The sequence below is a fragment of the Parambassis ranga genome, chromosome 5, assembly GCF_900634625.1.
Source record: "Parambassis ranga chromosome 5, fParRan2.1, whole genome shotgun sequence".
NCBI classification, from domain to species: domain Eukaryota; kingdom Metazoa; phylum Chordata; class Actinopteri; family Ambassidae; genus Parambassis; species Parambassis ranga.
Genome location: NC_041026.1, coordinates 29,054,773 through 29,179,775, shown reverse-complemented (window position 1 = coordinate 29,179,775; position 125,003 = coordinate 29,054,773). Strand labels below are relative to the sequence as shown.

General features: G+C 40.6%; 4 protein-coding genes across 10 annotated transcripts; 3 read left to right on the top strand and 1 right to left on the bottom strand.

Annotated features, from left to right (window-relative positions):
• The first annotated feature begins 7,268 nt into the window (after positions 1–7,268).
• On the top strand, positions 7,269–18,961 carry bin2b (bridging integrator 2b). Of its 3 annotated transcripts, none has more exons than XM_028406248.1 (13): positions 7,269–7,389; positions 7,521–7,691; positions 9,780–9,860; positions 11,485–11,539; positions 11,878–11,972; positions 13,741–13,836; positions 13,983–14,090; positions 14,172–14,257; positions 14,379–14,454; positions 14,549–14,631; positions 15,798–16,422; positions 17,233–17,325; positions 18,569–18,961. In XM_028406248.1, the coding sequence occupies exons 2-13, from the start codon at positions 7,599–7,601 to the stop codon at positions 18,680–18,682; spliced, it is 1,605 nt and encodes a 534-aa protein (XP_028262049.1). In that variant the 5' UTR covers positions 7,269–7,389; positions 7,521–7,598; the 3' UTR covers positions 18,683–18,961. The 3 variants fall into 3 exon arrangements, with proteins under 3 accessions (XP_028262049.1, XP_028262050.1, XP_028262048.1); XM_028406249.1 differs by having other exon boundaries at positions 7,272–7,389; positions 7,524–7,691; XM_028406247.1 differs by having other exon boundaries at positions 7,341–7,691.
• A 9,733-nt stretch (positions 18,962–28,694) lies between these two features.
• LOC114436018 (integrin alpha-5-like) lies at positions 28,695–64,311 on the top strand. Of its 2 annotated transcripts, none has more exons than XM_028406055.1 (30): positions 28,695–29,066; positions 34,692–34,816; positions 36,565–36,665; positions 37,736–37,859; positions 37,974–38,035; positions 38,181–38,226; positions 38,373–38,498; positions 39,608–39,652; positions 39,948–39,991; positions 40,096–40,152; positions 42,631–42,683; positions 43,101–43,309; positions 43,835–44,026; positions 44,103–44,148; positions 44,224–44,337; positions 45,985–46,040; positions 46,427–46,584; positions 47,928–48,065; positions 52,402–52,469; positions 55,518–55,668; positions 55,870–55,962; positions 56,111–56,190; positions 57,446–57,526; positions 57,607–57,712; positions 57,804–57,962; positions 58,081–58,182; positions 61,491–61,604; positions 61,766–61,867; positions 61,948–62,070; positions 63,947–64,311. In XM_028406055.1, the coding sequence occupies exons 1-30, from the start codon at positions 28,867–28,869 to the stop codon at positions 64,028–64,030; spliced, it is 3,159 nt and encodes a 1,052-aa protein (XP_028261856.1). In that variant the 5' UTR covers positions 28,695–28,866; the 3' UTR covers positions 64,031–64,311. The 2 variants fall into 2 exon arrangements, with proteins under 2 accessions (XP_028261856.1, XP_028261855.1); XM_028406054.1 differs by having other exon boundaries at positions 58,075–58,182.
• A 1,286-nt stretch (positions 64,312–65,597) lies between these two features.
• On the top strand, positions 65,598–67,884 carry fbxo2 (F-box protein 2). 3 transcript variants are annotated; one of them, XM_028406663.1, is made up of 6 exons: positions 65,598–65,729; positions 66,287–66,352; positions 66,871–66,997; positions 67,068–67,160; positions 67,229–67,367; positions 67,448–67,884. In XM_028406663.1, exons 2-6 carry the CDS (start codon positions 66,316–66,318, stop codon positions 67,580–67,582), a joined length of 531 nt encoding a protein of 176 aa, XP_028262464.1. In that variant the 5' UTR covers positions 65,598–65,729; positions 66,287–66,315; the 3' UTR covers positions 67,583–67,884. The 3 variants fall into 3 exon arrangements, with proteins under 3 accessions (XP_028262464.1, XP_028262466.1, XP_028262465.1); XM_028406665.1 differs by having other exon boundaries at positions 65,650–65,729; positions 66,876–66,997; XM_028406664.1 differs by having other exon boundaries at positions 65,661–65,775.
• A 2,936-nt stretch (positions 67,885–70,820) lies between these two features.
• svbp (small vasohibin binding protein) lies at positions 70,821–73,077 on the bottom strand. 2 transcript variants are annotated; one of them, XM_028406463.1, is made up of 3 exons: positions 72,983–73,077; positions 72,364–72,503; positions 70,821–72,244 (listed from the first exon to the last, which is right to left on the bottom strand). In XM_028406463.1, the coding sequence occupies exons 2-3, from the start codon at positions 72,475–72,477 to the stop codon at positions 72,158–72,160; spliced, it is 201 nt and encodes a 66-aa protein (XP_028262264.1). In that variant the 5' UTR covers positions 72,478–72,503; positions 72,983–73,077; the 3' UTR covers positions 70,821–72,157. The 2 variants fall into 2 exon arrangements, with proteins under 2 accessions (XP_028262264.1, XP_028262263.1); XM_028406462.1 differs by having other exon boundaries at positions 72,913–73,067.
• Positions 73,078–125,003: the final 51,926 nt, after the last annotated feature.

Genomic DNA, 125,003 nt, shown 5'->3' with positions numbered 1-125,003 from the left:
TGGCCACAGAATTTCATCAACGTCTCATGCAATGTCTTCTAGTCCAAGGCACCGGGGAACATGTCTCCTGGAGTGCCGTATCCAGGCCTGACATGATGCCTGGTCCATATCCTCTCATGCCTCCTTCCAGATGCTGGATGTCTAGTAATTCTGTGGAGTAACAGTTTCAGTTTTACATGTACAGTATTGTTGTTTTTCTCATTAGAGTATGGTACACCTACAAAAGTTAGTGTGAGGGAACTGTACTAACCCATTCTCATCAATATGTCCTTATGATGCTTGCTACAGTGTAGCGGCTCAGGCTGAACCCGTTGTCCAGCTTCCCTCAGGGTCATTCCATGGTTGATCACATGATCCACTATTGTAGCTCCGATGACATCAGTAATTCTATTTCTTCTTACCCTTCCTCCTTCCTCTTCACCTCCTCGTCCTCTTCCTCCTGCTTCCTCATGTCCTCATCCTCCTCTAATTCTCTCTCTTCTCAGTCTTCTTCTCCCTCCATTGTTCTCCACACTGAAGCTTACCTGTGGCTTATTTACAGATCTCATGCTGATTGCAAAGTGAACTAATGATGTAAAACAGTTCTCACATGTGACAGTGTAGCCAGACAGTTGGCAAAATAGTGTAAATACCAGCCATGAATGTGTGTAGTTTGACTAGGAGTGTGTTGATCATTTGGAAGTTGTGTGTAAAGCAGTGAGTTGTGTTTACAGTTCAGCAAAAAGAGTGCTGTGAAGTGGATTATATTTATACAATTGCAAATTGTGTGTTACAAAAGTGCAAATTGAGTGTAAAGCAGTTTTTTGGCTTTTAGTTTTGCAAACTCAGTGAGTGATTTTGTTAAAACTATTAATAGTTTTAGAAATTGTGCTATAAGAATCATTGTTAGTGTTTAAGCAATCAGAAAAAACTGTAATAAATTTATTTTAACTTGGAACTTCCTCTTCTGCCCCTTAGTACAACAAACCGGAGTGAAAAGTGAACTTCTTAAAAGCTAGTGTCAGCTAGTGCTAATCGTAAATCGCTGCCCCCAGAGGTGCCACAAATATACAGCAGTAACTTACAGTGGTATCTAATAGCTGAATTTTTTTTGTATTAAGACAGTTATGCCAAATCTGGTTATATGTGTTATGCCAGTGATGTGCACTATATATTTGTGTTACAAAAATTTATGTACAAAAACTGTAACAAAGTTTTTGTACACAAACAAACGTTCAGACTAATAAATAAATTATTGATAGATATGGTATCTATTATAACACAGACAGGTTGACTGTAGAGTTCTCATGAGGGAAGAGTCATCAAACTTATTGCACATGTCATGAAATAATCCTTCATATTTTAACAACATTTGATTCTGACAAGTCACATGACCAGTTAGGGGTGTTTTTTTGTGTACACAGCAACACACATGATGAACACAAGTTTGTCTGCAGTGTGTCATAGACACATTGTGTTTGTTCCTGATGGCTCAAAACTACAACACAACTGTGCAGCTATCATTGAACATAACCTGTACAAAATATAGAGACATCCACTAAACATGTGTCAGTATTTCTGATCAAAGTGCACTGATTTATCCTCAGACAGATGATCCATCAGATAAAGAGGAGGTCTGTACACCACTCACAGTTTAGATGATGAAGATGAACGAGGCGAGTCTGCAGGTCTGATCACTGTGAGACTCTCTGAATAAAGCTCTAATGTGTGAAATTGTAGATAACTGCACTGACACACAAAACATCACTTTCTGTTTTTCATAACCAAATAAATGTAAAGTACAGTAATAGTTTTTGTTGTGCATCATATAATCACTCTCAAAAGGGGGGTTTGCTTTGTGACTCAGGTTCGTCCCCTCCACCTTTTCTCTCCCTTTTTCCTTTTGCCCCTAGGCCTGGCCAGCAGCCTATGAGCTTTAAGATATTTGGATGTGTAACCTTAAAAGGAAAAAAAACAAGCAGGTTGATCTGTCTGGCACAGAACTGGGGGAAGAAGTATGTAACTATGAGTGTGTGCTCGTCCAGGGACCGCCCCTGACAGGATATAAGGTGTGTGTAGCAAAAGAGCTTTGTTGCTCTGGTTGGTGTTTTCTAAGACAATGGATGTGATCATTTGAATTGATCTCATCTAATATGTATGTTTTTATTCTTATTAATCCATATAAACACAAAGTGTTTCTACATTCACACATACAGACCTCACATGTAATAAACTAATGTTACAATTATTATCAATTTTCCTGATAGAAAGACACAAACAGAAGAGTCTGCCTATAAACACAATATTTACATGATGTTTACATTATAAACACAAACAGTATAAACAGCAGATACTGTAGCAATGTTCATGACTGTAACTATCATTACAGTTTTTTCTGATTGCTTAAGCACATTTCTGTAACTATTGGCTATTTGTGCAAAACTCTACACACAAATAAAAAAACCTTGCACCAAATCAGCAAAACATTGTAGATCTCTTGCAAAAGCTAATACATCTTGCTTAACTCTTCAAACCTTTGTAAAAATGTATTTTTGTACCACACAGTTAACACAAACCATCATATTACTAAGCACACAATGCGCCAACTACACACTGATGGTATTAACTGAAAACACATCTGGCTTTTGCTTTCTCTGTGCACAAGGTATGTCCATGTGAGGTCAAACCTTTGTCATAAATAGTTCTATAAACACACAGGGATTCAAATTTCAAGTATGAATGTTTATTCACACACATCAAAACAATCACAAGAAAACATACAATTTCACTGAAAGAGAGAGAGAGAGAGAGAAAATCAGTCTCATTGTCTCTCTGGGTCCGGCCACAGAATTTCATCATCTCATGCAATGTCTTCTAGTCCAAGGCACCGGGGAACATGTCTCCTGGAGTGCCGTATCCAGGCCTGACATGATGCCTGGTCCATATCCTCGCATGCCTCCTTCCAGATGCTGGATGTCTATGATTCTGTGGAGTAACAGTTTCAGTTTTACATGTACAGTATTGTTGTTTTTCTCATTAGAGTATGGTACACCTACAAAACTTAGTGTGAGGGAACTGTACTAACCCATTCTCATCAATATGTCCTTATGATGCTTGCTACAGTGTAGCGGCTCAGGCTGAACCCGTTGTCCAGCTTCCCTCAGGGTCATTCCATGGTTGATCACATGATCCACTATTGTAGCCTGATGACATCAGTAATTCTATTTCTTCTTACCCTTCCTCCTTCCTCTTCACCTCCTCGTCCTCTTCCTCTAAATTCACGTCCTAGTCTTCGTCCTCCTCCTCTTCCTCATGTTCCTCCTCTAATTCTCACTCTTCTCAGTCTTCTTCTCCCTCCATTGTTCTCCACACTGAAGCTTACCTGTGGCTTATTCACAGAGCTCATGCTGATTGCAAAGTGAACTAATGATGTAAAACAGTTCTCACATGTGACAGTGTAGCCAGACAGTTGGCAAAATAGTGTAAATACCAGCCATAAATGTGTGTAGTTTTACTAGGAGTGTGTTGATCATTTGGAAGTTGTGTGCAAAGCAGTGAGTTGTGTTTACAGTTCAGCAACAAGAGTGCTGTGAAGTTGTTGCTTTTAGTTTTGCAAACTCAGTGAGTGATTTTGTTAAAACTATTAATAGTTTTAGAAATTGTGCTATAAGAATCATTGTTAGTGTTTAAGCAATCAGAAAAAACTGTATTGACTCAGGCATATAGACAGTAGATGGATTTCTACCGCCATCTGTTGGTCACAATACTCTATGACAAGTAACAGGTTTACTGTCCTCTACTGCTACTGCTTCTTCTTCTACTCTTGAAATTGGAATACTGCCATCTTCTGGATATGGAAAAGTTGCTCTGGCCCATTAACTGCATTTCAGCAACAGTTGTATGCACCTTTAATAAAATCAAAATTAGAATCAAATTATCTTATTGACATGTATATAAAGATGTTTTTTTTTTTAACTTGTCTTCTTATAGTAAAAATGTCTTTTTCCTTAGTAGTAGTCTGACTCATAAATACAAAATGCACGCAGACACATGAACTCCTGATATGCCCTGATATACCAATGCTGATATATTTTTAATTCTAAAAGTTCACATATCTTTTATTCTCTATTTGAAGGTGATGGACCTCTTTATGCAGCTTCTCTTGAATGTCAGCTGCAATTGTTATTTAGGTTTTTTATTTTTTATTTAATAATTTAATTTTTTTTTCTCCCCAGCCCATGCATCCTTGGTGCTTTTGTAGCCAGTAGTTGCACAAGACTTACATACTGTTGTTGTGTTTGGTTGGTGTCTGATCATGAGTCACTTTAGCTGCTGAGTTATATTTTAATTCCACTAAAATCCTATTTCAAAAGAGGAATGCTATTTCATAGTCAGTATTTCAAAGTCAGTCAGAGTGTCATAAACCTTCAAGATTTCCATGGACATTATGCACTACTTATATTTATTTATTTATTATTATGCACAAATTATAAGTGATTTTTTATTTAAATATTCATAGCAATCATAATAAATGGACCACATCACGAGGTTGTGGGGCAGTTTAGGGTAAGCAGAATTTGTCTCTGAAGGTACTGTAAGTTTCTCTGAAGGTTTCACAATATAATCTATGGGGAGTGACCCACGACAGTAAACAGTAAATTGTGCAGTCATGTTTGTGTGGTGCCTGTCATCCAAGGATGATGACACAGTGCTTAATGATTGACATTAAGTCACTAGTGTCACTAAGTGGCAGTGGACAGCTACAATGTCTGCAGCATGGATCCGCAATGCTCTGTGTTGCAAGGAAGAAAATAAAAAAATATATATGAGTCATTCTACGAAACGGGTGCCATTTCCACTTTGCAATTTGTAAAATTTTCATCAAGGCTAAGAGGTTTTTTTTTTAGAAATCCTCTTTATAAAAGACATGTTAAACCTTCAGAAAAATGTTTTCCAACCTCAGGCATATATATAATCCTTATTAATATTATCCTTTTAATTCAGACCTGGGGGTCATTCTTGCACCACCCTGTCACAGACAATTTGTGTACAATTTGACTTGTAATACATTAACATCAATGCTTTCCTATGAGTAAACTGTCCTTTTTTAGGATACTAATAAGTTTAGTCTTGTTATTTAATTATTATTTATTCATTTTAAGAGTTTTAGTCTTGATTTTGACATGACCAGAGCTTCAGTTTCTAAACAAAAAACACTATTTCGCTATATATTAACAAATGAATGCATTTATTTGAACAGTCCAAGAAGTGAGAGCATTATGACACATTCATTTATAGAGCATTTCACTCTCCTTTCACATTTTTTTAAAGAAAATTACATTGTGACGGAGTGGTAACACACGTGACGGGGGGGGGGCAACTCATGTGACGGGGTGGATTTCTTATGGGTATCAATGTGGAAATAATCATAAAAACATTCAAATTCATGTATCTATGTTATTTTGATTAAAATAGTCTACTTGAATAACCATTACTAAACAATAAACTCTAGTTCAAAGCAACAAATTAATTATGCAACACAGAACATTGGCATTAAACATTTTAGACAGATAAATGTAGGCCATTTAAAATTGAAAAATGTATTGCAAAAACCTATTAATAGTGTCTGAAACTCTGATAAAAAAATTATGATTAATTGATAAAATAGCAAGAATAAAAATTTTCTTCATCAGTTCAAACCCAAAGAATAGAACCGATATTGTCGAAAAACTTCCAAACGATCACAAGAGTGACTGTGCTAGTCACTTCCATACATCCCTCTGGATTTCCATGTGACGGGATGTCACAGGCTGTGGTGGTGGATGATTTAGATGTTTCTGTGAGGGCTTGATATAGCTCATGAGCATCGGGTATATCACGACCATTGGTCACCATCTTGTCTGCTGTTCTTTTCAAGGTCCCCCAACACCATCAGGGGCCCCCTTGCCATGACTGGCCTCGAAAAAATTCCACGTTCCCCCTTTCAGACCTCTTCTTGCAAGCTCAGTGCTAAACAGAAATAAATTCCCTTTCTGTTTATATTGTGTGCATGGTCCATCACTGAGAAAATGCAGAATAGACACTTGTGGATGAGCAGCTTGCAGATGATCCAGCAGCAGGTTCATGTATTCCCATATAGCTGGAGGACTTTTGTGCTTGGAGGATAAAACAGTACAAAAACAAATAGGCTCTTTTTCACCTATATACAGAACACCTGTATGCAGTGTGGCTTGTCTCTGAGCTATATTTACATGTATAGTTTTCAGAAAAGTCAATGTGAATGATTGCCTCTTTGACAGGTTTCTTTTCAACTCTCTGCAGTAACAGTACTGTTGATTTATGTTAAATGTATGTCTTTTATATTTATGCAGTTTGCATGTTTTTCACTGTGTCAACTAGAAACCTCTTCTGCTTTTTTATCTTGTTTCTTGTAATGGTTTGTTTTTGTCCCATTGTAATTTGACTAACATCATCACAGGTAAAAAACAATAGTACATCAGATTTGAAAAACACTGGAAATCTCTTTGCTTTACTTTTAAATGAGGAGATTCATTCTTGTTTAATCGTTGGTATCTTTTCCAGTATTTTTCAGCACATTCCTCTAAGCTCATTTCTCTACAGCTTTTTGTAGTTTTTCAATTTCTTTCTGTAGTCTCTCTCTGTTCTTCTGAGATATATATATATACAAAAAATATAAAATAATTACACATGTAATGATATTAAGTTCTTTATATATCAAATTATTTATTTTATTGTATGTATTTATTATTTGTTATTGTGAATTATTTATTATTATTAATTATTATTATTAATTATAATACCAGGCTAAAATTTATCTCTTTAATCTTTAGAGAATGTTTCTGTAACATTTTTGAAAAAGTTTGCAAAAACATTCACTACATTAAGACATCTCAATCTGATCAAGTGATTTTGTTGATTCAGATATGAATCACTTCAGGATGTGGTTCTAAACTGGATACATGTCGGATTCATGCATGCATAAATAGCCTAACAGGAACATACTGACTTATTTATTAGACCTATGTAGAATATCAAAAAATTAAAAGCCACATTGGTGCTCTTAGGCTTCAACCACAAACAAGCTGATTGAGCAATATGATTGTGAAATAGTATAAACACAATAGTAAACAAGTTGTGTTGGCTCATCTTTTATTTGGACTTTTTCAACTGAGAAATCTGAGGCACCTATGAAAGCAGCATCGTCCACGTCACGGTGCTGAATCAGGTCCGCATCATCAGGTAAACGTCAATTACGCACATGATTTCCAGGTGCTGGGTGACCTCGGGTGAGAGCGCTGTGAAGTTTCTCAACTGATGACGTTAGTGGAACAGAGCGAGACACGTAGAAACTCTTCCTTCTAATTCCTGCAACAAGTTGAAACAAGTAGAGTAAGTGTGTCTGATTTTGGGATGACGCCGTGATGTCTCCACTCCTGTTGGCTTGATCCACTTCACTTCACCTCCCTGTCTGTTTGTGCGTCTTGCTTTGGTGTTGTTGCTCCACCTCCCGCCTCGTTTAGTAGAAGTTGCAGTTGAGCCGTGCTGAGGAAGCAGAAAGAAGGCGGACTGCGCACAGACACAGACACACGCATCTGACAATGGCAGAGAATAAGATGGGACCGAACCTCCAAGCTGGAGCCGGATTTCTCGCCAAAAGGGTCCAGAAATCTTTGAATCGAGCTCAAGAGAAGGTGAGAGAACTTTCCAACTTCGCGCTGGGTAGGCTATGTGTGTCATGACTTCTCTAACACATGAGAGACAAACTAATCTTCATCTCTGTGCTCAGACTTTTCTTAGAATTACACTAATGTGATGCGTTCAATGACACAGAGAAGAAACGTGAGCTACCAAAATGTCACAGTTTTTCTTATGAATCATATCATTTATAGGCAGTGCTGACGTTTATGTGCTTTAGTACCGTTATCAGCTTACATACAAATCTTTACACACCCTCAACAGACTATTTTAGGCCTTCTGCCGGCCAAAAACCCTGCCACTGAGCTGTCCATAGCTGGGTGTGTGGCCCTTATTTCAAAAGTATCGTGGACTTTCCCTGTGTGAATACCTCACTGTTGTTTAGTACTTAACAGCTGTGTGCGGACACACAAAAGCTGCCACTTCCTGACTGTGCACTTCCTCTAGCTCACTGTGTCTTTCTCACTAACAGTTTGTGGTTTGATTTCACTGCTCCACCTAAAAACAACAAAAACAGCACAGACATTTCTATAAAAACCAAAAGGATTTTTAGGGAAATCCTGCAGTAGTCTCCAATTGTAGAATCTAGGAGGACATCATAATAATAATAGTCAGCAGTTTGTAGATGTTAAGTTAAAGGTCATTCCAAGTTTTAAAAAATGTTGCATTCACTGGACTGTGAAGCACCCTGTAATAGTTAGCCACATGTATCTACTTTATATAGCCCATGCAGATAGATAGATAGATAGATAGATAGATAGATAGATAGATAGATAGATAGATAGATAGATAGATAGATAGATAGATGTTCTTCATCTGCATTTGGGCTTATTTTTAAGCAAGCTAATGCTTAATCTGTGCTTCAGCATTGCACATGCTCAGTTTAAATTAGAAATATCACCATACATTCCTTTTCCTTGTTCAGTGCTTTTATTACCCATAATGCAAATGGATGTTGTGTATCAACCTAAGTGTTTCAACAACAAGGGATAATCAAGTCAAAACTTCAAGCAAATGAAATTGTGTGCATTTGTATTCAGCCCCCTGTACTGTACTGTTAAAGGTGTTGAGGTGTTTAAAGCAGGGTTTGATTATAAAGAAATATCCCAAGCTTTGAACATCTTCAGGAGCTCTGTTCAATCCATCATCCAAAACTTGAAAAAAGTATGTCACAACTGCAAACCTACCAAGACATGGGCGTCGACCTAAACTGAGAAACCGAGCAAGGAGAGCGCTGGTCAGAAAAGCAGCCAAGAGGCTCATGGTCACTCTGGAGGAGCTGCAGAAATCCACAGCTCATGCGGAAGAATCTGTCCACAGGACAACTGTAGGTCGTGTACTCCACAAATCTGGATCTGAATCTTTATGGAAGAAGTCCTGTTTGTAGTTTGCCACAAGCCATGTGAGGGACACAGCAAACATGCTGAAGAAGGTGCCAGCAAGACAATGACCCTAAACATACAGCCAGAGATGCAGTGGAATGGTTTCCATCAAAGAATATCTATGTGTTAGAATGGCACAGTCAAAGTCCAGGCCTAAATCCCATTAAGCCACTTTTGGGGGTCTGTCTCTACCAGCTTCACACACATAGAGACCAACATTTTTGCCCATTCTTTTTCAACAAATAGCTCAGTATAACTCCGTTCTTACAGCCAGACGATAGGGAGCATCTGTGAACAGCGGTTTTCACAGATGCAGGGGGGCTGAATGTGAATGCACACCACACTTGTCAGATTTTTGTTTGCTTAAACCTTTGAAAACCATGTATCATTTTTGTTACACTTCACAATTATATGCTACTTTGTGTTGGTATATCATATCAAATCTCAATAAAATACATTAGGATTGTGGTTGTTAGGTGACCAAATGTGGAAAAGTTCAATAAGCACTTGAATCTGAACAGATAAAACTGCAACTTGATCAAGTGAGAGGCATAGTGGCATATTGTAAACATCCATCCGAACCCACTTTGTCCTGCAAATAGTGCAAACATTTTAGTTTTTTATAACTTGTAGTGTTCAGCTGATGACACCACATCAAGTGCTTTTTGATGTTTATGCTCAGTCACTGTTGTCCTCTCTCAGGTCCTTCAGAAGCTGGGGAAAACCATGGAGACCAAGGATGAACAGTTTGAGCTCTGTTTCCAGAATCTCAACAAACAACAGGTACCCCAAGACTAAATAACACCCTGCAAATGTTTCTCCTGTGGAAATGACAAATCAACACGCTATCAGCTAGGCTTTGAAAACAGGATGTTGTTGAAACAAGATGCAACTCTCTTATTCTCTTATCTACGCTGCTTAAATACAGCTTGTTATGTCTCCTCTGGAGACCTCTACAACAACGCATTAACAAAGATTGTACAATGAATGAGACAGGGTAGAGGATGCCCATTTAAAGGAATAGCCACCCTCAGTGTGGCAACCAAGTGCATTACTTATGATGCATTGTGGGATGCATTGTGTGCACTATATAGGTTTAATTGATACTAATCGGTGCACACTCAGAGAGCAGTACGACATGGCGAACACACCGTTTAGTGCACTGCATACAGTCAGGGTGTACCAGCAGAAAGTTTTTCACCGTGCCATTATTTATTTATCGATGTGTTCAACACTAAGTCTACCCATGATTTGTAGAGGCACAACGATAAATTTGAGTAGTGGTTTCCTGTATGACTTTATCAGTCTCTCACATCATTGTGGAGAAATTTTGGTTCATCCTTCTTTCTTCACAAATACACAGACCTCTAAGGTCCCATCACAGTGTTTCAATTGGGTTAAGAGGCTGGAAAAAAAAAATCTTCATTATTTTTCAGTCATTCTGATGTAGATTAGCTGCTGTGCTTAGGATCATTGTTCTGTTTTATGACCCAGTTTCCACCAAGCTTTAACTGTCAGACAGATGTCCTCACATTTGTCTCTAGAACACTGTGGTATACAGAGGAGTTCATGGTCCACTCAATGGCTGTTGAAATGCTGTGTTTGGTTCTCAGCAGACATGGAGGTGAACATTAAGACCAAACAACTCTACTTTGGTCTCATGTGTCCATAGGACATTGTTCCACAAGTGTTGTTCTTTGTTCAGATGCAGTTTAGTGAACCTCAGTCATGCTTCCATGTGCTTTTTAGACAGAGTCTTTCTCCTGGCACCTCTTCTGATAAATAGAGCTAAATAATAGCACAGTGAAAAAAAGCTTTATGCTGTTTGCCTACCATGACAAAACAGCACAACATAAAAACATAAACAACATAATTAAAAAGGGATTCTAACTTTTGAACATGTCTGTATTAGGGCCATTAGGGCCACATAATACAAGTTAATATTGGCAAACGCACATAGATATTGATGTATAACATGATGTACTTTTTTAGCATAATACTGCTGGGCATTTATTGTAATTTCCACTTGGCCTGTTAGATGAACTTTTTAAGTTGCTGAAGTTTCATCCAGTGTTGATACATAACAACTGCAGTATGTAGTGGCTGGTACATTGCAAAGGAGCAACAGGAAGTCTGTGAGCTGAGACACCGCTTTCACTTCACTACCATCTTCACCACATTAGATGTTGTGATTCTTATTTACTTTAAACCCCACATTGTGGTGAGACGGAAAGCTTTTAGTGATCATATGCAGAAAAAAGTACAGCTGCCAGCAGTCCAAAAGAGGGACGCTGATTTCATCTTTTTTGTTGCGGAAATGAAGCAGCATTGAGTGTCTCAGATGACACACACTGATACAATCCCTGGTTGTCTTTGAATTTATCTGCTGCTTTCCTTCTGCTCACAGATCGACGGAAGCAGGTTGTTTAAAGATGTCAAAGCGTACTACACAGCAGTGAAAGGTAGGTACACTCAGCACAGCGCTAAACTAAGGGTTGCTGTTTAAACATTAGGGAAGTGACTTTCTGGGATCCTTTTGCAATCCTGTCTTCGTTGCCAGGTTGTACAAGAAGAAATGAAAGTCCTGCAGACGCAGCACTGCCTGTGTGATTCATGCACGTGTTCCTGCATTGTGAGCTCCAGTCAGGAAACCAGTGTTGTTCTGACCTTTTTTTCTGTGTGGGTGTAGCAGCACCACAAACCCTAAAAAAACAATACCACCATAGTGCTGTGTGTGCTGCTGAAGCTGGATGATACTTTTGTATGGAGCCATGATTTTTTTTCCTCTTCCCCTCCACAGGTGTGCATGAGACATCCAAACGGCTGTCCCAGACTTTGAGAGAGATCTATGAAACAGATTGGGACGGAGTGCAGGACCTTGCTGTTATTACGGAAGTATGATTATGATGCATTTTTGTACAAATAAGTAAGCTTTGAACCAATTACACCATTAGCCTACATGTTTACGTTGGGCTTAGATACAGTTAGGGAAAAACTTATTGAACCCCTGCTAATTTAGTTAGTAATTATAATTTCAATGGTAGGTTTATTTGAACAGTGAGAGACAGAACGATAACAAACAAATCCAGAAACATGCATTTCAAAAAAAGTTAAATTAATTCTCCTTTTTATAAATGAAATAAATATTTGATCCATTCACAAAACATGCTTTAGTACTTGGAGGTAAAACCTTTGTTGGCAGTCACAGAGGTCAGAGGTTTCTTGTAGGTGGCCACAAGGTTTGCACACATCTCAGGGGGGATTTTGTCCCACTCCTCTTTGCAGATCCTCTCCAAGTCACTGATGTTTGGTGGCTGATGTTTGGCAACTCCAACCTTCAGCTCCCTCCACAGATTTTCTGTGGGATTAAGGTCTGGAAAGTGACATTTTCAATGCCCTGGCTGAGGGAAGGAGGTTCTCACCCAAGATTTGACGGAACATGGCCTCATCCGTCCTCCCTTTGATGTGGTGCAGTTGTCCTGTCCCATTGGCAGAAAAACCACCCTCAAAGCATAATGTGTCCACCTCCATGTTTGACGAGGGGGGCGGTGTTCTTGGAGTCATAGGCAGCATTCCTCCTCCTCCAAACATGGCGAGTTGAGTTGATGCCAAAGAGCTGGATTCTGGTCTCATTTGACCACAACACTTTCAGCCAGTCCTCCTGAATCATTCAGATGTTCAGTGGCAAACTTCAAACTGCCTGTACATGTGCTGTCTTGAGCAGGGGGACCCCATGTGGGCACTGCAGGATTTCAGTCCTTCAGTTTCAGCCCCTTGCCTGTATAAATACACCTGGGACCAGAAATTTTGCTGATTGATGGAGGATCAAATACTTATTTCATTCATGAAAATGAGAATTCATTTATAACTTCTTTGAAATGCAATTTTCTGGATTTGTTTGTTATTGTTATAGACTGATCATTTCTTTGTTAGTTGGCAAACTTACTAAATCAGCAGGGGATCAAATCATTTTTTTTCCTGAACTGTACATATTGTTGGACATAAAATATAAGTTTTTTATGGAGTCCACTTACAGAATTTGAGTGACCAGCAAAGCTTGGCAAGCTAGCTGCAACTTAACTATTATGCATTCATTGTTTACTTTATAATGTTAGCTAAGTCATAAGAGAACTGGAGCGTGACTAAAGAAATACACAATTATATGATTATGTACAATATAATCAGTTGATGCATCGGCAATAAAAATCTAGATGCATTCTTACAGATAAAACCTTTAAAGATTTAGAGTTGTGCAATAATTATATACCACTAGAAACAGTACTACATTGGTGATAAAAATCAAGAACACGTTTATTTTAAGCCTTACATAATAAACCCTTAAAAATGATGCCTACCATAGCAATGAGCTGAAAGATGCAAAAACGGTCCTAAGGAGTTGTATAATTAGTATTGCACAATGACTGTAAAGATTCTATTCTAAGTATCTCTGTAGTGTACACTATTGCAGCTTGAAATGCATGAACAGATAAGAAAGACATGGAAAAATCAACAGGCAGAAATCCTGCCTAGGTGCAGTAATATTAGCTAGTTTAATACTTTGTTTAAATGAGTCAGCAATCACTGTGCAGACAGAGAGAAGCTTACATACTTCCCCATGGGAGGGCTTCCTACTTTTGTTCACACCATCTGCTGTGCCTTGCAGAGTGAAGACTTACTGTGGAATGACTTTGAAGAGAAGCTTAATGACCAGATTGTCCGCACCATGGAGAACTATTCAAGCCAGTTCCCTGAGGTCAAGGTAACCTGATGCTATTCAATTCAATTCAATTCAATTCAATTTATTTATTAAATAGAATGGTACAAATGCTCTCAGAATAGGTTTTTGTTTTTTTATTTTATGTTATTTGATTTGTCTGGGCAACAACGTGTTTGCTCATTTTTCAGGAACGAGTTGCAAAACGAGGCCGCAAACTGGTGGATTACGATTCGTCCCGTCATCACCTGGAGTCTCTGCAGGCTGCCAAAAAGAAGGATGAAGCTAAAATAGCCAAGGTAGTATCACTACTAAGTGCACATAACACAGAAATAGCTGCAAAGGTACTTTTGAAATACATTTAAATCCCTTTTTAACAGGCAGAAGAGGAGTTCAACAAAGCTCAGAATGTCTTTGAAGAAATAAATAACGAGCTGCGGGAGGAGCTGCCTGTGCTCTACCAGAGGTTTGTGTGCAGCAGAATGAACACAGTGTTGCCTTCATTTGGGATGTTGAATTTGTTCTTATTATTGCATACCAAGTCTGACCCAAAGATCAGACTTTAAGAGCATTCTGTGTCTCTGCAGTCGGATAGGTTGCTACGTGACGGTCTTCCAAAACATATCAAACCTGAGGGATGTATTCTACAAAGAAATGAGCGTGGTAAGATACAACACAGACACTTTTATTTCCTCTCTCTCTCTCTCTCTCTCATATGTGAGGCGTTCAGTGACCTATGTTGCCCTTTATATTGCAGCTGAATCATGAGCTGTACAACGTTATGAAGAAACTGGAGACTCAACACTCGGGCAAAGCTTTCATCATCAAGGGTCTGAACAGGTAAGGTGTTGTGCTGCACCTCATTTGTGGTTACAGCAAGAAACTGCTTGTCTTGATAATAAATAACAGCCACAAGTGTTGGCACATTTACACGTCATTGGAACAATGTGTCATTGTTGTACTTAGTCTGGAATTACACAAAGCAACAGTGAATTCTTCTCAGAGGTCCTGTGGCCTAGATAAAATTATTGTACCTGATTCAAAGAGGTGAATAATGAGAAATAAGTCTTTACGCCTTTGTGATAATGTTCTTTGGACAGATTTAACCATGTTGATGATTAAAAACTGGAGCCTTTATAGAAAAGAACACCAACCCCAATGTAAAAACCTGGAGAAGGCTCAGTTATGTTCTTGGCCTGTTTTGCTGTGCTAGGTACAAAGTGTCATTACTCAGTGTGGAGAACAATGGAATCAGATTAGGAAGGTGTTCAGGAACAAAACATTATGTGTGTCAGCTCTGACTCAGTCACAAGTGATGACTTCATAAACAGGGGAGTGAACCAAAACACATACCGAAACACCATGAAGAGAAAGGGGGGTTTCTCTTGTTTCTTAAAAAGGCAGGATATCAGGAGGATACAAGTATAACAGGATAAGCCCCGCCCCTTGCACATTTGCTGGTCCACGCCATGTTCAGTCTGCAAACCCTGTGCACTGTTCTACTGTGGTATTTGAAGATGTGTTACCTGATCAGAAGGAATTTGTGTATAACCCCAAAGAATAGCTGCCTTATTTGCATTGCTAACAATACCATACAGTGCACTTGTGCTGGACCTTTCTTTTCCAAATGTCAGCAGAAGTGTTTCCTCTAATTATAGTCGATTCAATTCAATTTAACAACAGCATCGGCAGCAATGCCAATGGGGGGTTCACTGGTAGCCAGCAGCAAATGTGACTTTATAATTACAGTAAGAAGTCACTAATGACACAATGTTGTGTTTCTGAAGTCTCTCTTTGAATGCACTCCTGGTTTTCACTATCAACCATAAATCTAGGAGTATATGTGTGGTCAAAAGTTAGACATATTGTGGAGACATCTGAGACTAGACAAGAATAGCTATAAAGGGGCTTAATGTCTCCTTTGAGTACTGCCAATACCTTTGGTCATATCTATACCTAATGTAGTTTCTGTAATATTAATGACTGCACTTCTATTCTTCAAATAGCACAACAAGCAAGTCAAAAAAGAGGAAGTCCCTGGTTATTTCCAATCCTATCCCCTGCAACACAGCTTTCCCATCTGATCACGTCTCCATCCATTCCTCCACCCAAAACGGCAAAGATGCTGCGCCCTCTTCCCCTGTCCAACGGTCCGAAAGCTTCTCAGAAGAAAGCAGCCCACCAGAGGAGAGCAGCGTTCCATCCAAAGAAGTCAGCTCTTCAGATTCTGACCTCAGTTCCACCGGCACCAACACACCTCAGAGGCAGTCGCTGTGTGACAACGAGAGCAGCGACAGGAGCACAAGGAGCCAAAGTCCAGAGGAGGCAGAGGCGGAGCTGGCTGCAAACCACTCAGATGACTCCGGCGTAGGAGTACCAAAGTCAGAGCCAGCGAGTCAGGAGATGACCAACCCCTCCGATTCTACTGATAGTGACGCTCCGCAGAGTCCAGATCAGGACACAGTGAGCGATCCACCATCAGGGGAGACCAAACCTGCGCCAGTCCCAGCACCTCGCGTCTCTTTCCACTCCACAGATAGACAACCCCTCATACATGCTGGGGGGCAGGAGGAGCCAGAAGAGTCAGGAGATGACTCCAGTACCCACAATCCGCCAGGCTTTCTATACAAGGTACATGCTTTACAGTAGCTGCAGTTTATATCGTACTGTTTACCCTCCCCCCTGAGTTATTAGATGAATCTGCAGTCCTCTTCAGCTATAGTTTCACTTCACTGTTCCTAAGAGTTTCAACAACTGTACTTCTCACAGTGCAGCAGGCAGTTAGGCACTAAACAGCTGCAAGATAGAGCATGAAGACCACAAAAATACAGCTAGACGATGAAGCTATGGGACTTATATGGCACCCAAAATGAACGCTAATTAGCACCTTATTTGTCAGTGGGTTTGTGTCAGCGCAGGAGGTTATTGTGTTGTTTCACAGTTTCAGTCTCAGTTCGAGTCACCGTTAGCTTAAAATACAAACAGGAAGAACAAATGGGGCAAAGAAAATAAGGAGGATCACTAATGAACACAGTGTCTGACCGTGTACTAATATACCAATTCTGACTAAGTATAAAGTCAAAAGTCTGAGAAACACATATATATATATACACACAGAGGTTTAAGCTATTTAATGACAACACGTCTTACTGTAAATAACCGTATTTAAAGTCAGACTTTGAACTTTTTGATTTTTTTACAGAATAAAAAGGTAAAAAAAAACATTAGACAATGCGAACTAACTGTACCAAACACTGGCTGTGACTATGCAAAATTCATATTTTTTAAAAAAAAAACACACCAAGAAATACTTTTTCCTTTTGATTTTTTACCAAAAGAAAGCACTACGATACATATACGTATATCTAGATTTTCTTTATTCACATATTCGTAGCCATATGTGTTGTCAGTTTCAGTAACGTGACTTGTGTTTTACACCAGGGGATGGCACTAGAGAGCCACACAGCATCTGAAGAGGGCCGCCTGCAGTTTGAAAAAGGAGACATCATCCTGGTGCTGGATGACGATGTAGAGGTTAGTGTGAGTGTGTGTCTGGAGGTTACACACTTCCTGTACACTCTATACCTGGATATGTCATTTTGCCTAATACGCGGAGGGGATTATTTCTCCCGGTCAACTCTTTATGTGCAGCCTGCTGCTGCTTGATGGACTCCTGATGACATGCCTGCTTTGTTTTTCTTGTCTAGTGATAATTTTTATTTTTCCTCTGGGTGTCACAGTGAGGACATTTCAACTACAGATAAAATGAGTCTGGCAGCAGAAAATATTCCAAATATCTAAACTGAAATATCTTTACTAACCATCAAGGGTCAGATCACATCAGACAAAACCCTTAGGCCCCTAACAGACAAAGTTAGGGAAATCAATATGACTGACTGTGTTTTGCAACAAGATCTTCTCCTCTATACAGCAAACTACAGCAATAATAAACTTTATTGGGAAATTAAACATTTATTCATAAAGTCAAAATAACTGTACATTACTAGTCTATAATCTTATACAGTAGTAGGAAATGTACACTTTTTTCACCTGTAAGGGTGACATAATTTCATACTTAGAGAGTTGTGGGTACATGGTTGTCTATGTACCCACAAAGGCAGCAGATGTGCATGTGTGAAAAGAAAAGTGTCAGTGTGGACTATTTCATATTTAATGTTTTTACAGCCAGGCCAGTAAGACCAAGCAGACCAGGAAGTACCATCAGATATTGCGCACTCACTTAGCACTCACTTATAATTTCACAAACATGGCAGCAAACAAAACACAAGTGGAGTTATAGCAACAAAACAACTACCTTTTCAAATTTCTCATGCAAGGATGTGTCACAACAGCCAGGTGACAACGCTGATCGTCCTCCATGTTTGTTCTACATGTTTGTAGCCGCTAAAATGTCAGCAGCTACAGCAGCCCACAAGAAAAAGTCCTTCCATGCAACATGTGTTGTTGTTTGTAGCACATGTGACCTTTGTATACACAAACTTATTACAGATCATGTGGGAGGCAATGAATAATAGACACAAATGGTTTCACTTGGGTTTCAGCAGCATTTTTATTAAAATGTTAAACATGAAAGCTAGTTTCATGCTCTGATATACTGGTTGCTTACTCATTTTTTGCTCAGCAGCTCACTGAGACGGGTCATCCAAACAGAATGTGTACTCATTACCACAATTAAAATGATTATAAAGCAGCCCGATTCAGAAGTAATCCAAAAAGTGTCTGATCTTCCACGTGTTTACTGCTTGTGTCCCCACAGCAGGACGGCCTGGTCAGGGGAGTGAGGGAGGAGAACTGGATCCAGCACCAGGATCTAGACAAGCACTCTGGGATCTTCTTGGAAAAACTCATCCAGCCTGTCAAGGCAGAATGAGGCAATAGTCATTCCTCAGTATGTAATACACACACACAGAGGGAGTGAACCCATATGTTTTGGGTGCAGAAGCTGAACAAACAGATGAGCATGTGTTTCCTCAAATGTCATGATGTCGCAACTGAACAACCATGGACAAAGCAATTTGTGCAAGATGTTTGTTAATATTACAGTATTTTTGCTCTTTATTTTGCTGTTTTTAAAGTCATTGTGTAAGAAACTGTGAAACAAAAATATTTTTAAGCTGTTTGGTGATCTTTTGTAAAGTTTCCTAATAAAGTTCTAAGTAAAAAAAAGAGTGTTTGTGGTGCATTTATACAGATTTTAAGTAATTTTGCATTTTGTCCATACAGAAATCGTTGCTAGAAGCTCACAGATAAACGGACAGAAAGAAGCTAGAGAGATTCACGCACTAGGAATGTGAAAATATTGTCAAGACTTGTAAAGTCAGACACACTGACTGATTGACTATGAGATGTTTTTTTTTTGGGGGGGGGGGTGTATTTTGCTGTAATTTCCCATAATTCTGAAGGAGAAACACAAGGCTGCTTTTATTTTGAAAAACAAATACCATTTCTCAGGGCAGCATGCAGCATGCATGTAGGGCACTTTGAGAAGCTAAAATGACAGAGCATGGCTTCACCTGGATTATATAAATTGTCTACAAAATTGTCTTTGTAATTTCAATCTAGCAGATACTTGTATTTAGGTGATTTTTACTCACCACTGAGCTGACAGTCTGCAGCCATGCTAACATGTTATCTAGACTGGACTGGATTTAAAAGGTCTGGACTAATTTGTGGGGCTATAATTTTTAACATATGCACATTGTTGTGTCTGAAGATATTATTTATACTTTCTGTTTTATTGTCTGAATTCTGTAAAGTCTCATCCACTAAAACCACAGTGAAACTGCCATGGACACTGTGTTCTGCTAACACCATCTAACAATGCTGTGTGGGCCACCATGTGACAAAATGATTGGTACATTTCAGTTATATAATTTTGCTAATATTAAGCTGTGTTAGCATGCTCGTATATAACATGTGCTAAGCAGCAGTATATACCATAGTATTTTATAAAATTATGCACAGTCCTGTTAAGGTCCCACCTCAGCATTTAAATTGGGTTGAATCTGGTCATTCCAAAACTTTGATTCTTTTATTTTTTTTAGTCATTCTGATGTAGATTAGCTGCTGTGTTTTGGATCATTGTTCTGTTGTATGACCCAGTTTCCACCAAGCTTTAACTGTCAGACAGATGTCCTCACATTTGTCTCTAGAACACTGTGGTATACAGAGGAGTTGAAATGCTGTGTTTGGTTTTCAGCAGACATGGTGGTGAGCATTAAGCCCAAACAACTCCACTTTGGTCTCATCTGTCCACAGGACATTGTTCCACAAGTGTTGTTCTTTGTTCAGATGCAGTTTACTGAACCTCAGTCCTGCTTCCATGTGCTTTTTAGACAGGGTAACCCTTCAAACAAACTGTACTTGTTCAGTCTTCTTCTAATTGTGCTGTCACATTAACACACAGCATGCTCAGTGAGGTCTGTAGCCTCTGTCATGTAGCTCTTGGGTTTTTGTGTATTCCTCTGATCTTAGGCTGAATTAGCTGGGATACCACTCCTGTGAAGATTGACAGCTGTCTTGAATGTTTCCACTTGTGAACAATCTTTCTCACAGTAGAACGTTGAACTCCAAATAGTTTGAAATGGTTTTATCAGTCTTTATGTCTGCATACCAGTTGGATAAAAGTAGTACACTGACTGACAAGGATGGCTGGCTCTCAAGATTAGACCTGTTAAATGAAGTTACACAGGGACTCATTACATAGCCTGCCTAGACTTGGATTAGACAAATTTTAGGACCTGTTAACACAGCATCTAATTTACAGCTGTAGTTATTGACGATGTAAATAAACAAAAACATTTCCCTGCTGAGATATTTACCACACTATAATAACTCTTCCCAGAAGCCCTTTCAGGTGGGTGTAGGCCTGTTTTTTCCAGTTAATTTCCTTGGTACTTCATATCAAACACAGGATAATGAAGTATTATGTTGTATTTCCTTTCTGAGCATGCTCCATCCCTTAACTTCCTTAAGAACACTCTGCTTTTATAGGTTCTTTCTGTCTTTTTGTCACAGTAAAACATTGCCAGTGATTGGAAGACTGCCAGAAAGGTTGAAACACAAACTGACAAATGAGGACATTCACAGGGCCACCGCACTCCCAGGTCTGCTTTGCAGATACAGGTCCTACTTCTGTTATTAATAGAGCTCCTCAGTTACTGAGAGGTTAATGTTTTAAACTTATATTTACAGTGCAGGTCTCTGGGCTGTTCTTCAATATGAATACAATGCCTTGTTACTTGTCTTTTTCTCAATCCTCAATATCTGAGAGGCCTGTTCCTTTTTCCACCGGCCTCGTGCTGCTCTGCTTGTTTGCGGTGAGATTTTCCTTGCGGCTCCTCTGGGGGAAAGGCAGGTAGGTTACTCGGCCTAACTGCTGTACAGGCGTGGGTCCATTAAGTAGTGGTGTTGTGTTGACAAGGCAGATGATAGATAAACTTGGATAAGATTCCCCAAGGAGATATTAAGTTTCAACCACTGCTTGGTTACATTCCTCACCAGCAATTCATTCTGGATTAGGGTTGATGGAAATAAGAGCCTGCCCATAAACTTCTGATTCTCAGAATACGTCAGCAGAAGTTTAGGGTTTCTTTTCAACATCACACACACATCTACTTGCTGAATGAAATAGACAAGCAACTCAATCATTGGCTTTCTGAACCATTCATATGACAGACCATGAGTGAACAAGTTGCTGTCTGTGGAAATGTGGTGAGGAAACCTTTAATCAGTTTCTTCCTGCAACAGTATTCTTCTTTTTTCACAGACACATAAGGTCAGGCAGAGGTCAAAGGTCAGGCTCTGCCATGCTAAAATACATCCTCAAACGTCGTGAGTGAGTGAGAGTGCTGCTCAGTGGCACAGCAGGGTGGGTGGATGGTGGAAATAATTCTAGACTTTCACCCAGGAGAGTCCAGGTTCATATCCTATGTTAAAAGATTTTTCCTCTTTTATTTTGAGTCACTCTATTGTACGTTTTGGCACGCTTCCTAGTGCAGGTTTGCTCAAGATTATAGTTTTCCCCTTTCATAATAATAAACATTTGTAGCAATGGTAACTTTTCCCATTTGCAGCTAACTTCACCTACCCACCTTCTTCACTAGTGTACTGTGGTGATAAATTACACCCATGGGCTGTAAATGCAAATGGACAAACTCTTTAATAATTACAATATTTATAAATGAGAAAATAATATCATTTTAATTATAGAACATTTCGCTTGTTGGTTTGTTAATTTACATGATAATAATCTGCCTAATTTTTCAAGCGGAACTAATGTCTTTAGTCACTGCAGGGGGTAGGTTCATTATTAGCTGCGCTCCAAATATTCCCTTCGGAGCGGGGGATGTTGCTGGTATGTAAGTGAAAATTTGGATGTATAAAGAGTTTTCTAATATTTTGTTTAAGTGTTATAAGGCTTGAAGTTTTATATCTACCTTCCCTTGAGGTAACGCGGTCATTAGCTGCAAGTTATCTGTTTGTTTACGTTACGCTTGTTATGGTGATATATGCTAACATTCTAGCTTACTTTACATATCAGTAAGGTGACAGGCCTATTAAGGTATAACTTGTAAGATTAATGGGAAAGGTTATTTTTATATCTAAGAAATACGTTTAGTAATTATTCTCTGTGAGAATGTTTTACATTGGTTTATACTCTTGTGTTTTTTCTTTTTGTTTATTCAGTTGTGTTGTTGGTGGCGTGGATGTACAGACACATGCCCGTAACTAAAAGACCCCATTTTGATCGTGATTAAACTGAGGGACGCTACAGTCTGTTACTTCAGTTTCTGCGTGGGATGCTGAGGTGGGCGGTCACTGCAGTTGTTGACACTTCTTCGTGGGTTTCATTTCTTAGCCCTGAGGATGATGCTTAATCTTGCACCACAGTTTTTCGACCACAAGAGGGCCAACAAGTTGCCTTAGTTGTTTAAAAAAATTAACCCTCATTACTCTTGTAGGCTCCTTATTTCCCACATAATTATTTAATCTAGCTATTTTGGCTCTAATGCTAACGGTGCAACTACCAACAAGTCTATAACACATAAGCAAAAACCTAGTGTGCAGTACTTACACCAATATACCAACAAATCCTATGAACTGCCCAAAAAGTTAGATCAACAGGAGATACAGCTACATGATTTTTTTATTGCATTTTTGTCTTTTATAACATATGACCACACTTTAAGTCTTAATTGTTGCAGAAGAAACAGTTACATGGTCCTGTCAAAGTGTGATCCTCTTGTAGCAGGTTTTGAAAATATGTGCCTGTCACATTAGCAGCCATGTTGTTTTTATAATTGTGGTAATTATGTGTCTTCCTGGGTGTGGAGGTGGCTGTGTGCATGCATGTGTGTATGTTGAGGTAAGTGTGAATGTTATTTCCACCATATTTTAGAGCTCAAGACAACATGCAGACAGTCCTAGTAGGTGTGTGTTATGTCTCTTATCACCTCTCCTCTGACATAATGCAGACAGTGGGTGAAATGTGGGGGAAGGCTGGTAGTTTTGGTTGTGAAAAGATATAAGTAATATCCCCCACATGGCTGGCAAGTTGACCAGTGGAAAAAAATCTTTAAACTTTACAAGCAGTCACAAAGTAAAATAGTGGCAAAAAACAGTGTTTCTATTCTCAGGCCTTTCCAATTAGCCTGCAGATGTAACTATCACAGCAGGTTTTGAGCTTTTGCAGATTCAGCTTGCTCCTTGTACTTTTTCCACTGTATTGAGCCAAATCAGTAAAATTTCCTTTTAGCCTTTTTCTTCTTTTAAAACAGTCCTCATATCTGACTGTCCATATCGCTTCCTATCAGCACTTTTTTTAATAGAATCTGATTGTTTTTCTTTGATGTGATAATAGTCTGGCCAGTGTTTACTTGTGAAGTAAATCAGCCAATACTGCACAAACATCCATCCATCTAGGGGGGATGTCATTCACACCATCAAAAGTGGAAGCTTCCTCTGAGGTGTATCCATGCACATACACTGATGCTTGATTCAGAAACAAAAAAAGTATTTGTATCTAATAAGTCAAAAAAGGAGCTGGAGTTTTGAACAGTGTTTGGCTACTGTAGTTGGACATATTTCAGGATGTTGAGACATACGACAGGAAGAGACGGTCAAAAGTTTACTACATAGTGAATGCAAAAAAAAAAGAGAAATTTTAGGAGAAAGATGCCAAAGCTGACATTATTATCTTGTTTTAGTGTTTTTGTAAACATACTTATGACTGCATTATGATATAACATTAAGATGTCACCTTAAAAAGTGAACATATTAGCAACATAACAGCCAATTAATATATTTATTTTGATACCTTATAAGGTATGCTTGACTGTCTTTGTATTTACAGTTATATGGCAATTGATATTTTTACCTGGGTTAAGATGATATTCTTATTTGCATTGCACTATAGTATAGGAACTTTTAGGGCAGTAATAGTGCCATAAGGTAACCAGTTGTAATAGAGAAAGCAGTGTGGTGCTCATGGAATGCTGTCAGTTTTACCTGTGTAAAAGTGTGACAACTTGTGTTTAAGGACTTAATCAGCTATGGATATATTATGTGTTTGGTAGTTGATTGAACTCAGGAATACCTTGGAGTTGTTTGTTGTAGCCATGGATTTGTAAATAAACCTACACCCTCTAAGTGGCCTCAGGTTGTGGTTAAAATATAGCCAATAAAGGCAAATTCATGTAATCATTTTGTATCTGTTTTGGTCTCCAGACAAGACTAAAGAATGTAGTGTTTTTACCTTTTTGTACCCTGGCAAATTAGCTACTTGCTAACACTGTCTAGTCATTGATGGTCAATGAGTAGCATACATTAGGTTTATGAGATTTGTTTTCCTTAAAAAGCTGTGTGTGTTGTTGTTTTCTTAATGTAAACATATTATTAGTACAGCTTTAAACATCACAAACCTAAATGTATGAACACTATTGTTTCTGATTCTTTTAGGATTTCTTAATGTAATAAGTGCTTTTTTTTGCCTGGAGGATTAATTTGAATTCATAAAACAAAGTCCTGGCGTTGACGTTTCCCAGGAACAAGTGAATGCATCGACACAAGATATGATCTAAGAGGTGTCTTTATGCACATATTATGCTTTACAATGCAGTAAATTGTACAGCTTTGAACATTTTAACCTAGGCAAAGGAAAACAATGCCTTTGTGAGCCAATGTAAATGCTTGCATGCAATTTATATGCAATTAGCCTTAGCAGAGGTAATGCTCACTTTTCTTCAAAGAAGTTTAGTATTAGAAGAAGTGGGTTATGTTCAGGAAAAGACCATGGTTTGACCCTAGTCTACAACAAGCTTTTCTTCGGCATGTCATGAGCAAAACAAAACCACACAAGCTCTCTATCCGTTGGTGGGAGTGTGCTCACCTGTATGTGCGCACATGTCTCTGTGTGTGTGTATTGTAAACATGTGACCATGTATAGACAGAAATAACATACCACCGTGCAAATAAGATAAATAACATAGGGATAATTAGTTTATATAGAACAAGGTAGGCGTGTTTAGTATTAAAGGTAACCTTAAATGATCTGGCACTATATAGAAAATGAAATAAAATGGACTTGACCTTCTTGGGGAGGTGGGGTGTGCCGTTGGCAGCCCACAACGACGAAACAACTGTGAAACACTGCATCTATTGCAGTTTGATAGGCAGACAGGCAGCATTAAATAGACACAAGTCTGGTAAAGAATAAATTTATTCAGCATCTTCTCTCCTGTGTTTATGCTTTTTAGACATGTTGACGATAACTGTTGGATAAAGTAACAAGCAGTACCTAGTGCAGTACCACATCCGGTTGGCATTGACTTGTGCCTGCAATGTACTATCAGTTGCTGCAAGGCAGTGAGAGTTTATTTCCTCTGTGCCATGTTAAAATGTGTTTTTACGGACTGAAAACGTTCTTTGTCCAAGTCCTGTTGCCTTTGGCAGGTAACGCATTGTGACTCACTGTTTTTTAAATCTGGGGCCCCATTTCCTTAAACACACACACGATGAAGAGACCTACAAATAACCACATACTGTATGCTTGCCTGCCTGATGGCATGAAGTTAAGTGATGAGAGACAGAGCAGAAGATGGACGTTTGTGGGCTTTCCCAGTTTAGTCACACTGAACTGTCTTGACATGTAGAGTATATCTGAGGAAAGCCATAACTTTCTGTCGAGTAACGTACCCAGGAAGTTTACCCGTACTTCAATGAACAAGTGCTGCAATTGGTTGAGAAACAGCAACAACGAAGATGAAAGAAGGCCTTATCTTTGTATTTTTCATATGCAGATGGTTATATTTGCTGAAACCAATGTGACAACACCACCTGAATGTATAGTGCATCTTTATGGCGATGATACTGTTTACAAGAACTTGATAATTTTGGATAAAGAATCTCTGTTTGGCTTTACATGACTGCTAACTGCTTTCGGCTCTCATAATGTTTTGCAGCAGCTGTTTTTTTGGGGGAGGGGGGCTTCAAAACCCACTGACGAAACAGCAGGCAGTTAGCCACTAGCTAGTGAACATAGTGGAGCAATTAGCAGCCAAATATTTACCAGAAACAAGATTAAACAAGATTAATATATACTCTTCCAGAAGACAACCTGTTCTGTGTTAGTGGTAATACCCCTCTAACGTTACAGTTAGGATTCTAAGTTACTATTACTGTCACCAACTCTTCTTTGAGATATACAGCATTTTTTCCATTGTTTGAGGATTCTAGAGCTAAACTCAAGTGCAAGGTGACCAAAAGGTGATGACACGGTGCCAGTGTATTATCTGTAACTAAGCCAAAAAGGTGGAAACGCTACATACACTTCTTTACACTGTGCCAGCACCGAAACACTGGAACTGTCTCGCCTGAATGGAACACAGCTGCTTACCGTAGCAATTATGCTCAGGAGTTTAAACGAGTTTGATGGCTATTTGCAATATTTGCAGAACAATTCTTCTGTCATGGACCCTGGTCTTTAGTACACTCGACAGATTTTCAGTTAAAGTCAGGGCTTTGTGCAGTTCAGTCAATAATGTTCACTTTGCTTTCCTGGAGGTAGTTCTTCACTAGAAGAAATTTACAGTGGGTATGGAAAGTATTCAGACCCCCTTATTTTTTCACTCTTTGTTATATTGCATCTATTTGCTAAAATCAAGTTCATTTTTTCCCTCATTAATATACACACAGCACCCCATATTGACAGAAAAACACATAATTGTGGACATCTTTGCAGATTTATTAAAAAAGAAAAAGTGAAATATCACATGGTGCTAAGTATTCAGAGCCTTCGCTGTGACACTCATACATTGAACTCAGGTGCGTCCATTTCTTCTGATCATCCTTCAGATGGTTCTACACCTTCATTTGAGTCCAGCTGTGTTTGATGATACTGATTGGACTTGATTAGGAAAGACACACACCTGTCTATACAAGACCTTACAGCTCACAGTGCATGTTAGAGTTTTTACTGTCAATGGTTAGAGCCAATGAGGATCATGAGGTCAAAGGAACTGTCTGAAGAGCTCAGAGACAGAATTATGGCACAGATCTGGCCAAGGTCACAAAAAATGTTCTGCTGCACTTCTTAAAAGGCCGTCCGGTCTGGGATGACCAAAACCCTTCCTAGAGCTGGCCGTCCGGCCAAACTGAGCTATTGGGGAAGAAGGGCCTTGGTAAGAGATGTAAAGACGAACCTAAAGATGGGTTCTTCTTTACGGTGGTGGCAGCATCATGTTGAGGGGGTGTTTTTCAGCTGCAGGGACAGGACGACTGGTTGCAATTGAGGGAAAGATGAATGCGGCCAAGTACAGGGATATCCTGAATGAAAACCTTCTCCACAGTGCTAAGGACCTCAGACTGGACTGAAGGTTTACCTTCCAATATGACCCTAAGCACACAGCTAAGATAACGAAGGAGTGGCTTCACAACAACTCCTTGACTTTTCTTGAAGGGCCCAGCCAGAGCCCTGACTTAAACCCAATTGAGCATCTTTTTCTTTTCTGTCAATATGGGGTGCTGTGTGTACATTAATGAGGAAAAATGAACTTAAATGATTTTAGCAAATGGCTGCAATATAACAAAGTGTGAAAAATTTAAGGGGGTCTGAATACTTTCTGTACCTACTGTATGCTTCAGGTGTATTCTGTCCTCACAATGAGCATCAGTTCAGAGCTAGATGATCATGATCATGCTGGAGGATGTGGCAGGCAGCAGAACGTTCTCCACGGCCTCTCCAGACTCTGTCACACGTCTGTCACATGTGCTCAGTGTGAACCTGCTCTCATCCGTGACAAGCACAGGGCATTGCAACCCATTTCTCCTGCAAACTGTAAGGCAGTTTCTCCACAATGGGATTAACTCATCAAGCTAGATCCAAATATGACCAACCTGGCAGGTCTCCTCCATCTTTTGCACCTTCTTGCTCTTGAAGGGTATCACCTAACTCTCTCAACTTCATGGTTAGTTAGGTTGTTAGTCCGTTAGGGAAGGTTTCAACCTTTTTTAGCAGCGCATGTTCCACCACTTCTGGTGAGCCATAACATTCTTCTAGTCTTTGGGCAAATCCATTTTTATTTGCTCTATTAAACAAGACTTAATATTATTTAAAAATAATGACAGTTCCATGTTGATCCAATAAAACCTTTGCCATTTAGAGGCTTATGTAGAGTAAAACCATAACAAACTGCAATGATAATCCTTAAACATCATGCTATGATATAATGGTACTAATATGTCATTTGACATTAAAATACATCAGCCTCAACTGATTTTTTTAAACTGCGTTTTTCCCTCTTTGAGGACTAGACTGTCTGCTAATATTTAAAGCTCCACCCCAAATGAGGTTACAGACTTTCCCTCTCTCACTCTCTGTCAGTCTTCACATTTCTGCATTCAGTCTGGATCATTGGACCTATTTGGGCTGAAAGGGATTATTCAGGACACCACTTTATGATCACAACCCCAAAGCGTCGCGCACAGAGGAACAGCACGGATGATGCGTTTTGCGCCGCGGCTATTCAATGAAAGAAGAGACGCGCAACAGAAAAGATGGGCACCGTTCCTGGACTTTCACCAACCCGGTCGTGGGGGAAACGCTGTAGCCGCGCCGCGCTGGCTGTACCAGCGGTGGTGCTTCTGATTCAGCTCTGCGCAGCTTTTAACTTGGACACGGAGAAGCGCGTCGTTTTCACGGGACCGCGCGGGAGTTACTTCGGTTATTCGGTGGAATTCTTCAATAACTCGCACAGGTAAAGATCAAGCAAGCAACATCATACAGTTGAAATGTGTGAACGTCCAACTCACTGAGGGGAAGTTTACCGTTTATTTTACAGATTAAAAAAAACACATGAACTTTTATGTCCTTTGTGGCTACCGTAGTTATGTATTTCTCTTATGCATCTTTACAACATATTAATGTGTGTGTGTGATGCAAATGTTGAAACAAGACTCATGTCATTCATACACACACACACACACACACACATCTCCTTTTCTTCTACACGCACGCACGCACACACACACACACACACACTGGATTCCTGCCCATATGATTGGAAACAGATACACGCCTGTGTGTGTGATAGAAAGAGGAGGGGAGGGTTAACCTACAGCAAAGTAAGAAAAATGCTAATCTTATTCTGAAGGGACAGTAGGGGGTTCCCACTGTTTTCTTATTGACAGATGAAGAACTGCTGAGTGAGATGAAGTCAAAGATCAAACTTCGTTCTCTACAGATACAACCATCACCTGTTTTGGCTGGCCTCAGATCACTGAAGTACAGATCACGCCTACACACACACAGCCACTATATCTAAAAGTAGCTCAGGTATGAATGAGGTGTGAAGTGTCTGACCCATAGCTGATGATGCTGCAGTCAGACCATACAAGTTCCATCTGAGCGAGTGAGTCACGAGCTATTCATCAGATTTTTTTTTCAAAAATAAATATGCAGAGCTTCAACACTTCAAACCATCTGGATGTAAAAGTTTCCTGTTTCCCAGGAGCTCCTAATCCAAATGGAGACAGTAGCTCTAAAAGACAAAGCCTCAATGTGTACAACATAGACCTAAATTTAAAAAAAAACTATTAGGTATAACTAGATACAACATTTATACATATATAGTTATATACATTTATAGTTTGCAGATATGTGACACAAGCAGTACCATGTGGTATTAATTGGAATCGGTTCAAAACTGTGTAGGAACCAATGTGTTTATGATATTACTAACTAGTATCCTAATATATTACAGTTCACTGACTCAGGATCTGCCAGTAATAGTCCAACTACATGCAGCCCTGTCATCACTCAGAGCCTTATGGCTTATAGAAAGCTAAGTGTGTGTGTTGGAAGGCTCTATGGCTTGTATTGTATTTCAGTGTAGTAACCTAGCAAACCTTCATGCACTCTGATTCATATTGTGATATTGAAAGGATTCACTAACTTTTGGCTTAGTATGGGACATTTTTTAATGGGGAAAGTTAACTGCAGCTAACAATACACATTTTCCCTGAGCTTTAAATCGTGTGACAACAGTATCAGTTGACAGAAGTTAAAGACTCGGCTACTTAAAAAAAAAAGCTTCTACAAGTTTGACTTACAGTTATTGAGGAGATTTTTTGTGTACTAGGCTGCCAACATGTTAACGTTGGGGATTTTTGGAGCCGCCCTCTAGTGGCCATCTGAAGAACTGTAGATTTTTTGTTTAGATATATGCATGAAAACATTGAATCAATAAACACTACAAAGTTGCCAAGTTCATGCTTGTTTTTTTTTGTTTTTTTTACTGTTGTATACCCTTTTGTACTCACAGGGCGGCTAATTGTTGCTAGTGTTAGCACACATGAAAATTTCCCGTTCTTGCCACAGTGGGCAAAGCAAACTGTTATGTAGCCAGCTGATCAATTAACAAACTTGAATGCTTCCTCCAACCTCACTTTTGATGGTGTCACCTGTTACCAGAGTAAATGAGTGAATGTCTGCTGTATGCTTAGTATTTTTCTTTCAGGCTGTGGAACACTCATAATTTTTCCGGCCACTTGATGACAGTGATGTTAGAAGATATCACAGCAAACCTTGTGTTGCCTGACTAACAAGCTAACTGACAGAAACAACCTGCTTGTTGCTGTTTATTGTTAAACCATTTTGATATTTATGCTAGTTTCACCTTCTCAACTGCACATCTCATGTTTCCCTCACTAACATCCACAGGGGCTCACAGAGAAAAATATATTGCTTTAATGATTGTAGATACTTTCCTGTGAGGAAATTGGTTAAGATTATATCAGTTTTCATAACTAAGCTGTCTGCGGTTAGAGGTCATGTTATTGAGTAATTATGCTGATTTATAGACAAAGGTCCACTTGCGTCCTCCTGTTTTGTTTACGGTGAACAATATCACCCATTCATTTTTTCATGTGTATCCACAGCACACAATTGTCACTGAACATCTCCATGTGAATTTTCTGCCTGTTGTTTTGCAGTGTGTAAACAGGAAATGGATGCGTTCTTGAATTTTCTTGCTGATGATCGGAGTGTGTTGGCTGGTTGTCATGGGTTTTTGACAATCACTGCACTGTTTGTCTGTAGGGAGCCTTGTAAAAAGCTGCTCCCGTGGCTCTGCATGCCATCTCTGTTCTCAATGTCCAAGCATCTCATGTGTGCCTCCTTGCATCAGGTGCTGTGGGTGAATAATGATGCATCTGTGTACGTTGGTACAGTAAATAATGAGACGCTTTGGATTGTGGACATGTGGTTTAGCGTTTGGACTGCAGAAACATGTATGCTGATGTGGAGAAAACCTAAGTTGGAAATATTTGATATAATCAAAACTGAAGAGCTTTCAGCACATTAACTGGGCTTGTAATAAGGGGCAGAGGTATTTTGTGGACAAAAACAGACGTTTTAGGTTTTTCTTACATTTGTCAGTTCTACAAGGTCTCTTTCACTTTGACCAACAGTAAGCTGCATCCAAGTAATATACAGTACAGACTGTACATGGGAGCAGCCAGTATATACTTTTAGCAACAGGAAAAAAATTATTGTAAATGCAATTTATTGTATTTATTTGCAGACCTGACTAGCACTTTACAGGCAGCAAGGTGATGCCGTGGTTAGCACTGTCACCTCATAGCAAGAAAGCTCCTGGTTCGAATCTGCCTGGGGTTTGCACGTTCTCCCCATTTTCTCTGGGTACTCAGCTTCCCCCACATACCAAAGGTTAACTGGGGACTCTAAAGAGCTGTATGTATGAGTGTGAATGGTTGATAGACTTGTTAAGTGGTCTACATGTTAGCGGTGTTTATTTTGTCATATATCTAGCTTAGAAATAGTATATAATAAAAAAAGGGGGTTACTATAGAAACACTGTGACCTGATGTCAGTGAACTTCTCATGTTTACCAACCTCTCTGTGAGCTCTGCATTGAAGGACACCAGAAGTACCATGTAACTGCAGTCCTTATCTGTCACCAGAGCTGCAGATGTACAGAACAGGACTGTAATAAGATAAGCCAACATTGCAGATTTTATTAAGCTAAGCCACTTACTCCCACAAAGATTCTCTCATGATCTCAACAGAAAGGGAAACCCTAATTAAGTGTCCGATGATGGCAGGCCACCCACATATGTGTCAGTTTAATGAGTATATTTACATGTTAACAAAATAAAGCAGATATTTGGGTCAGGGTGTAGCTCATATAAGCATCATATCCTGTTTATTATAACAGGCCTGATAAGATCTTGTGAAACCTGAACTGGGTTACACAGACTATAAACTCTCTGTCAGTGTCTGTATTGTGTTTTTGAATGAATATAATGAACTTTTTTGCACCCTAAAACATGTCGAAGATAAGTTTTGTGTAGGTTATGAACAGTTAAAATGAGTTAGTACAGTCATTAGGCCATGACTAAATTATGCGGCTATGTAACTGCACACAGTCTTTGACCTCATCGTGCCTCTGGTGCCTCTGCGCTGTTTGCAGATGTTCTTGTTGAACGTAAGTTCAATGAAAGGAATCCTGATTCATCAACCCACTGATACACATCATCATGTTGCTAAGTGAGGAGGCTATTATGTTTTCACTACTAGTGCTTTTAATTGAGTCATATGTTATGGCTCCACACATGCAGAGATCACACTGCACTCTGGTAGCTTTACTGCTAGGAAGTGGAGTGAATGGTTGTAAAAGGATAGCCTCTCCAGACATGTAGGTATTAGTGTTTTGCTCTCCAGAAATTTTTTTGGGGGGGGGGCGGTGCGTCTGATCTCTGCTAATGTCATCAGTCACCACCGTGTTAAGTTAAGTACCATTTCCTCTGGGTCAGGCCTTTATAGCAGGGCTGCTTTCTGAATGCCTTCAAAGCATGTTAATGTTGTTAATAAGACTTAGGTGCATTTTTGTGTTTTGCTTAAATACTGTCTCTCATTCATTTCCAGACTGTGGTTTATTGAGGACATGCAGATGGATGGCTCTTTGTGTCCTCACATTTGTTCTTGGAGATGACGAAATCCTTAAGACAGAATCTGTAAACATAGATGCCATAATAGTTTCACAAAAGTGGAGCCAAATCATCTCGATTGTCCCTTTGTGCCTGGCTGCAGCATACCTTATGAACCCCACCTCGTTCACCCTGTTAGTAGATGGAACATGGACCCAACTAAAAACTAAAAGTACTCCTCAAATACTTTTTTCCTAGAAATGGTTTATGGCTTCACTTTTGTACAATGAACAGAGGCAGAAATACATTGTCCTCATGTTATACAGTCAGTGGCTTCAAACTGCATTTATAGCTAGCTTAATGGGAAGGTGGAATTGTAAAGGGAAGAGTGACAATAACTATACTTTATCAAGATCATTTCATGGCATATCTCATAGACGCTGTTGTTACAGTTTTATGGGAATGTAATGCAATGATGATACTATATCTGTGAAAGCACAGTCATGCACTGGGTATAACATTTCTTGCTCTTCTGGTTGTTTGTAGACGTTTACCCCTGCCTCAAGTCATTATGCTAAGCTTGGCGAATAACCATCTCATTGCTCTTAGTGCTAGTATTGGTATCTGTATTAAATAGAAATTATTTGTTATAATCCTTGAAATGATCTTTATGCTATGACATAGCACATAGAGGTGATTTGTGTGTAGCTGCTAAAATCTTGCTACATACCTAGTGGACCAGAATACACTGATGGGTTGTTGTTGTTCTTGATCACTACATGTATTTCACGCTTGCTGTGCATTATTCTGGCTATAACACATTGCAATGTTTAAGCTCAGCCTTGTTGACTTTTTTAGGTGGTCCGTACCTAGGAAATGCTAATGCTGAGGTCTTGTCTCCACTCTGTTTAACATCTTGCAAGCTTTCCAGTATTACCAACCTGCTTTAACAGACTGAGCAGTGATGTTGTTCTCATTTAACTTGCTAGCAAGACAGTTTTGCATGTGCCTTGTGTTTTGACAAATGCAAGGCATATGTAGGTAAAACCAGACACTGGCTCCCAATCTATCTTTCTGCTTCTGTACTGCTCCTCATCCTCTCCTGTGTCCCTCTTCTTCTCCTCCTCTACCCGGCTGACTTGTCAGCAGGAAGGTTTTTCTTATGAGCCGGCACCTGTTCAAGGTTTCTTCCTGTTAAAAGGGAGTTTTTTTCTTGCCACTGTTGCTATTAAGCGGGTTCAGGATCTGGGTCTCTGTGAAGCACTTTGAGACAATTCTGATCGGAAAAAGCGCTATATAAATAAAATTGACTTGACTTGACTATACTATACACCATTTTAGTTATTTTTCGGAACACCTTTAAACATATGACATTAAGTCAAATCAAATGTACCTTATCATGGACTTTTCTTGTTTTCTTTCCTGCCGTCTAGTATCAGCATTTTAATCGGCGCCCCGAAAGCCAACACCAGCCAGCCCTATATCACTGAAGGAGGAGCTGTGTACTTGTGCCCCTGGAGCCAAAGTAACTGCAGCATTATCAACTTTGACAAGCAAGGTAGGGTGTCTTGTTAAAGAAGAATTGATGGTTGACTTTTTAATGCCCACACAGTTCAACATCCAAAGTCCTATGGAAATTTTCCCTACATCATAATCGCAGCAGTAGTTGGTCAGGAACAATGTTCCAGGATGTAAAAATGTCACTTACCCCGGTACTGTTAAACAGTCGGGACAGGATCATGTAGTAAACACTCAACTGTCTCTAACTAGGCGTAAAAATGGCTGAGAGAAGCTATAGGTAGCATCCCTATTTAAACACCACAATGTTTGACCCAGAGGTCAGAAGTGCGGCTCCTGCCATCTTACCTCTGCTAATCTGCAGGTCATGTGTCTTGATTGACACCACCCTTTGATGTCTCTCTTAAATGGCATCTCAGTCTCTCCCTCCACCCCACCCTTTAGCTAACTTCTCCAAATTGGGGCATAAGTTGTGTTTGCAGTGTTTTCACAGAGCTTTGATTTTTTTTTTGCTGGACTTGGTCCCAGTGTTGTGAGCAGTCTTTAATTAGTGCAGAGTCATTATGGGGGGCAAGGACCTCAGAGGACCAGGGTTGCCCCCGGGCCCCACCAGGAAAATAATCACCCCCATCAGAAATGCAGGAAGCGATAAGGACCACTGTTTGAGGATCACAGGGTGTGACTTATCGTAAGTGTGCGCTGAAATTGAGGTTTACACAGACGGAAGGCGGCGAGTTTGCGAACTGCATACACAAATACACACCTACAAACTGTTTAACCGTGATATATTGTAGAAAAACACACACACACACTATTACATCTACATGCACATGCTTATATGTTTACATTTGGTAGTCTCACATTTCCCCACTGTGGGCCTCAGGATTCATGGTGTGTTTGAGGACATAGGCCAGACTCCATTAACCCAACAGAGCTGCAGCCAGGAGAGTTTAATGTCACCACTCTGCTACACACGACAGCCACATATATCAAAGAGTAAAAGCAGTTAGAGCCACATTTAAACATTTCTTTCAGTACTTAAACAGGGACCGAAGACAAGCATTTTTATTTCTTTTTTGTTAAATTGCTTTTAATGGATCGAACCATTACTTTTTTGTATGTGAAATAAATTCACATTTAATATAAAATAGGGTCTGACAGGTAATCCCAGCATCGTAAACTTTTATTTAATACTTGGATCTAAAGACATTTTCCCATACATAAAGGGATCAGGAAAAGCGATCAATATAGAAATATCAACATCTTAGTTTAATTTTAATTATTATAACAGAATGTTGTTGAAAAGCTGTAATGCTGCTGAAGTTGCAAAATTAAAACCTTTGGCAGGCAACCACACACACACACAAATATACACACACATGCTCGTTGCACTCCTCCACCTCTCCCTCCCCTCCCTCATCACTGCCAGGGCCTCCTCTTTAAACAGATCCTGACAACGAAGTACAGCCGTTTGGGTTACAGTAACAACAAGGTCCAAGTCTCTTTGAGCCGTTTGATGTCTGCCATAGCATGGAGGATGGATTAAGACTGCAGACCCCGGGAACAAGGCCATAAAATATCCATGTAAAAAGCCAAGAACATGTGGGGAACACTTTCAGATGAAGCCGTGACAGCACGAAAATCAAACACTGATGACACAGGGAGTTAAAATAGCAGCTTCTGACATCACCGAGGTTACTTCCAAGTAACACTTTCTGAGGACTGAAATGTGTGGGCATAAATCTTGCTTTCCTTTAAAATATGATTCTCTTTTATATGTTTTTGCAGGTGATCGGTATTTTTATATAAATGACGTAAACACTCAGGTTGAGTTCAAGTCCCATCAGTGGTTTGGAGCTACTGTACGTTCCCATGGCAACAGCATACTGGTAAGAATAGTCATGGGATATTTGGTCAGTATTGGAGAATAAATCTCACCTAAACAGTGTGTCCTACTTGTTTAGTGTAACTGCTCTTAACACAAAGTGTTTTTTGTGCATGTTGTATTGATTTAATCAGCAGATTTCACTGTCAGGGATTTTTCCATATGGGCTTGTGGAAGTACTTGCGGGGGATGCTTGATTTACTGTTAAGAATGTGTTGCAGAACAATTTCTAACACTGACTCTCTTCCTGCTTGAATGAAAATGAAATAAAAAGTGACTCTTGAAACACAAGTTTGTTACTAAAAATATACTCATTGTGCAGAAAATGTAAAAGCATCCTTAGTTTAGCATGGCCGCATCCAGCCAGTTGTTAGAAAACATGCATATAACGGCTCTCTTGTATTGTTGTAGTCCATAAGTGGGACTAGATTGCTGTAGGTATTTTAAAACCAGGTAATTGGCTAGCTAGCTGGCTAATGTTATTCTACAAAATCACTTCTCTCTCAAATTACATTGCCCCACCCCTTCTAGGGGGCGTGTAGCAGGTACTGAGGCCCCATGATTGTAAGCACACATTTTCATGCATTGAGACTCTACAAGTATGTATCCTCCAAACATCTTGGCCTTTAAAATGATTTTTTTTTCCAGGCTCACAAACGAGTATAAAATTACATTTGTTCAAGACATGATTTTTTGTACCATCTTGCAAAATCTTGCAATTAACATGCTAGCTAACTCATGTTTACAATGCACATGGCTTTTATCTGTCTGAATGACCTGTGTTAGCAAAGTACCTATAGATACATATAAAGTCAGACATTTGTGTTTCTGTGCATTATCCTGCCTACAGGAGAGAGGAATCTTATTCATTTCATTCATAAGAGTAGCTTGCAGTGCCCCATCCTTTACAATTAGAGATCTATGCTCCCATTATTCCATTGATAAAGTTTTTTTACTATTTACTTGTGTTGTCTGTATATTTGCATTTTTACATTTTTTGGTTTTGGCTAAAAATACTTGAACCGGTTTAACTTATGTACAGTAGTCACTGCATCTTCCCTCTGTTGTATCCAGGCCTGTGCTCCCAGGTATTACTGGAGGACTGAACATGACACACCTTTCGCCGATGTTACAGGAACCTGCTACCTCTCTGTAGACAGCCTCAAAACATTTGTGGAGTATGCCCCCTGCCGAACAGGTGAACTACAGCAATCACAAACAATTCCCATTGTGTGGGAAATATGATGTGGTCATTTTTCATGAAATGGAAAACTTAACGGTGTCTCCTGTGCTTTGGTCCTGGTCACTGCAGAAAGACATGGACCTGCTGGACAGGGCTATTGTCAGGGGGGATTCAGCGCTGATTTCACCAAGGTAAGACAATATTTGTCATCGATTCCAACATAATCACATGAAAGCAGTTTCTGATGTAGTAGCATAGATAACAGTCTTATTGAAATTCACCAGTGATTAGTGACACACAGAATTCTCAGCTCTGGTTACTGTGTGTGTGTTACAGGATGGGAGGGTTGTGCTTGGAGGACCAGGCAGCTTTTACTGGCAAGGTGAGCTCAGAGGAATTTGGAACTGCATGGATTTTTTTAGAAGATATCTTAATTTTTCTTTTGACAGAGTCAGAAAATCAATCCAAGAGCCAGAGTTCAAATGTCACACACAGTGCTTTACCGTTTTGTACCCTTCCATCCTGCAGGTCAGCTTATTTCAGCCACCACAGAGGAGATTGTAAAGGCTTACTACCCGTCTTACTTTCTGTTGTCGGTCACCGGACAGACTCAGACCCAACAGGTTCATGCAAGCTACGATGACAGTTACTTGGGTGAGGAAAAACACATTGACACTAGCACAGCAGGTCCTAATAGTGTATATAAACTACTATTGTTAGTTTTGTCCAGAGCAACGTTTCTCATTTGATATTCATTTTTATGGTGGTTAGCAGCTTCCTGTTATGTTTGACCCCATGACCTCACCTCTAGTGCCATCATCTGGACAAAACTGATCCAACCTTAAGATTTTCTAGAGGATCCCCAAAAGATTGATGCATTTCATGTGGGATCCTTCATCATGTTTACCTCACATCCACTTTGTTTGGATTGCAGTGTATTTGCTATTTTTGAGCTTACATATAAATATATAACATGACATATCATAATCTGATCATTACCATTGAATGTGTGGAAAGTAATTCTAGTATTACTAGAGCATACACTATTCATACTTGATTATCTTTTGCCCAGGACAGTTGTTTTGCATTTTAGCAACAATTTAAATTAAAAATCTTTCCTTTTTCTTTGTAGTGTTTTTTGTTTGTATTTGCTGTGTCTTATTGTGTTTTCTGTCATCAACACCAGCAGCAAAAAATAAAAATGCACATTTGAGCTGCTTATTCCAAGTGGATTTGTTTTAAGGCAACAAAAAGAAAACAATGTTTTTTCACTTTACATGATGGATAATAAAAGCCTGTTTAAGGGCATGCATTCTGTAATCTGTGAAGAATTACACTCCTTTCAATGAATATAAGAAACTAATGCCATTTCTGCTGATTAATCCTGCATTTATATATGTATACAGCACCCCTGATAACACTGAGAGCTACATAAATGTTTGGAAAATCTGTGTGGAGTTAGACAGAAGTGAGTTTAGCAGATTTCTGTTGCCTGCTCCTCCTCTTCATGGGGGTAAAGACAACATTAATCACTACTAGCACAACACACATGACTCTCTGGCCAACTGTCAGCTGTTGAGTTGAATTGTGGGTAATGGAGGCACCAGGTTTTGACAGGGATGAAAGAGGACCATTGTGCAACACTTTCATTGAAAACATCAGAATCAGAAATACTTTATTATTCCCAGGTGGAAACATGTTATTGCACCTAAACCTTCATCTATCTTTCTGTTTTTCATGCTCTCCTTCTCTCCTGCCTGCAGGTTACTCTGTAGCTGCTGGAGAGTTCAGTGGGGATGCCGAGGAAGGTAAGGGTCATATTTACAGTACGGTGAACCAAATGCATGGCTGAGTGCGAAGCTAGCTGCTCAGTCTCGACACATGTTTGTGTTGTAACGGAAAAGGATTATTAAGTCTTTCAGGAAGTAAGAACATTTGGAAACCCAAATAATGGAAAAAAAAATCAGATTTTTTTCCCTCTCCTCTCCTCTCCTCTCCCCTCCTCTCCTCTCCTCTCCTCTCCTCTCCTCTCCTCTCCTCTCCTCTCCTCTCCTCTCCTCTCCTCTCCTCTCCTCTCCTCTCTTTTTTTTTTTTTCCTTACAGATTTCATCACAGGAGTTCCAAAAGGACTCATGCTGTATGGTTTAGTAAGGACTTCTCACATTTACGTTTTTTAAATGCATATAATCTACAATATATAATAGTGTTTGTGTCTTTTTTTTCAATAAACAATTCTGTTTTTTAATCACAGGTGACCATATTAAATGGAAGGGATCTGACATCTCTGCTGAACTTGACAGGGGAGCAGGTATGTGCACATCTGGCTTTTCTGCTTGGCCCCTGATTTCATATGTGGGTATGCATTTAAGGTGGTAAGGAAGGGTGAATGATGAGTGATGAAGGAAATTGCCCTGTGGAGAGGAGACCTATAGAGAGGTCAGCGGTCCAGCTTACTGTACGGACAGCTCAGGGTTTTTCTGAAAGCTATAAATCCAACCCAGACAGAGCAGATACCAAGACAGCGTTCACACTGTCACTGTATGGATTCACTCATTAAGTAGTCTGCTCATTAAGTAGTCATTATTCTGAAAATAGCTTTTATTTTGAAAATCACTCATCACTGCCAATTTAACTGAGAGTGTGTTTAACAAATAGACCTTACCCTGGATTTACACCAGAAGAGAAGCAAAACAGAGCGGAACAGAAGCGGTGTGTTTTTGTTGCATCTCCAGCTCGACATCAGTTCATACTAGGAGTGTTTCTAAAGCGCAGTGTATCTGGGCGTATAATACAAGCTCCCGCAAGGTTCACAAATTCACCTAGTAATCTGCCTGTTTACCTGATAGTCAATGTCCTCTCTACTAAAACCTCTGTTTACTCCGTCAACACACGTACACACAGAGCAGCTTCTCACCTTCCACTCTAAAACAGCTGCTGCTTCTCTCCCTGCCTTTTCATTTTTTGATATGGTCTCTCCTCCTACATGGCTGTGGCGAGAGGTTAGTCTCACAGCATTTATTTTGAAAATCTCCCGGAAACTCTGGTGTTCTGGTGCCTGACTTCCTGTCTGCTGGATCTATTTGTTGCAAATTGACGTGTCTTGGATGCGATACAGTTAAAAAATAGAACCGGCGTGTATCTCTTGTGAAGGGACGCGAATCTATGCTTCTGATACACGCTGCTATGCTTCTGGTGTAAATACTCTCATCCAATAAAATGGAAGTATTTCACGGCAGCTGTCACTTCTGGTGTAAATCCAGTGTTACAGAATGCGGGTATAGAATTTGTGAAAACTAGTAAGAAAAAATCTCAAAACCCGCTCAATAACTAAGAACAAACTGAAACAATGGAACAATAAGCACACCTATTGAGAACAGAGATAAACTGACACAAGAGCAGGTGGAGCACAAGATGGGTGTAATTGAACTCAGCCAATCAAACAGGTGGAAAACAGAACAGCAACTGACATGACCCATATTAAGAAATAATAATCAAATCAAATAAAAAGTAAATGAAGAACAATTTGGTTTATTTAGTTCAGTCTATCAAAATTAACGTAAGGTAGAAAATAGGTAAAAGGAAAATTAGGTAATATTTCGGTTTTTATTATACAGCGTGACTTAAGCTCCGAATTCGCTTCAGTTCGCTTCAGTTTAAAATGTGTTTTTACACTGAAATCACTTTAGGAAGTGATCTGTTTACAGCTAATACTTTGAAGGGGAACAAACACTAAAATTTCCTTATATCCTATCCTTATAAGAGCATTTGATCATGTACACATATGTGTGAGGGGTTTCAGCGTGGGAGGTCATTGGTGACTGCACCACGGAGGAGTGAACCTGAGGGTGGAGGGTGCTGAGTAAACCATTTGGTCATAGTGAGAGTGATCTGAGGTAAACCCCTGGCTAATTGTTGCTCTGCTGTATGTGTAAGAATACTGGTCTCTCTGTGGGTGCTCGAACCATGCTGTCAAAATCAGCTGTAAAAACACACTGATGAGTTTGTGCGCAGGAGGCCCTGCTGGGTTGGTAGATGAAGCTGCTAAATCTTTTATTTGGTATGCTGCAAGGAAAGGTTGATACTTGGAAACATGGGGAAACTTATATTGCCACTGAGTTAATTTATCAACTGATGTGCACAAGTCCTAGCTACGTCTGTATGCTAAACATAGGGGCTAGCTCTGTAATTTACTCATTTTAGCAACGGAAAAATCCATACAAATGCAAAGATATATTGGACTATATGTATGACAAAACTTTGCTACCAAGGATTTGAACTTTGTCCTGAGCTCCAGTTTTATTTATATTGATAAGCATTGATATGAGCTGTTTTGCATGTGTGACACTGGAATACAGTCCCAATATACAGTCTTGTTTTTCACAAGGGAAACCCTTGTGAAAGGGTTCCGTACAGCTAAAATACTAATCACTTTAAAGTGAGAGAGTTAACTCAAGGATGCAATGTGACCCTAATTTATCATATGTGGTATGAAATCAACCCGGAAAAACCCTGGTCCCATGAGTGGCCCGCAAAGAGTCAGATCCCCTACCTCACCTAAATCTACAGAAGCTCAACACTGAGCTCCATGAAAAGGGAAAAGAGGAGACCCCAGGGGATTGTGGGATTGAGAGATTGAAGAGGAAAGCTTCTGATGGTGGTGGTGTGGTGGTGGTGGAGTGTGCAGAAAAAAGAAAAAGGACACAGACGGAGTAAATGAAAGAAAAGAAAGGGATCTATGCACCATGATGTGATTACAGCCAACTGGGTCTCTTGTAATGCGTTCCAGATGGGGTCCTACTTCGGGTACGCAGTGGCAGCCACCGACATCAACAACGACGGGTAAGAGTCATGGTGACACAGATGGTGAATGAAATGAGGGCAAACTAAACAAAAAACTAAAAGTGAGTTCACTGTAACTGACATCAATATTTGACTTTCTGGAGGTCTCCCACACTCTCACACTATAATGCATCATGAAAAATTCCTTTAATCTGTGAATAGTTCCTTTCTGACTGAAGTTCTCATTTGTCCAACTTCCTCTAAACTTCACAGCCTGCAGCTTTTTGCTGTGTAAAGGGACACATGATTTCTTCATATCATTCCATCACCCACATCTTTACACAGAAAACTGCCATTTCCCCTGATTACTCAGCTTCCATTGGTCCTTTACACAGTTTCAATTATGATGAGTGTTTAAAGAGAAAAAAAAGGAGCCTTTTTGTCTTTATTTATGTCCTTTTACTTTTGCTTGCTCAGCCTGGATGACCTGGTGGTGGGAGCACCAATGTTCATGCGCCGAGGGTCCAGCGGGCGCCTGGAGGAGCTGGGTAAGGTGTATGTGTACCTGCAGAGGGCCCCTCTTCTTCTGGAGCCAAGCCGGTCTCAGCTCCTGGGCCCTCAGGTCTTCAGCCGGTTTGGCACCTCGCTAGCTCCATTGGGTGACCTCAATCAAGATGGATTCAACGGTAAATATGCACCAGGCAGTATGGATGGTACACCTATGGGAAGTCTCGCCTCTTGGCAGCCATCGTAGAATCCACCTCAGGGCAAGAACCTCATGCAAATCAATGACTTAATGAAGTCGACATGCTCATGATCAATGAGCTTAATGAATAGATTAAAAAATTGATACAAATACAGATAAATGGTGAAGAATGGGATCACAATGAAGTTAAAAATATTCTGAATGACAGTTCCTCACATGAACCACCATATGTTTTGCCTGTTTTATCTGACAAATGATTCAACCAGTAATTAAAATGATGATTTAAAGTTCCATTGCTGGTTTGACCTCCAGCTGTGATCCTGGCAGCAGCAAACAAACTACTGTCAGTCCACATTTCATTCATTATTCACCATAAAACACAGAAAATCACCAGAAATCAAAGAGTCCTACCCTACTCCGAAACCATCATTGCTGTGATCAAAGGCTTTAAGCTCACTGTGCGCAGTGTACTCACATGCAGTGTGTTGTTGCTTTCTACAATCAGACATGGCTATCGGCTGTCCCTACGGAGGAGACCACCAGCAGGGGTTGGTTTTCATCTATAACGGTTATTCCGAAGGACTGACAGACACGCCCACTCAAACTATTTCCGGCCAATGGGCTTCTAGCTCTTTCCCAGCCGGTTTTGGCTTAGCTCTGCGAGGAAACACTGATCTGGACCAAAACGGATACCCAGGTATTAGGCATTAGAAATTAGCATCTGTTTACATCTTACATCTGACAAAGATTTTCATCTAACTCTTTTCTTGCAGATCTGATTGTTGGTGCTTTTGGGGTGGATAAAGCTGTGCTATACAGGTATGTTTATACACTTTATAAGAAACTTTATGGCAGTTATGTGGACTCTTACTATTCTTCTGTGTCTTCAATCAGAGCTCGGCCAATAGTGAGCGCCAGTGCATCTCTAACAGTGCAGCCCAACATGTTCAACCAGGAAGAGAGGACTTGTTGGCTGAGCACAGGCAGTGAAACCATCTCTGTGTCTTGGTAGGGGCTGTTTTTAAAAAATGTTTTTAAGCTACACATTTATGTTAAAAGGATTAACATAAAAGATTATACATGGTTTGATCCAACTGACAGTGCAGCTCTTAAGGGCTCTGTGACAATAACAGAACATGGAAAGTCTTGCAAATGTTACGTAACCCACATCTTAGTTTGTACTTTACTTCAAGAGAATGTCCAATGACTTCACAGTTTCCTGTCCGCTCTGAAATACATGCTATTTATTCTTAGATCCTGTTGGGGGGGGTGTGGAAAGGGGAAATTCACCAGCTTTCAATCTCAATAAGGCTGTTTCCATAAGTCCAGTTTAACCATCGTATTAAGTGTGGAACATTTTTAGACTGCTGTGACGCGTTTGCCAAACTTGCTGGCTTCTTAGAATCTGTCCAGTAGGTTGATACAAGGAAGGCTTGTTTTTGTGCTTATTGGTGTTTCTGCTGCTGTGGAAACCAAAAGGAGAAGAGAAGGAGGAGGAAGAAAGGTTTTGGTAGCTACTGTACATGGAAGGAAGGAAATGAGTGCAGTTGTGAGTTTTGAAAAGGTTGGAAAAAGGTTGTAACTTTTCTTGAAATGAGGAAGATGTTTGTTTTTGCTAAAACTCTTTACATAGTCTTCTATTTATGTTCATTTACTGATATTTCTGAAGCTGTTTTCCTTTAGGATTCAATCAATCATAAACTCAAGACATGTTTTGGCTGACACACAATTTTGGGTCCTTAAACACAAGGAACTTACACAACCCTAATATTTATTTACACATAATCAACTAATTAGGCCTGTGTTGTAACTTGTAACCCTTTTTTAAACTGAGATAATTTAAGAGATTTAAGATTGTTTAGACCTAGAATTTCAAAAAGTATACAAAATGACGTAAATTTTGCAAAGCAAAAACAATAAATATGCATACACAATGGACAGAATAATACAGTTGGTAATCTAAATTTAGCTGAATTTTAGCTGGTTTCATTTAATGCATGCTAAAACCCCTTATTTATTGTGAAAATATTTTGATGATTACATCATCTATTTTGATGATTACATCTTCCATTTTAGGATAATCCCTCTTTGTTGGTTTCTGCATGTTGTCACTCAACACTAGTGAATCTTTGTTTTTTACTTATCCATGGTTATCTAAGCCCAGTCTGAATGATAATTTCATGTAAAGGACTTTTGTCATAACTATATATATATAACATACCATGTCAGATGGTTGGCAGCTAACATTAAAACCACCCAGCCTTTTTTGATCTATTATAGCTAATGTCAAAATGACCCATATTGCCAAGTCTGTTATGGTCTTGTATTTTCCTCCTTTAAGATGTATGTGTCAGGATGACACAGTTATAATTTGCACACATATAAAGGTCTGATGATGTGATTCTGCCTCCTAGGTTATGTTGCTTCTATCAAACACATTAGGTATTGCTGTTCAGCTGTACACTGCTTGGAAGTCCTTAAATTAAGATAATAAATAATCCTTCTAATTCACATAACCCCAACTATTCTAACAGTATTGCACTTAGTTGTAATAAATACTAATAAAATTTATTTATACATTGAAGTGCTTTGAAACAAACAGGTAAGCTTAGCGTGTGTATATGCTAATGTTTTTTCTTTGTGTCAAACCTCTAGTGTCAGCATCAGTTTCTGCCTGCTGGCTAATGGGGAGCACCTCCCCTCTCATCTAGGTGAGCCATGCACACACACACAGATGGTCCCAATTACCTTGCTTTTTTTGTTCGCCACAAGTATGCTGGACCTCACTGTGGTCAATTTGCAGTTAGGATCAAGATAAAAGAACAATAGTGTAAATACAGAGTAACTTGGCGGGCTCCGGCAGTTTAGAAAAGTGTGTGTGTGTTTATTTTAAGTGAGTGGGTGTGTATTGTCTGTGTTTTCTGCATAGTTGTTGTCCTGTGGTCTTACAGCAATGCCCCGTGTGTTTCTGTACAAAGAATGTTCAGCAAATGTAACATATGTGCATGCAATCCTACATACAAGCATGTAATGTGTGTTTTCGTGGCTATGCATACATTAACAACCATTTTTGTGTCCACGTGTGTGCGCTCTGAAGACTTTGTGGTGGAGGTGCAGTTGGACAGTGTGAAAAAGAACCAAAAGCAGTCCGTCAGGAGGACTCTGTTCTTGGAGAGCCAGCAGCCCAGTCTGGTGAAGAACTTAAACGTCAATAAGGGAATCCAGCAGTGCCATAACAGCACGATCTATCTACGGGTCAGTCACACTAGATGTTTTTGCACCTCAGCATACAAGATACATCTAGACATCTAGAAAATGCTAACATGCTAATGTTTATGATTTGTAATGTATCATTTTAATTTTGCATGTTAGTGAAAAAGACTGTAAATATAGTTATTAAATGAGGTTATGTTTTATTTGTTTATAAGTCTTATTGTAGGAGGCTTTGGCTAGTCCTTACCTTACCTTACCTAATTTAATAAACAAGGGGCGTTATAGAGACAAAAATGTAATGTCATTTATGTACCAGGCTGTAGATATAATTCTGCTGTATAGCTGGAGATTTTAACATGGACTTGACTCACTCCAAAAGACACCCTCATGTGGCCACTCCAGGAACTGGATTGTAGTTTTTTCACTACATTTGTCAGCCTCTGATACCTGTGGGAATTTTACAGGCACCTTTCTCTCTCTCTCTCTCTCTCTCTCTCTCTCTCTCTCTCTCTCTCATTCTCTCTCTCTCCAATTCCAAAGCAATAAGACTATTCATATTATTGCACATTTGTCAGAAAATAGCCTTAAAAGTGTCAAACTTTGGCAACATTACAGACATATGCTACATTGTTTTCTTTTTATAAGTACATAGAATGATTTCGAGTCATTTTGCTGTATCTAATTACTCAGTTTCCTTTTCTTGTATGCTGTGTAACATAAGTGATTTATATTTTTATGAGTGAAATTCCATTTTAAAAACATTATAGAATGATATGAAGCCTCAGATTGTTATCACACACAGATTATTACAGCTAAACCAGTTGACACATATCTTCCGGTGTAGCTAGACCTCTGCTGGTTTCCATTGGATCCATTTAATCAGACGGTTTTACACCTGCATTTCCAGGTGAACGTGGTTAAGTTTTTCACAGAGCTTAAAGTCATTTTCTAATAGACAGGGTTTGAAGTTTCTGTAAGGGGAAACTACTGCAGTACCAATCTTCTCATCACTCAGTGGCAAACTGATCAAAGATTAGGCCTGCCAAAGTCACTTATGTCATATGTGTAGATGTGCCCTGTTAGGCAGAATGATCGGAGCAGAGGGAGACAAACATACACTCACCTGTCAGTCAGCACTTATCTTTCTGTGCTGCTCTTTCTGTAAAGAGGCCGCATCATTGTGGCGCCTCAAATAGAATCACGCCACAAGAAGGAGACTTTAAAAGACCAAATTCCATAAACACCAAATTCTCCTTATTCTCCTTATAGGCCAAATGTTGCTGTAACATCTGCTACTGATTTGTAAAATCTTTGGTTCTGTGTTTCATTTTCTTCAATAAGTGACTCTGCATTTGTTCATGTAGCTGCTTCTTTCTCTGTTCCAGCCTGAAGAGGAGTTCCGAGACAAACTGTCTCCCATTTCCATCAGCCTTAACTTCAGTCTGGATACTCAGGCCCCACTGGACCGGCACGGCCTCAGCCCCATCCTCAATTATCAGACTGAACAGCTGATACAGCAGAAGGTACATATTTTATCTGATAGGAGGAAATTAAGTGTAATAGAGGTATTTCATCACTGCCCTGCCTCTTTAAGACCCCATTCACACTGAGGAAATCAATCCGGCTAGAGCGGGATTCTGGCCGTATCTGGATACACCCGGATAGTTTTTTTCTTAGTCTGAACAACGCGAATCCATATATATCCGGATAGATCTCGATCCACCTCTCTGTGGTGGCTCTAGCCGGATTGGCTCAAATGTGGCTCAGGTCTGAACACAAATGCGGCTAGTGAATCCCGCTAGCGACGTGATACTTCCGGGTTCACTGGAACAGCGTCCGGGTCGCGTACAAAAGCCGTATGTGAACAACCGTCGAACTACGACAGCTTTGCCACGAGTTTATTTTAGACAGGGCTACAAAGGAATAAACTGCTTTTTGAACCGAAAAAAAAACAAAAGATTTCTTTGATTTCCAAAAAGAGAAATTTGCCATTAAAATTAAAAACCTCTGAAGATATAAAGTGTATCTTTTCTGCACTTTGTGCAGAATTGTAAAGTGCATCCATATATTACATTACCACAGTAAACGTCTAGACCGCAGCACTTACATGGCCACACGCCTTGCATCTTAGAAACCAAACAGATGGCCACCATAACCATCACCAGATGAAAAGCATAGCAGAGGGAATGATGAATGTTTTCATAATGCAAACAACCAAAAGTCATGTAAAAAAAACGCACACAGTGCACATAAAGGGCATTTATTTGAATGGGGAAAGATGGAGGTTAGCATAGAGCAGAGAAATAGAGCAGCTCACTGTGCTCTAGCCTCTTTTTGGTATTTGTTTCATTGTGTTTTATATATGAACAGTTGGAAGGTTTATGGAGGGACCAGCCAGTCATGGCTCTGCAAAAACACAGAGGGAGGACTGACAGCTCCGTTTGGGTGGGGTGGGGCGGTGCTCGGCTCTCTGACATCTGGTTGTGGTTTGTTTATGTACGTTGCCAGTGGTCTCCTACCACCAGGCAAGAACCAGAGCCTGAAAACGTGCACATGTTTATGTGAGTGATATAAGGTGAAGTGAGTATGTAATGTGAGCGTGTTGACCACGTGCATGTAGATGGCTTTTTGGGAGAGCACACTCTCCTATAAATGAACACAACAAATTCCATGTTTGTTAGGTGATGATACAGGCTTTTTGTACATAGATATGCTACCCTAAAAAGTTGATAAAAAAATCTACCAGCAGGTTTGCTTTGCAAAAAAAGACACTTTTCATCAGAGATAAATGGGCAAGATGGTGATATTTTATCAAACCCATGTCTAGATGTTTCAAATTAATCAAAAACACAAATATCTGTAGGATGTGAACTGTATTTATCTAAAAATATAATGTACATATTGTTGTACAGCAAGTCCTGTTGTATGTTCTGTACTCATAGTGGTACAGCCACCAGATCAGCTGTATCTGTCAAACTTCAACGTGGTTTTTAGCAAAATAACAAACTTTAGAATGTACCTTTCCCTTTAACCCACACAACACAGCACCTTTTTCCACTAACATAAAAAAAAAATCATGCCAACACTTTTAGATTTGGTGCCAGGCTGCCATGCTAGCTGACATGCGTGCATTGTTGTGCACAGTGTTGCTGTTTTGTTTCCCTGGTCGTGTAATAGATTTGAATGACTTTTACTGAGTGCAGCAAGTTTTACAGTGCAGTAAATTAAAGGATCGAAGGAAATGAATCAGAACTGAAAAGCTGTTAAAACGTGATATTTGGCAGTGATGTAGAAATACATTTTATATTAGATCATTACTGGGTGTAGTCACAGTCCAGCAATCCACTGTTCTGACCACAGCAGCAGCTAGTTAGATTTGAAGTTTGTTAGTCCTCTTTATTATATCCTCTTTATTCGCCCAATGAATGGGTTTTTACTTATCACTATTTAATGTATTTATGATGTTTAACCATGCCTATAACCTGCAGCTACTAAATTGTAGTGGAAAAAAATAACATGATGATCTATGATGATGACTCTTGAGTCAGGGTTCTTATGTAGGGGGAAGAGGGGCACAGCAGGGAGAGAGTTCAGCTTCCTGACAGCCTGGTGGATGAAGCTGTTCCTCAGTTTGCTGGTCCTGGCCCGGAGGCTGCGCAGTCTCTTTCCTGATGGCAGCAGACTGAAGAAGTGGTGTGAAGGGTGGGTGGGGTCTCCTGTGATGTGAGACGGGAGACCCGGGTGAGACGGCTGTCGTCGAGGTCTTGGAGGGAGGGGAGAGGGGCGCCGATGATCCTCTCAGCTGGCCTTACTATGCGATGAAGTGTTATATTATTCCAGTAGGAGTGTAGTACAGTCCTCCAGAAGGGCAACATTTGAATCAGATCTGCATCTCCTTCATTGCATCATAGGCTGTGTTGACACCTGGCATGAGAATGTGTCAGCTCATTATGATCACATTCAAATCTCACTTCCTTGCTCTATATTCCTGCATTTACCATGCACATGGCTGGGGGAGTGTCATTAATGCCACTACTGCAAAAAATCAGAATTAAAAACTTCACAAATATGTTAAAGATCAGATGAAGCACGACCTGGAGGGTCAACCATGAGGACAGCCACAGTGTGGTACAGATTGGACATGATTCTGTATTTACAGATCACACATATTGACCCTGACCCAGTCATTTGAACTTTTCTCAATGGCCTGAGAAAAGTTGTACTATAAAATCGATGTGCTTTAGCACCTACGATGTAGTCTGCGGGATCCAATCTGAATGACATTTGTGAACGCATCATAGCAAGTGAAGAAATATAAATTTAGACTAGAGAAAAAGGATTGTCTACAAAGCAGGAGAAGTGCTTCCAAGTTTCAAGAACTGGGTGAGAGGTTTTATAAAGCAGTTCAAAGAGAGTCAAACAAAGATTGACAGAGGTATGAAGAGAAACATGTGGAGAGAGACGTGTGTCTAACAAGAATAGAACTGCCAAGTAACTGTTGAATGATTTAGCCAAGAAGAAATAAAGGAGAGGCCCAAAGAACACAGTTACCACGGTTAAACATGGTGCTGGCAGTATAATGCTGTGTGACGCTCTAGGGCGTTTGGAACTCGAAATCTTGAGGAAAGAATACTATGTGAATACCTTGAGAGAAAACCTAAAGCAGTCATTAGCAGAACTGGGTCTTGGTCTTTGGTTTCTCTTCCAGTGTTACAATGACCCAAAGCACGAAGACTTGACTTATTGAAAATCTGTTGTGTACTAAAGACCAGCGTCCATGACAGATTCACCAAAGAAGAATGGGCTTTTAGAATAATAATAATTTGCTTCCAGCTGTATTCAAATTGCTGGCACTTGTTATGGCATCACTTAAAGTGCATGTGACAAAGCTTTAGACATTTAGGAGTTTTGATAGAGAGTTCTCACTTTTCTTCCACGTGTATGTCTTGGAGTTCACCGACAGGCCAGTAGTTCGGTCTATTCCTTTAAGATGTGGAGGAAAACGCAGATCACATGGATCATACATATGGGAAATGAAGGGATCAAAGTGAAAGAGAGATGAAGTGAAGGACAGATAAGTTGGGACCGATCACGTGCGCTCATGTTTGTTTGGTGTTAAATGAGCGCTAGCCTCCTGAGTAAATGTAAAGCAGAGCATTGAAAGAGGAATCTCCGCTCAGACACTGTTAACCATTTCCAGGCTGATTCTTTGCTCTCTCTATAGCATTCTTTTAGAATCTAATGTTTCCCATATGTTGGGAGAGAGATGAGGCCATGGCAACAATGACAGTGGTGAAGAAAAGAGAGAGTGAAGCTAAAAGCTAAAAAAAAAACAGGGCACAACTGGAAGACAATATGGCCAAATCAAATCCCATTTGTCCACCCCAAGCCATTTGTCCCGTAGGACCACATTAATCCCCATTCTCTTCAAGTTTTCACTGTTTCCTGGAGTTTTTCCACAAAAATGTGATACTTGTTAAGCTAGAATTGAGCATCCTTTCATTCTATTAAACCTTAACCATGTTTTCTTTGTTCCTTCTTCCCACATGTAAAGCACATAGGCTGTTACTTTTATCCTGCACAGATGAAAGGACGCAGCTTTCTCACAGCCTCCTGGCATCTGGTTGTTGCAAATATTGTTACAGTTCTGTGCATATATGGAGGATCTGTATAGACTATATCCCCTCCTATCCTTTCATTAAATCATGAATCTGGTGTTCTGGCTTCTGTAAACATCCACTTCCCCCACTCAAAGCTTTTCTCTCCCCCAATACCTTTGGACTCTCTCACCCACCATATCCATCCCCCACCCCTCCTCACCCTTCCTCCATTTATCTCTATCCTTTCCTCTTTTCTCAGGCCCAGATTCAGCTTGATTGCGGAGAGGACAACATCTGCGTCCCTGACCTCAAGCTGGCTGTTTATGGGTGAGAGGAAATCACCTTTCTGTTACTTTACCTGATTCGACGAACACGACACAAAAACCCTCATGCAATACCCTGCCTGCATTCTCCTTTACTGTTAGCTATTTACTGAACGCCTTTAGCTAGAGACAGATCAATTGTTAGCTTTCAATTTGTTGTCAGTTAGCAAACAGTTACCTGTTTATAACTCCAGCAGATACAGATCTACATATGTTAGCATGCAGTTAGCTACAATTAATAAACACAGAACAACATTACCATACTTTGAGGGTCTCTGGTCACCCAGTCAAGTCAAAGATTCACTTTATTTCAAGCTCAGCTGCTGCTGTATATTTATGTAGTACTTTTCTTTGCCTACTCAAAGGTACTCAAAGCACTGGTACGTCAAGCAACTTAGGAATAAGTGTCTTTCTCAGTGACAAATCGGCACTGCCAACCTTATGGTTACCACCTGAACCACAGCTGGCTATTTTAAGCTATGCTAACTTTGCTAATTTTGTCCATTTGCTGTTGATGAGTTTATGTACATTATTTAGTTAGATGCTTTCATCAATATAGACTTTGCATTGCTATGCTAGGCTAACCGAGACAGTAAAATCCGCCACTCAATACACTAAAGAAGACGTGAGTTTTTTAACATGATTGCCTTTGACAGTCACAGTGTGCAGAGGCAGGTGAGAGAGGTGTGAAATACAACAACAGTCTACTCCCTATGTCACCCCAGTCTATCCTAAAGATCAGAAGAAAATAACATGGCAACAAAGAGGAAAAAAACAGTAACCCAAAACATGAAACAAGGGTTAGGTGTATTATAAATCTTTGTCTGTGGAGCTTTTCTTTATGCACAGGATTAACATTAACATTATGCATTAGAATTAACAATTGCAGACTACTTATTGTCTGCCAGAAATGCAGATAAGATTCATGACTCTTGGCGCAGTGGCATGTTATTGCTAATTAATCATGTGCCCTTGTTTGTAATTGGACACCAGACAGATATTCGTCAGCTTGTCAGTGCATTCACACACACTCAGGACGTTCTCCTCCCTGCCAGCCTGCTATTATGAGGAGTGTTTTGCATTAGGCCATGTGATTTCTCTTAGCTGCAGAAATACAATCAGCGCTGAAACTTTCCCATGAAAACTCAAAGATCTGCGCTTGCATTTGCCACAGGATGAAAACTTGAATGATTCAGCACTTTCGCTAAACAGAATATCCCCTTCACTGTGACACGATGCAAGACGCAGCGTTTTTTTTTCCCGCTCCCCAAGAATTCACAAACAGTGGGATGTTTAACATTCATTCGTTGTGTTACAGCTCTGTCCTCTGGCTTCAATTAGTCTATTTTATGATCCACTGTTTTATTTTTTCCCAGCAAATGAAATTCATCCGAGCTACGCGCTGCACATTTCAGCCTCTGTGGAGGCTTATGGTATCCGTGTTGCTTCCTCTACATTTGCTAAAACTGCCCAGGCCTAATCAAAATCATATGGCTGCATGTCTTACCTAGCAAGGGGGTTACTGCGTCCATACCCTCTGAAGACAAAGGGGGAGGAGGGGGGTCGCAGGAAACAGACTTAAAGAAGGACCCTCAGCCAGGCTCCTTTCCCCCCCTTTCTGCTCAATAGAAACATGAATTTACTGCAGCCAAGTGAAGCTGACGAGGGAGGGAGGGTCGGAGTTGGAGGGCATTGAGAGGATTTATCACTATGCCGAAAACGTGTTCGCACACAGGGGCGTCACTGTGAACACTCAGAGTAAAGGTGGGGGTCGGTTTCCTGAGACAAATCACAGTGATCAGATTTGGGTCGTTTCCCAGGTCGGTCATGAGGGGGAAAAAAAGGCCTGTGGGGACTAACCAAAACAGAGATGCATTGTCTGGAAAAGACTTTGTGTCCCTGCTTCTCATTACGTTTTTACATTCTTCTCTGGCGTTTTTTTTGTTATGCCCTGCACCACGCAACTTTAAATGGACGCAATAACAGAGGTAATGCTAGGATGTAGCCTGCTGATTTCACTAAATGAACTTTAAGAGACTGAAACTAATAGGAAATACAAAACATGCAGCCATGCTAGTGGCTAAAAGCTAGTGTTAGCGTGCCTGCATGCTAGCAATTACAATTCTGTATTATATTTTTCTTATGTTGTATTTTTAACTCTTGAATTGCACACTATTTATGATGCTACTTCTCACACCATGTTGAGGAAGCAGGCATCTCATGATCTAAGACAGCACCTATTCATTTTTCGATGGTAGTGTGAATCACTTTGAAGCCACCCTCAAGTGGCCACTTAAGGAACTGCATTTTTTTTTCATTTCCATGTTATTTCTCAGTTATGCAAGTTGCTGTTTGGTTCACACACACACACACAGATCCTTACAGAACCTCACAAAGCTTATCTCCAAACATATCACATCATTAGTTTACTATGTTTGGTATAGGAAATTATATCTTTGGGTATATCTTGCAGACATTCTTAATAAACTGATAACATAAGGTTAAAACATTCTGACTCTGTTTCTACCTGTTGTCCTGATAGGCGGATCAGCCTGCCTATAGAGAAAACAGTACAAACTATCATCCATGATCATTGTGCTATGAGTGTTCCCATGGATTTTACGGGGATCTACTTCCATAACTTCCTGTCACTGCTGCCCAGCTGTTCATTGGGCTGTGTAGTGTATTTCTTTCAGGGATAAGGTCCTGTTTGTCAAAGACTAAATCTGTAGTAGTATTTCTGTCTTTTTGGTGTTTGGTGCAGCCCATTGTTTTGGTTTTAAAGCTGTTTTGGTTCTCTCTCACAGCTCACTACAAGAGACTGATTATAGGGCTAAGATGAGAGGTGATAATACAGTAGATGTTGTTTACACAGCTTACACAGCCAAAAAAGTGATGTAATACATGCAATACGTAATGCAATTTTGAGTTTGTTTTTCCTACACACATGTTAAAATGTTGTACATTTACAACACAAAACTGTATTAATATATGTATTCCACATTTATTATGTGTTGGCTCAGGTGTGATCGTTGTGGTTCTCTATCCACAGTGACAGAAAAGAGGTGTACCTGGGTGATGAAAACTCTCTGAGCCTCACCTTTAATGCCAGGAACGAGGGAGAGGGAGGGGCCTACGAGGCTGAGCTCTATGTGGCGCTTCCCTCTGAGGCAGACTACAGCGGGATAGCACGCAACAATGTGGTGAGACAGACGATTATTACTGTTATCACAAGGCTCTCTGTTGTGAATGTTAAATTGAGATATATAGATTACAGTCATATTACAGTTATATTACAGTCCGATTACATCCGATTACATCAGATTACATCACAGCAGGGTCTGTAAAAAAGGAGTAGACTCTTATGATATAAAAAAGAGTGATATTCTTTTTATGCTTCCCAGAGCCTGACTCAGCTGACGTGCAGTTATGATGCAGAAAACCAAACCCGCTATCTGGTGTGCGATCTGGGAAACCCCATGACGTCTGGTACCAGCGTAAGAGCCAGCTAAACCCACATGTTGTTTTTGGCCTTTTTTTCCCTATGTCTCAGTACAACTAAGTCAAGTCAACTTGTGTAGGTCATGCATAAGCAAACTGGGGAAAACGTGTGAAAACAGTGTTGTTTCCATATCCTGTGTCTAGTTATGGGCCGGCCTTCGATTTAGCATACCCAGGCTGAAGGACACCCAGAATACAGTCCAGTTTGAGCTCCAGATACGAAGGTAGGTCTTCCAGTATAGTATGGTGCAATATGGTCATGTGATAACAGCAGGTCCACTAGAATAAATGTTAATTTTTATGTTAGAATGAAATTCAAATGTACAATACCCATGAGACATAGCTATTGTGGCGAATGAGGAGAAGCTATTCAAAGGCACCAAATGAAATGAGGATTAGTCGATATACAGATATACAGAAAATGAAAATGAATTTCGTCATTTTCTTGGTTGCCTTGGTGATGGGTCCCAGTATGAACATCAGATTTCACATACACACATTTACAAAGTGAAGCAGGAATGAGCCCTGCAACCTGGAAAATGTTAACATTTTAGCATTTTGGTTAGTGGGTTTGTGTTCACTGGGATTTTGTTTGCTAACAAGCAGCTAACTGGGACTACAAATGCCCTGAAGGAGTCTGTTCTGTAGAAGAGAAAATAAAATTTTGTTGTAGTCATGCTGTATTTTGTCACACCAGTAGTTTCACTCATATCAAAACTTAATGACTGTTTTCCCGGGTGAGGTTGAGGCTGGTGGTGCCAACACTGCTGAGGTGTATGACACCTGACACAGATTTTCACACTTAAGTTATTTAGGCTGAAGGTCTTGTTTCGACAATAGTTTCCTCTGATATTTTTAGCAGTGTTCAGATGTTTCTCAACAAAATGCGCAACATAGGTTTTTATCTTTGACTTTGACTTCTGGATGATTTTGCAATACAATTTGGACAGAATGAGTCACTAGAGTTTCATAACAATCCCAGCTGTACAATTTCACAAACTGTGATATTTTCTTTGGGAAAATGGGATTTTGTCCAGAAACAACAAGCACATGAAAGATTTCCTTCCACTTTTGTGGATTTCTTATAATTTACCCTCATGTTTCACTTCACTGTGAATAGTACCAGAGGTAAAGACTTCAACTTCATTCTTCATTTTGACTTGAAAAATTTGCTCTTTAAACAGAATCTCTGTCCCTGTCAGCCAAATGTGCAGCAGGTCCTTGAATGCTTGGATTCTTGTTTTCTTTTTGTACTTTTGTGCGTGCATATTGATTAATATTACTGGATGCCATTTAGGCCATGTGGACTACTTGCTAAATAGACTTGGGGAGATTGGTTGTGGCTTTGAAGAAGGTAGACATGCTAACAGTTTGTTGGAAATGTCAACCGTGTCTTTATATTCTTTATATTTTAATATTTGTCCATTTCAGTGGCTGGTCAACAGATGATAAATGAACATTTTTTTCTGTATGTTTTAGTAAAAATGCAAATAACTCTGAGAGTGAAGTGGTGCTGTATGAGCTGGAGGTTGCTGCCATGGCTGATGTCATTCTGCAGGGGTAAGGCTCTGACGACATCACATTATACAATCTTTCCTACCATGATTTCTGCCAAGCTGACCGTGTGACTGTTCCTGCAGTGTTTCTCGGCCAGACAAAGTTATTTTCCCCCCTCCCAACTGGACGGTTCGTCACAGTCTGGTAGAGGAGCAGGACGTCGGCCCCGAGCTCCAGCAAGTCTATGAAGTATGCTGTGATTCCTTATTCTTACTGACATCTGTCTGTTTGTGGTCCTTTAAAAATAAAAGGTGGTAATGCTGATCATTTTGTCTCACAGTTATTGAATAATGGTCCCAGTGTGGTGAGCCTTTCCACATTGAAAGTGAAATGTCCTCTGAAGGCTCACGGCCATGAGCTGCTCTACCCTGTGGAGTTGCTCACAGAGGGGCCCCTGAGCTGCTCCTCCAAGACAACCTTCAATGCACTGAAACTCAAGGTGAGGAGCTTGATTGTCATGGTAATTTTCATTGCCATTGTTCTATTCTTGGCTATGAATATTAGACTGACGGTTAATGACTGACAATGTATGTACCGTATGTATGCTTGTGCTTCAGCCTCCAGCAACAGAGGGACCCACGTCGCTGATGTCAAACACTGAGCACCACGTCCAAACGAGGGAGGTGCACAAAGATCTTCTGGCTGAACAAGGAAACCTGGTGAGACCACATTGAAAACACAGAACCAGGAGAGAAAGTCAGAAAGTCCAGGAGCCAGTCACAGATGATGGGGTGTAGTCAAAGAGAGAACAGTTTGTGGGTGAGCTTGTGGGGGATGACCGTGTTCAATGCGCTGCAGTCAATAAAGAGTATCCTGATGTAGGAGTCTTTACTCTGCAGGTGTCAGAGGGAGATGTGCAGGGCTGAGGTGGACCTGTTGGGCCAGTAGGCATACTGCAGGGGGTCTATTGTGATGTGTCAGTGGTGTTTGTACACATTCCCTGTCCCTCCACGGGTTTTCTCCGGGTACTCCGCCTTCTCCCTATGTTAACCCTGTAATAGACTGAATACCTGTCCGGGGTGTACCCTGCCTTTCACTTATCTGGGCATAGAGCTGGGATAGACTCCAGCCACCCTGTGATCCTGTAGTACAGGGAAAAAAAGGAGTTTAGAATATGGTAGGATAGAATGTAGCTTGTCTGTCAACTGTTACCCCTGTATTATTGTGTTGTGCTATGCTAAAAGCATTAACGAAGACAAACAAATTGGTGCATCATAGATTTATATTCTACTAATTCAGATTTTGCCTCCTTAATAAATAACATGTAAAGGACTTCTTTTTGTGTGTAAATTGAAAGCCTAAGTCTGAATGAGACTTTTCTAATAAAACCCATAAAGGGATAGCCAGGAAAGCAACATTAAACTGTTCACTTGGCTCTGTGAGGGAAAAAAAAATTAAATCCTGTTTTGGCTTCTAAAATTTAAACATAACTTCATAATTTATTAAAATTATTTACTAACAGAAGAACGTACTTTGGTTGGATTTATCTTTTTCTTTCTGACTTTGGGAGCACATTTGTTCCTCATCAGGAGACTCCACATGTCCTATAAAGACCCCAGGAGGTGTTTGCTTCTCTCTTTGCTCCTTGACTCAGCATGTGGGAAGAGATTGTGGTGACGCGCGTCTGCAGAGCTCCAAACACACCACAACAGAGCTTCTTAAATGGTCAATAGTTCTTATGTGGGGTGTTCAGTCCCACTGGGTTTAATACAGGTCTGTGTTTTCATTAGTGTTCGGCTCTGCTGAGTGGGGCTGTGCTGTTCACTGAAATAACCTAATCACATTGTAGAAAGAAGAGGCTGTGCTTGAATTCTAATGAGGTTATTTCTTTCAACAGAGGAAATGGGAATAGATATGATGAGCTCTGGTCAACATCTCCTGCTGCCTGTCGGAATTGTTTGCGAGACATTAATTAGGTTTGCGATTGAGTTATTTTGAGGCAGCCTACGTCACTGACTGTAATGACAGCTCCTCCTGATGGTGTCAAATAAGCCATCAGAGGATCCGACCACATGTAGATGTTTCTAATCAGCAGAATCACACGATTTGAATGTTGAATGTTAGAATTCCAGAGAACAACAACAACAACAGGAAAAGAAAGAGGCTAAATTTGTCCTCTGGGACACCCAGGCCATTTTTTGATGCTCTTGACTATTTATCTTTAGACTTCTTGTGGGATAAATTGCATAAACAAACAAAAATGATTTATATATACTAACAACTTTATGAAGATTGGAATGCTAATATATGCAATGTCATTATTTTGGCCCGATTACATGATTTCAGACTCGATCGGAATCGGATGTTACCTCCCGATCAGGACTCGGATATATATTTATTAATGCTCTCAAAGTTAACGCCTTCTGTGCAGGGTGGCTCTGTTTCCTGTAGTGTAGGGGTATGACTAGGTCTGTCGCGATAAACAATAAATCAATTAATTGCACGATAAATTAAGTTTTTCGGCCGCGATAAATTACATTTGCATGCTGGTTTGTTTTCCTCTGCTGCAGGGCTTGGACGTTACAGCAACACAGAGAGCTGTGAAGCTGCTCAACACCGTTTCAACACTTTTTTTTTTTTCAACACATGCTCATGTATAGAACCTGCTCTCAGAGAGTCCGCGTTGTACGAGTGAAGTTCTCTGCCTTCTCACTGGCGGCACTCGCTGCAGCGCCGCCCATCAGTTCTCTTGCCCAGTCCTCTTGTGCCATCTCTGCTGTCAGTTTCTATGTGTTTCTGTCTACATGGTGGCATTTGTAAAATTCACTGCAGCTGTCTGCAGCGGCCTGATGCGCATACACACATGCAAACGCGTGCGCACACAAGCACATGTGCATACAGGTGAGCCCACTCCCAGAGAGTGCGTGTTGTTCGGCTCTGTTGCTCATGACGTGCTAGTTGGTTTGACTTAACTCCATTGACTATGCTCAGATAAGCCATGGTAATAGGCCTACCACTACTCATAATAATAATATCAACATTAATATTAATATCATTAATAATAACAATAATAATAATAATAATGTTGATGATTGGGGGACTTTCCAGTGTTAAATGTTCTTTAGAAATTAAAGTTTATTGATCTTATGGAGAATCTTGAAAGTATTGGATCAGGACTCGGTATCGGCAGATAAAATCAAATGACTCGGACTCGGACTCAGGCAAAAAAACCTAACTGGGACATCCCTAATAATAACACTACTGTAAGTTAATTAGAGAATTTCTCAACAAGATGTTCATGACAACAGTGGTGCAGTGGTATATAGGTTGTCTAGTAACCGGAAGGTTGGTGGTTCGATCCCAACTCCTCCCTAGTCACTGTTGTGTGTTCTTGGGCAAGACACTTCACCCTAGCCTGTGGCGCGCCTCTGGGATTAGTACAGTATCTAAAATGACTCATTTATGGACATGTGTTGACAGTGGGTAGAAAGCAGTGTTTGTTGAAGGCCAGTAAAAATGAAATATTTGAATGAATGTTGAGACAGGCTCTGTTCCAGGCTATTAGCATAGCTGTAAATGTCAGTGGGATATTGAATGAGGTTTTGTTGGAGCAGGACTTGTTTCTTGTGGCCTCTATAAAGAAAGAATCACCTTCAGGCCTTTATAACTTCACTAGATATGGCCAGACAATTTAAGAATAATAAATATTTTGGGGCCCCCAAAGCACCTTGTATATGTATAATGATTGTTTAGGGTCTAAGTGAATGTAACCAGCAAAACGCATAAGACAACGAAACAAATGGCAATGGCCAAAGATCAGGACTGTCTCATGGGGGACAGGTTAAGACTGTTTTCTGCACACAACCTGCCAGATGATGCCTTCAATTGCCCATGGTCAAAATGTAATAAAGTGCAGAACATGCAATTGCATGGATAGGCTTGTTTATGTCGAAAGTGGACTCTGATAAACCCACACAGTCCAAACTGATGATTGATGTTGAACGCACGCTGTGTTTGCCTCTGTTAGACGTGCAGCACTGTGGAGTGCTGGCAGCTACAGTGTAATGTGGGGCTGCTGCAGAGAGGAGCCAGCGTCATCCTGACTGTCCGCTCCAGACTGTGGGCTGAAACCTTTATCGAGGTGAGACTACAGGTCCACACAGCCACAAAGTCTTGTTGGGTATATGTATATGGAAAACTCTAACATGAGATTATTCCTGCTCTTATATTGCCCTCTGTTGGACACCGGCAGTAACTGCCGGTGTCTCCCCATTCCACATTAATTCCTTTGCTTTTTCACAGCGCACCTTTAAGCAGTACATCCTGGAGTGCTCTGTTCATTTTGAGGTGGAGAGGATGCCGTATTCTGTTCCTCCCAAATTTAAACCATCAGGATCTAAAAAGGTACTGGATTTTCTTGTAAACCCCTCATGACACATGAACATCAGTGCAGAGTGGAACAGTTGTGTGTTGTCCTGTCTCAGGTGCTGACAGCTGTGATGTGGAGCAAGCCGGACAATCACTTCTCTGTTCCAGTGTGGATCATTATCCTGGCTGTTCTTGTTGGACTGCTATTACTGGCCATGCTCATATATCTACTGTACAAGGTAATGTTTATACAATTACCACACAAGAAAAAAGAGACCAGTGGCAAAAACCACTAATAATCACTTACAAGCTTTATTATGTTAGGATTCAGTGTTTATGGCTGTTGTCCTGCTGTATCAGCCAGCTACTGACAAAATCACCCCAGCTTTATGAATTAAGATATCTTATAAATTTGGAGGTCATGCTAAGGCAGCACAGCAGCCAAAACCCATACATTATACTGCTGTCATCGTGCTTCAACTCTGTGATGATGTTTGGTTATGAGGGAAATAGAGTTTTTCCTTTACAATTCAACTTTATTTATATAAGTTGAAAAGACATTATTTCAGTAGGGTTGTGGAGCATTAATGGCCATGTTGTTTGACCAGCAGCTTCCTTGGTGGTGTCTTGGCAGTGTTTGGTGTATGTTCAACTCAAACAAAACATGTTTAACTGTTTAACTACAACCCTTCGCTTTATGTATAGTTGACTGCACATAATTGTGGACACAACGCCACTAATGAGGTCATCTTTATCAGGCATGGTTCACTTATTAATATGGCTATAGCCACAGATAGAATATGGCCATAGGTAGTATAGGGCCTCTTAATCTTTATCATAGCTATGCTGCTACAGGCCTACGCTCTTGGGAGACACAAACATGATCCACTGAGCAGTTGCCTAATTCATACTAGTGATTCATGTCATTAACTCTCTCCTTCATCCTCTCTGTCCTGTCTCCCTCTTCTTCTTCTCCTCCTTCACCTGGCCGACTGTCAGCAGGAAGGTTCTCCCTTATGAGTCGGGTCCTGTTCAAGGTTTCTTCCTGTTAAAAGGGACTTTTTCTTGTCGCTGTTGCTCTTAAGAGGGTTTAGGCTCTGGGTCTCTGTGAAGCACCTAAAGACAATTTTGATTGGAAAAAGTGCTATATAAATACAAATTGACTTGACTTAGTCAAATGCTTTTTGTGATGTTAGCTCATCTACAGCACATTTTCTAACCCGTACAACAAAGATGTTTTTTACAGTGTTTTTATTAGGTTGTTTCTAGCAAGCACAGTTTAAGACTGGTATTGGTCTACAGAGCAGATCATTAGCAGAGGGCTTGATTGCTGAGATGTTGAACAGCTTCTGCGGTTCCACACACTTGGGCTGTGTTTGAAATCACTCTCACTCCCTACTCCCTACTCCCTACTCCATACTCCCTATATGGGGAGTTCAATGTAGGGCACCATATAGTGAACTTATTGTGAAAGCATTTTTGGACATTTCGGACACCTCCGTGATTTTCTATCGCCATTAATGACGTCATTGTTGTCGCAAATTAAACGAGCCGTTCTCTGCCGGCCAAACAAACTCTTTTTATGGCAAAACATAAATAAAGCAAACACAACTGGTCATGCTGCATTCTAGAAACCATCATTATATTTATAAGACAGGTGACGTAACTTCCGTTCCCATTCTCTTCGCTGGTCTGCGCAATGCATGATGGGACATATCGCTAAAAGTAGTGACCATCGGATGGACGCTACTTTTCAAGATGCATTGTGGGATACATTAAGGGCCCTATATGGGGTGTATAATTTCTCACTTAGAATTCGGACAGCACTACAAAATGGCAAAGGCACTATATAGGGCCCTATATAGTGATTAGCGAGTGATTTCGAACGCAACTTAGATTTCACTCCTGCAATGAAGCACACACAAAGACAGGGGAGGAGGAAAAGGGTGTTTAATGAACAGTGTGAATTCTGTGTAGTAAGAATAAAGTTGCTGGTTCCTTCTACGTCTTTCTTTTTAGAATTTTCAGCTGATATATATCATTTTTACTGTATAGATTCAATAGTGTTAAATGGTGAAAGAGATGAATGAGTCTCCTTTACTGATCTCTCTGCAGATGGGCTTCTTTAAACGGTCAGATCCGTATGGTACGACCATGGAGAAGGCCCAGCTCAAACCCCAGGCGTCCTCTGAAGCTTAGATCCAGGGCGGTAGATCTTCCCTCTGCAGCTGTTCCAAAGAACTGGAAGTGTCGTCACGTTCCCAAAGAAATGACGGAATAAGCAGACAGCCCATTACTGAAGAGTCAGTTATGGGTGCTGTATCACTGGAACAAACATTATCTGGTGCTGCACTAAAATGCCAACGACAGGGTTCTTGCAGTTGGATGTGCACTGATGTTTTTGTACAATCAGATTTTTCTCAGAAGCCAATTCCCTCCTCATAAACTCCTCATACAATACTCCTGTAGGGACACGGAAACGCACCTCCAACAAAACGCACTAATGCCAATCTAAATGTGTTTGAGCTTTGCTTTTGTATGGTCTTTAGGCTACACCAGTTGTTATTTATGGCACAGTGTTTTCCTATTGATTGTTGAATGTTGTACTGTACTGTCTGCAGGACCAATGAAACTGTAATGTTTAACTTGAATTATTCCTCTCCCATATTGGGAGGTACCTTGTGTATGATGTAATGTATTCATTGACCTATTGGTGTCATGGCCCAGAATAAAGCCTAATTTTGTATACCCATCCAAAATGTGTGTGTGTGTGTGAGTGTGAGTGCGGAAGCAGTTTCAGTGAGGTCTATAAACACACCAGGCTTGCTGCTAGCCAGAGTCTCTACATTGACCACAGTCCAGCATAGAAAACCTCTACAATGTGCAATCATCATAACTGGCCATAGAGCATAGCTCTTAAAGGTCATGTTTTTCAGCTTTATGCCTTCATGTTAGTCAGGAAACCCTTGACTCATCAATGAACTGATAACATTTTGGTTAGTGTTTTAATTTACAAATCACACATATTGCTATAATTGAGAAAATGTCATCTCTATCAAAAGTAGTATCAACAGTAGTTGCAAAAAAGTCATTAATAAAAACACAGTTCAGTTTGTGTTCAGCCTTATTCTGCTTCCACTGCACTCAAGGCTTCATTTTTGATCCGCTTCTATTTTCTCTCTAAAATGTACCCAGGAAGATCAATCTAGAAAAATATAACACCTGTATGCAGATGACAGCCTGATTTATATATATCGCTGCAAAAAACAACAATAACTATACTTTTTCTTTTAGTTAAAACAAATTGAAACTGAGGTAATCCTCTTTAGTCTCTCAGATTCCCATGCCTCGCTTCCAGATTTCTTGAATACATACTCTTGCAAAATTTCTTTTTTTATCAGTTATCACTTTTTTTATCAGTTACTTTATTTCCTCCAGGTTTAAATAAACCTGTTCGTAGTACAGCTAGACATGTAACAATATAAGAAGAATTGTATGATTTATATGTACAAAAGGGTATAAAGGATAGCTCTTCTTTCTTTGTTCTGTATGTAAATAAGCTATGGAGAGATTCCTCACATTGCTGCTGTTTATGCACTGACTGATATTTGTGCTGAGTGTGTACATGTGTAGTTCTGCTGAGTCCCACTGGTTAGATTCTCCCTCCCAACCTGCAGATTGGGTGTTTTGTGTCACTCCCTTCCCTCTCTCTCTAGCTCTCTCTCTCTCTCTTTCTCTCTCTCTCTGTGTGTGTGTGTGTGTGTGTGTGTGCGAGTGCGTGCACTCTGGCTATAAAAACCATTCTGTCACGAGGGCGCTACTCTGCAGAGGAGCTCAAGTGTTGGTCAGAGAAAGTGACGGAGGAAACAGAAGAGACTGCGTTTGGCCTTCCGTGGCTGTGAGTAACACATGCAGTATGCTGTCTTATGACTCTCTTACTTACAGTAAGTACAGTGAAGCATGTTAGTATGCATGTGCTGCTTCTTTAATGTCTGTGGCTTTGGAAGAGAGGCCGATGACTCAGCAGTTTGAGGACACAGATCTGTCCTCTAGGCTTCAGATTAACAAATTGTTATATTGTTTGATTTAATACCATCATGAGTCATATAAAAATTGATACATAGCCCCTTCAAAGGAATCACCCAAAATGAAGGATTGTTTTGATGTTTGTGATCATTACTAGTGAGGTAATGGTGTTTAGGAAAAGTGCTCAGCCATCCCTGGGTGTTTTCCTGCTGACTGATGTCTGTCTAATGTCCGCTTGATCCTCTGTGATGCCTCCTATTCAGCATATACAGAGCTAGGCTTTTGCGCTGCCTGCTGTGCTGTGAGTCAGCAGACAGGGGTATTAGTGTTCGGTATCTCTGAAGACTCCGGGCTGTTTGTATTTCAATCAATACTATGACTTTAAAGCATTATGGATGTAAGCAGCAGTTTCATGTTTTTTCCACGCAGGTCCTGCCCTTCCTGTGTAAGCTGGAATCATGGCTAGAAACCTGCTGAAGAATCCCAGTGGGGAAGGTAAGATATCATTTTCTTTACAGATGATCTGCAATTATTCAGCTCTATGTACATTTTGCAAAAAACTTTTTTTTCTAATTTTCATTTGCAGTCTTTTCTGCTGATATAACATCATTATAGTAGTTTATAACTCCATACACTAATAAATAAAAATATATATTATGAAGAATGTGCTGATTCAGATGATTGCATGGAACCAGATTACAACTTTATGCAGTTTGTGTTTTGTATATTTAAAGTTGCATGGTGGTTGCTAATGTGTTAGAAAACAGTTGCTGCAGTGAAGGAACACTGTTATTATATTTCAAAATGTATGCGTATGTTTTTGGGGTTCCTGAGGAAAATTTTAAAATCAATTATCAAAACCTAACCACAATGAAACCACAATCAGTCAAAGATTTGGGGGAAATTTTGTAATTTGCAAAAGCTTATGTGGGATTAGGACATAAATAAAATAGAGATCAGTTATGATGCTGTGGTCAGACTGGCAGCTTGAGAGTGTGGATTTTTTCACCCAGAGCAGCTGGAATTCTGGGAGCTGACGGAGAACGGCGGAAGCCAGTGGAAGGTGGAGGACATGCCTGGGGACTGCGGTCATGATTTTTGTTATGACGGAGTAACAAAATACTTTGCAACCTCCTTTGAGTGAGTCTTCATCACATCATTACATGTGACTATATCACACACATTTTGATTTAATGAATCTTTATCACAGGTTGTGTCTGAAGAGACAGGTGATCGACCTGTTGGCAGAGGGTTACTTCTCTGAAGATCTTGACACTCAGCCTGCTGTAACAGTGGAGGACTGGTAAGACAAAAGGTGGACAGACATGCATGTAGAGACTGTGACAGTTTAAAGAGCATCTCATCCTGCAGGTACTGCGGGAGGACGGACTGTGGCTGCACCTACCAGATGACAGTGTGCCTGCTGGATGAGAATCATGAGGTCATACAGGAGTACAAACACGAGCCAGTGACGCTGGACCCTGACTGTGAAGACTGCTCCTGGAAACAGGTAAGTAGACACAGGGGTGCGCGCACACACACACACACACACACAACAGCAGAGATCACACAGCAGTTTCCTCTCCTCAGGTCACCCATATATTCTCTGACTACGGCCCCGGGCTGCGCTTCATCTCCTTCGAGCATGGAGGACAAGACACCAAGTTCTGGGACGGCTGGTTTGGAGTGCGCGTCACCGGGAGCACTGTGACTGTGGAGGTTTGAACCGAAGGAAAACCAGGAAAAGAAGAAGGGAAACCAACCAATAGTTAAAGGTAGAGAGTAGGGTCATGTAAGGGCTTCAGAGGACCAGCTCTGCCTTACACCTCTGTTTATCCTGCATTTTGCTGTGCATGTTGTGGAAACATACTGCTGCTAGTAAGAGATATGTAACACAGAGCAGTCATGATAGCACCTGCTTTACTAACTGAAATTACTGCTTGCAACACAGATACTAATCTGTTAACTTCTACCTCTGCACAGTGACACTCCTCAAGGGTGAAATTAAAATGATATAATAAACCAAACTGTTGTTGTTGAGTGGTCATGCTCTGTGTGTATTTATTTATTATTTATTTATACTGATGACTGAAGGTGTTTTACACTGCAGGAACTATAACAGGCTGTTTAAGGTCAGGGTGAACACTGACAGGTTTACCTATAAACTTCACAGCCATGTTCCAAAGGTACCCCCTCTTGTGTTCAACTTGTTGTGTTACAGTTTTTTCTGATTGCTTAAACACTAACAATGATTCTTATAGCACAATTTCTAAAACTATTAATAGTTTTAGCAAAATCACTCACTGAGTTTGCAAAACTAAAAGCAAAAAAACTGCTTTACACTCAATTTGCACTTTTGTAACACACAATTTGCAATTGTATAAATATAATCCACTTCACAGCACTCTTTTTGCTGAACTGTAAACACAACTCACTGCTTTACACACAATTTCCAAATGATCAACACACTCCTAGTAAAACTACACACATTTATGGCTGGTATTTACACTATTTTGCCAACTGTCTGGCTACACTGTCACATGTGAGAACAGTTTTACATCATTAGTTCACTTTGCAATCAGCATGAACACTGTGAATAAGACACAGGTAAGCTTCAGTGTGGAGAACAATGGAGGGAGAAGGAGACTGAGAAGAACGAGAATTAGAGGAGGAACATGAGGAAGAGGAGGAGGACGAAGACTAGGAGGTGAATTTAGAGGAAGAGGACGAGGAGGTGAAGAGGAAGGAGGAAGAGTAAGAAGAAATAGAATTACTGATGTCATCGGAGCTACAATAGTGGATCATGTGATCAACCATGGAATGACCCTGAGGGAAGCTGGACAACGGGTTCAGCCTGAGCCGCTACACTGTAGCAAGCATCATGAGGACATATTGATGAGAATGGGTTAGCACAGTTCCTTCACTCTAAGTTTTGTAGGTGTATCATACTCTAATGAGAAAAACAACAATACTGTACATGTAAAACTGAAACTGTTACTCCACAGAATTACTAGACATCCAGCATCTGGAAGGAGGCATGCGTGGATATGGACCAGGCATCATGTCAGGCCTGGATTTGGCACTCCAGGAGACATGTTCCCCGGTGCCTTGGACTAGAAGACATTGCATGTGATGTTGATGAAATTCTGTGGCCGGACCCAGAGAGACAATGAGACTGATTTTCTCTCTCTTTCAGTGAAATTGTATGTTTTCTTGTGTTTGTTTTGATGTGTGTGAATAAACATTCATACTTGAAATTTGAATCCCTGTGTGTTTATAGAACTATTTATGACAAAAGTTTGACCTCACATGGACATACCTTGTGCACAGAGAAAGCAAAAGCCAGATGTGTTTTCAGTTACAGTTTTTTCTGATTGCTTAAACACTAACAATGATTCTTATAGCACAATTTCTAAAACTATTAATAGTTATAGCAAAATCACTCACTGAGTTTGCAAAACTAAAAGCAAAAAAACTGCTTTACACTCAATTTGCACTTTTGTAACACACAATTTGCAATTGTATAAATATAATCCACAGCACTCTTTTTGCTGAACTGTAAACACAACTCACTGCTTTACACACAATTTCCAAATGATCAACACACTCCTAGTAAAACTACACACATTTATGGCTGGTATTTACACTATTTTGCCAACTGTCTGGCTACACTGTCACATGTGAGAACTGTTTTACATCATTAGTTCACTTTGCAATCAGCATGAGCACTGTGAATAAGCCACAGGTAAGCTTCAGTGGCAAAATAGTGTAAATACCAGCCATAAATGTGTGTAGTTTTACTAGGAGTGTGTTGATCATTTGGAAGTTGTGTGTAAAGCAGTGAGTTGTGTTTACAGTTCAGCAAAAACAGTGCTGTGAAGTGGATTATATTTATACAATTGCAAATTGTGTGTTACAAAAGTGCAAATTGAGTGTAAAGCAGTTTTTTTGCTTTTAGTTTTGCAAACTCAGTGAGTGATTTTGCTATAACTATTAATAGTTTTAGAAATTGTGCTATAAGAATCATAGTTAGTGTTTAAGCAATCAGAAAAAACTGTAAGCAATCAGAAAAAACTGTAACTTATCAAAAACAAAGCCAAAATAAAACCAAAAATCACGTTCATACTGCGTCCCCTCTTACTGCTTTCATAGGATTTAATTATGTGGGCTGCAGCAGGTGCTGCCTGATAAACTGATCATCAGCAGGTGTACAGACCTCTATAAAAACAGACATTTTGACAGTTTGTCAGTCAGAGCCTACAGACCTCACTGAGCATGCTCAGTGTTAATGTGACAGCACAATTAGGTAAAGACTGAACAAGTACAGTTTGTTTGAAGGGTTACCAGTAGAAAGACTCTTCTGTCTAAAAAGCACATGGAAGCCTATGGACACATGAGACCAAAGTGCAGTTGTTTGGTCTTAATGCTCACCACCATGTCTGCTGAAAATCAAACACAGAATTTCAGCAGAAACACCTCATACACACTGTCAAGCACGGTGGTGGACTGATGATTTGGGCTTGTTTTACAGACACAGGACCTGGACACCTTGCAGTCATTGAGTGAACCATGAACCATGAACTCCTCTGTATACCAGAGTGTTCTAGAGACAAATGTGAGTCCATCTGTCTAACAGTTAAAGCTTGGTTAACTAACTGGCTTAGGAATGGTCTAGTCAAAGTCCAGACCTCAGTCATTTAAATGCCTTAAAAGCTGTGCATAAATGAATACAAAAAAGTGTTGTAAAGAAGAATGACTTTATCATTCTCAATCTCTCACATAGTTGAGGACCAAAATTCCTCCACAATGATGTGAGAAGCTGATAAATTCATACAGACAACCATTACTGCAAGTTATTGCTGCTAAATAATGGGGGTACTTGGTGAACATGTTAAATAATGGAACAGTGAAGAAAAAGTTATGTATATTACATTGTATGTCCACCATCAAATACAAACACATATTTAAATAAAAAACCTTTATTTTCATCAAATTCAACATAAGTCAAAGTGGATGGCATACTGTATGAAATATTTAGAAGCTATGTAGGGTACAAATCGTGATGACAATAAAACAGTAACAATAATCCATGTACAGACCAGTGGCTGTTAAACACAATATTGTTCATACAGAGTTCAATGTGAGCACTGTTAACACTGGCATACTGAGGGCACTGTGCTGCTTTGTTCACGAGTCACTGTAATACACTCATCTGACTTAAGATTAAGGGTCATATTTATCATGTTTATATTGATAATACTATGTTCACACGGCATTGTTCAAATTGTATTTTTTGCGGAAAAGATTTTCATCTTTTGACATTTCATTAAAAATTTACTTCAATGACTTCAATATGAACATTACATTAAACAACATGCATGTGCACATTGATAGTTTTACACGTCACCTGTGTCACCTGCAACAGGAAGTGTCATACTTAAACATTACTTCATGTCTTCCCGTTCATGTCACAGGGCTACAAATCAAATATATATAAATATAAATATACCGTTATAGCACCAGTTAGTGAATGTTTCATCCACAACATAAAGTAGTATACATTTTGAACTTTTTTACATGAACAATTTTGTGTTGTTTTTTTAATTAGAAGTGGGATGCACTTTCATTCTGTCACACAGTTAACCCTGTTTGCTAAAATTTCATCTTTCGTTCTTATTTTGGTCAGACAATTTTAAAACCAAAATTTCAAATAAAGAAATAAATTAATTTTTAAAAAGACTTGATGCTGATTTATACATAAAAAAAAATACTGATAATAGTCCTGTGTCTGATTGTTCAATTCTAGAATTTTAACACTTAGGGACATCAGCAAGAAAACCATGTGTCTCTTACAAAGTTTACTATAAAAAATAAATAAAGTTTTGACAAAAAAGTATTTTTTGAAGCATTCAGCTCTCCTGAAATATTTCTTCTACTTAGTTAAAGACTTCTTTTCTAAGGATAGTAAAATACACTCGATCCAAAACATGCATCAGTTTGATGAAAAGCTCAAAGGAGATGTGGCCATGTACAACATGTACACCTTTAACCTATATCACCACTAAGTCCTTTCATGTACAGTTATGACTCTGTTTATGAATTATGTTCACGTAACAGACTAAACATTAAAAGAAAATGTTCTGTATACAACTCTGCTTAGAGAACTGACATATTCAGAAGCTACAGTTAGGATTCCGGATCTGTATTTATAGGTGTGTACAGTATGTCATTGTGTGTGTGTCTACTGGGGTCTTTGAGGGTGACGGGTCCTGGTTCAGGTAGAACGCGTGTGCAGACTCATCATTCTCCCTGTGACTGCATCTGTTTACAAAAGGCCTCGAACTGCTGCTGCTCCAGCTCCGTCATCACCTTGTTCAAAGTGTAGATCTGTAGATAATGCAACGGTTATATACACACACACCAAGTGGGAAGACAGCTAACATGCAACACATCTGTCAGCGCATTTGTTGAAAATTAAAAAGGAAAACAGCGATGCATTCAGTCACCTCTGCTCTCTGTCGTTGTTTGAGCTCTTGCTGTGCAGATTTCTGCTTGGCTCTGTCTCCTCTGGTCGGGGTAGAGTTCAGCTTTGGTTTGTCCTTACGGCAGGCGGGCTCCATGGTGACAAGTCTCCCAGTCAATCCACCTGAAAGGTTTAAGATAATGCCTCTGAGCATGTGATTATTTAAAAAAAAAAAACGATTTTCTGTATTAATTGAATATTGATCAGAAATTAGACTGATAATGAATCTATTGCTAAAAGTAAATGTTACATGTTTCAAGTATGTAATTGACTTGATTCATACTCTAAGTGTCAGCTAGCGTTTTCAACGAACATACCAAATTTACGTAACTACGTTTAATGGAGCTATTTTAGCTAACTACTTTACTCTAGCTATCAGTCAGCCGACTGCTAAGCGTCTAACAATACGTGGTCAATTAAACGTTCGTCAAGAAACTCATATTTAAACTGTTAGCTAGCTGTTACATTCTTTTTCTTTTGTTATAACGCCTTACAACATTTTTTTTCGCAGAGCAGATAAAGGCGCACTCACCCGTGTGTAGAGAACAAGTATAACAGTAAAGGGGGAAAGTAATTTAACGTAATATATTGAAATATCGTACCACTAAACTGACCGCTGCTAGCTACTAGCCGAACAGCTGTTCCCAAGGTGTCACCATAAACAAATCCGTGTAGTAGTGACGCTTTTGAACTAAGTTCCGGCTGACCGTAGAGAGGTTCCGGTTCTTCTTCTTCTTCCTTTTATGGCTTTAAATTACTTGCTGATTACCGCCATCAAGTGTATAATAATGTAAACTATTGCTATATTAATATCACAATATAGTCTGCCACTTATATAAATACGTATGATATAATTTATCATGTTTTGATCTTTGTGTGTAATTGTGTAATTGTATTTGTAAAATATAATATTATGGTGTTATAGTGGGGCTGACATTAAATTGTGACAAAAATACAAATTACAAAGGGAAAAACACACAAACAACAATAACAATCTTTCTCTCTGACCACTAGATGTCACCCCTGTTTCACTGTCCAGCTGTGACTTTACCACAGATCGCTGCCATCTTTCAACATTAGACTGATATGTGTGTATGACTCAGATGATTAATCACAGCATCTGACAGGAGAACCTTTAATTAATTGTTTCTGCTGAAGCCTGACCGCCTTACACCTGCTTATGTGGCAACAAATGAATTTTTAGATAATCAAACTATTTTTGTGTTGTTGTGTTTTCCTCCTGTTTTCTCTTTTGATTTATAGCACTCACTGATAAGCATTGCTCAGACACACACACACACTCTGTGCTGACTCCCCTGAGGGCACCTCTTCAGCGAATAAATCAGATGTGCAAGGAGTGAGGCTGACACCGGCTGGGGGGTGGTGGTGGTCCACAACACATTAATCAGCACAGAAACAAAAACAGTCATTATAAAAGGGGACAGAATAACTAAACACTCTCTCACACCAGGTGAGGAGATCGTCTCCTCACACTAAACTACCTGACAGCAATGCTGTTTTTGTGAACCTGAAGGTCTGGGATGTGTGCATGTGTGCCCTCTGGCAGCTGTACGCCACAGAGATTTATCGCACAGCATACCAACGGTTTACCTGGATTTATCCTCCAACTACAGGAGAGCGCTCTCCCTCGGAATAATATCCTGCCAAGAACAACTTCTGCTGACAACAGCCAGGCTTGCTTCTCCATAGGCACAGCAGCATAAATGAAAAACACGCTTACATAAAGCATGGCGATCAGCTGCAAGGGTTACTGAACTTACATATTGCATCTAAAACTTACATTTTAAGGACTAATTTTTAACTTTATGTCGGCTTTGCTGCTTTGTGTCAACGCTTGACGTCAAATGTTTGATACTGGCTGTTATAAACCTCCAGCTGGGAGCTGGAAAGTGTCTGTTTGTCGTGTAGTAAAATCCACTTCGCTTGACAACAGTAGACAAAAATGGCACAGCCGCCGGTGGTTTCTGCCCAACGAAAATCCAAGGTGAAAGACGTCACAGTGCTGACCACGCTGCAGGACTGACGGAGAAGAGTGAAGCACAAACACCCGCAGTGATGACAGAAACATCACTGAGGGAAAAAGGTGGTGCAGGTGCAGCAAGTCACCGTATGGCACCACAACTAATGAGAGATCATTAATATTGCACAGCTACTGAGGGAATAATTTCACATAAAAATCTTATTTTAAGGTCATACATTTACCTGATAATGACCTGGGTCTTTATCAACACACATGTTTTAAAAAAGCAAGAAGATAAGCAAACAGGTTAGCCATACTAAGCTACAGTAGGCCTATGTGCCATGTGTGGTCTGGACCAATCCTATAATACCATTAGATGAGGGCCTATTTTAGGTGTATTAGTGACCTATACAAGTTTTGATAAATTAGTACTAGATAGTATTAGATTATTATTACTTGAGAATGAGTAAAGAAGTTCATGTTTTTGGAACGGCCAAGTCACAGTCCTGACCTTATTCCAATGAATGAAATGTTGTAAAGTAAAGAGTTCATGTAAGGACACCCACTAACATCTAAGACTAAAGGCTGGATGACTTTTTTAAGCAGAAACAGTTAGATGTTATTATTGCTCCTTTCAGGACTTGTGTGAAAATTGTCTGATGTTTTGGGTCATTTTTTTCACGATCCCCGCCTGTTCTGCTTGCTCAGGGGTTCAGACTTTGGGTTTCTGTAAAACACCTAGAGACCATTGTGATTGTAAAAGGTGCTATATGAATAAAACTGATTTGATTTAAATTGTTGGTGTTCCAGGTTTTCCTGGTTGTTTTGGTATATTTGTATTTTCTTATTTTATTTTGAAAACCTAGTTTCCTTTTGTTCTGTGTTCTGTCTGTTTCTCTTCCTCTTGTGTTTTGTTGTTGTGATCTTGTTGATTACCTGCCCCACCCTGATCTTCACCTGCGTCTCCTCACCCTGATTCGCTTCCTTGTTGCCTTTGGGATCTCTTGTGTGAATGTTGTGACTGTATTTGTCCTTGCTTTTTTTTGAATTATTGGATTTTTGTTGACATTTGTTGGCTTTAATTATCAAAACTCGCTTTTTGTTTAGACATAAACTTGACACTTTACAATATTTATACAGAAATATGCAAGGGTTCACATCTTCTGAGCTTGCTAGCTGTACTTGTTAGCTTGTTAGCTAAACAAGAGACAAGTGGTTCATCCAATCACTATGTAGAAATGCTGCCAAACGGACCTCCTCACTGTGATAATGACCAGTAGAATCCCTCTTTTGTGGGATTCTTTGGTCGGACAACCAGACAAGTGTCAGTAAATCAAGGAGAAAAGGGTGAAAGGGAAGAGACGATGGAGAGATGGTTAAAGGTTTATGGAGTGGCAGAGAGGGCCAGAGAGGGGAGGGATGAGGTGCCGAGAGACGAGCCAAGGCGACGGCAGCGCCACAAGTGTGTGTTAGGAGCCTTGTTCTTCTAAATTAAACTCTCTCTCCGGGGAGGGAAGTGCAGCTCTGACTGCTCTTTCACACCAGCGGCCCTGAACACACAAACTTACCACAACCTCCTAACCCCGCTCACCAGTCTGCTGCCAAAAATCACACACACACATACAACAGCGTGCACACACACTTTAGGATAGTGTGTACAAATCCCTGTAGATATGTATATGTGTACACACAAAGTCTTTCAGGACTAAAAATAAACAAGCGTGGTAAAAAGTGCTGAAAATAACTAGACACACACGCAACATATGTATACAATGCGTATACATCCACACTCGCGTGCAAATGTACGCGCTCACTCTGTCGCTCTCCTCCCACCTCAACCCCAATAGACTTGCAGCCGCCAAAGCACACGGCAAGTGGCAAAAAAGATATGGACAGGAAGTGACCTGACAAGCCGGGGTCAGTCAAACCATGTAGTATACCCAAACACTGCAACACAAATCACACACAGACACACACTCGGACCACAGTTTTTTAGTTTGTATTTGAGGTTCTTTTTTTAAAGCTGGGTACGTTTTTCATATTTCATGCTTTCTTAACACATCTATGTTTCACTTTAATACGGCTAAATGTATGGAGAAGCCAAGGAGTCAGAGAGGGCAGTGCCTTGCTCACGGGCACAGTGTTTGCTAAGATATATAGTGTAGAACTGAATGTGTAACATTATGTTCATTGAACAATGTGCCGGTTCTTACTGTTAACTTCAAGTCACTGAGACCACAAAGACCACAAAGTCAAGACCATCTGGAGTCTCTCAAGTCTTTACTTCTTGAGTCCAAATTAACTTTGTTAAAACCTACATCCTGTCAACCAAGTCCAAGCTGGAAGTTGTTGCAACAAATTCCAAGTAGTAGACCAAGTCTAAATTTGATTGTACAAAGTAGGAAAGTCCACAACGTCAAGGACAAGCCAGGTTTACAGCCTGTCAGAGCAAGTCTCAAATCAAATATATCGTTCTAACAAAGAGTAAGTCCGAGTAAAGTCTAAGTCCTGTACCACATCTGACAGAGCAAGGCCAAAGCTAGATCACAAGTCACGGATGCCCAAATCCGTCAAAACCTCAACACTATGGCCAAAGAGAAATTTAGGTTTCAAGCCTCAGTTAAGTCAGGTTTCTAGTCCTCAAGGCCAGGTCCAGTTAAAATCCTTGACCGTGTTCTAGTCTAGAATCAAGACGAAGTCTGTTAAAACAAATCTCAACAAGTCCAAGCCTGTGCGTCTGAGTCCAACTGACGTCTTTTAGGTCAAGTCTCAAAGACCAGGTTAGGTCTCAGGTTGCTAATGTCAAGCTTAATATGAACCATGTCATCAGGTCTAAATTGTAACCTCTGAGGGCAAAGCCTATAGCAAGTTTTTAAAGTTAATTCTTTAACCCTCAAGGGGAAGTCTGAGAAAAGATCTCCAGTCTCCAAGGTAGGATTCAAATTTATGGCCAAAGTCAAGTAACACATGTGTTAGAGAAAATCTTTGGTAAAAGTCTGGTAACAGGTTTGTCCAAGCAAGCTTTTTAGTCACGTTTCTAGTCCTCAAAGCCGAGTCTTAGTATAACCCTGAAGCAGAAGTCAGGCATACCCCATGTACACTTCCTTGAGGTGAAGTACAAGTCAGGTTTCAGGTTTTATTGGCAGGTCTTTAAGTAATACATTATTTTTTTTCAAACACCCATTCAAAGATACAAAAACATCCAAACTATTTGTTGTCTATTGTAGAATGTATTTAGGTTAAAAATATGCTTAACTACAAACACAAAAAACACAACTAGAAATCATTATTTATCACTTGTTATAATTTCTATTTTCCTTGTGGAAATAAATACCAATTTGCTGTGTTCTGACACATGATAGCAACTCCTCGTAAACATTCAGGCCAAAGTCTTAACCTCTACCAAATCTCCAAACATCTGTGTTGAACAACCAGCTCCCAGCTGCCCCACCCCCCGTCTCAGCATCAAGGATCCTTCTGGAGACTGAGGGAATTTAGACCCTAATCTCCAGTCTCCTCTTCTAGTCCTTCAAATATCAAAACAGATTCTCTCTCCGGTGTGTTTGTGTTGGATGTGCTCTTATGTAAGGGAACCCACATTGTTTTATACAAATATCTACAGTACACTTTTAGCAGTCGATGCTCCATTAACATCACTGGATTTGGTTTTGTAAGTGTGATTTCAGTAAAGCTTGCTGCTTAGTATCCATCTTGGTTGCATTTTTTTTTCGTATGTATGGGTACGACAGCCCATAGTCTCAAAGTCTCATATTTCTTTGTTAGCTCATTTATACCAGGGGTGTGCAAATATTTTATATGGCCAACAGCTTCTGTGTTAGTTTTGGCCCATCAGCTACACAGAATAAATCATACAAAATCAACAGGCAATACTTATATTTTTTTAATTCATGGTGTAACATCAGAGGGCACAACACAGGTTCACCATGAGACTAAACGTGTTTATGCATTCAACCTGCTTTCAGAGAGTGTCGTGCTGTGAGTGTAGTTCTCTGCCTTTTAACAGAAGATGAACATGAAATGTGAACATTTGTAAAATATGAACTTGTTGTCTTGTAGTGCCTGTCAGTAATGAATACTACAGAAACATGGCCTGATACCTAGATTACAACATCAAGTGTATAGAACACATCCCTCAAACAGAATTTGAAAAGTCTGACCTGCAGTGTGGTGGCTAATGATCGCCTCAGGGCACTATAGGTATTTTCTGATTTCTGAGTCACTTACAGCCTTTCCATCTGCACAGTGTGGTTCGGGATGTGATTTTCATTACTATTTTCGATGTACCTTGAAACATATTGTATATTTTACATATTTCTGATTGCATTGCATTGATATATCCATCCATCCATCTTCTGAACCTGCTTCGTCCTGCAGTGCAGGGTCACGAGGGGCCGGAGTATATCCCAGCTAGGCGGGGAACACCCTGGACAGGTCCCTGATCCATTACAGGGCAACATACATAGACAAATTCACACTCACACCTACAGGCAATTTAGAGCCACCAATTGACCTAACAAGCACGTCTTTAGAATGTTTAGAACACACACGCAAACACAGAGAGAACTGTGAGGCAAGAGTGCTAACCACTGCATAATAATAATAATAATCGTGCTGTTGCATTGATATATGAATCATTAAAAATAATCATTACAACAATTACTGTCTTCTCTGTGCATTAAATTAATGTAGAGGTGTACCCAGGCCAGCCCAGAGTTGTAATTCTTTTTAACATGTCCTGGGTCTGCCCCAGGGGGCTCTTCTTGGTGAGGTGTTCCAGGCATGTCAACCCCCACCCCCAAAAATAAAGCAAGTTAAGCATGTTAACTAATGATTAATTAAGACATTAAGACAGGTCACTAATGTGTGGCTGGGTGTTACAAGAGTTTGCAGAACCTGTGAGACAAAGCTGAGGGAATAATTCCACGTATTTCTGCCTGTAAACATTTGTATTTTTTTAATTCATCGTCAAAAAAGGCACATATATTTCCTTGAGGTGATTAGATTACTTATTGACAGTGTTTCACGTTACAGTGTGTTTATCCCTTCATGTTAAATATACAAAAGCAGTGTAACACTGTTAATGCAATCTCTACACACTATTATTTATACATATTATCAATAATAGTGTGAGATTGCATATTCTTTTGTGAATTGCATGGACTTGTTCAGCATAACTGCCCTGTGTTTCCCACACACAGCTACAAATGTACCTCTAATTGCCATTACTCACCTCCCCCCTTTTCTCTCCCCCTTTTTCACCCTCACACCTCAGCAGTGAGAGTCAGGCACAGGAAAGAGCGAGGAGGAGTGAGAGGGGTGAGGTTGATGAAGGTGATGGTCGAGCTATAGGAGGAGGAACAGTGGATCCTTTAAGACCATGTGAGGGAGACAGCGGGGTCAGTGTGTTTGGCCTGGCCAGGTCTCCTCTCTCTCTCTTTTTCTCTGCCTCTCTGTTTCTCTGCCTCTCTCTCACTTTCTCACTCTCTGTCCCAGGAGCTGCTTCTCATTAAGCCTGTTTGTTTTGGCCAACACACAGTGGCACTTAGCAGCAACACACTTACCCATGTGTGTGTGTGTGTGATGCACCAGAATCTACACACACACACACACAGTTTTGTTTGTTTTGGCAGAGGCCAGGTGCCACTTAGTAGAGCCTCTAAACGCCAACAATCAACCAAACACACAACCTCATGTGTACTGTCACCAAGCGTGGACCCACACAAACACGCACACACTCAACTGTGCGTATAAAAATTTTAAATAATTTTTCAGTTATCAGGGTACCACCATTGTTCACATTACCCTTACTAAACCCACATGTATCATAACTTGTACTTATACATTGTATTGTGTGTCCTTTAAAGCTACAGTGCATTATTTGAGTCTCCCTCTACTGGCAGTGAGAAATATTACACAAACAAGGATGAGCTGAGTGTAACTCACATATAGGCGAATCTTTGATTATACACCAGCATATATTCTAAATTTGGGATTGGGGTTTTTGGTTAATACATGGTAGTTATTCAAAACAACAACATACCATCCTAGCTAGTTAGTTTGTCAGGGTCTAAAGATATCTTTAAGATATTAAAAGAAATTAAAGCTGCAAGCAGTGATGACAGGCCCTCGCACTCCTTGCGGTCCGCGGGACCAGCAGCCGCTGCCTCCCCTATCGTCCCATGTCCTCTCTTTTCCCGGTACCGGCACGAGCTTTGGTCTGCAGGGCAGAAGAGAACACCAAAACACACATATACAAAAGAGAGTTCCTCCGGCCAGTAGGTGGCGCAGTGACTGTAGCTTATCAGCATATCAATGCGTGGAGAGTCAGATGTTCAGCATGACTGTAAAGTTTTAGCCACATTGGATGAAGTATGAGGGAGATACAGCAACAAAAACATCTATTTCCTGTGTGTGGGCGAAGGGTCAAATTTGTGGCGGCACCACAGCAAGACCGTATGATGATGCAGTGCTGCGTTTTTGAAAACTTTTGGTCCCTAATGCTTTAAGAGTAACCAGACCAATTTGCAGGTGGATTGAACAAATCCCCTAGGAGGAGTTCGCAAAAGCACAGGGAGTGAAAAATGCAAAATGGCGAGGTTTTTTCAAAATGGCGGACTTCCTGTTCATTTTAGAGGATACCTCCAAGAGACTTTTTTTGTCTTCTCAAGGTGATACATGTGTGTACCAATTTTCATGTCTGTAGGTCAAACAGGGAGCCAAATCTCATTCTAGGGGGGGCTGCTGAGCCATGTGGCCATGCCCGCATATGACGATGAGGTGATATGAAAAGGTGCACAGGGGCTGATGTCATTATAGAGTAAGAGGCAGGTAGGATCAATAAATCAAGAAACACAGCAGTTTTCCCTATGGTGGCGAAGGGTCAGCTTTGTGGTATTGCCCCGCCCACATGGTGTAACATCGAGCTGCGTGTTTGATAACATTTGCTCAACCATGTCTTCAGAACCATGTGACAAACTCTCGGGTCTATCAGAGTATTTCCCTAGGAGAAGTTCGTTAAAATACGAGGTGTGGAACATGGATAATCAGCCTGAACACATTTCATACCGCCAGTAGGTGGCGCTATGAGTGTATCAGCTCATTAGCCTATCAATCTGTTCAGAATGACAGGCTCAGCATGCCTGATTTTTTTCATCCACATAGGATGAAGTATGTGGGAGATACAGGCACAAATACATCCATTTCCTGTGCGTTGGCGAAGGGTCAACTTCGTGGTGGTGCCACAGCCAAACTGTATGACGAAGTGCTGCGTTTTTGATACCTTTTGGTCCCTGACCCCTTAAGGGCAAGTGCACCAATTTTCAGCCATATCAAGCAATTCCCCTAGGACGAGTTTGCAAAAGTGCGGGGTGAGTAAATTGGAACAGGGCGTGGATTTTTCAAAATGGCAGACTTCCTGTACATTGTGGAATTTTCGTCCAAGAGGCTTTTTTTCTTGTCACGAGGCGATACATCAATGTACCGAGTTTCAGGTCTGTAGCAGTTGCGGTGAATATTTTCACACTTTAGGGGGCACTGCAGAGCTATGCGGCCACGCCCGCCAATGGCGACAGTGTCAGGTCGCGATTTTCGTCGGGGGGCGATTTTGTGCCAAATTTGGTGAGTTTCTGAGCATGTCCAGGGGGTCAAATTTGCGATACCGTAGCCGGAACAAGAATAGGGAATAAGAAGAAGAAGAAACGCTTGCATTTGAATAGGGCTCTCGCACGTTTCGTGCTCGGGCCCTAATAATAATAAACGCTTGCATTTCAATAGGGCTCTTGCACCATTCGGTGCTCGGGCCCTAATAAAAGGAGTGTCAGCATGAATGACTGTGTCTTTCTTTATTATGTATGTTAGTTATAAATGGACACACACATTGTAACAAGTAACATTTCGTCTTATCACTTGTGAAAGCATTGTGACATAAGTGAAATATTTAGTAAAATAAATTTAAATAGGATAAATAAAGAAATAGGATTGTTATTATCTACAGAACAGAAGAAGCAGCTACACATTTATCAAAATGTTTCCTAAGTTTCAAGAGCTGATGTGAGAGGTTAAGGAGAGTCAAACAGAGCAGGTGTGTCTGTGTGGTGACTGCTCAATTCCTGCTTTATTTTGGAAATTATCTGGTCCTCTTGCTATGTTGGTGGCTTCTTCCTCCTTTTGTTTAGGTTCCCACCATTTTTGTAAGTCACCTGTGTTCTACCAGCCAATCACAGACCATGTATACAAACCCTCTCTGCCCACTACTCTCTGCAAGATTGTGTTTGCACTTTAGTTGATCAAGCCAGCATTTAATTTACTTGTGTTTGACTCCTGCCTGTTTCTTGACCCAGGGTGAGCCTTTTGGAGTACTCTTTGACCTTTGGACTGTGTTTTTGGATTTTGCCTCTGCCTTCTCCTTGCTGGTTGTGGTTGCCTCGTGGACTGACCTGTGTGTGTACATTGGGTGAGCCAGCTGCATTGTGTAAGTGTTTTAGCAATCATGCTAATTTTCAGCACTGGTCCATAGGAGGCTTTTTAAAGACAGACAGAAAGAAGAAGAGAAAAATGATAAACTACAAGAATGATCATAAGAATGACAGCTAAGTCAACTAAATTTAGCTTGAGAGGTTTGGCGTAGGGTCACACACAGGTTTGTGATTTGCACTCCTCCGCATTAACATGGCACAGAATCGTGTTAAATTTAAGCCATATTACACACTTCTCTCCCAGGGGGATGATGGAAAGAATTGTGGGTTTCACACACAGCGCCTGTGTTTCTTGTGTTTATGTTCTGCCGAACACTGACAGCCGTTTAGTTTAGATAGAATCGATAATACCCCTTAAAGAGGCTGTCACACTGAGGCTGCTCTACCCACAGTGGGCTAAACCAGAGAAAAACATGCCCATTACCCTGCAACACACACACTCATGCCACTGTACACATGCTGAACACACAGCAGAAAACAAACGCAGCGTTCTCTTCTCTCACCAAGTGTAATTTGGACCCCAACCCTTCCAATTTTCTGTCTGGGACAGCCTGTGGACAGGCTGTGGAGAGCAGCGAGCGCACAGCCCTGTTAGGTTTAGGTTTCCCCTACACACACCAGGAACACCATAAACAATACAAGTATTCTTAGGACCTGGCACATACACACACATCCCAGTCAGATCAGAATGCACACTTATAAAACTATTGTGCACAGGTTAAACTCCACCATCTCTCTCTCTCTCTCTCTCTCTCTCTCTCTCTGTGTGTGAACACACACTCGATTCAGTGAACAGTTTTTCCCAAAAGACGCACTGCTGCTCTGCGGTCAAAATGTTACAGAATGATTAGGACTAACAGTCACTCTTTTCTTTGGACAAACGGGGAACCCCTTATGCAACGGGGAAAAATTCAGAGCTGGCAAGAAAAAGACATTATTGCAAGTCAGGCACACACACAAGTGGAAATTAATATGGGGGTGGGTATGCACATTATGTTTATTTGATGTAGATGTCACTGCGGTCACATCAACTGTGGCAAGAAGCTTGCCTGATTAAAAATGTAGCATCCCTAATTTATTTTCTACGTCTATTATATTGTTATGTAGGAGCTAATAATACACAGACATATGTTCTTAGTAATGATGAAACAAAATTTGGTTTATATAATAAAAAGAAACATGTATGAGCTCTTAGTAAAGACTGGACTGTAAAAAAATAATCCTAATTTCACAGTAAAATACTCTAAATTACAGTAATAACAGTTATTTTAAATTAGTGTATTATAGCAATATTGAAAATAATTTCTCTTTTTTTTTTACAGAAAATGCACTTTCAATTACATAATATATATGTAAATAATGATGATCATATAACATAGAACATCTCATAAGTTTGCAATGGGATTTTTCTATTGGCCTGTTGTTCTGTAACACAAGCTCAAGTATGATTATGGCAAGGAACAAGCTAATTCCCGCTTCAACAGAACAACTTTAGGATAAGGTAACAGCAAGTGCTACAAATGCTAACACTGTTGCAGAGTTTTAGGACTTATCCTGTAGCACCCTGTACATACTCTAAATGATTATTATTATTTGGCTCCTTAATAATACTGTGAGGCTTTAACTAGTAGTTGACATTCAAAGTAAGTTGTTGCTACATAAGTAAAAAAAAAAAAAAAAGTAAAAAACTGAACCTAGTGATGTCTCCATCTTGCAGTGTGAATGTGGATTGAATTTTTTTGCAGGTTGCCTCATGTGGGCAGTTGAAGACTGCAGTTTCTGTCACTTTTCTCACCCCTGGATGTTGGTACACCATGGCCATGGCATGTTCAGGGTTTGTAGTGCAGACAACATGGCAAGTTGCATCTATTGACAGTAAAAACAAAAAAACTATGGCCAAAGCTTCCATGACATCACCCGTTTGTTTCTGAAGCTCTGTTTTGAGGCTCGGTGGGAGGCTTCAAGACAGTCCGCCAAAACTCCAAATACAGTTGCAGAAACAGGAAGCTAGCGCTGTGATACGGCAACTACCTGTCACTCAAAGCGGTCAGGCTGGTCATGAACGTAGAACTTCTTGAATCGATTTTTGTACCAGGCTGTAAACATGTATATTTCTGCTGTAAAATGGTCATTTTAACATGGAAGTCTATTGGGATTTACTCAGTTCTGGAGTCAGCCCCTAGTGGCTGTGTTAGGAAGTGCCACTTTTAACACTTACACATTAGCTTTAAGTCTGAGCCCTGGAGGTTGCACCTCACCAGGCAGTAAATCGTATATTAGATGGAGCAGGAGTTTCTACTATGGCAACGGAGACTCAAGCCATAAAACCAAACCCTAACCTGAACCAGATCACCAATCTCGCTACACTGATTGCAGTACTCCACTGATCAACAGGTGGTGGGCATGTGCCAAGAAAAGCAGTAAAAATGTGCTGCTGGCTGGTAAAACTGGATGTAAACATTCCCCATGCAGATCCTTTATGTAGCATTACCATGCTTACATGATGGTTAAGTGATAGAGCTGCTAACATAGCTGCCTGAACTTGCCTCTGGTATTAAATATGTGTAGCTGGTGGTGACTGAGGTCGAAGGGTTAAAGTTTCTGTGGGACGTCTGAGGACACCAAACTCCCTGCTTTTTAGACCCAGCTGTCAAAACATGTATACACACACACCAGGACAACCAGGTGTCTTTATATGAATGAGTGTAGTGTGTCCCACCTGTGTGCACACACACTCTCTTTCAGCATGTAACCACAGCTCATGCACAGAGGCTGATAACCTGATCTGTATCGGAGCTGTATTATGCATGGAGACAGATGTCTGTGCTGAAGTACCAAACTACTATGTAGACCTATTACAGTTGTCAGCAAATTGTGAGTAAGATTGTGTGTGTGTCTGGCTTATTCAGTCAGGATACTGTATGTATGCATGTGTTGACTCAGTGAGATTGGCGGCTAGGTCTCAGGGGAGCCGTGGCTTAGCCAACGCCGGCACACTGTTAAGCTAAACACACCTAATTGAGGAGGACGCTTTACAGGCCCTCCTCTGTGTGTGTGTTGGAGAGAGAGAGAGGGACAGAGGAGAACACAGCAGTCCTCCTGCTGTGGTAAATAAGGCAAATGTGTCCTTTCTCCTATTTTGTTGACAATGTGCTGACGTCTCATGGACATATGAAGTGTTTGTGTGTGTGCGCACCATTGCCTGTTTTCATTTTCATATTCAGGCCACAATATTAACATGCACCACAAAAGCTGCTTTCTGCAACCAAACACTGTGATTTTTCTTATTATTATTTTATTTTGAGATCTGTTTTCCTTGTATTTCCTGTTTTATTTTTAAAAGCTTCCCTGTGTGTCTGTTTCACTTCCTGTTGTGTTTTCCTTTTTGTTGATTACCTGTCCCGTCCTGATTGTTCTCACCTGTGTCTTCTTAACACTTGTCTGTCTTCCTCCAGTGATCTTGTGTTATTTTTTGTTTTGTACTGTGTTAGTTTCAGTCATTCAGGTTTTTGTTATTAGTCTGTACTTAGGTCTTTAGAGTCTTTTGGTCATTTGGGAAGTTTTATAAATAAAAAAAATAAAATAAAATAGAGCTCACTTCACTTGCCCTCATTGTATCCCACAATGCATCATGAAAAGCAGTGTACAACCAACGGACACCACATTAGCAATATGTACTTAATGTAACGTAATGTGTAAGGGAGGGATCAACATAATTTATATACAGTGGGTACAGAAAGTATTCAGACCCCATTAAATGTTTCACTTTGTTATATTGCAGCCATTTAAGTTCATTTTTTCCTCATTAATGTACACACAGCACCCCATATTGAAAGAAAAACACAGAATTGTTGACATTTTTGCAGATGTATTAAAAAAGAAAAAGTGAAATATGACATGGTGCTAAGTATTCAGAGCCTTTGCTGTGACACTGATATATTGAGCTCAGGTGCGTCCATTTCTTCTGATCATCCTTGAGATGGTTCTACACCTTCATTTGAGTCCAGCTGTGTTTGGTGATACTGATTGGAATTTGGAAAGACACACACCTGTCTATATAAGACCTTACAGTGTGTTTTCCTGACGATTTCACTTATAGTGCTCTACATTGAACTGTCCATAGGGAGTGAGTGCGTGATTTTTGAAACAACCTCTGTAGTAAACTACATAGTGAGTAGGGAGTGACACAGATGACATCTTGCTAACTAAGGTTCAGCAAGCTACTACTTCTATAACAAATGTATCCGTACTTATCTTTAGTTATACTATACAATATTTTGCAAAAAAAATGATAAAATATCTATATTTATCTTTAATTAATTTATTAATTAATTAATTGCAGAAACCAGCATTAGGGCATGTTTACACTTGGCAACTGTGGTTTGATTAAAAGTAATTGTGCTTCATTTTTTAACCAGCATGCACAACAATCAAGATGGGTCTGCTTCCAAATGAATCAATTGTATTAACAAAAAGGAAGCAAAACTGAGACCATAAAAGTCCTCATTTGGGTGGTGGATGTCCTCAGATCCACCTGTCTACATTTACTAAGCACTGATTTTGTATGTTTTGTTTATGTGCATCATAAGAACCTGCACTGTTGTGTGCATGTGAAAAAAATACAGGTAAAAGTAACTAGGTCTAACCACAAGAAGGAGAACTACCACAATTAAACACCAATATGAATTTTTTTCTCTTTTATTTTTCACTTCTCTGTGTGCTGCCTATATTTTGTTACAGCAAAAAACTTTTGCTTTTCTTTTTTTTCCCAGTGGGCCTAAACCAAATTTCACAACAGAAGTGATGCATGTTTGTGGAAAGCAGTTTTTTCTCCTGCCTTATTTGCAACCAACTTACCATTTCCCTTTCTGAACTGAATGTTTCCTTCCAGGTTTTCAGAGAGGCTCTTGTCAAAATGTGTAAAATCATGGCACTCTGGACCTGTTGCCAAACCTAATTTGTCATAGTAACATACAGAAAACTGATTTCTCTTGGCTGGGATGTGGTGTGAGCAGCACTCTGCGAGTTGGAATTTCATATCTGCTGTCCTTCTCACATGACGCAAACAGGCCCTCTAAACGGGGCAGGTGCTGCAGGTGTTGCAGATCTGCTGTGGGCCGCCTCGCTTGCTGAGCCTCCTTCAATGCGGGCACTGTTAGCTGAGTGCGTGTTTCCAATGTTTTAGCAGCTCCTCTGGCTGCTTCCCTTCGGATGATTATGCCAGCAGGGTTTACTTAAGGATGGGAGCGTGACAGCTGTTGGAATGCCTCTGCTCTGCTCATAGAAAAGGGGACATGGGTCACACCCAACACTACAGTAACACAGGCCCGGGCAACACAGTCCCCCTAAATAGGCTGTGGATCAGAGGGGCCTCCTTCACAACTTCACTGTTGTGTTGCTATTAATTGTACATCATTACCATCGTGCAGAATGTCTTAACTTTTATTTTTATTTATTTTTATTTTTGATACTGCCAAGCAGTGTCATACAATGACTAGCAAGGTGCGCCACAGGTTAGACTTGTCCCAAGGACACACAACAATGACTTAGGGAGGAGTTGGGATTGAACCAACCACCTTCCGGTGTTTGGACGACCCTGCTATACCACTGTGCCACTGCTGCCCCATACACATTACACATATTTATTGGTTTTATGATAGAAATGATTATTTCTATATTACAATATACGTACATATATGTCTAAATAAATATGGAGTAAAAACATATATAAACCCTATGAACCCATTTGGCAATATCACTTGGAATATGGGGGTAAAAAAGATGCACATCCTGTTTATTTCAGATACATATATTGTTTGGTACCAAAAAAATAATACAACAACAACAAGGAACAAATATCTGTGTGGACCACTGACATAAAAACTATGGACAAAGCTTCCCTGACGTCACCAGGATCCCTGACTGTCGTCATGTTGGCAGCATTACAGTCCACCTAAACTCCAAATACGGACAAAGAGGGGGAGCACGAGTGAACTTGTGCTGTGATATGGAAACTACCTGCCACTCAAAGCGGTCACGCCCATATATATGCATCATTTTATTTAATTGGACATTTTAACATGGGAGTCTATGGGGATTGACAGCCCCTGTGGGAGTGTTGAATTTAAATGTTTAACACTTCCATATTGGATTCAAGTCAGAACTCTCGAGGTTGCCGCTCGGTGTGGACCAAATGTTGTCGATATTTCTGGAAAAAAAATAAATGAAAGATAAGTGAAAATGTTTACAATTTTTTCAAATATTTAAAATTTATTTTATTTTAACAGGCATTACACATTTTATTCATCATGCCTCTCTTGTCTTATTTGCTACCGCTGCATTGTTTTTTTTAATATAACCACAGTTTTATATTCTTGATATTTCTCCATAGTAACCACTAACCCAACAGTGGATCCAGCATAGGCAGAGAGTCCGAAGACAGTTTATAACCAGTGTTGTTTTTCTTCAAAGCTTTGTCAAACTTGATGACTTTGTAGGCATTCAATTCTGTTTTGTGTACACATTTTCCTTCTAAACATGTCAAAGGTCACTCTAAATGCTGTAGCTTGGTTAATTGCTTTCATCTCATTGGTCAAAGTGACATATTGACAGACACATGGTTCGTCCAATCACCAAGTGTTATTTTTATGCCAAGTATTATTTTGAAAGGGCTTTTGGAAGGTGGAGCTTTCAAATGTCTTTTCACAAAGCAATGTTTTTGTAAGTATTAAGGTGGTTGCTGATTGACATAATGTGTGGCTGCAGAAGCTTGTTTGTGCGGCTCTACCAGTGGAGGTTCACCTGGGACCCAACATAACTGGAAGGCGTGTTGGTCTTCTCAAGCTGTATTTATTTCCTGGCTGGCAGCTCAGCGATGATGACGGTGGTTCATGTTAGTCACGGCCAGGCTCCTTCACAGCAGCCACAGAGAGTTACTCTTGGCTCCGGCTTCAGCCTGGACCCAGAGGCCCGAGTAGACACTCAGAGCCCCGGCCGGATATAAAGTATTTGGACATGCATTCACAAAACTTTATTTGTCTTTGCTTGTCTGTGGTTTCAAAGTATGAAGAAATGCATGAATTGATAGGTCACAAATAATTTGCAAATAATAAGTCTAAATGTGTGACTTTTATGCTGACTGTCATGGAAGAGCAGAGCTGTTTGGTCTGGAGCCAGATAAACAGCTCCACATGAAAGGTGAGGAGCTCCATTAAGCAAATTGACAAAGTGAATTGATGTTAGAATGAGGTTTAGCGTGAAACTGGCACTCAGAAGTCTTTTGTGCCTGCAGGCATGCCACTCATTGGATGTGAACTCCACACTCTCCTCACACACATAAGGAGAAAGTGAGTGACTTGGCATGGATCTTTGCCCTCAGCCCCTAGTGTCATGCTCTGGCTGCAGCACAGATAACAACTCTCAGATCTCCAACAACCATATAGGTGGAAGCAACATGGCTGCTTGGCTCATACTGGGAGATTTCAGTTACTTAATCTACAGTTTACACAAGCATGATTTACAACACTAATGCACAGCAGGGATACACATACAGACATCAGGCATCAGACATGTAAAGTTTTTATTAAGTAAATCAATAGGATTTGATGCTAGATTTATCTGCTTTATGTGTGTGTATGTACATATTCTTTCTTTGTTGCTGCCATGTGTGTGTATGTTTGTATAAGAGTTTTTGCTTGTGTTTATTGGATTTATTCTTTAAAATGCTGCTACTACAACTTAATTTCCCCACAGGGATTAATAAAGTTAATCTTAATCTTAATCTATTTAGCAAACATTAGCATCCCATTAACCAGACAATTGTGCGCAAATTATTGTACTATTGTTATTCAAACACACTAAGCAGACAAAATATAAGCTACATATCTCCTGTCATACCAAACCAGGGGCTGCATCCTTTGGTCTACAAGCAGCCTGGACACGGATACCTACTCACGAGTTCTCTCTGTGAAATGGGTTGAAAATCTTATGCGCAATGAATCCTGGGATATCATGAGCCTTGGAGCATCGACCTGATGCAATCTTCATTACCAAGGAAGAACGAACAACACACAGCAACTCAATCAGTGTGCAAGTGACTCCTATGAAGGACACAGCCCCCTAATAGGACACACCCATAACTTACCTTTTTATATATAAATGAGAACATTTCTTTAAGTCCAAACTGTTGTACATTTATACCAACAGAACATATGATCGCGTTGCATATCTTAATCCGATCATTAAACCAATACAGCCGCAAAAATCCATGTTATCAACCGGGGTTGACGACGGTGAGGGTACGTGCAGCACGATTCATTCAGGAGTCCGAGTCCCCTTGACACCACAAGCGGTTTTGTTTTTGTCTGCTGTTGTACTTAAAGGTAGGGTAGGAGATTTTGAAAACTCAGTAATGGGTCAGCCAGATTTTGAAAGTAAACACACGCCCCTTTTCTCTCAGAGCTTACCCCGAAGCCACGCCTCCCAACCAGTCTGTGACTTCGGCCATCATGCACGTACCTCTCTGGTGCGCGCAGAGCAGGCAGAGAGTGACAACCAGCCAATACTCTGCAAGTGCATCAGAATGAAATCTCCTACCCTACCTTTAATTGTGGCTAAAGGGCAGAAAAAATCCTGGTTAAGATTAAGCTTAATAAACCTGGGTAAGGAGGGCTGAGGTGAAAATCATGATGATCTTGATGATTGCTAAAGAGAGAAGACTACAGTTGGTTTTCTATAGACAAAAGGACAGAAACTGAGTGACTGGTCATTATGTCTAAAGTAGAATTCCAGGAGAAAGTGTGTGTTGGTGCCACAGCACTATGCCACAGCTGCTTGTCATTTCGCCATTGCACACATGACCACCTGCTCCGAATAAAGCGCCCTCCACCCTTCGCCTCTGCTCTCCTGTGCATTTATCATGTCGTTTACAGTAAGCCGATATGCAGCATGAGGGCTCCACTACAAATCACGGAGCATCTGATGAGTGTGATAATGCACAAAGCTGCAGGGCTTTTCCACCTCTCCTTTCACCATTCATTTCCTGTCAGAGCACCAATGTTCACACAGCTCTCCCCACCCACTCAACTTAACACAAGGGTGAACAAAATTCTGCTACACAGTATCATGTTTGATGCAGTTTCTCTGGAAATGCTTTCACTTTACCGTCACTATCCATCACAGTTTTCTCATGACCCAACATGTTTGCTTCTCTGCAAACCTATTTTCCCAGAACAATCCAGAATGACAGCTGCGTCTTTCCACCATACTGAAATATTTCCCACATTCTGTTAACAGAACAGAGAAATTTGAACACATTTCTAAACAAACTTATTTTATGTAGAAAGCTTACATTATTATATTCTGTACAGAGAAACAAAATCATTTCCAAAAACCTGAGTCAGGGGTTTGTGCACGCCAGTCAATAATGTTCCCTTTGCTTTTCTGGAGGTAGTTTTTCAATAGAAGACTGTATGGCTTTTTTGTTGGAAAAGTAAATGACAACCAAGACCCAGTTTTGTTGCCGATTGCTTTAGGTTTTCTTCCTAAGAAAGATTCCTAAGATGCACTGAAGCATCCACACAGCATTATACTGCCACCACCGTGCTTGACTGTGTTTCCACACAAAGGCTACATCTCTGTGACCAAAGTGCTCTAGTTTGGTTTCATCTGACCAAACAACACACTTCCAGTAATATTACTCCAGGTTGTCCTTAACATACTCCAATCTGCTGTGAAAGTGTCTTTTCTGCAGAAGTGGAGTTTTTCTTGGTCTTGTCTTGGTCTGGGAGATAAAACTCTCCTCCACAACTTATATGTGTACATGACTGTATAAGCCTAACCCAGAATAATGAATAATAAAGATGGTAGCTACTCATGTGACTCAAGTTTCTCTGTAGGCTCGCTAGTGCTTGCATCCATAGGCGTAGCTACCATTATATCAGAGGGGGACGTGCCCCCCCAACATTTCTAACAAAGACATGGAAAGTTAGAGTTGTTTTGGGCATTAACCCATATTGTCATGAGGCCAGGTTAGCTCCTGTTAGCCTGCTAGCGTTAGCCTCGCCTAGCCAGCACACATAGCCACCTGCTCGTATTCTTATCAGCAAGAATAAAATAAATGCGATGGACCGTCAGGACACAGTGGTGCATTATATGAACGGAAACACTGATGTAGCAGATAAGGCAGTGCATCATTATAAACACATCCACAAGGTTTGTTGTGAATTAAGCAGTTTTATAAGCAAATAAAAAGACATGCATTTTTTTGTAAGTTAGTATTTTTAGTGTTTCTGTATTATCTGCATTAAGCAGAGTTTGGTTCATGGCCCAATTTTTCTATGGGATTTGCAGATATAGAAGTATAATCTGTTAGTGTAGTAGCACCAGTATGGTTGACAAAACTGTTGTTTCACTTGGAATTAGTTTCTGTATGTCACTGTGTTTTATCAATGAGTTTTTGTTGAATCTGTCTCTGAAATAGTCATTAAGTGTTTACTTCTGTAGGTAAAATAGGTGTTTAACAACCTGTTAAAATGCGCAGGAAATCACAACTACTTCATATTATTATATTATATTTCATAATATACTGACATATTTTTTTTCACCACCCACCCACAGAAGGTCCCCCCCCCCATTTTTCATGCTTCCTACGCCACTGCTTGCAATATGCAATTTCCCCATTGTGGGACTAATAAAGGTTTCTTAATCTTAATCATGCATCCACATTGTATATCGTACTGCACATATGTAAGCTTTTTTTTGTGCAGCTCATAGACATGATGATGACTCCCATTCATAATTTTCTTAACCCACTATGTTCTGTACTACCTTCTGATTTTTCCATATGGGCACCTGTGTGTCGGCAGAGAGAAAGCACGGCAGCATCAGATAAAGAAGGTGCTGGACCGTGCACGGTTATACACAGGTGAGGTGTGTTAGCATGTCAGGTGTGGTGTAGCATGAAGAGAGCAGTGCAGCGCAGTAGATGACCCAGATAAGAGGATTATTAGTTTATAAAACATCTCACCAACACAGCTGGGCTGGGATCAAGAAGAGCCCTCTGCAGTCAGCGGCTCTGTGGGTACTGTGATAGATCACCACCCTGCAGCTCCCCTGCTCTGTCACTGTGTCATCACAGCACAGTTTCTTGGTATTTTACAAGCTAATACAATGCCGATAAAAACATTTTAGCTTTCTAAAGATGCCAACTTCTGTCAAACAGCCTCTACGGTTTATTGTTACCATGTGACTGACACAGGGTTGAAGTTAGTTTACTTTGTGGAACAGAAAATCCAAAGCTTTCTTTATCTCAGGTTTAACTTTTACTGATGCACCTTTTGTTAAATTAGTGTAACTTCTCTTTACAGTCCGATAGCAACCAATTAGTTAGGCAGTTTGGCATTAAAACGAAGAATATGAATCATCTGTGGAAGCTATAAAATGCTAAAAACATTATCCAATCCTCCGGGTGGACCCTGCGTGGAGTATTGGCTGGTTGTCACTCTCTTCCTGCTCTGCATGCACCAGAGAGGTACGTGCATGATGCATCATGACGTGCATCTTCAGGTAATGCATGTCCATGTGATTGGGAGGCATGGCTTTGGGGTAAGCTCCAAGAAAAAGCTGCATGTGTTTACTTTCCAAATCTGGCTGACTCTCACTGAGTTTTCAAAATCTCCTACCCTACCTTTAATGAATTTAATGAATTGAAACTAAACTCTGTTTAGCTGTTGTTTTTACACAACAATACATAGAAACTGGACTTGTTAGACTTTCCTGAAGACATTTCACTGCTCCTCCAAGCAGCTTCATCAGTTCTGAACATCCACAGAAAGGTCTTTAGGAAACTACTAGTATAGTTGCCCTGCTTCAGGCTCTTAAATGAAAAATGACCTGTATGACTGGGATCTCACAGGGTCGGGTGACAGTGCTAATGCTAACCAAGTAAGACTAGCAGAGCATCCAACACTATCAGTGGAGTTTTACAATATACTGCTAAACCTAGGCACTGATTATCTGGTTACAATTGTACCTGTCAATGGGTGAGACAGCAACATTTTGTTCTCAAAGTTTATGTTAGAAGCAGAAAAAAATGGGCAGCAGAAAAAGAAATTCAGCAACTTAAGAAAGAAACAAATTGTGCTTCATACGACACAGACAAAGCATCTCCAGCACTGCAGCATTTGTGGGTTGTTCCACGGTGGTCTTCATTGATCTAAGGAAGGGAATCAGGTAAAGTTGTGACAGCCATATCGATGCACATCAAGAGTGGAGGGGAGTAAAGTCTGTGGTTCAATACAGATGAGTTGTTGCACCTTAAATCACTAAAAAAGTTCCTGTTGCTTCTGATAGAAAGATGTCAAAATGCACAGTGCAATGAACGTTGTTGTGTAGTTGGACCATTTAGAGAGTCTACTGTCCACTGCTGAAACACCCTACAATGGACACATCAGAACTAAGCCATGGAGCAGTGGGAGAGGGTTTTCTTGGGTGAACACATGGCAACATTATGCACCATATGGGAAGAAGGCAGTGTGATGCTCTGTGCATGGTGGGGACACAAAACTTTGGTCCTGCCAATGATGTGGATGTTACTCTGACATGTAGCAATGAGCTAAGAATCATTACAGACAATGTACACCCTTTCTGTCAGGTTTCCTCCAGACGGTTTGGGTTTATTTTGAAAATATTCAGTTTCCTCTTTTTTTTTTGTAGATCTAACGCTCCCTATTGTTTCAGGTGTCTTGTCTTCCCCTCCTTGTGTGTGCTCCCTCCGCCTGCTGATTACCCGCTTGCCCCAATGTGCTTCACCTGTGTCTGATTGTCTTGTTTACCTGCGCCTTAGTCCTCTCCACCACACCATCCTGACATTTTCATGGAAACAGTATTTCCCTCTTTGAGCATGATAATGCTCCCTGCCACAAAGCCATGATCAGAAGTGTGGTAAGTCACATGACTTAGACTCGAGTAGCTAATTTGATGTCTTGTCCCTTGACTTGATAAAAGCCAAGCAACCTGCAACTCGACTTGGACTTTAACGCCAGTCACTTGAGACTTCACTTGTCCAATTGGACTTGTATATACACACACACACACAGCATGACTATAAGTGATTTACTGACATCTGTTTTCTAGCTTAGTTCTTTTACAGATGTTACAGTGAGTTTTCAGCAATGGTGGCATCATGTTACAGCCTTATCGTGTACAAATCACTGACAAACCTTTGTCTTTTACAAATGCACTGTAGAACAGGGTCCTGGAATGACAGACTGAACTTGAGATTGTGTTATCATAGTGCTATAGAAATTAAATGTCAGCACACATTTTACAAATTTCCGTTTCAGTTAAACTTACACAGTTTTGTACATTTTGCGACTTCATTTCTCGTTGTTTTATCAAATGTGCAACAAATAAATGCAGATTTCAAAAGTATGCATGATCTGACATTTAAATTCAATATATTATCACTCTGTTGTTAAAAGGACATAAAATTTATGGCAAAACACGATACGTGTGGATGCCCGCACGTGTGTCGTACTGACATGTGGTTTCAGTGTATAATCACATTACAGTGACAGATTTCCAAACAATTTAACTGATCCTTTATGCTGAAGAGTGTGCCTGTTTGTATCCTGCAAATGTAGTGTCTGCCTTTATGTGTTTATGCATGTTTCCAGTCGTCTGGGATTATTTATCTTTACTGTGGCTTCTCTTGTCATCACTGAAGGCAGCAGAGACCTGGGATGAATAACAAATTATGGAGTTTAAATGAGAACACTTGTGCACACAGGAGGAAATCCATTCCAGTGAGGTTTTGACGATCTCACGACACCGCTCTCATTTTTAAAGCGTTCCCATGAACATCTTTATGCTAATGACCTTCCCGGGGACTTCCTGGTCTCTGTCCAATCACGCAGCACCATTCGCGATGACAGCAGGTCACACTGTGGAGAGAAGGGATCACACAGATGCAGATAGATGAATGGGATGCGATCACAAGCTTAATGGAGTCTACACACTGCTGCAAACACACTGTAGGACTCTTTGTTTTGTTTGCGTGTGGCCCTGAAGAAGTCATCTACACACAAACAGAGCATTCATCTCTCAAATGTTGCTCTGTGAACCCTCAGGTCTGCACAGTAGTTTGTGTTTTGATGTCTCTTTTGCAACATCTGGCTCTGTTGCTTCACAGTCTAACCAAAGCCAGCGTTTGGTTTCCCTTGCTGGGTTGAATTCACCACGCTTTGGGACCACGACACGCAAACATTGTCCTTCATAATGCTTTCCAAGATCCATCCTTTCATGACTTCTTTCTGTCTTTTATTTCTTCATGACTTTCTGTCCTTCTTTCCATCTGGAGCCTGGAAAACACACAGTGACATGATGAAATGATTTCTTACTGCCTCCTTTGTCTTTCATTTGTATTGTACAAGTTTAAATAGCAGTTTAAGATGGTCCTTGTTGTATCTAAAGGTTGCAAATGAAGAAATTTAATTTTTTGTTAATGTGTTGAAAATAATAAAAAATCATCATCTTGGATGTTAGTATCAGGCAAATACAACTGTGCCGTTATTTCATTAACAAACATATATATATATATATATATATATATATATATATATATATATATATATATATATATATATATATATATAATAAATGTTTTCAATACTGATCTAATCTTTGTGGGTTGTTGTTTTCTTCTACACTCTACTTCCTTTTCTTTCTCTCTCTCCTTCCCTCTCCTCTGTCTTGCTCTCTCACTGTGTGGGTGTGTGTGTGGCTCTGTGTGGGTGTGGTTTCTAGGTGATGAGCTCCTGGGTGGCTCCACCATTGACAGTAAAAACTATGGACAGAGCTTCCGTGACGTTTGTTTCTGAAGAGCCGTTCTGAGGCTCGGTGGGAGGTTCCAGGACGTTGATGACCGCCTCCATGTTGGCAGCGTCATGTCCGCCAAAACTCCAGATATGGACAAAAAGGGGGAGCACGAGCGGGGTTTAGGGGGGCGGGTGATTGTGGAAGCAGGAAACTCACGTTGTGATACGTCAACTGTCTGTCACTCAAGCAGCAACGCCCATAATTATGCTTAATTTTAAGTCAGAATACCATTAAAACGAGTGAGTTGTAAAAAAATCCACCCCCCCTACAATTGACACTAGAAGAGAACCTATCATCTGAGACCAGAGTGGTTTTTTGTACCAGGCTGTAAACATGTTTTTTTCTGCTGTGAAGTCGGCCATTTTAACAAGGGAGTCTATGGGAAATTACTCGCTTTTGGAGCCAGCCCCCAGCAGTTGCGGCATGAATTACAAGTTTTGACACTTCTGCATGGGCTTCAACTTTGAGCCCCGAAGGTTGCCACTTGGGCTCCACCCAGGTCCAGTGCTGATTGGCTGATTGAACACACCTTTGTGCAATCAGCCAGCAATGCTGAGGATAAGAGGATCAGTCTTCCACTTCCTCCTCACCAGTTTGTTCCATCGTCCACTGTGGTGATGACCTCTGACCCTGATACTTACCTTTTAGGAATTCTTTGTGTTTTCTCTCTTGGATTTTTTTTCTCTCTTTTCTTCTTGTTCATCAGATTCTTCCTGGTTTCCCACATGGTCTCAAACGCAGTGTTTACTTTTGGCTGCTGTCCTGGACATCCCACTGACTAAAGATATCTTATATAAAAAATATTTTTTTAAGACTAAAACAAATAATAAAGTAAACCTTTTAACCGTGTCTTGTCTAAGATACCTGCTTTTGGGTCCCCTCTTATAGCTTCTATAGGATTTAATTAGTTGAGCTGCAGCAGGTGCTGCTGACCATCGGTCCTTGATAAGTTGATCATCAGCAGGTGTACAGACCTCTATAAGACCTCGTGTACACATACAAGGGCATTTTGAAAAACAGAGACTTTTCCCTTCATTTGTGCCTTTTATTTACACATAAACTGAGTTTTCGCCTCTGAAAACGAATCTTTCTAAAAACTCTGGCAAAAGTGGAGATTTTGGAAAACACCGTATTTGTGTTTCAATGTGAACTGACAAAAATGGAAAAAAGCGGAGTTTGCGGCAGTCTGCGCGTCAGTTGGTGCAACCTTTTTTGTGTAGTATGGCTGCCAGAGCAGCTGTAGTCGTAATGGAAGCAATCCGGGTAGTGTTTGCATTTCTGTTGGTGTAAGCACTTTTTACATGTTTGCATTTGCAAATACAGCTCCTCTTGCTATGTAGAGGAGCAGAGACATGTTAGGTCTCCAGGTTCAGCAACTTTAGAACAACTTTTGACTCAAAGAGCCAGACTGCGTCGATGAGGCTTCTGATTGGCTTGCTCAGCTTTCTCCTTCTTCCTACACTGCCATTCACAGGCTCGGTGTAGTCGTGATCGCTCTTGGGAGCGTATTTATGTATTATTATGTATTATTACCCGCGAGTTGTTTGGTCTTAATGTTCACCACCATGTCTGCTGAAAACCAAACAGCATTTCAGCAGAAACACCTCATACACACTGTCAAGCACGGTGGTGGAGGTCTGATGAATCATTTATGATTCTACTTGCTGTGATGAGGTAAATATGTGCAAAGCTTTTGCCTCTAGTTCAGTTTCTAGGGAAGCTCACATTTGCATCGTAACTATTTTGACAGTGCTGACCTTTGATAGGATGTAGAGAATTTCCCTCTATCAGAGGAAAATGTGCTCTAAAGAGGACTGTTCTGCAAAATATTATGACACATGAATAAACCATGTAAACTAATTTCCCTGAGCTCGTCCCCTCGTCCTCCTTACTGAGGTGTAATCAAAACAGAGCATTTTGGACAAATGTATACCTGAGCGTGGACACTCTAAAAATAAATGTATGTTAATGTTTAAATGAATAATTTCAAAAGTGTTTTTTTTTAAGTGACGTCACAAACAAAAGGAGTAGATAATAAGGGCTTGAACTACATGAATTCTTGAAGTCTGAGCAGAACAGAAACAGAGGCTGAAACATGGCAGTGGTGTTTTGAAGTAGTTTGATTCTGATTATTCACAATGGAGTGGCTTTAATTTTCAGTTTACACTCAAGTGTTAGCTGCTCCAAAACATCTTCATTAGCATACATCTCAGGAAACCTGTCTCCTCACTTGTCTCCTTGCTCTTTTAGCCTAGAATGTCTTATCTCCATTATGCTGCACTAATAAAACTGACTCAAAGTGTGGGTGAGGAATCATAAGGCGTGTGTGTGTGTGTGTGTGGCATGGTGCCCAGTGCCTCTTAATAGTAGGACAGAGAGGACTAGAACACTTCAAATGACAAACTGGAGGCTGCAGTGATGGGGTTTGAATGATGGCTGATATCTCCTTTTCTTCTGTTGTGTCCTCTCCTTTTCTCTTCTAGTTTCTCTTAACCTCCTTCTTGCTCTTCTTTTATTGGCTTTCCCCTGGTCTCTTGTCCTCCCCTCGCCTTTCCCATCTTTTTCTCGGTTTCATCCCCTCCCATGTCTTTTGTCTTTTCCCCCTTCTCCTATTTCTCACCCACTTTCTCTCCCTATTCGTCTAACAACTTGCCAGCTACCATACTGTCCTACTCTTTAATACGTTGAATATTGAAGCAGTATGATTGAAGAAGAAGCACATCCTCCAATGACGTGGTCCTGTCACTCCTGACATATATCAGGCAGATGTACCAATAACATGTCCTGGTAAATAGGATCCAGTTCTTTGCAGGTATACTGCTCAAAACGATGTTTAGGCTGTTTAAAGTCCCACATTAGAGACACTCTCAGAGATTTCAGCGATGTGATCCTGTGAACATTGTTATTAGGGACTCTAAAGTCCAGGTGCCCATTATGTGCATGATGTTTTCTGTGTTATATTTTGGTTGTTTTCCTGGTTTTGGTTCATTTCTGGTTTTATTGTTCCTATGTTTTGTTTCTTTCTTTGTTGAAGTTCCTGTTTTAGTTTGGTAATTGCATGTCCTTATTTGTCTCAGTCTGCTTTACTTCCTGTCATTTCCCCTGCCCTGTGATTGGCTACCCCATTCACCTGTGTCTCGTTATGCTTTTCTGGGCTGAGTGCGAAATCACTGCGTACTCCCCCCATGCTGAAAAGATGCAAGGATTACTCCGAGAATAAAACTGAAAACAGAAAATTTTTCAGGACCTGTTTGTCAATAAAATGTTAGAATACATTGACTGATTAACCATGAACAATCAATCAATAATTCTAACCAACATCAACTGCAGAACAGCAGGGCACTGAAAAGCTGCACATGGTGTCCATTTACTTCTGGCCACATGTGTAATTCGTACTGTACAACTTACAGTAGACCGAAACAGTTTTCCTCTTTGTCATATTGAAAGATTGATAGGCATTCTAGAAGTATAATAATTCATTGTAAGATGCAATGAGTAAACACAATGTGCAATCACAACTATTTGCACTAAATTATGATTAAGTTTAACTGCCTGCACTTCCCAGTAACATTAGTCAGCCAGTCAGTCATGCAGAGGGAGAGAGAGAGTCATGTCTGTGGAACATCAGGATCATTAATATTCACAGGTAGAAACTCCAACAGTCTCTGAAGAAATGGAAGCCACAGCCAAGCACTGAAGGGTGAAACTATAGCCAAGCATGTGATTCCAGTTATGTGTCTTCCCCTGGTTTTGATCATTTCTGGGATTTCTGGTATTTACATAAAAACGGAATCATCTGGTTGTTCACATCCTAACAGTATCCAGGTTTCTGATCACCTGAATGCAGGTGTGAGGTTTTGTTGTAATTTCTAATAACAGATCAATCAGGATTTGACAAACAGCTGCAGGTCAATTAGGACAGCTGATCCGAACATGAAACACAAAGGAAGAGTTTAGTTTCACCCTTGGAAGGCGTTGGCTTATAATCAAGCCAAAACCCCCAAGAGTTACTGGAAAACTAGATTCTAGTCCAAGCGGGAAAAAAGACACGACATTTGTATTAAAGTCAGATGGCTGATTAGACTTCTGCTCTGGTTTAAGCAAATGACACACTGGCCACTTTTCTAGGTCCACCTGTTCAACTGCTTGTTGATCTAATCAGCTGGTCACATGGCAGTTCTCCTGGTGCCACTCCTGTCAGCTAAGAACAGCACACTGAGGCTACAGTTCATGCAGGCTCAATAGCCTGCCTGGTCTGATGACTGTCCATTTCTGCTGCCACATTCATATGGTCACTTCAGATGTGAATCTGCAAATGTGTGAGGCGAACAGACCCGACCCAAGCTCAGTCACAGTCAACCAAACATATTTAGATTTCCTGAGCCGAATCTGGACACAGTCGAGTAGTGTGAACTGATCAGTGACCCAACTACAAACGTGTTGCCAACAGCCGAAGAAAAAGAGAGGGTGGGACACAGAACATGAAGGAAGTAGCAGGAATAACTAAATGATCGCAGACAACCTGAACACATTATCATCCATGTTTGTTTACTTCTTCTTCTTCTTCTTTGAGTATGTTGGCGGTTGCCAAACAACCAACTGATCCATTACTGCCACCAATTGGTATGTTTGTTTATTCTTTACACTACCACCATCGTGAGAGTTTGCACAAGAGTGCATTCAGATAACAAAGTCTTTCTGTCATCATACAAAACTCTGCTGATGTCAGTCTTTTAGTGTGTCCTCTTTTCGAAATCTGCTGAGAGTTGAAACTTGTGTAGTGTGTTCCTTCATGACCACAGTGTACCGTCTTCTTATGGTCACTTCCAGCAGGATAGCACACCATGTTACAAAGTTTAGATCATCTCAGACATGATAATGAGTTCACTGCACAGAAATACAGATCTCAGTCAATATTATAATATCTATGACCCATCCCTTATCCAAAGCACCTAAATCTGCCATCCTTAACTGAGCCTGCAAAGATTATAGATGCCATCATTGATGTTTTTTTTAAGGAAATATGTCATTTTCTTTAACTTAAACATCAATAATAATGTTTAAGGACAGACTGAATGAGGAAAGGAAAGAAGGAAGAGTTTGTTTGTGTTATTAAGAATTTCTTTTGTGTACCATAAAAGTTCAATTGTCATATGAGGAACAATCTTGTTATGTGTATGTGGTCCTGTGTGAAGATGTGCGCACATTACTGCTGTGTGTGTGTGACAGTGCAAAGTCCATTTGTGTTTAATTTGCGTTTAGAGGAAAGGGGACCCAGACTGAGAGACCTGTCATCACTGGGAGAGGACCGCTCCGTAGTGCTCAGCGCCCTCATCTCCATAATGGCTTCCAGTCGCTCGTAAAAACACGGAACCCTGGGAAACCAGGACAAGGCCAGCAGCCATCAGAACCTCCTCAGACGGCCCAGCTGGCTGTAGCCACTAAAGCTGATGTGTGTGTGTGTGTATGTGTCGTAGTGCCACTCAGACTGGGACTCTGACAAACACTTGCTGTGGAGGGAGTGTTCCCTCTGAAGTGTGTGTGGTCCCTTCTAAACGGCTTGCAGCTTATACGCAGTGTGTGTAGACATGACCAAAAACAAAATGTCCTCAATTTGTCGCTATAATGAGAAATGAGACATATTTTTCTCATTATTAAGAATTACCAATTTCCATCTACAGCTTTGTGTGCCAACAGTGCGCTGACCAGTACTGGCTGAGTCATTGCACAGGAACAATAAGCGATATGAAAGACACAGACACACATGCATGCACACCTGGACAATTAGTATTAGGGTCATATGTTAAAAAAATTAGAATGAAAGAAAAATGTTATACTCCAAGAATATTAGATTAAAATCATAATTTTTGAAGGACATGATAAATATGTCTTGAGGGAGTTTCTTCAGATTTTCCACAAATGTTCAAATATGAACTGATTCCATGTTGGTGCTCACAGGAGCACATCCTTGAAGCAGATGATCTACAGCAGCAGAAGGGCACACCTGGTACCACTCCGGTCAGCTTAGAACACCAAACTGAGGCTATAATAGTTCAAACAGGCTCACCAACACTGGACAAGAGAAGACTGGAAAACCCCTGCCTTGTGTGATGAGCATCTATTTCTTCTGCCACATTCAGATGGTTGGCTCAGAAGTTGGTGTAAACAACATGAAAGAATGGATCCATCCTGCCTTGATCAATGTGCAGTGAATCATAAGAAGACATGGCAATGCAGATCTGTGTGTGAGCTCCATGGTTTTAATGGTCGGAAAAAGATAAAAAACAGTATCCAGCGACTCGCAGCTCTGTGGGCCAAAATACCTTCTCAGGGATCAGGTGAATGGTGCATTCATCTATTGAACGTTTATGCTGTGCCTCTTGAATTTGAATAAGACTTACCATGTAACAATTAAAGAGCGCAGTACCTATGATCGAACCTTGGGGTACACCACAAGTTATTCTATAGCTTGGATTTGACAAAGAGTTCACCACATTTAAATGGACTGCCCTCTCAGTCCAGGACCTCTTTATATAATGGATGAGAAACCGACAAATAGTGTTGGGAAGATTACTTTAGAAATGTAATTGGTTACAATTACAAGTTACCCTGTCAACAATGTAATAGGATTGTAACTATTTCAATTACTTTATGAAAGTAATGTAACTAATTACATTTGATTACATTTTAATTACTTTTCTTAGTTTTGAATGAATGCTCTTAACTGTTCCATATTCACATTTTAAAACTTTGCAGCAGTAGCCTTAACTTAGCCAACATGAACGCAATAATTAAATCAGTCACAAGATTGAATTTCAGTATCTCTTTTTACTGAAGTGAGGGGTCAGTGGTTGAACCAGACAGGCTAGAACATACACACCCACACATAAAAGTGGGCTATTGTGCTGTATCTTGATCAACAAACAAACTTACGGTAATATTAAAACACGAGGTGTAGTCATGAGACAAAGAAACACCATTTAACATATCTGAATGTAAACTTTCACAGCAGTCCATGTACTTGGCAAATGCAACCAAATCAGTGTTTATACTCTTGAAGGCAGTTGTGAAAAAGAACATTAGTGTTGGCCTGACAGCATACAAGACAGCATCCTGTGATACGCTGAGTCCTGCTGCTATCCTTGCTTGTTTCAGAGCAGGTTCAGGTTCACTTGGGAAGGGGTGGATGATCCATCTTCCCTCTCATCAGACAGACCGGATGTGCTTAACAGGACCCTTGGGTGTTTCCTCTAAAAAAGTAGATTGAAATGATGATTAGATCATTATAATTATTATACTTTTTCTTCTACAAAAAACAAACAAGATGAGAGAGATAAAACAATTGATTACAGATAATTTAAAAATGTGTTGCATTAAGTGTGTGCAATATAATAGAAAGTATGATACTATGTTGACCTAATGATAAAAGTGCACAATTCAGCCAGTAGCCTACTGCTTGATAATGTAACCAAGCTAGCGGATGTCGATAAAACACACCTTTAATAATCATCTCAATTAACTAATAAACATTACGCTACTAGGTGGTGCTAGCGATCGACATTTAACATATAATGGTTAGGCTAAATCTTAATTAATAACACTGTCTCACACCGCAAACTTTATGATACTAGAGCTGATTTTATCACATACTGTGGCTGGACAGCTACGTAAACAAAGTGGGTTGACACAGTAATGGCACAGACGAGGCTGTGGTTAGCAATCTAGCTACTAGCTATACCCCCTCCCCTATGTGTTCAACACAATGCAGGAAAAGACACACGGAATGCTCGCTCTGCTCAAATTTTATTTAGCCTAATGTGAGGACCTTCAGTACTATGCTGTATTACAGCTGTATAGATGTCGATGAGGACGGATACATACCCGTAGATGCATCTTCAAGTTAAACTGTTTAGATGTCGACAGCGCCTTAACTGCTGGCAAACACTCCTTGCACTGCACAGTAATGTGGCCTTTATCTGCGGTTTGGGTCAAATGTCTTCTGAATCTCCAACACATGAACGCACTCTTATCGCCATTGTTCCTGTCTGACAAATCACGCTAGCAGCATCAGGGCAACAGGTGACGACAGACGAGATGAGAACCAATCAGAAGGCTGCCGGTATGCAGTTTAGATGGAGGATGCACCGTAAAAAAAATATTCAATAATTCAAGCTTTTCTGAAAGTTGTTCAAATCAAATGTAATTAAAATTGTAACGAGAAAAGTATGTAATTTAATTTAATGTAATTTAATTACATACTTTTCTCCAGTATTGTAACTAATTACAAATACGTTAATTAAATTACGTAACGGTGTTACATGTAATTCGTTACTCCCCAACACTGCTGACAAATATCCAGCAACTATGATGCCATCATATCAATAAATAAATATCTAGCACCTCGCTGGATTTATGACACCAAGAATAAAGAAAGTTCTGATGACAAATGGGGGTTCAACCACATGGACAAAATTCACTGTTACCCTGCACATCATGTAATGTCACTTCTTTCCTCAAAAAGACTTTTTTTTTTTATAAATATTATATGTAACAGAAATGACTCTATTATGTCCATATGTATGTTCTGTACAGGGCAGGCCTGTATACATTCTGTTGGAGCACTTAAGTTCTGATCCTTGTCAACAGATTTGTATTTTATTGGGTGGAGAAACAGCAGTAAGGGCCTGCGGCTCTGTGGCCACCAGTCATGCCAGCATAAACACCTCTGACGTGAACGAGCAGTGGCAATTTTCTCTAGGGTGAATGCTTGTAACTGTGCGAGCCGGATTACATGTGTATACACATGCATCACAGTGAGGATTGGCAAATAATTGTATAATCAGAAGAGTATTAATGTCGGATGGGGGTGCAAGATAAGGTGCTTCTCTCTGCCGATGCTACCTGATTATATTTACCTCTAAACTAGATTCACAAAATCTAAATGAATGAAAATCTAAAAAATAAAAATGCACAGGAAACATAAAGATTAATAAAAAAAAGTACACATATTACTACATATGATTATGAGGTTAACATAAAAATGAAACTTTCGTTATAACTGAACACACAATGGACATGCAGTTAAAAAACGTTTGTCTGATTGTGTTATAGAAATCTAATGTATATACATTTTATATACACATTTTTTATATATAAATTCTCGTCACAAAATTGCTTCAGTTCATTAAGATTTTGGGCATTGACTTATGCACAGCCCTTTTAAGGTCCCACCGCAGCATTAGGTTGAGGTCTGGACTAGTCCATTCCAAAACCTTGATCCTTTTATTTTTCAGCCATTCTGATGTAGACTGCTGCTAGATCATTGTCCTGAAGACCTACTATGAACAAAAGTTATTTTTTTGTCATATTTTTACACATTAAAACAAATAAATTAAAATGAACACAAGAACCATTACAATCGGTGCATTGCTTAAAATAATGTTGTGTTCAGTATGTTTCTTTCTGTTGTTTTCCAGAGCTGATTCATACATTGCTATCATGGGTTTTCCCAGTATACTACTCAAAGGTCTACCTCAGGTACATTTTACATGAACACATAATATTATATAGATATGTGGACATTTGTGCAGAATTCTTGCAATTTGTGCAGCATTCCCTCACTGATGATCAGACTTTGCGTATAGTCTCCTCAAGTGGCACTGACCTTATATTTACTCAAAATGTAGTTATGACTGCTGTTGTTGCATTCTAAATTACTATGCTATTACTGTGCTATAAAAAATCTTAATTTGGGATCAGCTAAAGTTATTGACAGAGCAGTTAGCCTTGCTGAAACATTAGCATGAGCTAACTTCAGTCCAACAGATTTGGCTTTACAGCCAAACTCTTTTCAGATGTGTTTAATTTGTTTTAGGTGGAATAGGCCCTCCAACCGCTGTTCATCACCATTATGTAATAAATTATGTGACACCAGCAAACTAAAAATATTTGTAATAATTGCAAAGTATTACTAATAATAACAAAAAAGATAGCCACATGTGCCCCCAACTGGCCTGGTGCTCCAAAGATTTTGCCTGCCTTGCCTACTGACATCCATCCATCTAATTCATTCAGACATGGGAATAATGAACTGGTTGCACCTGTGTGTGTGGGAGCAGAGAGAGAGGCCTGAATCAGAGTGCATGAAGAGAGAAGGCCTGAACCAGCACAAAGGCCACAAAATAACCCCAACAGTGGGGCTTAGCGGCGTAGGAGAGCGGGCGTGGACACCGGATTGCTGTTTGGCAACTTTAAGGAAAGAAATATCACAGTGGATGTGCAGGAGTGGTGGTGGCTTTTCATGTCATGTGAGACAAAGTGGCAACCTGATCTCCCTTTACCTCTGTGATCTCCCTCTGGAACAACCTCAGCTTGGATTCCCTTTTTTTTTTCAAAGACTGCTGGCTCTCTCTTTCATTTTTTTTTAAATGGGCACCAATTTATGGAAATTAATCCTACTGGTCCAGGTTTTGGTGTTTTTTTATTTCACCAAATTATTTATGGACTGTCCCTTAGTTTGGAAAATGATCTTGAAATAAACTGTTTGCTGCAATTGGAAGCAACCTGAATGAATAGAAAATAATAAATAAATAATAATAAGTTGACATTGATCACAGCATTAGTCCTGTGCACCCACAATGCTACAAACGGTTGAATGTAGTGTGCATACCTGGCAATGTAACATCAGACATTTTTTTTAACATCCTTTTTGATAGCTGTTCTAATTACACAAGGTTTCAGGGGAGACATCAAAGCACCACCACATGGTATTGCCATACTACCAGGGTGTGCAGACACATTCCACATGTGCAAAATAGAAAACATGATGGCGGTCCATCTAAGGCTGCACAGAGGTATGGTGAAGCTCAATTTTTTTCCATGCAGCAACAAAATTGCATGTTTTGCATTAAGTATTGGCATTTCAGACTTATTTATCAAAAGACTGGGTAGAGGAATAGTCTATATAGCTGAATTAAAGCAAATGCATTAGCAGAGGATTTGTCGGAAAAAAAAGGAGTCAGTACTCAGGATTCAAGACACTCAAAATCAAAAACTAACCTAAAACATAAGTGTGGATTCGACTAGTGCTGTTGGCTGCACTGATGTGTTTCAGGCCTGAGTGCTTCTCTTTGGGATATTGTCACATTCCTCTGAGAACCTGTGGTCAGCCGCACATACAGTTTTATTGTGGGAGAGCATGTTACAGGATAAGAATGCCAGTGAAGTGATTGATATCATCTAGTCAGCTGAGGACTGTTGTGTGTATTTGTGTGAGGTGTCTTGTGTCTTGTGTAAAGGACACATGTTTGACACATTACATAATTTGGACGGCCGACATTTGCGTGTGGCAGACACTGATGAGAACTCTGTCAAATAACATCACCAGTATCTACGCCAACAGCACACTTTGTATATTAGCTAGTGTGTGTGTGTGTGTGTGTGTGTGTGGGGGTGGAACAGGACAAAGAGGGCTGAAAAGTGACAGAATGATAGAGACAGACAGAGTTATGAGGAATTTGTAATCATGTGCCTTTCGGTGTGTGTGTGTAGGCACGCACACAGGAACATTCTTCAGCACTTTCATCACTGACACCAAATAGATGGAGCCACTCTGAATCAAAACACTGATTCTGTGCTGCGTTCAGGTTATCTAATTGTCTCCAGACAGAACAATGTTGCTGAAAATAGATCAGCGGGCTTCCACTAACACAACACTGTAATCATAATAATTAGGGGTGGAGCGGTTCACTAAATCCACGGTTCTGTTCGTATCATGGTTCTGAGGTCACGGTTTTTTCTACTTTTAACACTCTGGAAATATCATAGATGAGCACAAAATATATATCCTAATTATCCAACATTTACCATATTTAAGAATCAGTTCAGTGTTTCCCCCATCAATTGTATCAGGTTAAGTCAATTTCATTTCTTTTTAATTTCTATATAGCACCAGATCATAACAGAAGCCATTTAAGATAACCTTTGCTATAGAACAGGTCTACACCTTGTTCTTTTATTAAACAAACTAAACAGCTCATGTTATTTATCTTATTTGCACGGCAGCTTGTCATTTCTGCATGGTTGTGCGTTTACAATTCAGTGCTGCTGTCTGACAAACACACACACAGAGACACATGTGCGCACATACTCCCACCGTCGGACAGAGAACGACATGCTAGTTGGATAGCCTGAACTCTATGGCTACGGTAGGCTAAGATAACGGTGCTGATTTTATTTTTATTTTTGCCATTGAAATATGCTATTTACATCCCGCTCTGTAAGCATTGACGGGACCAGCGGCAGCTTTGCGCACGATTGGACGCAGAGTGGTGTCTCTCTGCTCTGCCTGCAGCTGAACCTGCTGCGTGAAGCTACAGAGACTGACCGGCTGTAAGTGTTTTGAGGCGGGGGAGGAGCTCACGGCTGCTGCTTGTCGAGGAGAGTAGCCTGACTGCAGAATGATTTCACATCAGTCTCCTAACGTCACCAGAGAGTCAGTAGTTGCTTTTCATTAAAAAAAGTTTGGAAAGCCGCCAAATGTCGTGAGAGAGACACCAAGTTGCCAACAGTCGTCTCCATGCTGTGGTAAAAATACCTCCCTGTATTACTTGATGCGCATGTCCAGAACCGAACAGAACACGCGCTCCGAACCGAAACACGTGTACCGAACGGTTCGGATTTTTTTCCTGAACCGTCCCACCCCTAATAATAATAATATAGTGCTAACACAGTGATAGATATTAATCATTATTGATTATTATCAACTATTATGGCCAAAGACATTACGTTTTTGCATTGTCTGTATGTCCACACTGTTCTTGCAAATGCCCTCTTAGGTCCAAGAATACAGTTTTTAGACACTGAAATCACATCTGTTTACATCAATATCTCATTTTAAAGCAAGAATAAACAGACTTTGGTGATTTGATGTCCCAGAGCCTCTGGTAGAGTCTCCTGCGATGTGTCTCTTTTGTCTTTTAGTATAATATGGATCCCTGGTTAAAGCTGGAAGTAATAATAATAATAATGCATTGGTCTTATATTGCGCTTTTCTGCTCTGTTGGGCAGGCACTCAAAGCGCTTACATTGAGATGCATTATTCTTTCACACCACATTCACACAGTGGCAGTGGTAAGCTACCAGTGGTAGCCACAGCTCCCCAGGGGGAGACTGACGGAGACGTGGCTGCCAAGGTGCGCCTACGGCCTCTCCGACCACCGCTGATTCATTCATACGCATTCATACACCAGTGAGTGCACTGGAGGCAATGCAGGTAAAGTGCCTTGCCCAAGGACACACAACAACCTGCCACTATCTGCCGGTCAGCAGAACCTATTTATAGTTATAGAGGCAGGCTTTTTTCTTTTTCCAACCTCATTTAATGCTAGTTTTGAAGAATTAAACAATGTTCTTTTCTAGACTGATTGAGGTAGGAGGACAAAAATGAAGGAAGAAGAGCAAAGGCAAGATTACTAAATGTACAGAACACATGTGGTCTGAATGGAATCCCTGAATTTAACCAATGAGTGACATTGTGATAAACTTATAAACAATAAAGATGAATGACATGACAGCTGAGTGAGAATAACACTCTGCATTGCCCCCTGGTACTGGTACTGATGGTACTACTGGATGGGACTCTAGGAATGTAATGTTGGGATGAAAGATGGTGGAATTGGGGTTGGGTGAGTAGGGTTAAGGTAGGAGTAAGTGTAAGGGTAAGCCAGATTTGGGGTGAGAAAAGGGAGAGTGGATGTGTACAAATAGGACAAAATGGGATGGGGTTGAAGTGAAGGGGTGAGACCGGGTTGCTTTTCTTCTTTTTCTTCTCTGTTGTCTCCTCTTGTTTTTTTGGGCTTGTCATTTTTACTTGAACCAGGATCCCTTGTGTTCCTGCAGTGATTTCTTCTCCTATTTTAGGTTTTTGCACCTCTCCTGCAGGGCTTTGTCCTCTGCCTTTCCATCCTCTTCTCTTTTTCTGCGTCTTCTTCTTTAAGTCTCCTTTTGTACAGAGACCTCTTTCAGCTGGTTGCTCTTGTTCGCTAGTTGTTTTTTGGCCTCTTCCAGGACTTTGTTCTCCTCATCCATCTTCTTTCTCGGGGACATTTCGTGAGATGATGTTGTTTTCGTTTCCAAAACGCTTTCCGTTTGTCCACATGAATCCACACAAAACAACTGAAAACGCTGTAGTACATATGCCAGGCCTTTGGGTGGCGCTGTAACGCTACCACAGAAGCACTGCAAAAACAGAAAAATTGACATGTGGCATGCACACAAAACTCAATAATTATTGTCTGATTGCTGCTTGTTGTGTAAAGTAAAAACAAGTTTGGGAGTTTTTTGTTGTCGGAGTGAGTGCATGCGGAGCTGTGGCGTCATCATTTCAGAAAAGTAGGAAAGGGCTTTTTTAAACTTATCCTCTCTGAGACCTGTTTTCAAAAGTTATGTTTTTCGCACCCCTGACACACCGGATCTGTGTAGACGGAACGCCTACAAAGCTTTTATGGATATGCCCATTTTCGTCTCTGTGTGAATTTTAATACAATAGATACATCTCTACCTGTCATGTCATATATCCAGTAAATTAGAACATTCCAGAACCACAGGCCTCTTGTTCTTAGCCTCACACCTCCGCCACCCAGAGAACAGGACACGAGACAAACTTTTTGTACAATCAAAATTGATGCATGCAACAGGTGCCAGAAGAAAATAAAGTGCTCCAACACAGAAAAGACAAGGGTTGTTGGCACAGCAGAGATGGACTTGGACTGGAGTTTTGAGCAGGAATAAATCAGGGTCATCATTCATGTCCAATCAAATCAGCCAGGCGCTCACTCACAGCAATGACGCACTGACAGCAGTCTAGACCAGCTCCTGTCTGTGTCCTTAATGCTGTCAGCCAAGGTTAGTCTGTATTTTAAAGTTTCTAAATAAAGTTTCTAATTAAGAGGATTGAGATCACAGCAGCTCCTCCCTGTTATGAGATCCAGCAAACATGGTGATCAATATCAGAGATGCACAGTGGGAGGGGCCCTCTAGCTCTTCACTTCTATCCTCCAAATGATATGTTGCCGTGACAACTCCAGTCTCCTCTATCTAGTGGACAGCACTGGGAAACTCCTAATGACTTTCCAAAGCCAGAGACACTATATCACTTACACACAGTCTCTCACTTATGCACACACACACACGCCCACACACACACTCACACAGCGGTCTGCAGAGCCAGAAAGTGCATGGGATTTATTGTTATTGTGATAACCTGGGAGTCCAGCAGTGGTTGAATGTGGCTGAAATAAGGCTGTTTTAATAAGGCCTGATTTAAAGTGGGACTCCTGGAGGAGTTGAACACATGCACACACACACTTAATCTTAGAACTCTCTCTCTCCTTCTCCCTCTCTTTCCGTTTTTCTTGTTCTCCCTCCCTTTCAATAAGCTTCACCTTGTCTCTCCGGGTGTGTGTGTGTGTGCACAGGAAGAGCACAGAGGTATTCATGAGGATCATTTCAAATCATCTGTCTCCAGTTGCACGCGATCCATGCCATTTTTGCTAAGCTACGAATGTGTGTGTGTGTGCCTCTGTGTGTAAATTTTCTATTACATCCCAGGGGGATCAGGTCTCTGTATATCTAAACTAAGCAGGCAGCCATGACAAACATTAGGCTATTGAATTATGACCTGCCTGCTAGTTGCTGAGTGTGTATCTGTGGCGTGTGTGTTTGTGTGCGTGAACACATGTGGTTGTGTCCAAGCATTTAATAGAGGGTCCATAGTGCAGTAATAACCACTAAATACAAGTTTTTAGTTTCATATCAAAACTTTTAAAGTAATAGTTGTACTATCAGGGGTGTACCTGGGAATTATGGGCAGTAGGTGACTCATTTATTACTTGTTTTCTTACACTCTGGGCAAACAGAGCCCCACATGTTCATAGGGATCCAAAATTCTGAATATTGAGGATAAAAATATTCTAAAAAACACAAGTTATGTTTAGTTTGAGAAGTGAAGAGTTGTGGAAAATGAATGAAACCATCAGAGACAGACAATGGGTCCAATGACTTGACTGTAATTCCAGTTGGACAACGTGGTTCCGTCTTATTTCCTATTGTACAAAAGTCAGGCCATAATATCTTGCTTACCGACACTGCCATGTTGGCAGAAGACACCATCTAGGAACCAGAGCCTGTGCAGTAGAGAAGGTGAAGCAGCATTGTTGCTGTTCCACCCAAACACTTATTCACTCCTGCCTTGAGCCAGGAGTTAGGCTTTTTTAGCCAGCAATAAGTAATAATCAAAGTTTATTTGAGGACTACCTTACGTTTTTGGTGCCCACCACTAACTTGGGGGAAGAGGGGTTTGTGACCTATGCTGTAACTAGCCATCAGGGGGCGATACATCTATTTTGGGCTGATTTTTTTTGAAAAAGTCATGCCATCCATCTTTATGCAGTCTCGTGGTCCAACAGATTCCATTAAACCACATTTATTAATCAACACATACATGCAGCACATGCAGTTTAAGATAATTTCATACTTTACCATGCACGTCAGAGCAAATACAATAGCAAATACAAAGCTATAATATACTATAGCAAATACAAAGCAAAATAGTGTCGGCCGGGAGAGTTCGGTAGATGTCAGGCTAACATGTATGTTTTTTCTTGTAGAAGAATGCTAGCAATGTTAGCATGCTAAGCTAGCTGCCATGTAATTTCGTGTCATGTATTTAGGTTTTCATAAGGTAATTTGCGTTTCTAAAAATGACAACAACGGAGGGGAGAACTACTAAATATTAAATGCATTTGAAGTGTTGTTATGCTAAGTAGTGCAAGGTTAGAAGATTGCAGTATTGTATGAGCACACTGTGTTGTGTAGGTTCTTTGATTAGCAAATTATATTGTAATTCATTCGAGCAAAATGCAGGCCTAAGGTGAAACCTAAGACTGAACTCAACTTTTTATTAGCTGAATAGGATTAATGATATTATTTATTGTAAGGATTTTTCGGGACACTTCTCAGACACAACCTGATTTCTTTGTGTGAATATAACTGTGGATGTTTGATCTGTCCATAGGTCAGGATTATATTTACTGTAGAAGAGTGGCTTGGTGATAACTTGATCCCCATGAAGGAGTCAAGATTTCCAGTTGACCGGATTGTGAGCCAACAGATGACACCTATAAGTGAGCTTGAGCTGTTGACTTTTCAAAGATGGATTCCCTTCATCACTGCCTGGTAAGGTAAGACAGACAGCTGCACTGACACATGTTTCAGGTGCTAATGAACACACACTAACTGACTGACTGAATGAGAACTGAACTCAGGAATAAACAAAGGGGCTTTTTTGTGTTTTTCATAGAATGTGTTGTTTAAATTGGCCTATTAGATGTGTTCTTGAACTGTATTTTATGTTGAAGTCTCATTAGTGTTATTCATAAGCCCGGGCTCCTGCTGCACTTGCTTTTCTGTCACTGGTCCATAATCATCACATAGATAAATATTAAATGTGAGGGTTACTGGGGCTAAAGTCCTGTTTATATAAAAGGGAAAGGAAGAGATTTTTAAATTAATTCAACTTTGGAACAATAGTGTAACATGCATCAAGCTATGGTTATCATTCTGCTTCAAAAGTCTTCACAAGACTTCGCACTGTTAAGGCAGGTTCTTATGCTGGATTTACACAGTTTAAGAGCTCTACCAGCATCACATCAATGGTCCTCATTTCTGCAAATTACACTAAAATATCACAATCCGCAAGCCCATTAGATTAATTATCACAGCTGTATATGAGTTTAATATTAGTTTCTTCTAGGCTATTTATTCCACATATGACCTGTTTAAAACATGGCATATGGAAAATTATACATATTCTGTGACTGCACATTTTCCTTGGCTAAAAATGGTTGACATTGCCTCTTAATTTCTACTTGAAGAAATGGGAAAATTGACTTTCTTTACCAAGAACATGTCTTTAAAACACGTAACACTGCCCAGATGTTAAGGGGAGGTTCATACTTTTTCTATAAGCACATTTAGATGACAAGCATATTTGATTTCGCTCTCATTCTCCCACTTTTAATTGTCCTTGAGGTTGAGTCAGTCCACCTCTCCTCCCTGTACTCCCATGCAATGATTTAAAATCAGCATGACCGAATCGCGAGGCTTATTAACAGTGTTAACCTGACATATTACAGGCCGGCATATTACACTGACCTCATCCTCATCATGTTATAAAAGAGTATCATCTGCACTTGGTGAAGATGAACAAACTGTGATACACAAATTCACCCAGGATCTCCTGTAATTAAATTTTGTTAGATGGTATGTCATGTGTTGCAACTGGAGGGGAGCACACACAGTGTATGTTCTTAAACTGATAAAAGACACGGTACTAGTGAGTGGTAGTTACAGATGAGTCTTAGTTGGCTTGTTCGGAACTTGATGAGTTTGTTGGTTTGGTTTCTTGTCACATTTAGAAAAAGCCACGCTTACAAAAAGGCAGAACATTTTAGTGAGATGTGCCAAAAGCAGGAAGTAGTCACTGTATTTTGCTGCATGTTTCTGTGACACGAGTGTACAGTTTCCTGTAGGATGAGTTACACAGGTTGGCCTGCTGACTCTTTATTATTATTTACCTCTGTAGGCAAATAATTCAGTTTGAAAATGAAACCGGCTGCTCCTGGAAAACAATGTGTTTGTGCATTGGAGTTGTATATCAGGACAGTCCGGGAGGTGTCATTAATCCTAGAGAACTGTGACACACTCATTGGCTAGCTTCTGATCCTCACTTGGTAATGTGTGCCAGAGAAACCCCTTCTTTTTGGGGGTATTTTGTGATTATAGTGTGTACACCAGACGAAAACTGCACCAAAAGGGAAAACTCGAAAACTCTGTTCAGATTAAAGTCTGTAGTTGGAAAAACATTCCCAGGGACATTCCCACGATTTGACTGCACTGCAACTACCGTAGTTGTTCACGGACACTCCCTCTTTTCTTCTCCCTCTAATGGGAGAGGAAACAGCCAGTCTTGGTACAAACCAGTATTTCTCCCATTGGTTGTAATTCTCCGTAACTGCGTACTGGGGAAGTCTATTCTGCCCCCATTGGTACTGCCCATGGACACTAATCCAACTCAAACCCACAGAGACCAGACTGATTCTTAGTATAGAAGAGACAACAACAATAGAATTGCTTGCCAGGATATGAATCCAGCAAAGTCCAACCAACCCAACAGTTTGAGAAAGGCTTTCACAAGAATGGGCTGCATTCAGGGTTCTAGCCCACTGCTTTGCATACAAAAAAACTGTTTTTCCTTAAATGCTTCTTGGGAGTTGTAAAACGTGTCATTCTCCTTTGACATCTGTGATAGAAAGAAACCCTTTAACTAATCTTTAATCAAAGCAAGACTTGGAGCATATTTTTCATGAGGTGTCTCAGCCTGGTTCAATAAGCTCTCTCTCTCTTTTCCGTGGTGATATGTTGAGAGCTCTGATGGATGGGAGGTATGTATGAAAGACTGTCTCTATTTATTGAAGGTGGAGGACACAGACACTGTGTTGTTAGGACAGGACTCAGACCGTGACCCTCTGACCCTGCATTTCACACACACACAGTTTCAGGTGGTTTCATAATAAGTCCCGGTCACAGCAACCCTTTTCACCTGACTGCTCACACACTGATGCAAACACACACACATGCTGATCAGTCATCATGTCTCTGCTTGCTGTAATGAGTCACAGTGACTTTGATAAGTATGCTGTAATGACTCCAGGCTGTTAAAAACATTTTATTAGGTCAAATATCCCAATGTCAGTTTCAGGGTTTATTCACACTTGGTCGGTTTGCTTCAAGTACATTGATGCTTTTAATTATGAAGTGAGTGGGTGCGTGTATAGTAACTACTCACTGTAGGTCTGTATTTAAATGCTTATTTTTTTAATTTGTTCGTGTCCAATGCTGACTTAAAAAGAAGTAGAAAGTAAAGGTCAGCAGCCAAGCTATGCAAAAGTTGTTGAGAGCAGAGGCGGAAAAGAAGAGGTGGACAAGACGGAGAGGATGCAAGATACATTACATTACATTACACTACATTAATAATCATCATACATTGCAAAGGACAAATATGACAGGTTGTTATAATAGAGATGCCGAAAAACGATGTATTGTATTTATATGTACTTTAGCTGGTATCTAATTCAACTTTATTATACTAGTACTACAGTACTACATGGAATATGACATAGGCAAGTGTTTAACCCTTGTACGCGAATCTCCGGGCAAATCCCAGAGGGCCCGGAGATTCTGATTTAGAGGACTGCCACTTCCTCTCCATCCTTCGTGTAGTCTGTTTCAGTGATTGGATATTTGAGTTGTACCACAGAGCTAGCCTCTTCTGATTTGTAGTTGTCTTCTTCAGTGGAGCAATGCTGTCTAAAATTGAGTGTAATGTGTCTGCAGTGTTGTTGACAAAACAGTCCATTTCTGCTGGAGTAATATTTAAGTTGGTACCCCCTTTAGTATTTATACATGGGACTGTAGAGAGTAATGGTGGGATTGCTGTCCTAAACTGTGATACAGTGTCTTCAGACAGACATCTGTCTAGACCTTTTTTTCTCAGATGCTGAAAGGTCTGGAAGAGTGAAATCAAAAGTTAATGAGTGGTCTGAACTTCACATTAGGCCTGCACAATTAATCATATTATCATCGTCATTGCGATGTGAAAAAAGCTGCAAAAGCTGGTCTGAAATGCAATAAGTTTTGTTTACATGTGCTATGCTTGCACACTCCTGCTAACATTTGGCCAATCAGATGCAGCCCTAGACACAGGGGCCATGCAGGCACACTGTGTAGCCAATCAGATGACACCCATAGGTAACCAGAGGAGTAAAGAGAATGATGGAGGCAGAGTTCGAACACAATGTGCATACACACACATACACGTGCACACACAAACACACATACAGACATGTGTGCACATTAGGGGTGGGGCGGTTCAGGAAAAAAATCTGAACCGTTCAGTACACGTGTTTCGGTTCAGGGTGGTGTTCTGTTCGGTTCTGGACATGCACGTCAAGTAATACAGGGAGGCATTTTTACCACAGCATGGAGATGAGTTGTTGCCAACTCTCAAGTGTTGCATCTAACTCGCTACATTTCGCGGCTTTCCAAACCTTTTTTTAATCAAAAGCAACCAGTGACTCTCTCTGGTGATGTTTGAAGACTGACATGAAAACACGTATCATTCTGCAGTCAGGCTACTGTCCTCAACAAGCAGCAGCAGTGAGCTCCTCCCCCGCCTCAACGCACGACAGCCGGTCAGTCTCTGTAGCTTCACGCAGCAGGTTCAGCTGCAGGCAGAGCAGAGAGACCCACCAGAGCGGGATGTAAATAGCATATTTCAATGGCAAAAATAAAAATAAAACCACGGACATCAGTAATGTTAGCATTGCATAGCTTAGCGTAGTCATAGAGTTCAGTCTATCCAACTAGCATGCATGTGTCTATGTGTACATGCATCATGCCTCTGTGCGCAGACAGCAGCGGTGAATTGTAAACGCACAGCCATGCAGAGAGAAATGACATGCTGCCATGCAAATAAGATAAATAACATGAGCTGTTTGGTTAATAAAAGAACAAGGTGTAGACCTGTTCTATACGAAAGGTTCTCTTAAATGGCTTCTGTTATGATCTGGTGCTATATAGAAATTAAAAATAAATGAAATTGACTTAACCTGATATCTTGATAGGGGAAACACTGAACTGATTCTTAAATATGCTAAATGTTGGATAATTAGGATATATGTTTTGTGCTCATCTATGGTATTTCCAGAGTGTTAAAAGTAGAAAAAAACTCAACATTGTAAACCGAACCGAACCAAAAACCGTGACCTCAGAACCGTGATACGAACCGAACCGTGGATTTAGTGAACCGTTCCACCCCTAGTGCACACATTGATATTATTTATATTACATATATTACATATTATCTGTCATAATTGTCATTCATCATTATAATCATAATCATTATCAACCCATAATAATAATCCATGATATATGACATAATAATTGTTGTTAACAAATTTTGCAGTAATTTTACAAATGTGGCTTTTGTTTAATAAAAGCATGCACAAAAATATTTTATTTGTCAGGGTTTGTGTGAGGAGAGGACACAGTTGCAGGACGCAGAGCGGTTAAAATCCAAAAAACAGTCTTTTATTTAAAGGGCCAGGAGGGCAAAACAATACAAAACTAAAGATCACACTTGTCGTGGTCAAAAGGTAAAGTACAAAATACGTAGAGAAGATTGAAGCAAGGCGTCTGGACTTGTAGAGTTTTCTAGAAGACGTTTCGCTGCTCATCCAAGCAGCTTCATCAGTTCTAACTGTTTGGTGGGGAAACATGGTTTATATGTGGTTACAGACCTCAGTGGGTGGGTCTGGGTAAAACTTTAAAAAACTTACAAACAATAGCACTAAATGTTTCCATACTTACCTGTGATGTTCTGGCTGACTGGGCCAGGTGAGTCTAACGACTGGCTAACGACTATGAAACTGCCGGAGGGGGACTGATTGACAGCCCTTTGTTCTTACTGTGAGTATGTGTAAACTTCCTGGGAATGGATGGAATCACTGCATTGTATGTGGTAGAAAGATGATGTCTGAGGCCACCACCTCTGTTAAGGGAAGGTTTTTCCAGCTTAACATAGATGGCTTCCTTAACTCCTCTTTCATACCACCTTTCCTCCCTGTCTAAAATGTGAACGTTGTTGTCCTCAAAGGAGTGTCCTTTGTCTTTGAGGTGGAGGTGAACAGCTGAGTCTTGTCCTGAAGAGGTGGCTCTCCTGTGCTGAGCCATTCTTCTGTGGAGTGGTTGTTTAGTTTCTCCAATGTACAGATCAGAGCATTCCTCACTGCACTGGACTGCATATATCACATTGCTGTGTTTCTCCCTGGGAATCTTATCCTTCGGGTGAACCAGTCTCTGTCTCAGTGTTGTCATAGGTTTGAAATGGACCGGGATGTCATGGTTGTTGAAGATCCTGCGGAGTTTCTCTGATACTCCTGACACATATGGAATGGAGATGTTCTTTCTCCGCCTGGTGTTGTCCTTCTTCTTGTTGTTGGGGGGTCTTGTTTTTGTGGCTTTGATGAGTGCCCACTTCGGGTAGCCACATGTTTGCAGGGCCTTCCTGATGTGGTGTTGCTCCTTCTTCTTCCCCTCTGAGCTGGTGGGTACAGTTTGTGCTCTGTGCTGCAGGGTCCTGATGACTCCCAGTTTGTGTTCCAGTGGGTGGTGTGAATCAAACAACAGGTACTGGTCCGTGTGTGTGGGTTTCCTGTACACTTCCACATTGAGGCTCCTGTCCTCCTCAATATGTACTGTGCAGTCCAAGAAGGCCAGATTGTTGTCCTTGGTGTCCTCGCGAGTGAACTTGATGTTATTATCCACTGCGTTGATGTGTTCTGTGAACCGTTCCACTTCGTTAGTCTTGATTTTGACCCAGGTGTCATCCACATATCTAAACCAGTGGGTGGGGGTGGTTCCAGGATAGGAACTCGGGGCTCTTCTCTCCACTTCTTCCATGTAGAGGTTGGCCACAATAGGAGACACAGGTGATCCCATCGCACAGCCGTGCTTCTGTCTGTAAAAGTTCCCATTGTACTGGAAATAAGTGGTGGTCAGGCAGAGGTCCAGCAGGTCACAGATGTGGTCTGGCGTTAGGTTGGTTCTCTCCTTGAGTGTGCTGTCTTGTGTGAGGCAAGTCCTTACCATCTCTGTGGCTTCTGATGTAGGGATGCAGGTGAACAAGGAGGTGACATCAAATGAGACCATGGTGTCATCTGGGTCCATTTGGATCTTCTCCACCTTGTTCACAAAGTCCTGCGAGTTGTGAATGTGATGTGGTGTGTCACCTACCAGTGGTGTCAGGAGTTCAGCCAAGTGCTTAGCCACGTTGTATGTGACTGAGTTTGTGCTGCTGACGATGGGTCTGAGGGGGACTCCTTCCTTGTGTATCTTGGGGAGTCCATACAGGCGTGGAGTGGCTTCCCCCGGATACAGTCGAAAATAGAGCTTGCGGTTGATGATTTGGTCCTTCTCCAGTTTTTGTAGGTAGCTGACTAGTTTCTTCTTGTAGTTTCCGGTGGGGTCCCCCTTCAGTGTCTCATATGTGGCTGTGTCACTGAGGAGTTCTGTCACTTTGGCGTGGTAGTCCTGTGTGTTGAGCACCACTGTGCATCTTCCTTTGTCTGCTGATAAGATGGTGATGTCCCGGTCCTTTTGTAGTGCAATCAGGGCCTTCCTTTCATCACTGGAGAGGTTGGATGGCGGTGCTTTAGCAGTGGAGAGTGTGGCAGTGAGTGGTCTTCCCTCCTCCATGTGTGAAGGACAGCAGGACAGCAGGACACCCAGGACAAATGGGTAAAGAACCTTTCAGACAGACAACTGAGCCAGCCGGAAAAAGACGTGTTGGCCAAAGGACTCAACTTTGCCATCTCGCCAGAGCAGATTCCAGTGGTGGACCTCATCACAGCCACAGAGTCAGCCATCAAGAACAACAACCTGACAGACACAGAAGCTGAGCAACTCCGCTTGAAGGTCACAGCCACACTCTCCACTGCTAAAGCACCGCCATCCAACCTCTCCAGTGATGAAAGGAAGGCCCTGATTGCACTACGAAAGGACCGGGACATCACCATCTTATCAGCAGACAAAGGAAGATGCACAGTGGTGCTCAACACACAGGACTACCACGCCAAAGTGACAGAACTCCTCAGTGACACAGCCACATATGAGACACTGAAGGGGGACCCCACCGGAAACTACAAGAAGAAACTAGTCAGCTACCTACAAAAACTGGAGAAGGACCAAATCATCAACCGCAAGCTCTATTTTCGACTGTATCCGGGGGAAGCCACTCCACGCCTGTATGGACTCCCCAAGATACACAAGGAAGGAGTCCCCCTCAGACCCATCTTCAGCAGCACAAACTCAGTCACATACAACGTGGCTAAGCACTTGGCTGAACTCCTGACACCACTGGTAGGTGACACACCACATCACATTCACAACTCGCAGGACTTTGTGAACAAGGTGGAGAAGATCCAAATGGACCCAGATGACACCATGGTCTCATTTGATGTCACCTCCTTGTTCACCTGCATCCCTACATCAGAAGCCACAGAGATGGTAAGGACTTGCCTCACACAAGACAGCACACTCAAGGAGAGAACCAACCTAACGCCAGACCACATCTGTGACCTGCTGGACCTCTGCCTGACCACCACTTATTTCCAGTACAATGGGAACTTTTACAGACAGAAGCACGGCTGTGCGATGGGATCACCTGTGTCTCCTATTGTGGCCAACCTCTACATGGAAGAAGTGGAGAGAAGAGCCCCGAGTTCCTATCCTGGAACCACCCCCACCCACTGGTTTAGATATGTGGATGACACCTGGGTCAAAATCAAGACTAACGAAGTGGAACGGTTCACAGAACACATCAACGCAGTGGATAATAACATCAAGTTCACTCGCGAGGACACCAAGGACAACAATCTAGCCTTCTTGGACTGCACAGTACATATTGAGGAGGACAGGAGCCTCAATGTGGAAGTGTACAGGAAACCCACACACACGGACCAGTACCTGTTGTTTGATTCACACCACCCACTGGAACACAAACTGGGAGTCATCAGGACCCTGCAGCACAGAGCACAAACTGTACCCACCAGCTCAGAGGGGAAGAAGAAGGAGCAACACCACATCAGGAAGGCCCTGCAAACATGTGGCTACCCGAAGTGGGCACTCATCAAAGCCACAAAAACAAGACCCCCCAACAACAAGAAGGACAACACCAGGCGGAGAAAGAACATCTCCATTCCATATGTGTCAGGAGTATCAGAGAAACTCCGCAGGATCTTCAACAACCATGACATCCCGGTCCATTTCAAACCTATGACAACACTGAGACAGAGACTGGTTCACCCGAAGGATAAGATTCCCAGGGAGAAACACAGCAATGTGATATATGCAGTCCAGTGCAGTGAGGAATGCTCTGATCTGTACATTGGAGAAACTAAACAACCACTCCACAGAAGAATGGCTCAGCACAGGAGAGCCACCTCTTCAGGACAAGACTCAGCTGTTCACCTCCACCTCAAAGACAAAGGACACTCCTTTGAGGACAACAACGTTCACATTTTAGGCAGGGAGGAAAGGTGGTATGAAAGAGGAGTTAAGGAAGCCATCTATGTTAAGCTGGAAAAACCTTCCCTTAACAGAGGTGGTGGCCTCAGACATCATCTTTCTACCACATACAATGCAGTGATTCCATCCATTCCCAGGAAGTTTACACATACTCACAGTAAGAACAAAGGGCTGTCAATCAGTCCCCCTCCGGCAGTTTCATAGTCGTTAGCCAGTCGTTAGACTCACCTGGCCCAGTCAGCCAGAACATCACAGGTAAGTATGGAAACATTTAGTGCTATTGTTTGTAAGTTTTTTAAAGTTTTACCCAGACCCACCCACTGAGGTCTGTAACCACATATAAACCATGTTTCCCCACCAAACAGTTAGAACTGATGAAGCTGCTTGGATGAGCAGCGAAACGTCTTCTAGAAAACTCTACAAGTCCAGACGCCTTGCTTCAATCTTCTCTACGTATGATGACCTGGATGACTGAGAATCTTCATCAACAAGTACAAAATAACTAACTGAAAATCACACTTTGCGTGGCAAAACTCAGAAAGGCAGGGTTCAAAAATATACATAAACAAAGAAACTACCTGGAGCATAGCATAGCATAGCATGGCATGGCATGGCATGGACGAGACCGGGAACGAAACAAAGCCCACACAGACGAGACGAACTAGCAAGGACAAAGGGGAAGACACAGATTAAATACACAAGACCAGGGAAGACAACGAGACACAGGTGACACACATGAGGGCAGGGCAGGTAATCAACAAGGAGGGAAAACACAGGAAGCAAAACTCAAGACAATACACAGGGAGGACAGGACTATCAAAGTAAAACAGGAAGCACAAGACAAGGCAACTAAACACAAACCCAAGGAAACAAAACACCAGGACTACAGGAAAATAACAATAACTAAACACAGATCAACCTAAAAACCCAAAACAAGGAAAACCAAAACCATAAATAAACACCAGGTCGTGACATTATTGTCATCAGCTATTTAGTATTTCAGAGTACCTAAAAACAGGGAATCTATTAAAGCTGAAAAATCTGAAAAAGACAGGAACAGTATGC

What these genes read in the sequence shown, in the direction of transcription:
- bin2b (XM_028406248.1), top strand. Translation starts at nt 7,599, where the DNA reads ATGGCAGAGAATAAGATGGGACCGAACCTCCAAGCTGGAGCCGGATTT. An exon ending in GCCAGTTCCCTGAGGTCAAG is followed by an intron (nt 13,837 to 13,982) that starts GTAACCTGATGC and finishes CTCATTTTTCAG; the next exon opens with GAACGAGTTGCAAAACGAGG. An exon ending in ATGAAGCTAAAATAGCCAAG is followed by an intron (nt 14,091 to 14,171) that starts GTAGTATCACTA and finishes CCTTTTTAACAG; the next exon opens with GCAGAAGAGGAGTTCAACAA.
- LOC114436018 (XM_028406054.1), top strand. Translation starts at nt 28,867, where the DNA reads ATGGGCACCGTTCCTGGACTTTCACCAACCCGGTCGTGGGGGAAACGC. An exon ending in GGATAGCACGCAACAATGTG is followed by an intron (nt 55,669 to 55,869) that starts GTGAGACAGACG and finishes TATGCTTCCCAG; the next exon opens with AGCCTGACTCAGCTGACGTG. An exon ending in TCAATGCACTGAAACTCAAG is followed by an intron (nt 57,963 to 58,074) that starts GTGAGGAGCTTG and finishes TGTATGCTTGTG; the next exon opens with CTTCAGCCTCCAGCAACAGA.
- fbxo2 (XM_028406663.1), top strand. Translation starts at nt 66,316, where the DNA reads ATGGCTAGAAACCTGCTGAAGAATCCCAGTGGGGAAG. An exon ending in GAAGAATCCCAGTGGGGAAG is followed by an intron (nt 66,353 to 66,870) that starts GTAAGATATCAT and finishes TTTTTCACCCAG; the next exon opens with AGCAGCTGGAATTCTGGGAG. An exon ending in AAGACTGCTCCTGGAAACAG is followed by an intron (nt 67,368 to 67,447) that starts GTAAGTAGACAC and finishes TCCTCTCCTCAG; the next exon opens with GTCACCCATATATTCTCTGA.
- svbp (XM_028406463.1), bottom strand. Translation starts at nt 72,477, where the DNA reads ATGGAGCCCGCCTGCCGTAAGGACAAACCAAAGCTGAACTCTACCCCG. An exon ending in AACAACGACAGAGAGCAGAG is followed by an intron (nt 72,245 to 72,363) that starts GTGACTGAATGC and finishes CATTATCTACAG; the next exon opens with ATCTACACTTTGAACAAGGT.